At 41.4% G+C, this 143,272-nt stretch overlaps 7 protein-coding genes and 1 long non-coding RNA gene across 14 annotated transcripts in view; 6 read left to right on the forward strand and 2 right to left on the reverse strand.

Annotated features, from left to right (window-relative positions):
• Positions 1-4,773, forward strand: part of STMP1 (short transmembrane mitochondrial protein 1) — a 7,111-nt gene extending 2,338 nt beyond the window's left edge. The window contains exons 2-3 of the mRNA XM_068662584.1: positions 2,201-2,254; positions 4,310-4,773. Coding sequence (XP_068518685.1) covers positions 2,201-2,254; positions 4,310-4,390 — 135 coding nt within the window. The 3' untranslated portion in view covers positions 4,391-4,773. The remainder of the gene's footprint in view (positions 1-2,200; positions 2,255-4,309) is intronic.
• An 8,686-nt stretch (positions 4,774-13,459) lies between these two features.
• On the reverse strand, positions 13,460-39,166 carry SLC13A4 (solute carrier family 13 member 4). 2 transcript variants are annotated; one of them, XM_068662566.1, is made up of 16 exons: positions 38,277-39,165; positions 34,233-34,361; positions 31,702-31,838; positions 30,885-31,066; positions 30,191-30,245; positions 28,640-28,679; positions 27,946-28,023; positions 26,222-26,412; positions 24,837-24,956; positions 21,869-21,970; positions 21,270-21,371; positions 19,882-19,979; positions 18,588-18,718; positions 17,544-17,705; positions 15,813-15,950; positions 13,460-15,030 (listed from the first exon to the last, which is right to left on the reverse strand). In XM_068662566.1, the coding sequence occupies exons 1-16, from the start codon at positions 38,373-38,375 to the stop codon at positions 14,893-14,895; spliced, it is 1,902 nt and encodes a 633-aa protein (XP_068518667.1). In that variant the 5' UTR covers positions 38,376-39,165; the 3' UTR covers positions 13,460-14,892. The 2 variants fall into 2 exon arrangements, with proteins under 2 accessions (XP_068518667.1, XP_068518674.1); XM_068662573.1 differs by lacking the exon at positions 21,869-21,970 and having other exon boundaries at positions 38,277-39,166.
• A 3,206-nt stretch (positions 39,167-42,372) lies between these two features.
• Positions 42,373-67,394, reverse strand: FAM180A (family with sequence similarity 180 member A). 2 transcript variants are annotated; one of them, XM_068662595.1, is made up of 3 exons: positions 66,783-67,394; positions 44,459-44,559; positions 42,373-43,601 (listed from the first exon to the last, which is right to left on the reverse strand). In XM_068662595.1, the coding sequence occupies exons 1-3, from the start codon at positions 66,856-66,858 to the stop codon at positions 43,260-43,262; spliced, it is 519 nt and encodes a 172-aa protein (XP_068518696.1). In that variant the 5' UTR covers positions 66,859-67,394; the 3' UTR covers positions 42,373-43,259. The 2 variants fall into 2 exon arrangements, with proteins under 2 accessions (XP_068518696.1, XP_068518704.1); XM_068662603.1 differs by lacking the exon at positions 66,783-67,394 and adding an exon at positions 44,672-45,018.
• On the forward strand, positions 53,594-73,429 carry LOC137845446 (uncharacterized). Of its 5 annotated transcripts, none has more exons than XR_011090212.1 (4): positions 53,594-54,868; positions 55,011-58,902; positions 70,029-72,219; positions 72,988-73,429. It is a non-coding gene; the product is annotated as an uncharacterized lncRNA (long non-coding RNA). The 5 variants fall into 5 exon arrangements; XR_011090213.1 differs by lacking the exon at positions 53,594-54,868 and having other exon boundaries at positions 54,875-58,902; positions 70,029-71,556; positions 72,016-72,219; XR_011090214.1 differs by lacking the exon at positions 53,594-54,868 and having other exon boundaries at positions 54,875-55,171; positions 56,120-58,902.
• A 25,146-nt stretch (positions 73,430-98,575) lies between these two features.
• LOC137864055 (heat shock transcription factor, Y-linked-like) lies at positions 98,576-100,568 on the forward strand. The gene is made up of 2 exons (XM_068698204.1): positions 98,576-99,499; positions 99,903-100,568. The coding sequence occupies exons 1-2, from the start codon at positions 98,933-98,935 to the stop codon at positions 100,566-100,568; spliced, it is 1,233 nt and encodes a 410-aa protein (XP_068554305.1). The 5' UTR covers positions 98,576-98,932.
• A 5,200-nt stretch (positions 100,569-105,768) lies between these two features.
• LOC137864650 (heat shock transcription factor, Y-linked-like) lies at positions 105,769-107,502 on the forward strand. Its single transcript, XM_068699388.1, has 2 exons — positions 105,769-106,433; positions 106,837-107,502. The coding sequence occupies exons 1-2, from the start codon at positions 105,867-105,869 to the stop codon at positions 107,500-107,502; spliced, it is 1,233 nt and encodes a 410-aa protein (XP_068555489.1). The 5' UTR covers positions 105,769-105,866.
• Positions 107,503-112,827: 5,325 nt separating this feature from the next.
• On the forward strand, positions 112,828-114,463 carry LOC137865263 (heat shock transcription factor, Y-linked-like). Its single transcript, XM_068700565.1, has 2 exons — positions 112,828-113,394; positions 113,798-114,463. Exons 1-2 carry the CDS (start codon positions 112,828-112,830, stop codon positions 114,461-114,463), a joined length of 1,233 nt encoding a protein of 410 aa, XP_068556666.1.
• Positions 114,464-119,677: 5,214 nt separating this feature from the next.
• LOC137850253 (heat shock transcription factor, Y-linked-like) lies at positions 119,678-121,538 on the forward strand. The gene is made up of 2 exons (XM_068670347.1): positions 119,678-120,342; positions 120,746-121,538. Exons 1-2 carry the CDS (start codon positions 119,776-119,778, stop codon positions 121,409-121,411), a joined length of 1,233 nt encoding a protein of 410 aa, XP_068526448.1. The 5' UTR covers positions 119,678-119,775; the 3' UTR covers positions 121,412-121,538.
• Positions 121,539-143,272: the final 21,734 nt, after the last annotated feature.

Consider the following 143,272-nt stretch of genomic DNA (forward strand, 5'->3'; position numbering starts at 1 on the left):
ATTACAAACAGACAATAAGATCAAAAGTCTATGGAAAAAATTACTGAAGTTATTGCAGTCATGGTTCATGGGGCAGCTTTCAACTGATTTTAATTTTCTGTAGCTAACTTTTCACCAGTGCTACTTAAGGAATCTGAGTCACTGAAAAGATGAGCTGTACTATATACCACTTTGGGCTTGGAAAAGATGTCTACTCAGATGTGATGGGAAAGTTGTTGTGGACAGTGGTTTTAATTTTCTTAAAATAGTCTTATTTTGGCAGCAGTGCCTGAGTAATAATAATTTTCTTAAATAGAATTGGCCTCAGCTGGGAATGAATGGAGGCACAGTATTACTAGTCTCTACTTCTAAAACAGTCAAATGAACTTTTATAGTATAGTGTGTCCTTATTATGGTGTGTAACAATTAAAAATATCCAGAGCCTTTTAGAGCTGCTGAGTGAAAATTTCATCATCTGCATTTGAAGAGAGGAATTTCTTTCCCTTGCAAAGTGAATCATAGAATCATGAAGGTTGGTAAAGACCTCCAAGATCATCTGCTCCAACCGCCCCCCAGCCACCAACATTACCTACTAAACCATGTCCCGAAGCACCACATATAGTGTTTTTTTTTTTAAACGCTCTCAGGGATGGTGACTCCACCACCTCCCTGGGCAACCCATTCCAGTGCCTGTCTACTCCTTCTGAGAAGAAATGACTCCTCCTTTCCAACCTAAACCTCCCATGGCACAACTTGAGGCTGTTCCCTTTAGTCCTATCACTAGTTATCTGCAAGAAGAGGCCAACCCCCAGACCCCCACACCTTCCTTTCAGGGAGTTGTAGAGAGCAATAAGGTCTCCACTGAGCCTCCTCTTCCCCAGACTAAACAACCCCAGTTCCTTCAGCCACTCCTCGGCATAGGATTTGTGTTCCAGGCTCTTCAACATCTTTGTAGCTCTTCTCTGGACATGTACCAGAGACTCAATGTCTTTCCTGTACTGCGGGTACCAAAACTGAACACAGTACTCAAGGTGTGGCCTCACCAGAGCAGAGTACAGGGGGATGATCACCTCCCTGGTCCTGCTGGCTACACTATTCCTGATGCAAGCCAGGATGCCGTTGGCCTTCTTGGCCACCTGGGCACACTGACAGCTCATGTTCAGGCAAGCATTGACCAGAACCCTATATCCTGTTGCTGCGAACAGCTTTTGAGCTGCTCTGCCCCAGGCCTGTAGTACTGCATGGGGTTGTTGTGGCCAAAGTGCAGGACACATCACTTAGCCGTATTGAACCTCATTCCATTGGCCTCTGCTCATCGATCCAACATGTCACGGTCCACTTGAGGCTTTTCTTCGACTGGCAAGCACGGGAACAAGATGAGAACTGTGCTTCCATTTTGTTCTTGCTCTCCTTCCAGAGTACATTTTCACAGACAGCGTTCAAGCAACTACGAGTTTGCAGTTGTCAAAAGAGATTGTGCCCTGCACACATTCCAGCAATGCCTTCCTGCCTTAGAGGAGCCCCTAGATCAGAATAGATTTGGCGTAAAGCTTGTCTTTTGAGGTTCAAGGGGCCTGGTGGTTGCAGAAGAGAAGTAGCAGCAATACTGCACTGGAGCAAAGTGGAGAGGGATGGGAAGCCAGCTGCCCATCAGTGACAGTACAGTTTTGCATCAGTTGAAGTTGATGGAGGGAACACCTTTTAACTTGAGGCTGAGATGTTTTTGCTCTCAGAGCCTCTGTTGTGCGATTCCAGCTTGCAAATCTTTTTGTTGCTATTGTATTATTAATGTGTTGCATCATTCTGTGTATGTATTCTTCCCCAGCGCTGAGTTTTACTCAGGTATTGTTTTACTGAGGTATTGATGTAGGCTTTTCAGTTGTGGACCAGGACCTCTGAGGAATGTGGGTCCCTGCTGCTATGTAGTTGTACTTTCCCAAGTTACTGCCTTTATGGGTTTGCAAATAACTTTACAAAGATGATCATAGCCTTATCCAGTCTTGGAGAATTGTATTTAAAACACACCATTATTTCCAAAATACAACCCAGTTAAGGTTTTCCTAGAGAAGTGACTGGGTAAAATTGTGTCTGCCTTTGGAAGAAGGGTGCAAAAGTACAACTAAAATTGAAACTCTACTTTTCACCTATTTTTTTTTTTTTTTCCCTCAACCAATGTGCTTTTGATAGGATGCTAACAATTCTTTTCTTTCTCCCTTTTCAGCTTGGTTTTACTCTTGGCAATGTGGTTGGGATGTATCTGGCTCAGAACTATGATGTAAGTATCCTTGCATTCTCAGAATTGAATTTAATCTGAATTGAAAATATAAGGATGTTTTACTTCAATCAAAATTGAATCCGTCTTAATTTTGTTGTTTTATTGGATTTGAATAGAATACAAATTGATATACAAATAGAATACAAATTGGATTTGAGTAGAATACAAATACAAAAAATACAAACCTTAATTACAGATAAACTCAGATTTAGATGGAACCACAAAGAGCTAGATTCTTTCTGAATTTCACTTGTCTGTGAGAAAGTAATGTGTAGAGCCTTAACTAAGGACCCAGAGCACAGATAACCAGACATCTACATAGGTAGAGGCAGGAGAAATAGAAAAAGTCTAGCCAGCTGTCTGGGAGATTTCAGTACCTGCTTCTATTTCAAACAGTACACTGATCTGCAGTCTTTCTGTCTTTGTCTGAGAGTTTTCTCAGAGTTAGAAAAGAAGATTTACAGCCAAGTTTTCAATACAAGCTTTCAGTTTCTGCGGAGTAAGTAGAATCCCTTATAAGACCAGTTCCGCTTAACTGCTTGCGGGCTAAAGGAGTTATTGAATTTTAACATACTTTTTTCCCCCTTTCTTTTATAATCTATACTAGCTTTTTCTTTTCAATATTTTTTACAAAGTTAGGAAAATCCAGTCAAAAGAACGTATTGTGTATCACTTTGTATTGTAAGCATAGTATAGTGTTTTTCTGGAAGCACTAATGATGTGTTGCCACAAGAGGGGGACTTCTGCTTTTGATTTGGAGGAAATGGTTCCCTGATAATGTAATGCTGACTTGCAGTGGTAATTGGTAATTTGGTAACTGGCAATGGTAATTTTATTGCTGGTATCAAGAATTATTTTTCTTAGATAACCTCTAAGATGAACTTGTTGTCATGAGATGCTAATTCTGCAATGATATGCGTGTGTGTGTAATTATAAGCATATGGAGAGTTCTGCTGATAACAATGTACTTCTCTTGGTTTATTTTAGATGTCAGACCTGTTAAGGGTTGGGCTTTTGATTTTGCTTTCTCAAAAGGAGCTTAAGTTTGAAAAATAGGGAAGAGAGGAACTTCTGACATTTCCTGTACTATCATCCTCAAACCATCCAACCAGAGGTCTGCAGTCTGTTTGGATTGAATATCCTTCACTGTGGTCAGGGTACAAATGAAGTAAAAGTCCATGATTTTCTTCATAAATACCAGTGAAAATTTTTGATTGCTTTCATTTAATTAGTTCACTTGTAAAATCCTATGTTGATTCCAAATTTAGGTCGGAGTCATAAGTTAATGTTTCCATCCCCTTTAAAAGTTCCTTTAAAAGTTCCTTTTTTTGCCCCCCAAGTTGTCCAAACATGCTGTTAGATTCCTTTTAAAAATGCTTTCGTTTTTAAAAGAAAGCTGAAGCTTTGAATTTCAAAAGCAGCAAATTGAATTTTCATTCAAGTATGAAGCTGCAAAAGCTTGACAATTTGCAATGCAGTAAACTTCCCCAGTGGGGAATTTTGGTGCCCACAAAATGGACCAGGAGAGGTACCTCTTCACAGATTATTTTAAAACATATTGGCTGTTACTAAGCATCTCTTTTCTCCTTTTTTTTTTTTTTTCTTGGACCAGTATAGTACAATCTCATTTTCCCTCTAAAAGTCATTATTAAAGCCTGTGCATCAGTGATTGAATCACTTACTCTTTGGCAGTTCATTCTCTTTCAGTGAGGAAGCCAGACTGGTCTTACTGAATTTCTTCTGAAGTGATTTTTTTTCCTCCCTCCTGTTCCCATCAACACTGGCTGATGATTTTTCTTAGTAGTCTGCCTATTCCAAAATATTTCCCAAAGTCCCATGTGAGGTGCTTTCCTCTGCTGTTTTCTTGAGGCTACTTTGCTTTTAACAAAATCTGTGCAAAGTAACAGATCCTGGGAGCAAGTGTCTATTAGAAAGCAGTGTAAACTTTTTAGAATTTCTGTGTTTATGGTATGGTCTTACCTGCTGAAGTTCATGACATCACGTAACTCATTTTTTGTTGTTGTTGTTATTTGTTTCTTGTTTTTGTCTTTAAAGATTCCTAACATTGCAAAGAAGCTTGAAGATTTTAAGAAGGATGTGGAAGCTAAGAAGAAACCTCCCAGTGACAAGTCCTAAGGGAGTGGTGTTACCCAAGTCACGTCTGTGCATGTGTCAAGGATGCAATTTACCTTTCAGGCAACAAAGATCAAGTAGAGTTTTGGCATGGGAGCTTCCTCCGCTTTTAGTCTCCTAGAGCCAGAATGTCCTGTTTTGAAAAAGCAACCATGAACTTTTTTGTGGGACTGATTTTCAAGGGTTTCAGAATTTTGGATTTGCAACAATATGACTGGATAAGATCACTTGTACTTTTCGTTACTGCTTTTCCTAATATTTTATAGCACATTTTTACCTGATCCAACTGGAGAATAGTGTTAGTCCTATTATTATGTATACCTCATACTTTGTAATACCCTAAGTCTTAGAATACCGCAAAAGAAATTAAATGCATCATGAATTAACTTTCAGGGTTTCTTGTAATTTGTTGTGGGTACTTCTTAAGATCTGTATTCCATTTGAGATGGGAACTTCCTGAGAGGTGCAACAATAAAGTTAATTTATCAAGCTATGAACCTGGGGGGAAGGAGAAGTTTCTGCTTTTTCCGTTATGTTAAATGATCACTTCTACCAGTGTAAAATTTGTGCTATCTCTGATGATTCCGGAAGGCATAAAAGGTTGTCTAATTTAACCTACGTTTCATTGTTTCTTCTATTGTTGGCTCTTCCTGTTCTTTCCATTTGACTTGGTTGCCTGAGGATATCTCTGTACTGATGGGTAGGATGGGATAGAAAAGAGTTATCTTCCATTTGTGGTAACTAAGACATTTGGTTACATAACAGTTTGAATCCAAAACATTGACTGTGTATTTAATGGACCAATTTGCATAATTATTCCTGCATGGAGACAGGAGATGGCTTTGATGATCTTTGTGGTTCCATTCCAACTTGGAATATTCTATGATTCTATTTCTATCAAATATATTTGGTATTACCTATCACTCTGCATGGTCTTCAGCCTACTGGCTTTTCATTTGGCTCAGTTTATCTACAATGTATTTTCATAGGATTAGAACCACTTTTCTACTGTGCCCCTTACTGTCTGGTATGTTTCTCTTCACCTTTTTCTGCCACTGAAAACCCCGGTCTATGAGAAAATACACACCATACTACACCACTATCCTTTTCTGTTTGAATGGAAATCAAAGTCAGCATTTGGAAAGTATGGTTTTGTACAAACTCTGTTGTAAATTCCTAAGAAAATATTGCAGTAGTTTAAGTAGATATGAGCTTTATTTGGTAGATTGTTGAATTAATATCATTTCCTTTTTTTTTTTTTTTCCGTAAAGTTGAAAAGTCCTATCAACATTGTAAGGTGACTTAAATCACTAAATCCCCTTGACAGTCTTGAAGAACGTCAAATTTTTGAACTTCACCACTAAAGACACTACCTATTTTGCTCTATAGACTCAGGGCACTGTGCTGCTTAAGGTAAACACACCCTTCAAGCTTTTAAGTACAGGATTCCCCTTGCATCCATTGTGATTTTCACCCCCCTACCCCAAACCTTGGAAAGATGCATGGATTCCAAGCTCATGAATTTTCACAGAATCACAAAAATGTTTACAAAATACCAAACACCGAACTTTCACTTCATTTTCCAAAGTAAGGTGATGATGAGTCCTATAATGCAGTTCTACCGTTGAGAAAAGTATTTATCATCTTAAAATTCTCTTTAGAGAATATATATAGCCAAGATACATATCAACTATAATTTTTCATTCTGTTTCATCGTGAAATGTGTATCTGACAAAAGCTTTTGGTCTTTGCAAATTGGTATTTGGCAAACTTAAAAGCCACCTCAAGTCAGACAATTTTAGAAGCTATGCTACTAACTCTTTATATAGTAAACACTCAAACAACTCAAGGGAGAAATACTTCATACCACCTAGCACAAGTTAGTAGAAACTTCATGGTAGCAGTATGTATTAAACATGCTAAGAATGTGATCGGTGAAGGAAGTTCAAAAACAAAGTGCAGCCATGTTTAGCTATTATTGAACTTCCGAAGTGTACTTTGGTCTTTGAAAGGGGTTTTTATTAACTTTCACAGACTTCAGACCAGACTGAAAGACCTGTCCTCCACATGCTAACTTTCCATAGACTGAGACAGTACTGTACAGCTGTTTTAATGCTGTTGTGAATGCAATGAACCTAGTTTCCCCTACTTTTTAATATACATATATATTATTTATTTATTTATTATTTTATATTTCTTTACTTCACATTCTTGAGCAGAGTGCTGAAAAATACTGGCTCTAACCTACTCATGTTTCTTTAATTGTCATATAAAAATATATTATCATGTAATATTGAACTAATTATTTCATCAAACGTGCTTTATGTTCTTACTTTTCTTTACACATAAATGGGAAGGACAAGAATATTCAAAATCCGTGTATTTGCTGCCAGACAGGCCTGTGTCACTCTAAAAGTGCAAGTTGGAGTTGAAACTTTCAGCTGAGCATTCCAAGCATACATTGGGATTCTTTTCTGATCAGATTATGAATTGAACCAGCTACAGCTGTAGTGTTGTAGGACAAGTATGTGTTAATTAATACTAGACACAAGACTTCTTAAGCATTTCACAGAGTTTGCAACACTTTCCAATTTAGCTCATTTCTGTCCCATATAATAAGCAAGAAATTTAGATAATAGTGCAATGCAGTTCTTGTCAACTTTGCAACTACTCTATAATGCATTTTACTGATTCAGCCTGAGGCTATCCTAGGTGATAACAAAGATTAAACTTGTGTTATATTTCAGATGGCAGAAAGTCCACATGGATAGTGCTTGATGCAGATCTTGCATGTGAGTGCTCAGAGGGACTTTGGTGTTGTCTTAGCAGGTCACACAGATAGGTTGAATGCATCTTCTAGACATCTAGGAGAGAGTTTCCCACTTAATATGGTTGCTGTGGATTTCTGCACATTCAAAATGTCTGTGTGGATAGCTGAAATCACCAACTAAAATATGCAATCTTCCTTTCTTTGCTACAAACTGTTAGATAAATGCAGTTGCATCCATTTTCTGGTGTTGATTGCTTTGTAACATGTCCTAGGAGTTGAAGATTTGAGGCAAAAGGAGGGAAAAGGAACATATGAGCTACTAACAGACTGCTAAAATATTTACTTTGGATTGAGATTTATCTTGTGATGGAAAATGTTGTCCTAGGCTCTTGTGGAGCATCATGCTTTGAAAATAGTAAAAGGTTAACACTGAAAAGATACAAAATGCTAGATAATAAAGCTAATTATTAACTTACTGTGCACCAAGAGCTAAAATAAGGAAGGTGGATTTTTGAGAGAAATTTTGGCATTTTACCTCACAGAACTTCACTGAAGTGAGCTCTGTGATTCTGTGAATGCTCAGTGGTGCCATTTTATTTCACAGAACCACAGAGCCTTGTTGCATGATGGATGTTCCAGTCTCTTGGTTTTCATGGCCCTTGGGCAGGACTCACTCCAGTATGCCTATGTACCCCTTGTACTGGGAAGCCCAGAACTGGATAGAGCAGTCTAGATGTGTCTCATCAAAGCTAAGAACAAGAGAATTGTAGAATCATTAAGGTTGGAAAAGACCTCCAAAATCATCTGGTCCAACCACCCCCCTACCACCAATATCATCCACTAAAACCATGCTGCTACGCATTAACATTTCCTTAAACACCCCCAGGGATGGTGACTTTACCACCTCCCTGGGAAACCCATTCCATTTCCTGACTGCTCTTTCTGAGAAGAAATGTCTCATAATTTCCAACCTGAATCTCCCTTGGCACAACTTGAGGCCATTCCCTCTAGTCCCATCACTGGTTATCTGCGAGAAGAGGCCAACCCCCAGCTCTCCACAACTTCCTTTCAGGTAGTTGTAGAGAGCAAGGAGGACTCATCCCCCAGAGCCTACTGATTTACACCAGCTTTTGCAGCCCATATGTCAAAGTGAGTGCAGTATCGTGAATGACAGAGATATCCTACCTGAAACAGCTCCTAAACAGCTGCTGTCCTGAACAAGTGGAGGGCAAAGGTCTGAGGGGTCATTCCCAAAGCACCAGCCCTACAGCCCTATTTACTCCATCTATTGTCTTCCCCCACAGCAGGCCAGCACCATCGATACCTTACACACTGGGCAATACGGATGTGGTGTGGTGGTCATTTCTCCTATGGACAGGCCCATGGACCAAATGTGACCCACACCTACAGGTCTGTATGTACACAAACACATTCACACAAAACCTCCAGAGAGAAGCACCAGCGGTGCACAAACCCAACCACAATCTCTCGACATGCCTTTTTTTCCCCCACATATCCAAGCTTTTCCCTCAGGATTTTCCCGACGAAGCCCAGAGCCTCAGGCTCTGCCCTGACCATAGGGGAAGCTGGCCCACTGGTGGGAGAGCCGCCATCTTCTCCCCTGCGCCACCCCGTGGCGGCTGAACTAAACTCAACTCTTCCTTCAGCCTCCGGAGGGTGGTCTGCCTAATGCAGCTGAGAGTGCTGTTGACCTTCCTTGCCACAAGGGCATATTGCTGGCAGGTTTTCAGCTGGGCTGCCAGGACCCTCAGGTCGTTTTCTTCTTACTTTCACAGAATCGTAGAATACCCCAAATTGGAAGGGACCCATAGGGATCATCGAGTCCAACTCCTGGCACCACAAAGGTCTACTCAAAAATTCAGACCACGTGACTAAGTGCACAGTCCAAACGCTTCTTAAACTCTGACAGGCTTGGTGCCGTGACCATGTCCCTGGAAAGCCTGTTCCAGTGCACGACAACCATCTTAGTGAAGAACCTCTTCCTGATATCCATCCTGAACCTCCCCTGTCTCAGCTTGACACCATTTCCTCGGGTCCTATCACTAAAAGAGGCTAGATCAGCACCTGCCCCACCACTCCCCCTTGTGAGGAAGCTGCAGACTATGATGAGGTCTCACCTCAGCCTCCTCTTTTCCAGGCTGAACAGGCCAAGTGACCTCAACTGCTCCTTATATTTCTACCTCTCTAGGCCCTTCACCATCTTAGCCCTTCTCTGGACACTCTCTAATAGTTTCACATCCTTTTTGTACTGTGGTGTCCAGAACTGCACACAGTACTTGAGGTGAGGCTGCAGCAGCACAGAGTAGAGCAAGACAATCACTTCCCTTGACCAACTAGCAATGCCGTGCTTGATGCACCCCAGAATACGGTTCTCAAAAGCTCTCTCTAGTAATAGCCTCCCACAACAGATGATTGTAGACATAGCTACAGCATAGGCCCAACCTCCTTCCAGGGATCAAGTGAGGAGGCAGACTGGAAGCTGAATCTCCAGGTCTGTGCTCGAGTGGGGCTTGTGGGCCCAAGGGAGGGAGTCGTGGGTAGGAGTCCCAGAAGAGGCTGCCGAGGGCTGTAAAGGCTCTTTGGTGCACTCAGGGCCCTGGCACTGGCTTTCTGAACCCCATCTGAGTTACATAAATTACTAGTACCTCCAGCCTACTTGTGTAAAATTGGGTTATACTACACAGGAATTACTCAAGGACAAGGAAAAAAATAATGAAGACAACCCTTTGTGTTTTTACATTAGTTAGCATCATCTACATCAGAAACTTTTATTGTGAGTTCATGTAAGGATACATGACTCCTGCTAATGTAGCATATTGTTCACAATATTTCTTATAAGACAGCTCTCATTTTTGCTTGGAGAGTGCATATCTAGTTCATGAACCACCTTAATAGAGCTAACTATTTAGAGTAAAGGAATGTAGCACTGATCTGACAGCAGCGGACGTTTCTCAGTGGTGATTCTGCAGGGAATTGTGGTGGGACTCAATAAATGTATTGCCTTTGTGAAGACAGAATATTTCCACTGTGGTTCTCCTTTGTCCTTTGTTGCTGTTGCTGGCAGTTGTGTGCACCAACAGCTGTTATGACTTCTCTGTGTGTTCTCTCTTGGAGCGATACTATATACTATATGTGCTGAGCACCTGGAAATATGCTTTGAATGGCCTGGACTACTGTTGACCCTAAGCACAGACTGCCTGTAGATTGCTATTGTGGTTTAAGTGTTGCAAAGGAAGAAATCGGTATTTCAAAATTAACAAGGAATTGATTTTATAAGCCTAGATGTATAGGCTGTATTTATAGAAATAGAAATGACTGTAGAAATACAGAAATTACATTGAATTGATATTTGTATGTAAAAATTAATAATCTCCATTATGTCTAGTAGAATTACTTTGAATATTAAGAGGTAACAGTGCACATTACAATGTAGATGCTACTGCTAAGTTACATAAAGAAAGTTCCCTTACAGGTCTATTTTTGCCTCAGATGAACAAGAAAAAATGCTTACTCTATTTGTTACACTTCTCAGTGGTATACGCTAACCTTTGCTTTACAAATCCCAAGCCAAGGTCATTTTTATTGAATTTGTACTGAGATAAAATAGCTGAGGATGTTATTTGCTTTTTCACCTGGAACACACATTAATCACAGAGAGCCAAGATTACTATCTTGAAAAATAAAACAAATTTCATAAATTGACTTCAGAATAGCTGCTCCCACCAAACTCAGTTCTGACTGTAGTTTTTAATACATCTGCATGACACCTAAACCTCTCACTTCTGTAAATCACTGACTCAAAGCATAAATATATTTGTAAACTTTTCTAACCTTTCCCTGACTAAGATTATATATTTGTCTTTATTTTATTTTCTTTAACTGGATTACTAGAGCATTGGCAATCTTCTAATGTGGAGTTGATTCTTGTCAAAAATAAAAAAGATTAATTAGGCTGAATTTTTTAAGACAAAGACACTGCACAGATCTCATCTCTGCAGACTGCCTCAAAAACACAGAGAAGTTCATTCTTCTAGCCTAACCTTTCCCCAGGCTGCCTGATAGCATCTCCTGTGAGCCCAAGTGCTGGAGTTGAACATACTGTTGGTTTTCTATGTGAAAACAGAGATTCTACAATCTTTCATCACATTGATTTCATCACCGTTCTCTGTAACCTGCACCTTTGGGTTCAAAGGTGGAACCCAAGCAGCAAGATCAGTATATGAAAAAAAAAAAAAAAAAAAGTATATGAGGGCCTGTTTTAAATTCTGTTATTCAGATTTTTCTACAAGCAAGAGAGAATTGAACAACCACTGTAAAAGTATTACTATTATGCTCTGCTGTTAAGAAATAAAGCATTACTCTATCAGCTACAGGATAAAGAATTGCTCAGTATAAATCACCTCAGTTTACTTCAGTGAAATTGTTCAGGTTTTATATCACAGGAAAAAATAGATATGTAGTCTTAATAAAATTCTAGTAAAAGGTAATATAAAATTGTCAGATGAAATAGTATCCTGCTACTAGTTAAAGTGATTATACCTTTTGGACAGAAATCTTAAATTCTGGGCTGAAATCAGAACTTCCATTTTTATGGCCTGATGAATGTGATGAATGTTCAAAGCTTCTGGAAATCACTTAATTTGAAATCAGGCTTATTTCCCCTCGAAGCAAATACTTTGGCTTTGGTTATTGGTTCTGACAAATCAGAAGTTCAGTGACAGTACGTTTTAAAATGCCAGTTAAAGGCTCCTTTTTGTTTGTTTTGTTTTGTTTTGTTCACTTGCCATTTATCCTCATTTCAAAATAGAAAAAGAATCAATTGGCACCCATCACTGTCACCATATGAGCTGTGCAGTTTGCTCAACCCTAAGCTTGTAGTATTCTGCTACTCATCTGCTATATCTTGTAGTATTCTGCTACTCATCTGCTACTCATCTGCTATATCTGTAGTACTCTGCTATTCATCTGCTACTGTTTTCTGTTTTCCACTTTGAGATCCAGTTTCTGCCACTAAATACATTCTCATGTACTTTCTTGTGTCTTAAGTGAAATGAAGGGAATCAGAAATGTACATTTAAGGGCAGAATCTGGCTGTGCTGCATGCACTGACTGAGCTGGTATGAAAAAAGTGACAGTGCAGCACATTGCCTTCCTGGTGGGATGTGGCAGTGACAAGTGCCAGAAGCCGTGGACGTCAAAATGTTCTGAGAGTACTGATACAAGAGGGAAGGCTGCTGGGGAAACTCCCTGTCAGAGTTCACTCCAAATGTCTCTGCATCAGTCCTGTGAGACACAAACTATGCCAGAGGCTCATGGAAATGTTTCTGAAGAAATGAAATATTGCTTTAGGTGTGCAACACAGCTTCAAGCAATATTCTTTGACCTAGTGCTATTGGTGTGATTACTGGCAGCTACCCTATTTGATTTGTGAATAAGCCTACATCTCCCTAAAGCTGATTGGCACACCAGCTGCTTTCCTCTCTTGCAAAATATAAATACCCCATGTTCATATCCCCTGGGAATTGTGTGGGATAGCAAGGCCTGACGGGAGCAGAGCCGAGCCAAGAAATAAGTATTAAGCAGTGGAGAGTGATTTGTTGCCAGACAGCTAGGGAATTTGAGGACGGTGGTGGATGGAGCGTGAATTGAAAAGGATTAGAATATGAGTGCAAAGCAACTAAAGCTTTGGGAAGGAAACAAGCCAGAAAAAAGTTTGTTGTAAGGGGGAGAATGGCTGAAAGTAACTTTGGGGACTGTGAACAAAGCGATGTCCTGCTGGTTGTGCATGAGGACAGGCCCTTTGGATGGGGAGAATCTGTGTCCCTGAGTCAGGCATGGATTGCATGTGTTGGGGTGCAGCAGAGATGCAGGCTCAGGGTGGAGGAATACAGGAATCAGGGAGGTGAGAAGGGTTTTCTTTCTTGGATTAGGATGGCATGGGGATGTACCAAGCCATGGATTTACAGAAACACTTTGTTTTTCAAAACCGAGTTTACAGCATGTACTATGAATAGAAATTGTTTTGTTAGAGGATGTTGTCTCCTGCTTTTGGTACAAGGAGTTAAGAAGTGATTTTGTGATTTTCCAGTTTTGTTCCCCCTCTGCTGACCTGTAGCCTCTTACTGCATCTGTTTATTTACAAGACAAGACTGTGGGATCCCTCTGTTTTGACAGAAGTCATAAAGCAACAGCTCCTGCTGTCTCAGCAGTGCTTTCCTAAGGGCTTTGTGGATTATGAGGTGAAATGTGTCTTATTTATATTCTCACAGAGTACAGAAATATGCAGGAGTGAATAATTTCTTTTATTGACATCTCATTTATGCTCTGTAGTCATTCACACTAACGTCTAGAGAGCCTAGATTATAAATGGAAAGCATAAAAATGTGTTAAAATATGTATATGAAGAATGTGATTACATGAAATCCAATCATCTTAATATACAGCTTAAAGTCATTGACATTAAAGAAATTATTAAAAGCAGCACATAATGCAAAAGAAGGCTTATGATGTATCACAGGTATCCAGTCAGCAAGGGCATTCGCTTTGCATACGATAAAGAGATTGGCCTTTTTGGTCTGCTAATTATCTGCTCTATGTGACAGTTTCCCACATTTCAAGTTCCTGTTCTCTGGGCTGCTAGAGAGCAGGCGGGTGTGATGTTCAAGTGAATACATACGATGATGAGATATGCCAGTGCAACTCCACTTCAGCCCTCTCCCTTCTTACTCATGGAGTAGCACTGAGGGCTATGTTAGAAGAGATGGTACTTTCTCTGTCAGGAAAATCATAAATCCTTAACCACCTAATCAGAGCCAAAAGAGAGGACTGCGACGGGCCTGTAGACCAGGCAATGTTTTGCTAGTCATGGCTCCCTTTACTGAGAAAGCTTCCACTGCAGCACAGTAATAAGGAAAGAAGATATTGACCAAAACTTTCTATCAGGGATTGCAAGTGCTGCAATACTGGAAACTTTATACTAACGCTGTGTGATAAAAACCAAACCAAAAAAAAAAAAAAAAAAAAAAGCAATAACAACAACAAACCACCACCACCAAAAAAAACCAACAATTCTCCTTTCTAAGAGTCTTCTTATCTGTTTTGTCATTTCTTATTATCCCTTTGAAATGCTGTAGCAGATAGTAGGTAGCTGTATATATTTCCAGGCCGTATGGATTCACTGATAAACTTTTTTTTTTTTTTTTTTTCCAACACAGTGATGACTTACTTCAAAAGAATAATAATTTGCCTTCAGAAGAAGTAGGCTTAGAAAACTTCGGCTTTGGGAAGAAGGCTCAACATTTACAATGGATTTATTCATTGTAGCAGTCAACAATGAAATTGAATATCTAACTACTGAGTACACAAGTATATGCATACTTGTCTTCTCTCATTGAAGTCCAATATCCACTGTTTTATAGATCATACATAATTGTTCTAGACCATGAAAAATCTATTGGCAGAGAATTTGGAGGAGACTTTTTTATTTTTTTATTATTTTTTTTTTTATGCAGAGGACCTTCTTGTTAATTTTCTTCATATTTTTCCCCGTGTTCTTGGTTTTGTGTATGCTCAAATTTTCTCTTTTCTTTCATATGTATTTAGATTTACTATTTTGTCCTTACTCACTTTGGCCTTGCACTTTTATTTATTTATTTATTTATTTATTTATTTTATTTTTAATTTGAATTTGTTTTGTTTTGTTTTGTTTTTAAGGCTAGATTTGGCTAGTGATGTTGCTTACTGCTGCCCATTCCGGAAAAGTATTCAGCTGGAAGAGTCTAATTCCCCACGTGTTGATTGCCACCATGACAACAGCCAGACCAATGAGATTTACACCCAGACCAGCTTTAACCTATGTAAAAACAAACAAACAAACAAACAAACAAACAAACAAAAAAAAACATTAGAGCATGATCAGTGATGACTTGATCAAAAACAGTTAACATGGAAAAAAAAAAGGAAGGCGACAGGGTGCATGCATGGTGCAGAACTCTATCTTTGATGGAATATATTTGTAAATGTATGTGTACTTGTTTATACGTATGATAATATATATGATAATATATGTATACTGATTTCCAAGGTGACAAAAAAGCACAACTATTATGTATCAGAGTGTATATCATGAGAGAATTCAGGAGTGGTAGATGCTGATGGTCAGAGGCTGATGCACCTCATTGGAAAATTAATTTGTCACTTGAACTTCTCAATCACATAATGAGAATGGGGTTTTATACTACACACAGAAAGAGGATAAGTGCTTGTTTTAGTGTGGAGCTACATGACAAATCTGATTCCTTGTGCTCTCTCCACTTCCCCAAGCACTGTGTCTGTTTCTTCTGCAACTGCCATTGTGCTTGTCCTAACAGATCAACACGAAGTATTGTGTACTTCTATTCTTTTATACCTGTTTGACCATTATATTCATAAAAATAAAGATGAGAAATGTGCATATTCTACAGTAGATATGTAGATGTTCTTAACCTGGCAGTTCTGTGTCATAATAGCAGTGCCAATCAGCATGACTTTACATTAACTCTAATATCATCACCATTATTACTGGCTGCTGGATGTGGGGACAAGGTGTCAGGGTTGCATGAAGCACTGGAGGGTATACCTGATCTCAAGACTCACCATGTCTTTAATCTGGCAGTGCCCATAACTGAAGACGATGGCATTTGGAGGATTACCCACTGGCAGCATCACCGCAAATGAGATACATATGGTGACAGGAATCAGAGTGTATAAAGGATTGATAAGAAGGGTTTCTGACTGGAAGGAGAGGGGAGGAAAGAGAAATTTTACTTAACCAGTAAAAGCTGGTGCTGATAATTAAGATGAAAAAACTGTCTTTGCTTTATGTGAAGATAATAAGTTTATGAATCTCAGCTCCCTCATTTCTAAACCTAAGTGTGGAAGTATTTTTTTTGTTTGGTTGTTCTTTAAAGTGGGATAATGGTTTAATTTGGAGCTGGTCACCCTTCAGGGATTTCTGCTGAGCTATTTCACACTGGGCATGGGTGAAGATTGCTATTATTAGGCATTCCTCAGTCTTTTGCTTTTTTCCCTGTCATTCTGTGCTGTGTGTTCTGGATCTGTCACCAGGAGGTGCTTCAGCCTTCATCCAAGAGAGATCATAACAGGTTGAAATGAAGAATTTCCTTATTACAGCTGCTGAAGTTGATGAAACAATTCTGTAAAGCTTTCCCAAGTGGCATTTAAGAAAGCTAGTTGCTTGTGGTCCAAATTTACATTGTGAAGGGGCCATAATGGTATTTTATTGTATTTTATTTTATGTTATTTTATTTTATTTTATTTTATTTAGTGGTCTAAATAATTTTTCTTCCACTACAGCCTTCAGTGGGGGTGAAATTTTGTATTTTAATTTGTGTTGCTTTAGCAACACAATACATAGTTCCATGGGGGAAGGAAAGGAAAGGCTAACTGGAGAGTGAAGGCTAACTGAAGACAGAAGTGTCTCCAAGTTACTTTCACAGTCAAAAAAGAAATACTGTCTAAAAATGGGTATTCATGCTATGAAAGTAGATTACCACACTAAATTTCTCTTTAGGAGAGTCTCTTTATTTGTAGCGCAGAGGTAAATTTGAACTCATAAGCCATTCTAACATAATTACTTATTTTCATCTGACCATATTTTCATATTACCTCAGAGCTGTTCACATAACATTCTTTGGTACAATCTCATAAAATTGCTATAATAGGGAAACAAGATTCATGGTCTGCATTCTTGGTAAGGAAAGATTCACATTACATAAAAAAGAAGAAATGAGGTACGTTTCTGTAACTGCTGTTCTAATATGGAAAGAGATTTGCATTTCTTTTTTTCTGCCTTTGTCACCAGTGTACAATTTTTTAACTTTTCCTTACAAAAATCTCTGCTTTCCATGTTGGATGATAGCACACTTACCAGATCACACCCTTGAACCCATTTTAATCTGATACTGAATTCATTAATACAGTCTTTTCTTAGAAGTAATGAGTGGGTGACCACTAATTAATGAACAACACATTTAAAATAACATTGATAAGCTTCATGCAGACTTCACCAACTATCTTGGTTGCACGATCACCTTTCCTTTTATTTAAACTATCTATTCTTCAGGGCAGGAGCTATGCTTTTGCGTTGTCCTAGAAGTCTCAATTAAATTTATCAGTGCTAAAATTGCATATCAGTATTTTTTGCCAGGCTGAGTTAAAGCCTTCTAAACATAAGACTGCAGACCAGTAGTTTGGGAACCAAGGCAGGGTTTCATGACATCCAAATGCCAATACTCTGCCATCCTGAAACATTCCCATGGGCCTATGAGAAAACAACAAACTAAAAATGCCATAGTTTTTACTCACCATGCTGCATAAAATAGGCAGAAATATGGTTATAGTTGCTGGGTTACTAACAAACTCTGTAACAAGGGACACCAAAATGCAGGCCAGCAGAGTTACAGCCCAGTAGGGAAGGCTGCTCAAGGAAAGCATTTGGCGTCCAATCCAAGTAGAGAGGCCAGAGGTCTGAGGAAAGGACAGAAGCACAAGAATGACTAAGTACATGGGATGTTTGTTAACCAGTTTGTTCTCTTTGGGGCAGTTTGCATCAGAGAATGCCACCAGCAAATAAACAAAGTTTAGATCAATGCTTTCTCCATTACCGTTTGTTTAGTAAACTGGATTTCACTGTAGTGTTTAGATCAATGCTTTCTCCATTACCTTTTGTTTGGAAAACTGGATTTCACTGTAGTGCCTACTAAACAATTATTTTATAGTATCAAAAAATTAATAACATGAATTGGCACCAAGGCTGATCTTTCCTCTTTCTTCAGCATGCAGACTGAAGTACTGCAAATTGGTGATGAAGGATTTCATAGTCTAGGATTTCATACTCATACACAAATTTATTTGCCTACAGATAGGTGTCTGTAGGAGAACTAAGTGTATATTCACAAATTGTATTGAGTGGCAGTACAGTCAGTATAGCCTAGAGCATGATTTGTTTTATCAATGCTGGGTGTTTGACTCAGTTGCCTAAATACGAGCAACCAGTGGCAACTGAGATGTTCTTCCCACAGCTAGCTAGCTACTAGTTGAGAAAGGGTGAGGTTTCCCTCAGATCCTGTGTCATTTCTACCAGCGTTGTAGAAATATCTAGCTCTACTAGAGCATCTGAAATGGTAGTAGGTGCCTATGCTTACACAACTGATTTGAGCCCTACTCATTCTTTTGTTAGCTAGGTATCTTTCCATTGAGTTTAGGGAGTAGGGGCTAGCTTGTGTACAAACTTGAAAGTATCTGCTTTATAATTCCAATCTGAGGAGCATACAAAAGGATAAAATGCCAAGTTTGCATTATTTATTTATTTATTCATTTTAGGAAGGGGGGTATAATCTAAATCCATACCTTGCATCCAGCTGCTAAGGCATAACCACCTCCAACCAACACTACAATTTCCCAGGGCATGGTCTTCTGGAAGTCCTTCCAGGTAATGATGGGATCCAGTGCGTTAATATCTTTTGACCTTTCACTGTCTCCTATATGAAAACAAGTGTGTGATCAATGTTACATTGACATTTATACAAAGATCTTCACATTTTATGATAGTAGTAATAATGCAATAACCATGGAAGTTATCTTGAGACCTGTCTGTGAGAGAGATGAAGAAGAAAAGTATAGCTTAATTCTCTGGATAGCTCAGCCTCAGAAAATGCAGCATATTGATTTCCAATACCCTGACTTCCCCTTGGCTGCTCTCTTGATGTCAATGGTTACAAAACCCTGTGCTTTATGCTACAGCTTCTTGAGGGAATGTCTGCTGTGTATATACCTGTGAAAATTATCTGTAGATTACAAAGATGAAGTAAAAATGTGTTTATTTTGTTAAAGGACGTTTTCTCTCTCCAGTAAGTCATGAAGCTTAATAAAATGCACTTATGTCTCTGAATAATTTATTGAAGTAGAAGCTAGGGGGTGTTATTTTTCCTGATTGTTGCATGCATTTCAGTATAAAACAAAACAAACCAACCAACCAACCAACAACAAACACATATCTGTATACACTTGTAATTTTGTAATCTCTACATAAGACTGTGCAGGGAGTTCTGTTTCCATACATTATTGATGAAAGTCTGGCACTGCAAACTGATCAATACTTCTGAGTGCTATCCAAAAATGAACATGAAATGTCGATCATTATTATTATTAGGAAGATTGCAAAAGGAGCATTACCAAAAATTACAACTGTCACATATTTACTTACCTTTTTTACATCTACTTCATGAAATTATCAATGACTTCTTACATACAAGGAATGACCAAATTATTTACTAGAGCATTTATTTACTTCACCCAACTTTGCAAATCTCTGCTTTATCATTCTCAATATGGAACTACATTTCAACCTATCCTAAAGCTCAGTCATAAACTTTCAAAACTGTGTAAATACAGAAGAGATGGTGGCCATCATTACAAGACTGAGACTGTATCTGTGGCCTGTTAGTAATCTACCTAGTTAGATTACCTGTTTGTAAGGAGGATTATCTGTTAGCAGAGGACAAAAATGGAGTTTGAAATAGGAAAGGATGCTATCAAGGAAAAAAATATCCACTTGAGAAACAAAATGTGTTCTTCAAACATTTTACAGAGACCAGAAAAATATTATTAAAAGAAAATGTGCCAGGGCTCACTCTTGCCTTACCTTTTTCTCTTTTTCCAAAACATGGCTTTTTTGCTGGAATGAGGAAAAGAAGGAAACCAAGAAAAACAGAGACAGTGGCATCAGTCCGGTAGCCTTTCCTAAGAAAGAAGTGGTGGAGTTAGCATAAAAACTTACAGAAGCTTTCTTCAAATAGGTACGTAACAGTTATAGAATCCCAGAAACCCAGCATGCTTAAGGCTGGAAGGGACTGCTGGATGTCATCTGGTCCAAACCTCCACTCAAGGAGTTACAGGTGAAGTTTTATTTCCACATCTAAAGTCTTAGCAACAGCCTTCTAAAAAAATGTCTGCACATCAAGGATACAAACAAATTTTTAACAAAATTTTATTCAATATAGAAAATTGTCTTCAGTAGCTGACTGTAATTATTTTCCTTTATTTTATTTTATTTTATTTTATTTTATTTTATTTTATTTTATTTTATTTTATTTTATTTTATTTTATTTTATTTTATTTTATTTTATTTTATTTTATTTTATTTTATTTTATTTTATTTTATTTTATTTTTTAACATTCTAGTGATAAAAAGAGATCCCTTTTGGTTTACCAATCTGTTAACTCAGAGGTACAGTAAAATAATTTGTTTACTAGAAGGAATAAATAGTAAACACATTCTCAGGAAAAGCCAAGCTCAAATGGTCCTCTAGAAATGAACTCAATATTGATTTCTAATTAAACCATTAAAACTCAGCATGAAAAGTACTTCAAGGTATGTCAAACTACAAAGATCCTCAGGAAATCCTAACAGTAAAAACTGTTCTTCAGTCAAAATTAGGATTATAAATTAAAATAATTTTATACAACAGAAACTGAAACAAATTTAACTGCATGTAGTCTTTGCTGTGTATTGTTTATTAAAGTTACTTCATATAGAAATCTTTTCAATATTATTTAAAATAAAATCAATTGTTTCAATCTTCTAATATTTAATTGAAATATTTTCTTGATAAACTTTATCTCCACAAATTATAATATTTTGACCAAAAAAAATCTTTCAAAATAAAATAGAAAAAAAAAAAAAGCACCCCAAAGTTTTAATTTGAAATATAACATCAATACATTTCAGAGATAGCTTCTCTTTGAATGTACTAAAAAGTTTTCACTTCACTATGTGACTTTCCTATTTATTACATATGGAATATGTTTATTTCATATAGTTAATTCCTTTTTCCTTACTCAGAAAGAACACAGTTTGCTGCTGTGTGAAGAGATGTAGTTTAAAAGACAAAAATGCTAAATTTGAATAAAAACTTCATTTTTTGCCACCTTGTTAAAATTGGCTAATGACATTGTGTAGCCAAAATTTATGGCAGAGCCAGAAGCTGCTGGGCTGTACTCTTCTGCATTTACATAGGGAACTTCACTTACTTTTCAAAGAAAGATGACCAGCCTGGTACAAAGCCAGGTTCACGAGTAAACCAAAGCAATGTCATTAGAATGAATAAAAACCCAGTCACCATCTCAGGATAGCTAGAAACAAAAATAAACAAACAAATAACAATAGGAGTCAAATCCAAGGTCTGCCTGAAAACTCGAGAGCAGATTCCAAAAGAATTAAGCAATTATAAATGCTTCACACAAAAGAGGTATGAACCATAAGGAGAACAGAAAGGAAGATTAAACTGAATTAAATAATTCTATATTTTGCTCTCATCTGTGAACCAACTAAACCTAGTAAAAATGAACTAAAAATATAATTATCTGTATTTTCAATTCAATTATTCATAGGGAATTTCTAAAGGAACATATTTATAAATGTTTGTTATGTATTTGCACTGGTTTCCAATGAAACATATGGTAATGAGTTAAAGTTAATTTTACCATTCTACTGTAAAGACTTAATATTGCATTTTTTAAAAAGTGTAATAAGCATAAGAGCAATTGACAAAGTAAATCTGTACAAATATTTTTTTGTGGATGGTCCTGCCTGGACAAGCAAATTCCTGAGTAAATCAGGTCTGTTTTACCTAACATTTCCCAATTTCTTATATTCTTCCTGAATCCTTTTCTCTGACATTTCTTCCCGTTTGGTCTTCTTCTTCTTGCTCACAGAACAGGTCTCCTTAAAACTAGGGTAGATAGCACAGTAAAATTAGACAAAGGTGTCAAGTGAAATAAAGAGTTGTAAAAAATAACAACACAGTGGCAAGCTGAAAATTCCACTTTTCATTCTTCTTGGGAGAAGATACGACTGGGACAAGACCTGATGGCAAGGGAAGCAGAAATTATTGCTTGTCACCTTTTCATCGTCTAGTTCTGTGTTTTCTGAGACGCAATCCTGGTTATGGTATGAAGGTCCCCATGATGCCTTGTCTAATGCTGACTGGTATTGCTGAACATCTCCAACTGTGGTTGGACACCCTTCCTGTAGGCTTCCTCAAACAGCTGGTGGTGGCTAGATTTTTGTTGTGCCTGAAATCTCCAAAGTTTATGGCTAGTTTTTATGAGTGAAGGAAATGTTTGCTTCCCAGTAGGATCAAGTATGGTCAAAACACTTGGATTTTAGTCTGGCTTTTAAGCCAAAGTTTGACTTGAATATTTAGGTTTTCACTATGAGTAATGGTGAAAGCTGTGCTGGAGATCCAAATAGCTTTCAGAGCTTGTCTGCCTCTACTCTTCCTAGCCGTTTCTGAACCAGGCACAATTAGCGTAGGACTACGTCACCTCAAAAAGGCAACAGCATTTTGTCCTGTTGAAAAATGTCTGTATTTCCACCAGGTAAATGCAAGCACAAGCACATTTCACATCTGAACACATTTAAACCTTACACACATTCATATACAGATTGGGTTAAGCCCTTAGTTTATGCAGCTTGCCTTCATGCTGTAAGACTAGACTTTCCTAATTGAAATGAATACACTTGCAAGCTCATTTAAACATTTTTTTCTTTTATTCTTTCCAGTAGTGTCACTTTGCTGTGCTTTGAGCCAAAGTTCTCTGTTTTTCTACTCCAGCTGTACTATCTGTCAGACAGGGTCTTATGGAGGGGGTTAAGAAACTTCTGCAACTAAGCCAGTCTAAGATAGGTTTTTTCAGAAGCTGGAATGTTAGTACGTTAGTAACATAAGTACGTTAAGAGCATAATGGCCTGGTTTTAAAGTTCCTGCAATTTTAATGTGTCATTTATTGCCCCACAAGAGATCTGTGCTACTGCACTGGCCAAACTGTGTACTAATATCTCCCTCAAGAGTTAAGGTCAAATTATTAAAGGAATTTGCATACCTAAAGGTACAAATAATACACGTCTGGTTAAAAAAGAATAAAAATTCTTTAACATTTTTTTTTTTTCATGTCCCTTGCAGTCAAACACCTATATGACACTTGTTTTAAGCACCTTTAGTACAGTTCTACAAATACAAGCATTTAAATTTCCTTGTGAACTTGTTTTTAAACTCCATTAAATCCACCAGCAGTAATGAATCTGCTGGAAGTGTGAAGGTCTTTTAAATGTTCAGTTCTATAGCGACAATTATTAGCTCTGCTTTTCTGGAAAAAATTGTTTGGTGGGTCTATTCTTCATCCCCTTTGAATTAGTCAAAAACCTACAATCCAAGTCTGAGATGTTGTTCCAATTAGGCCAAGTCATAGCCTAGTGATACTGGGCTTCCTAGGAAAAGAACATGCAACAAATACATCATGGGAGTCTGATAAACATTTATGCACAGACATTAACAGCTGTTTCAACATGTTGTGAGTGTTGCTAGGCTTAGGAGGATGTGAAGGCAAAGTATTGTAATCAAGCTCTTAACATAATATATTCTTTAATGAACTGCAATAAACAGATTTAAGAGGCTTGGAATCAAACAGCACTTCTCAAGAAGTCAATAATGCTTCAGTCTCTCGTATTATCTACAAAAACATTAATCAGCATGAGGTCTTGGATGCAATGTGGAATTTCAGTGACTTTTATTAAAAAAAAAAAAAAGAATGTTTTTGAGGGTAGTGTTAGGGCTTGTTTCCTCTCAAGCTTAAAAAAAAAAAATAAAAAATGTTAGCCTTTTAATTTGGAACTACAAGGCTCAATGACTGAGAGAAGGACATGGAGCAGAGCTATTCACCTCTAAATTACCTCTTCAAATCTAGTCAAGGTCAACAGCAAGCGGAATTCATTATCATATTTTTGGTTGTCTTTCATGGAAGAAATTTGTGATGTCAGTTCATCTTACTTTTAAGAGTAAACAAAATCAAATTAAGGCCGCTTTAATTCTGAGTAAATGTGTCTGCACAACAATTTAAAGCAAATTAACTAATCCACTCTAAATGCACATACTTAGTCAATTTTCATTAACTTTGCTGAGTACCGCTGCAAAGAGAAGACGTGGTACAAATGAACTTGGAGACTGAGCCTTGTTCTTATCTGGGGGCTCAGGGACTAGCTGGTATCAGAGGATATTCACCTCTTAGTCTGAGTCCTTTCCACATTAAAGACAAATATAAATGGAGACAGTTTACCTTTAATTTTAACTTGTCTTACATTAACTTCATTGAGCTGGGGGCAGATCTGAAAAGTAACTTGTTCCATTTCATGTGTTTCTTGCTTTGTTTTGTTTTGTTTTTCTTTCATCTTTTCAGTTGTATTTTTCCAAAATACATTTTGGATATTTTTGCTCCACAAGACACAGTTATGAGTCAAAAAGAAAACAAAACAAATCAAGACAAAACAGACAAATAAGAAACAACCACACCACAGCTGACTGCATAGTAACGATTTCTATCACCATCACCTTTACTCTCAAGCAGCAATGCTATACACTGCTGCCTATCCAGTGCTGCTAAGAAATATGACTTCCTCCAGTAATTGTTCTGCTAAGAAAAAAGAAATTATACATTAGCTTTTGTCATTTACAACTAGAAGTGCTTTAATAAGACCCATTCTAATAAAGTCAAAGACACCCTGCTTTTGGAATTCATACTTTTTGAACAACTTGAACTCACTTGCAACCCAAGAACAGCCAATGCATCCAGAACCAAGTAAGGACCAACATGATGAGGGATATTGGGAAACTGAACAAAAACCAGGTTCCAAAATTCACCACTTTGGCATTTGGGTAGTGGCTGTAAAGGAAAAAATAAATAAAAATGTCAGTGTGTAAGAGTTCAGAATGATAAAAAACACCTCCAACATGTACAGATGCCCACGCATGTACTTGCATATATATATCTGTCATGATATGACAGGAAAAATTAAACAGTATATATTTGTGACAGACACAATACCTATGAATATTAAAGCTATTTACCAAAGAATGTCAGTCGCTGACCATGCTTGACCAAGAGATGAGCCCTACAGCACTTCACACCTTTAAGATCAGATGGTCTGGATTGTCCAGCCAGCTTCAAAAAGCTCTTACAGTTACCAGGAATGAGATCCTGGCCTTACTTAAGGTTATTGTTAGAAATCATTTAAGCATCAACAGACCTAAGAATGATTCACCCAGAACATCTTTGTATGTCTTATTGTGGATGATAAAATAAAAACTATATTCTACCAGGTTCTGACAAAGACGTCTCCTATGTGCATTTGATAGAAGTGTCATAATAACAAGGTCTTTGGAAGTACCGTGAAATCCAAATTCTTGAACTAGGGATGAGTTCTGAATTCAGTTTTCTTTGTTGCCACCATTTCAGAGAGAGAAGTGCAGCATATTATGACAGCAATGGCAGCATTAGATAATGAGAATCAGCTTTGAGCTTGATTACATATCTGTGCATGAAGAGAATTTCTACTGGTCTTCTCACAGAGCTATCTTTGTGTTTTTGAGACTCCTGCGAATATATGATAAAGTGAATATTTAGCTGATCTCAGAGCTGCTTTCTGGTGTAAGGCCACATTTCTAAATGTAGTTATTTTTTGTACCACATGCCAAACAGCACACCAATGATGCCTATAGATTCACCTCAAGAACTGGCTTTCTAAGAACACATAGAAAAAACTTGAGGCAGGTTTTATGACTTTTCACCTTTTGCATAGATTTCCTTTTGTCTTCATTATTATGTCTGCATGGCTTTAGAAAGTAATTTTCCTGGGTGTCTGCTGCTTTCATGATAATTGGTTTGTAATATCAACAGAAGTTGCTGAAGAAATATCACATGCTGAGGAGTTTTTACTTTGCATGAGAGAAGGACATGGATACATATTAACTTAAGCTTCCCCTTTCAACCGTTAATCATTAGAAAAAATGTTAGTAGAGAAGGAAAGAAAACTGTCTTCAGAGAGACCATCTTAGAAGAGTTCCCTGAGGCAATAAATAACCCATGGGGAATGCCACAGATATGATAATGAAACAACCATATTCTCATGCACTCACAATGTCACTTACTTGTTGAAATGCTCTAAGAATATGAGGCTAGTAGAAGTCCCTATGATGGTTGTCAGTCCTCCAATGGTTGCTGCATAGGAGATGCTTAATGAGAGGCATTTACAGACCATGTGGTCATGTCTGGACTGATACCGGAATTTAGTGCTCAGGTCTGGTTCTGAGGGCTGAGGAGGCAGGACCAGTATCTGAGCCTGTGAGGAGATACATTGACCAAAGAAAGCAGGAGTTTAGAACAGCAACCCAACTTTTTCTAATGCCGTGGTGCTACTGGTCTCAAAGAAACAATAGGTTTGCATAAAAGGGAGCAAGCTTCTTTCTTCATGGGTATTAGTTGAGATCAGAGCTAGTAACCTGTCCAGGAGCCTGAAGTTGCCTGTCCTGAGGCAGAAATGTAGGACAAACAGTAATCAGACTTCTGGCCATGGTATGGGTCAACTCCAGTTCTTACTGGAATCTCAGCTGGATACCAAAAGCCTTTGTGGGTTGCAGAGGCAGGATGCCAGCACTGCAGTAGAAAGAATTTGTAATCCTTGAGGCTTATGAGCAGCCACCAGACAAATGCTTGGTGGACTTTTTGCACTCATACTGGCTTAGGGCCTCTTATTAAGAAAGGAGTGTTAGGATTCTCAGAAAGTGCATGAAACAGGCTGGGCAATGGTGATATGAAAGAAAAAGCTACAGAAAAAAATATTGCTCCAAAAGTTTTCTTATCAGTGACAGGAAAGATGCCATGTTAGTAAATCAAGCACTTGGAAATTGGTAAAAAAAAAAAAAAAAAAAAAAAAAAGGTACGGAACTTCATAGCACTTAGAATGCAACCCAAGGCTGCAAGGCTGTAATTTAGAATCAGGAGAAAGATAGCAGGGGAGTTAACAGATCTGTTAAATTGTTAATTTGAATTTGGGTTTAGGTCATAAAATAAGTTATGCTGTAGATTCATCATTCTTGTGAGGGTACTCTGGTTCACATCCCTGTAGGTTAAAAGTGAAACAAGTTTACTAGCAGCAAAATAACCACTGAATGCAAATAGAAAATGGATATAACAGGAAATTAAATATCAGGAGCAGTACATTAGCCTTTATTTTAGAAACACGTTTAGATTCTTTTGAACTACTAATAAAAATACATATGCTGAGTTAAGGTTAATCTTTTCTGGAGATCAACTTATGCCATTTAGGTACTATATAACTGTAGAAGAAACAACAACCACTCATTGGATCCACTCAGGAAAAGTAGAGATACTGCACTGGAGTTATGTAATGGAGGATTTTGGTAAAGGATATTTGTCATAACAGAAAGGAGGAGGATACTAAGATTGCCAAACCCAGTTAAATGGTTCATGTCTGCTGTTAGTATGTTGTGTGTCAGGAATTGATGTTTTTTGTGTTGCAGTATTTTCCAGGGAGACTTTGTAGAAATAAAGTGGGTAGAACAATCAAACAAGGGAAACTTGTGGTCATTAAACTGAAGATAAAGCCAAATGAATTGTACTAGCTATTAGGAAATATCTTACTGGGGGAAGGCCCTCCAAAAATACCTGTGCTGTGTGTATCTAAATAGGAGCAAGAATCAGCATAGGGCTAAAATGTGACCGCGGTTAAGTTGATGGAGAGTAATTCCATACAAATTGGCTTACAAGGAACAAAGATGTGAGTGAGCAGTGATGAGCAGATGATGTTCATCTCTGTCTTTTCTGTTATCCTCCATGTCTAACATTTCCTTACCTGAGGTAGGTGCTGCCCGTTGCTCTTGGAATTTACCGTTCCATTAGGATTGGCTATCATGTGCACATTATTCATACTCTGTAGGGAGGCAAATGCCTTTAGATTAGCCTTTCTTCTGTTCCTGGAGACACTTAGATTAGAACAGATGATGTTTTGCAAAGGTCATGGGCTGTGGGTTTTCAAAAGAAAACAAAATAAAACAAAACAAACAACAACAACAACAAAAAATCTAAAACTTCAGCTATAAATTTTATACTGGAAAAAAAAAACGTTTTTTTTTTTTTTTTTTTAATACTATTTTTATTTTAAAGTGATGTTAAAAATCAGATTATAATAAGTTTAAGATTTCTCCTTCTGCCATGTAGGAGGATCTAACAGATCCCTTGCTAGAGACTATGGCTTTGTAAGAGATGCAGTTTTTTCTAACCTACTGAAACATCTCAGATGTAAACCCTACAAATTTATTGTTCCCCATCTTGATTTGTGCAAGCAGGCTGATAGGTTAAATACAAAGCTGGACATCTTGTACTATTCAGTCTCTTTATTCTTTCCCAACAACCACTTTTTTTTTTTTTTTTTTTTTTTTTTTTTAATAAAGGAAATGTAAGTTTGTTGTAGAGCTATGTAGACTGTGCTCTGATGGCATTACCAGGCAGTATAGCTCAGAAGATACAGGTACTACCTATGACAATACCTTTGAATGCATCAAGGAGCTGAAGTCAGTAGTAGTAGCACTAAAAACAAAGAAAGGAAAATATACTTTAAAAATGCCTGTTCACCCTGCTCCCCCAAAAGGCACAAATCATTGGTAGGAAGGGCAATATCTGTGGAACTAGTGCCTACTGAAATGGTGAAGAACAACATTTATTAATATCTCTTTTTTTGGTATCTTGGGCATATATATATAGGAAAAGTCATAACGTTCTATAGCTCTGCCTCCAGCCTAGCAGCGATGTGATTCCACTTCCACATAAGTAAAAATAAGTATTCTTGGTTGTGTATACTACATTCTAGGAATGGACTCCATTCACAGTTGAGTGAATCACTGGGCAATCCAGTGTTACTACTATCTTGTTCTACTCAAGTTTTTCCTCTACAAGCTTCTTCAGTGCTATTTCTGAGCACCTTCTTGTGCCACATTAAAGTTTTTCACTAAAATCTCTCTTATGTCATATGGACCATGCAAACATTCCAATGAACTTTGTCATTGAAATCATATTTAATTCCAGAAGATGGGCTACTTTTCATTTCCCAACAAATTTCAAGCTCTCTTTCAAGTAATACTATTTTAATAGTAGCTCTGTTATGAAAGTTCTGTTACTAAATATCCCTCACATATTTTTCAATATGGCTTAAAGGAATTAATGACATAATGTCAGACTGAAAGTTTTTATTCTATACTGAAGAAAATATGGTTAGGATTAAAAGAGATAGTGGACAAAATATTGGAGAGTGCATTAGTCTCCAAACAAATGAGAAAACTATTCAGAACTTGCAAGGTAACTTAAAATCATCAACATGAGCCATCTGGATAATAATATTTGTTTTAAAGCAAATTTTAAATGGTGTGACCAGAGCTTGTTTCTCTTTTATTTTGAACTCTTAGAGATAAAATAGAAGGAATTCAAGAAACAATTGTGCATTTTAATCTCATATCTTGTAAGATTTTTCTCAGAATTTATCTGTAGTATAGTTTGAGGAAAAGAACTTTGTATATTCTCCTATCTAGCTGGTTAATTTGATAATTTGACATTGAAATTAGTCATTTCCTTGATCTGCCCTTATTCTACCCCAAATAGAGGCCTGGTTGAAACTGTTAGTGGTTCAAACTTTTGAATAACCTTGGCTGTATTCAAAGAAATCTATTAATCTTTTACAGTTTTTTTTTTTAATTATTATTATTATTTTTGTTTTTGTTTACCCCTCTTCTGTCATCTGTCTCTTGAATGTTCTTAGCATTCAGGGTTTTCTCAAGAATCTTCTGTAAGTGGATGTTTCTTTCCCTTTATAATGGCCATAGTGTTAAAATAAAACAAAATATAATAAATGAATCCTGGCAAGGTTTCATGACATCCAGACCATTACATCAATTCTATTTCTCACATAAGCCTTCCTTGTTAGTCGCATCTAAAACATTCACTTTTAAGCTTTTGATTGCCCTTCCTGGCTCTATTCCTAGGTTCATTTCATTGCAACCTGTGTAGGGTTCAAATCTCCAGTCGTGATGTACAGGGTTCATTCTTACTCCTCATTGGTGAAGATAAGCTCCAGTGAAGGTTGGTCATGCCTTTCGCTGAGATCTGTAATGAAGGAAGAGAAAGCAGCTCTTGGCGTAAGAACTGACCTGAGCCCCTCCGCCATGCCACGGAACCTGGAGGTTCAAAAAACAAACAAACAAACTTGTTTGTCTGAACCTTCTCAGGTACTCTCTGACTGTTATGCAGCTTTTATTTTTGTGTTGTGTTGTCCTCATGACATCTGACAAAAGTCAGATGACATTGTTTGGCTGGAATCTTTGAAATGAAAGAAGAAGTAATTTTTTTTTTCTTTTCAAATCCTTGCTTTCTGGGAAGGAATGAACATTAAAAGCCTCTAAAATTCTTATTAGTCCAGAAGATTTTTTTTTTTTTTTCAGTTTCTTCACAGAGATTTCCTTCTGACCCTGTAAAATAACATGACCTAAGAGTTTATGACACACAGATTCCGGCTCATCCCATGATTCAACCTAAATAGTTTCCCAGCTCCACTTCTTCCATCACATCTTGAAACTCTCTTTCAGTTTTGAAAGAAATATCACTGTGCAGAAAGAAAAAGAATGGACTAGTATCATTGGCAGTACAAATCAGACAACTCTGCCTGACCTCAGTAGAATTTGACTCGTGTGTCAGTGATTCTGGTCACTGATAAATAAGAAAAGAATGGCCAACATTGGCAAATACCTATTGGCTCGTTTTCTTCAATAATGGCGCTGCCTGCAGTACTGATGACATCACGTTCCTCCTCAGCATTCACTAGCTCCTGGAGCACAGCTTCCACAATTGGCATCACCATGGCTGTGGTGGATGTGTTGGAAAGCCACATGGAGAGCACCGTGGTGCAGCACATAAAGCAAAGAAGCAACCTGGAGTACAACACAGTAAGACCTTGAGGCACTTTCACAAATATTAAAGGTTTTCTTACCTAATATTTTTGTTAGACTATGGTAACTATGGTAACTATGTAAGGTCATTTTCTTTTTTTCTTTGTGGGTACCAAAATACTATTCTGTGCTTGGATAAAATGCTGCTTTGTGCTAATAACTGTCACAAGACCATGTATCATTGAAAGCCCTTTGTTGCCTCACTTGGAAACCATCATGTGATGTGAGAAACGCCAATTTTCAGCACTTCCAGGGATACTTTAAGAATCCTTTTATGTTTGCTAAACAGGCAAAGAAGGAACAGAGAGACTAGGAGACTAGGAACAAGGAATAAGTAAAAAATAGGAAGCAATGGAAAAATAAGCCAAGAAGTAAGAGGTGGCAGAAAAAAAAAAAAAAAGAAAAAAAAAGAAAAGAAAAAAAAAGAAAAGAAAAAAAGAGAGAGAGAGAGAGAGAAAGAGAATATTTGAAATCTTTCAAACTCTGGAAGGAATGGTGGGTAGGAATAGTCTCCCCAGACTGAGCTAGCTTTTTCCTGTAGATGGAGAAGTTTAAGTTATTATTTGATCTTTCAAGCTGCTGCTGTGAACCTCAGACTACCCTGAAGTCTCACTCACATGCCTGGCTTTGCTCCAGCCATCATGACCATTCGCAGGGCAATTCGCTTGTGGAGATTCCATTTTTCTACGGAAGCTGCTACACAAATCACACCCGTTAGAAGCAAAGTTGTGTTCTTGAAATATTCTGCAGCCACCTGCATTTAAGGCAAGAGAGAAATAATCAATTAAAAATATCAGTAAGTATCCTACACAGAGAACATGCTGAATAACAAGACATATTGTAAGTTTCTGCCCTTACACCAGAAGAATGAGAGGAAGCAGGAGAAAATGAACAATTAATTATTCATGTTTTCTTTGATTTCTTTTATGTTGCATTCACAAATAACAGTGCTCCATGCCCACTTGTCTGTAGATTTCTCAGCTTTGAAGAGACTGAGAGAAATCTTACTTCTCTGGGCAGGATGTTCATTGCTTGCAGTTAATCATATGCAGTGAGGTCCACACTGAAATGGCCGTATGTACACTTCTGCACTGAGGGCACTTTATTCATGTGCTTCATTGTCTTTTTCTTTATGCAAATATAATTGTCTATCTCATTTGTATTTCTTATGTTCAACTATCTCTCTGAATACAATAAGCAAAGATTGCTGTGACCGTCTTTAGACACTGCACCAGAACTTTTCACAGTGGAAAGACGCCTGCATTGTGTCAAGAAAAGAAGTGAAGTTTAAAAAACAAGACAAAACAAAACAAAAAACATGTCTTAGGAAAATATTCAGAGACCATGCAGAAAACACTCCAAAGCAAAATTCTTGAATTTAGGACTCACTTATATATGAGAAAATGTCTGTGAAGCTACTACAAAATTAACAAACAAGAAACAAACCAGAACATTCACACACCCGCACACATTTATGTGTGAAAACAAGCTAAATGGTAGAAATAGTGTATATAATTGGATGCTTGGAATTTAGCTGATTTTTTTCTTCCTTCCAATGAATTTTTTCACAAAGTATTTCTGCAATATTTTTCCCTAAACATTGGCTCTTCAGTTTAAAACTATTCGTGTAATAAAATGTAGACTTGAGTATTTTAAAGCAATTAAAATCAGTAGAAATAGCATTTCTACCATTGTCCTCTTCCATGAGTGTTTTTTTTTTTTTTTTTTTTGGCTTTCTTCCACTGGTTAATTTCTCATTAACTTTATTTATTTTCATTCTACTTTGTTCAAAAAAATCTTGAACTGAATGAAAGGAATCCATCGAATCAGCAGCACAAAGAATCTGTTGTTTCACTTTATCCCTTTCACAGTTATTTTGGAGAAAAAGTGAATACTAATGTTCTTATTAATACACATGTACATGCATACAACACCCAGGCTCATGCTCTTGTGAGTTATGTGTGGCTCAAACTGCAAAGCTTGAGACCTGGTTTCTATGGCACCGCAGAAAAGCAGACTGGAAATACTGCAGCATCATCAGCCTTGCTTATTTTAAAATACAGGGTTTTATTTATTTATGTTCCTAAAGTAAGTAATATATTCTCTGCAGTAGTCCCACTGCCATTTAATTTGATGTTGCATTGAATTTCTGTCAGGCTACCCCTAAATTTTCCTTCTCTCATATGCTGCAGAGTTTAGAAATGAAAAAGTGTAACTACTTTAACTTTTTGTTAAGAAAAAAAAATCAACTGAAAATATTTAACTGTGTTGACATAGAAATGTACCTGGTTATATTACACAGCTGTTACACCATTGGGAGGAATAAGACAGGTCATAAAACTCTTGGTTAATGCTTGACTCAATCCATTTATGGGTATGCATGGTATTAGATTGTGTTAGAAATTCAACTACCTTATGGTTTCTTTATATTCTTCTGTGTTCTTATCTGTATTTCTAGTCCTAAAAAAACAAGTGTTATCCCCTCTCCGTCCCCCCCTTCTGAGAGAAAGAGAGAAAAGTGAGAAAAAAGCTGTAGATGAAATCAAAAAAATTCTTGGCATATCATGAAAGGAAATGACATTCAAGAAAAATTAAGTAAGCAAATTCAGAACTGATCAAAGAGACTTTTTATACAGCTACTCCTTTGCCTTAGAAATAATGACTACAAGGCAACTCTAGGGTTACAGCTTGGAAAAAAGGACTCAACATTTACCTGGATATTAAAAGTATATAATTTTATACAGTAAAGGGTAATAGTTTTTAGAATGTGTAGCCTCATGCTTTTACACGTCACCTATAAGTCATGTAAATCTTCCATCTATTACTAAAATAAAACATTCCACTTTCCAGTTTATCCCATAAGTACTGTTAATACAATTCTGGAGGAGGGGAAATGTCATATCCTTAGGTGGAGTAGGCAAAGGCCGTTGCTGATGATGCAGTAGCTGATAAGATGAACATCCCTCTTGGCTACTATGGCCTTTCCTATGTCTAGCTTTCTTCCACAGAAGAAAGTGCTGGTTGGCCCAAGTTACACATTGTAAGATGTACACTTCTTCCTCCCAGCCTTGCTAGTCCACTAAGATTTGTTTTCTTCAAATAATTAACTGTGAGTAACAAATTATAAAAAAGTGCACACTGGTCTGACCTCACTGGACTTCATGACTCCAAAAAGTGGATATAGGAAAGCAGGAATTAAGGCTGCTGCACCCAGAGGTACCGCTTCAGAAACCCAATACACAGCTGTCACAATCAGCACGTAGGCACATGAGGCTTCCTGTAGGGAGAAAGCACTGAGGTTACATGTTGCTGTCATACCACCTATTGTGAAGGTGTTCATGGGACTCATCAATTTGTGGGTGCCTGAACTAAAAGAACTCAACAAGCTAAAAGCTTTTATTGCAGTTGTAGCTTTGGTGCTACTGAGAAGAACTTGTAAGAGAGACTAGAGAAGATTGTGTTAGAAAGAATGGGATCGGGGTGGGGAGGGTATTTTTTAATATTCATGAATATTAGTATTATACGCATGCATTTTACAAAATAGCATTGCTATATTCTTTGAAACACTGAAGGGCTGATGTTCAGTCTGTAGTAGCTTGAGTGACCACCTCAAAAAAAAATCGGAATTAAAATGGAAATCATTTCAAAAAGTGAGAATACAGGGATTAGACATTTTTAGTACAAGTCACGGGACTCATAAACACTAGCCAGCTTGCCGCTTAGTCAATTTTAACTGCATTTGACTTCATGGTTAATATTCCACAGAGAGCAAAGTTAAAGGTCCTTTTTGGTTACCAAATAACTATTTAACACTTTTTTTAAAAATTATTTTTTAACTTGTTAATTTCTGCTAACAAGTTAGTAGGTATTCATGGGCTCTGTATGATGTCCAGCAGTTTTGAGGAAACAAGTCGTTTTTAATGAAACAACATTAATTTTTATTTTAAATCAGTGCAGATGTAGCATCCAAGATATATATTTTGTCAAAATTCCCAGTGTTCATTTTATCTTAATCCAATCCCAAATTATTTTCTCCTTCCAAATTTATATTTGTCTTGAATCTCTTTGAACATAGACTGTTATTCTATATTGCCTGTCTGCATGTAGCAACAGAATAACAGTGGAAGTGAAACAAAACAAAAGGAAATTGCATCTCTGTCAAAAACTGTCTGGGGCAGGAGCTAAGTCTTTGTGTTACTTATTTCCTACTTGCACTGTTTATCCTCTCAGTGCTCTAAACTAGCTCTTTTCCAACACTAACTAAATTAATATCTTCTAGTGAATTGAATTGAGTTTCTATATTTAGTTAATGGTTACCAGAGCTACTAATTACTGGATTGAAGTAAAAAACAGTATAATTTCAACTGTTGCCACTCTTCTTGTTGTACAGATGAAAATGAAGGTTAGGCCCACCTCATGGCTTGAAGCAGAGGGTAGGAAAACACAACATAGTGAGCTCATATGTAATGGTTGGAGGGACTACCACTTAATTTCAGTCAGTCCTTTAAGGAGAAGGGAAAGAGGGCAGAATAAGAAGTCATGGCTAAAACTTCCACAAGGATCATGCATAAAACTTTAATAACTAAAGTGTCTGAGGATCTCAGAGTGATTGAAAACAAATTTTGGATTAAAGATTTGCCCACTTAAGGATGAACGATACACATCTTGCATGCATGCATGTGTTTGAGTCATGAGGAAAAACAAAAACAAAAACAAAACTCAGTTCAGTGTCTGGTCTACCATCTTTGAGCTGTTAGGATCACACTGTAATTCTCTCCCTTCAGCTTGTATACATAAAAACAAAAGTTAACAAAAATGTGCCATGTGTTACTATTCAGACTGTTCTGTGCATCAGGCTCCATCCCCCGGATGTAGCATATCAAGCTATCAGCATCACCTGATGGTCTCACAGCTTACAGCACCTCTTGCTGCCTTTTGAGGAACATGGTTTGGCACAGGATCAGCAGTCTCAGGAGATCTTGCCCACTACTGACTCTATTGATGTGATACTCTATGGTATCACTATTGGCTTTACGAAAAAATGTAGATAAAGATAAAAAATAAGGTAGAAATGCTTCCCCATTACTGTTAACAATGAAGAAAATTAAGACAGGATGAAAAAGACCCACAGGCCAGAAAACATAGACTCTTCATTTGTTTTTTGGTACGTGCCATGGCCTGAAAGGTGCTTATGGGTGCCCCACATCTGCTATAAAAGTTATAGTGCAGGTATGAGTTTTGGAAGGGAAGAAGAATTCAAAGAATTTTTCCCAGGTGTATTTTTTTCCAATCATTTTTTGTCACAAGATACTAGAAAAGAAAATGTGTATATGATCTCCTGTAAATCTTATCTCCAAACAGTTTTGAGTCCTCACACTTCCTTTGACGTCCCTTGCTACTACATATGTACTGGTACTTTGACACTTCCAGTATTGTGTTGATATCAACAAGGAAGATGCAAGATGAAACACAAATACAATTCACCTAGCCATTTTGAACCCTATAAGACAGAAAACTACTACAACTGTCTGGTAACTGAAAATATATGTCAGCAGGCAACACATTTAATATTCAGATTTAAGAAGTAATCTTAGTCAGTGGGTTGTAACAAAGTAAATACTACACTAAGGCACTCGAATAGTTTCCTGTTAACTGAGTTTATTAGGTGTAGATGTTTTCTTAATGGCATTACAAACTTTTATGCAGCTCAGGGTCAGGTTCACAGCTATGCTCTAACTTCTGTGGTCATTCACTTATAAACAAAGTGAATCTAAAACATCATCTGATGACTTTTCATATCACTTTGCAGTAAAGCAACACTACAAGGTGCAGAATAATAGTGCAGAGGAACACATGCTGTATAATAGCAGTTCTTGCAGCAATACTGTCACTGAACTTCTGTTCCAAAACCCACATGATGCTATTACAATTCCCTTGGTTATTAGAGTTTCCTTATTACATCCTGTGCCTCTGATTCCAGCAGTGAGTGAACATGAATAACAACATTAAGTGCAGTGAATCTCATGTTGCTTAAGAGAGGTTCTCAAGGGATATGAAGCATGCTACCGTTACAGTGCCATATAAGAATATCACAGAGAATCTGTTCATGTCATCCTTTCAGAGACACTGCGGGAGATGAAACCCTTTTAAACACACATTTCTGTAAAAAAGTGTGCATTACTGTTCTCTGGAGAAGGCATGATTGTCTGTCATTTATTTCTTCTCAAGACAGAAGAGATGAAAGGATACTATAAGATTGCAGCTGAGATATATATTGAAGTTTCAAGCAGGAAAACTCATTCAAACTGCAACATACCATTTGTACTAGCATTCCTTTCCATGAATCCTGTTTTTTCTTTCCCAATAAAAACCTGTAGATTTAATTTTGAAAATTGCTATACAATTTCTAATCCTTTACATTTCAATTTGGTAAAGTAGTAGTATTCATAAATCCTCTAGTGCTAGAAGGAAGAATTAATCTTTTACAGAGTAGAGGAAGGAATGGAAATTGCTGCACCAGATTTATGTCTAGCTCTGTGGAAGCCACAGCTGCAGAATATTTAGCATGTTGTAAATGCTGATAAGTTAAACATCACCATCTCTATAAGGTAGGAAACTTTTTTTTTATTTTTTTATTTTTTTATTTTGAGAACTGCAGAGATATGCAGAGGAGTTGTAGCCAGTAGTGGATGTCATGTTTGGTCCTACATGTCTGTCATTGAGTCCTAGTTCCTCACTCACTTGAATAGCTGTCCTCCAAACTCACATCCAATTTAAAGTCCATCCATGCATACTTAAAAACTAAAAACTAAAACACTTGAAGTATTCATTTTAAACACCTCTCTCTAAACAAAATTTTATTGGAAATGGTCTGTTTTCCACTTCCACCCAAATGGTGTTGTAGAAAAAGAAGAGATGCAGTGTCTCTGCCTTAAAATAGTGCTTCACCTTGTTCTTCAGCTCTGCCTGTGACATTACTCATACTATCTCTAGTTGTTACTGTGATGACTGCTTAATGACTTGTATTTCACACTACTTCAGATTCGAGTCCTTGTTTCTAAGAGCATTTTTTGTTTTGTTTTGTTTGTTTGTTCTCAATTCTTGCCTTACTTTTTGACTACTGCTAGCTTATCCATCAAAACTGCCTACTGTACAAAGAGGTTTGTGAAAAAGGAAAAGAAAATGTACTTACACTGCTGGGGTATAAGAGTGGCAGAGGAAGCAGCAGAAGTGGAATGAAAACCACGAGTAAGAGATTTCTGGATCGGAGAATCTCCTTCACCATTGCCATACTCCTTTAATTCTCAGTGGCTTTCTTCTCCTTGGGTTTCTTCTTGGGTTCCTCAGATAGTCCAGTTTCCACTCCACATTTTCCTTCACCTTTGCCTGGATTTCCCTGAAAGGGCTCTCTCTGCCTCGTTTCCTATTTCTACAAAATCAACTCAAACAGCTTTTTTAATTTGTTTATTATTCTTGCTGTTGTTTTGGAGAGAAATCCTAATAATTTTTCTATTAAAAATGCATTCAGTTTATGTAGGGCTCATCAGCACATCCAAGGGATTATCACACCATAACAGGCAGAGGTTTGTAAATTGGAGCATAATGGTCTTTTGACATTTTTTCTTTTAATTCAGAATCACAGATATAGCTATATAAAAACATGTTTTGAAAGTTTTTTTTTCTTCTATCATCTGATTTCCAGCAATGCAACTCCTATTTCATAGACTGGGTGAGATATCTTTTGGGATGCCTCTTATTCTCCTGTTAATAAGTCTGAATGCCTCAAATATAGGTTTATTTTCTGCTGGAAAATAATTAATACTAAAAACATATTGTTCACTGCATAGAAAAAAACTTGTATTTTTTCTTAAAAAAAAAAAAAACAAAACACAAAAAACAAAAACATACAAACAAACAAAAACCAACTAACTCCAGCTCCTTATATCTTCTCTGTTCAGATTTTGTCTCTGCTATAATTTTGGCTTCTACTTTGAATCTACCTTTAGCCCACTTTTTCCCCGAGCTTGGAATTCAAAGAGTAGCAATTCCAATATAGATTATACTTGGTCTCAAGAGTCTCAAGATTTAAAAAAAAAAAAGTCTTAAAAGTTTTTTTTTTTTTTTAATTCACCAATGAGGACTGCAGAATGCTGTAGTTGCTCCACCCATTATCCAAAACGCAGTCACAAATTTTGAGAAAATCAGCAGACTCCTCTTTCTGACACACACACACAAAAAGATTTATTTATATATTTTTTTTCAGTTGATGAACAGTTTGTTATTGTTTCAAGGTCCCAGTACTGATAAACAAATAATCATTGTTTTCTGGACAATACCTTTTGTCTTTCATGGTTTTTTCATCTTGAATCTTGAATGCCTTTTATTCACAAAGCATGAACATTGATTCATGTGCCTTCAGTAACACTAGGATTCCGACACAAACTCAGAATTTTTAGGCTTTCTACTCTGGTCTTTTGAAGGAACATTTCTACTGCTCTTCAGTGCTCTCTTTGTGGAACAGAAAGTACTGCAAAATTATGAGTGAATATATTGACCCAGGCACAACCTGCAGACATCCATTTGCTCTGGGTCTCCCTGGAAGTCATGAACCTGAGATTTTCCGTGCTCCTGAACCTATTCAGCTTGCCTTGCTCTGCTAATCAGACAGAAGATGAGCTCCCCCAGCTGAGCTGGGATGCTTCTGTGACACTGAGTCCAGGAGGACTGGAAAAGGCAGACCTGTGTCAGATGAGACTGCTTCAGCATAGGAGTCTGATGTGCAGCTTGAATTCTTCCTAAAATTCATAACTGTATATGAGACTATGTAATGTTTCTATGCCTTGAAAGTAATGTCAAGCAACAACACCCTGAAAGCCTTCAGGCAAGTTTAGAAATTAGATCTGGAAGCAAAAATGTAATCAATGTGAAGATTTTGGGTTGTACAATCCAGCCAGGGAATTTAAGTCTCTTTTTGGCAGTAGTTTTTAAAATAAATAAATAAATAAATAAAACAAAACAAACAAACAAAACAAAACAACCCCCCCCAAAATATTTAAATATTCAAAATTTATTATCATTATTATAAATTTAAAATATGTGTTATTTCACTTTTTCAAGATCTGGAAGGTCAAAGGGTGGATAAAATTTTATATTAGAGACAATGACTTTTTACCCCATGAAAGAAAGACCATCTATAAACATGACTCAGTCTGAAGAAATGAGAAGCAAGTTGAGCTAGGGATAGCCAACAGTCTTCTACCTATCTTTCTCTTTTAGGAGCAGACAACCTGCACATGTATCTTAAGCAATACTAAGGGAGGGAAGCTGCCCTAAACTCAGAGATCTGCCCTGAGGCAGAGTGCTCCTTCCCACAAGAACTCTGGAAAAAGGAGACACCCTTGTTCCCATTTATTACCACATCCTGCTCCATAGAGGGAAGCGCTATGCTCCCTTCTCTCCTGTACTGTTAATTGCACAGTTTTACAGACTGAAATAACCTGTTTTCCTTTCTGCCAGTCACTAAATAACAAATCTGCTGCTGAAATCAATACAATGGATAAACAGTAGTATGCAAAATATTTTTTATTATTACATTAATATTTTTCTGTTAAATTAACTTGGGCAGTCCAAGCACATTCATGAAGAATAAATCTCTTTACCTACACTACACAGAGTAATGCAAGGGCTGAAACAAACTCAGAAATATTTTATTTTCTTTTCAGGAGATAAAGGTTTCAACACCAATTTGCAAGGTATGTATGCCATAGGGGATGATCACCCATCATTCAAAACTATCTGTAATTCTTTTCCAAAGACCCTATGATACATAGTGATGGTTAAACCTTCACTGCTTTACAGTTCTGTTGTGGGATGAGGAGGGTAGCTGGGAAGTATTTTTGTGGATGATCACTGCCAGCAATTAATACTTGCTGTGGTGCTCTTTTCTGTTATCTTTGCATATTTGGAGTCACTGGCTGCAAGGGATTTAAGAGTTGCTGTTCCAGGCTCTTCCAGAAAGCAGTGATTCAGGAAGCCAAGAATCAGTAGAACTGGAAAGGCAGGAATGTGCTGGCATTCCCTCTCCCCCTGTTTGTAAAGCATAGGGTAGGAAGAAAACACAAGCAGATCAACAGTTTATGCTGAAGGCTTTAAAAAGCATGTGAGTTGTAGCACAAGGCTGCTTTGAGGGTGCTGAACTGTGTGTGCAAGTACAGAAAATGGATATATTTGTGGCTGAGGTTTCCAGTTTCCTTTTATATAAACCAGTAAGGCTTTGAAGATGGACAGCAAAAGTCTTCAGGTGTAAAAATGCATCTACACATATGCATGTATACATGCAATGATGTACACCCATGCATGCTGATACTGTAACTGCTAGGGAGGAACAGGATTGTCTCTGACTTTTATATGCCCCTTTTCCAGCTAGTTATGCCATTTCTAGCCTGCCCCTAAGGCTGCTGTGGTTCCACATTCCCATGGGTGATTGCCAAGCCCAATATGCTCTGACTGCTTGCAATGTTGGTTTGCTGCAGCCACTTGGTTAGCTACAACCAGGTGATGCTGGATGGACTTTTTTCAGCTCCAGTCCTTGTAGTATCCTTGTTAAAGGACACGGAGTTTAATGCTCCTTTGCTCAAGTGATACAGAAGCAATTAAACATTTCTCAAAACTGGATTTAGGGTCTTCAGCTGCCCTTTAGAGTCTCATGTTTTTGTGATTTGAAACCATCTCCTTAAGATATTTTATAAGTAGATAGAGAGTGCTGGTATGAAAGAACAAAATATGCTCAGCTTTTTTTCCCTCGCTTTGGAAGAAGAAACACCTCTAATACCAATGGAGAAACAGCATTTGTATAACTTGTTGATAAAAAATTGTGGTTTTGCTGTAGAAAAGTTTAGATTTAGATCTTTCTTTGCTAGCCACTTGTGTTACAAGATAAATTTCCTTTTCCTGTCCATTACAGCCACATCTTCCATTATATATAATCTTCCATTATATATATATATATATATATATATATTTTCCAATTTGTAATAATCTGTTGCACTACTTCTACAAACAGGTTTTGCTATAAACAAGTACTGTTTTTCCTCTGTTCCCAAATTCATGATTTCCAATGCTGGACTGATGAACAGCCTCTTCTGCTAGATGGTCAGATATAATTGTTCCCTGAGTGAACAAAAAGGATTCTTCCATGCACATACATACACACACATGCACAAACATGCACACACATGTACACAGGTGAACAGTTCAAAAAACAATAAAAAATGAGCCACACTGATGAATTCAGCACCAGGTATGTTTTAATCCACCTTCTTCCCTTGCCTCAGAGGGATTCTGAAGCACTGGTTTAGATGATATGTGTTCAAGTGATAGAATCAGGAAAATATTGTCATTGTTAAATTAAACAGGGTTTTGTTTTGCCTTTGACTCCACTGAGGACAAATCCATGTTCTATTCAAAAACAAAGGAGCAGAAGCAAAGTCATGTGCAAACAGTGAAAGAGTCATTGCAGACCGTTTAGGAGGGCAGTTCTGAGGGGGGATCAGGGAATATGTTCACAGGCATTGTTTGCTGCTGGTGTTCACAATGCCCTTTGTCTTCTACAAATATTATTGTGATTAAAAACTAGCTCAGCCAAATGAAGTGAGTCAGACAGTGCTTATCTACAAGAATATTTGGAATTAATATATTTTCCATATTTTCTGGAGGCTGACAGTAATGAATCCTCTCCCTTTTACAGAGGACCTTTGTATCTCTTTTTAATATTCTTTTGCTGGGCAGCTGAAACATGAACTTGTTTTCCCAGCTAGGAAAACAGCATTTTCCAGAACATACACATAAGTATGTGAGCATAAGCATCATGTACTTATGTATTGTTTATAGGAAACATACAGATTAGATATGGGATTACCCATATGGGACTCCCTTATTTTCCAGTCACAGAACATGCCTCTAAGCCAGCACAAAAACAGATTTTGGGGACTGAAAATAACATTTTTTTCCCCATTTAACTTGCATCTATAAAGTGGATTCCACAAGAGGGAGCTAGAAAACAATCTTTCATGAAGCAGGCTATTAAATTCTTTATAGAATAAAGTGTTGGACGTGCTACACGTGTCCCTTATCAACCAGAAAAGATGGCTGAGTTGTTGTTGTATCAAATCTCCCATTACGATGGCTCTTTGGTTTTATGGAACATCAGGTCGTGCTTCAGGGCTTTGTAAAGACTGACAAAGGATTCAACCCAAGTGTCCTTCTGGTGCCCATCAGACTGAGCAGCCCTGTAGGCTGTGTAGACCATGGTCAGCACTGTCCTTTCAAAGTCTTCTTTCTTGAGGATCCTCGGGTAGGACGACAGTCTGCTACTCAGCCTGCGGATCTCTGTGATGCTCTTGGGGATAATCTCATTGCAGATGGTGTCAAACTCAGCAGCCTTCCTCAGTGAAGCCAGTTCCTCATCTTTGATAGAGATCCTCTGACTCTTGTCAATGTCAAGCTCGGCTAAAAGAAACTAGTACAAAATCAGAACACAGAAAGCTATTTATCTTCTCCAAGAGACTCTATTCAAAGTAAAGACAAATTAACAACATATTCTGAGATCTTTGCTACAGGTCAAATGGAGACAAACCTCTGAGAACACTGGCTGGCGGTGGCTCAAACCAGAAAGACTCTATGAGAATATTGGACTTCTCAATTATCCACCTGGGAAAACTAGAGACAGGCTATGGGGAAAGGAGAGAGGACGAGGAAAATCAGGTAGTCTCCTCTTGTCCAAAACAGTTAGAGGTTGCTGCCAGTGCTATGTGAGGATTAGAGAGGAGGGGACTGCTATACAACTAGGAAAGCTCATTTACCCTGACAGGCACAACAGCTCTGGACTCTATTACATCTGCAATCTCTACTGCTGGGAAAGAGGGGACCTGAATAATTTTGAAGTGAAAGAGTCATGCCTGTGGGATTGCTCTGCAGTGATTGATACTGGTTGTTTTAATAGCTTGGACAATTAGTTTGGGACTGAGACTCAGATCAAAGAATTAAAATACATCGTGCTTTTAATATATAACTGTTCTGGAAGAAAGTTACTTTCAGTGAAGACACTCATTCCATCTTTCACTTTGCCTGCGAGTGAGCTGGAACCCACATTTGAGGTACTGCAGGCAGCTGCTGCCTGCTTAAGTGCTGAAAGTATCTATTCGGTATCTATATGTCTTTTCCCTTCCTTCTGGTAAGCTACTATATAGTCAGCAATGGGTTTAAGGCTTGGATTAGTAAAGGTGACATGGAGACATATGATGGATAACCCCATTATGAAAAGTAACCCCAGTCTTGTTTAGAGATAGAGGAACCATCTGCTCCCATATACTGAACCTCATAAAGCAGGACCACGTCTTCCAAGGAGTTTTGCAGCACTGGATTAAGGAAGGCAGCTGAGGACCTCTTCAATCGCTGAGCAGCTGGGTAAAGCATAGCTGGAAAATAATTAAGGAAAGTATGATTTCTCACTGCAAATAAAATGGGCCACATGGGTTGTTTTGACTGCAATCAAAAAATCAAGTTAGAGGTTAACTGTCTGTCTTGTACCTGTAGAGAGTCCAACACAGACAGGTTTGTGATCCAGGCTTGGGACTCTGAGATGCAGCCACAGTATAAGGAATAGTAATGGTAACTTCAACAACAATATATCCTGAAATGTGTGTTCTTCTCCTGCAATATGAAACCAATACTGAGCCTCTATACAGCCTACGTTCTTCAGGCCATTCTCCTGCTGTCACATGTCTAAGACCCTACGTTTCTCCTGGTTTCAGCTGTCTAAAAGTTAATCTCTCTTTAGTTGACAGTGAGCACCTCCAGAGAGTAGATTACCTCATCTGTCCTGGCTATTTATGTCTTGAAGGAGTGACTCATCTTTTTGAAATTGCTATGTCTCTTCATTATGCCTGGTACCAGCTTGAACAAGACAGCTAAATTCAATGAGGTGAATCCTAATTTATTATGACCTTAATACTACACAGTCTTATAGCTAGACACAGCCCAGTCTGCCACAGTTAGGCATTTATTCAATTGCAAAATTCAGTTGCAAAATGCACTATGGATATTCTCTTAGGAAAGTAAAACACATAGATTCCCTGAATCCAGCATCCCAGTTTGGTAAAACATTTACAGAATCAATGAACTGTACAGTCAGGAGCACAGAAAATGTCTGGTGCTGGAAGATGACCACCAAAAGGCTTTGAGTTACTAGTTAGGTATTATTAAAAGGTGTAAACTCCTTTTGGAGTTCAGGACAAAAATATATATATTTTGTTCAATGTTTTATATATATGATTTAGATGTTGATGTTTAGGTATGATAACCATAGTTTGGATTTGCTGGATTTCTTTTAATATCTGGGAACAGGAAGTTTTTTTTGTTTTGTTTTGTTTGTTTGTTTGTTTTATTTTATTTTATTTTTTTTTTTGATTTAAAGATGTGCTGACATGACTATTGGTGAATTTTCTCATGAACTTCATTTCAAAATTTTAGCTGTTCAACACTAAGTAAATTTGGTAACTAGTTTAGACAAGGAGGAAAAAAAAAAAAGAAAGACATGATCACCCTGATCACCCTCCTGCTCCATCCCCCCCAAAATAAAATATATTAAAAAACATACAAACAACAACAACAAAAAAAAACCAGTTCTATAGTTACTAGTAACATTTAATGGGACACTCGACTCATTTTAAATTTCTGAGAAATTTCATTCCACCCTCTATCTACCATATTTTTTCCATGAAATATTTTAACTAGCTCAATTTTGTCTTTTTTGCCAAAGTTCTTGTGATGGATTTTGCATGCTACCTATAGAAAATCTAAATGTCATTTAAAGCTCTCTATGCTGTACATGCAAAAAAATTCTGCAGTAACTCTAATTTTATGGAAAAATTGTCTCTGCTCCTCAACCATACAATTCTTCAGAGAATTTTCTTGTTTGATTACCCAAGCAGATCAAAAATGTATAGTTTCTTTTAAACTCTGTAGCCAAAAATGTATTCCTGTTTCCTGAACTGTTTCCAACTGTTGACTTTGTTAAATTTTGACTTGTTAATGATGTTTAAGTTTTTATAATCCAATGAGAAAGAAACCAGACCTTATGAGAAAGAAACCAGACCTTAAGAGATTTAATTAATTAGGATCTTTGTTATCTGGCATATGGAAAATTATTTGGGATAATACCAGGTATAAAGTAATTCATGCTTGATCTAGGAAAAGGTATTTTGGACTTGAATTAATGGGGGAATACAATATAGGTAAAATAGTTTGCTACTTTGCAGAAAAACATCCTGGATGTTATTACATCCAGGATGCAGTAACATTACATCCAGCTGGATGCTACTAACCGTAAATATATCCTACAGTGTCGGGTGTCATGAAATTTTGGTAAGACACGGTTCTTCATATAAGGCTCAGTGCTTAATATCATACCCATATAAGTTTGGATTAATACTTCCTTAAGGAACTGAATGGTACCTGAACAATATGTGACTAAAAGCCTGAAAGTGAGAATGCACCAAGTAAAGGAACAGAAGTGCAGACAACTACTTGGTCTCTGCAGTAGTCTTTCCCCCACCATGACGCCTTTACTCCCTGAGCATCTTGTCTGGCCCAGCTGAGGAGGTGGTGAGTTTAGGACAGGTCAAAAGCTGTCTGCAAGTTCTGCTCTGCAGGTATGTCTGCCTTCATGTCTGGAGTCAACTCAGATCTGCTCAATTTGCTCCGGTGTAGTAACTGGAGGATTGTGGGAGGAATGATGTAAGTGATCAAAAGGACAGGTGTCTCATAGGTCCGTTCTTCACCTGAAAGTTAATATGTCCTGTCTTGGTAACAACCTCCTCTCTAGCATCCTTCCTATCTGCTTCCTGATGTTGGAAAGAGAACACAGCTTTCCTACAGCTTGGTTTTGACCTAGCCAAACTGGCTGACCACAGGCAAGTGGAACTATCCACAATTTCTACTGCTGCTCCATCACTGATGTTCATCATTCTTGCTCATAGCTTTACCAAGACATACTGGAGCTATTTCATCTTTCACTATTGGCAGCTGGAGAATGCATTTGAGTGCTTGTGAAGGACTTGAAACTTCAAACGCTAATTGCTGAGTAATTAGAACTTATATTACTGGGCAATTAAAATTCTAATTTCTAAGCAGCTGGCAAAAATCCAGTCCATAATGGTGACGATTCATTTTTATCTCTTTTATATGGCTTTTCAATGGAACCAGACCCAGAGTACAAAGTACCTATGCATACGCTGATGATTCACAGCTCAAATATTCCCTGAGCCTTGGAAAAGTTGTCTGTGTCATTTGGTTTTAGTGCTTTTATTCTTTCTGTCGTCACACTGTTTTCTCTTAGTTTTCAGATGAGGGCAGGTTCCTACACTGGAGCTTGGTGAGGAGTCATCAGATCCAGCCCATCACCATTTGCCCAGAAAAAAAAAACCTCACTGAAGGAGTCCTCAGGATATTGAATAACATACTATTGATTTAGTACTGACACACTTGCAGAATCACTAGTAACATCTTGAAAGGTAGCTGGGCTCTCCTAACATGCTGTTCCCAGGTTGACATATATTACTTTAGGAGATTCAAAGGGACAAGGGCCTGAGCTGTTATACCGTGAGAAACAGTTTTGTATGCGTATCAGAAGCATACCATCCTCTGTAGGGGCCAGACTAGCACTGACTCCCTGATCTCATTATCTTGTTCCCAAAACATATTAAACTTTGTTACAGTTCTTACAAACTTTACTCAGAAACTCTTTCTGAGCTCATTTGTATTTGTCATGGTGATCTGATTTTCCTGCTTCACATTTTATTCCAGTCCTTTCCTTTCTCTTTCTTCCTGCATAGTAGTTAGATCCTTCCACCATCACTGCTTCCACCATCCTCTCCATGAATTCATGAGTTCTTCAGAGACCATGCAAGAGTTTAGAGCAAGTACTCTCTGACTTTTATCACACTAAATTAACATGTACATAAGTTTAGCAAAAACAAACAAAAAAAAAAAAAGCTGAGACAGATAAAGATTTGCAGCTAGTTTCTAGCTGCAAATACTGGTGATTACAAATCCCACTTAAAACTTTTCTGCTGATTTTACTTCCTCCTCCATTTACTTCTAGATCTGATGTAAGTTAGCTGGGCAATACCAATAAATAAAAGAGTTGCCATCTTTTTACAGTTTTCTTTTTCAAAAGAAAATTACCACCTATTTACCATTTTCTTCCCCAGAAGAGTTACCATATCTTATCTATTTTCTCCCCTATGTCATAGGAAGATTCAGAACAGGGTGCATCATTTTATGGTGATGATTCAGACAATTCAATTCATTTTAGTGGCAGCAGTTGTAAATGTCTGAAAAGATCCCCAGTCAGTACTGCCAGAGAAGGCCCAAACTAAAACTATAAGGCAATGGATAAACTCCTGTTGATTTATAGCTTTTACTTTTGTTATAAATATGTTGAGAGATCTCCAACTGAGTTATGGGTGCTTCTGTGCACAGGGCTGAGAGGTCACATAATGAAAAGCTTATGATACATGGAGATAAGATAAGAAAAATCAGGTTTTGATTAAGATTACTGTAAACATTTCCTATTATGTATCTGTGCACTAGCACTCATCCTCCTCTGCATCCCCTCTTCAGAGAGCAGAAGTGCTCCCAGATCTGCCTACCCACACTGCACAGAGAAACCTCAGGGCTGGAGGGAGATGAGAGCAGTGTGTTTGAACACGGTCACCTGCTCCCAGCCCACCTGCCTGACCCTGAGCAGCTTCACTCTGTGCCTTGGAGTGCACCACTGCTCATGCCTGAAGGTGGTGGGCAGCCAAAAAATCTAGTCCTGCAGGCAGTTGAAAGTGCCCCGCAAAATGGAATAGAGGAGTACCCATCTTCGTCATTGCTCACAGCAGGAGTGCGGCCACGCTCACAGAACTGCTGACAGCTCCATTTTGCCTTAAGGACTACCCAGGTTTTTAAATAAGAGCTGCAGCAGGGTTCACCAACTCATTGGCCTACTTCTAACTGTTTAGCTGTTTAAATGTAATGTCAAGTCTGAAGCTGTCGATAGATTTATTTTAAAGATGCTTTCGTCTTTTTTAAGAACTGTGCAAGGATTTTCTGGAACTCAGTACCCACATGATAGATGTTTGTGATCTTCTCCCAGATTTTCCATGCAGTTTCACTGGTGACAGTATAGCTGTTTGGTTTTGCTCTCCAGTCCATGTTCCTGTTCATGACAATTTTTTTTTCCCCAATTCAAGCACTGTGATGTGCTTGCTCGAGTACAGAGCATAGCAGCAGGACTACTGAATTGTCTGTGCATCATCAATGCCATTTTCCTCCCCTACAAAAAAAAAGTATCAAGCAAAGAGCATGAATCAGGCCCTGTGGGGGCCATCCTGGCAAAGCATGTCCCTGGGGTTCCTGGGACATTAACACAATTTAACTGGGATCATGACTCAGTAGGAATTGTTTTGATTGACTTCAGGGTCATGGAAAAGGACTATCTAATTGCTTCATTTGGACCCTTTTCATGAAGGACAAGAGGAGCAGAGTAACAAGAGGGACTTGTGGCTTGACTTCCTGAAAGCAGCATTTGCCTATTGACATATGTGAAGGCAGTGGCCCAAGTGGAGCTGTTCTACAAGCCAAATTCAAGTCTGCAGCTGCTAGTTTTGTCTTTCAGTCTTAGATTATTAGAGCCTGAGTCCAAAGAAGTAGTGAAAATCATTTATTTGGACATGACTAGATTTTTGAGACCAACTCCCTATTTCTGAGATTACAAGGAAAAGAGCAGTTAATACTTCCAGATACTTTGTCTTCATGCATAAAACTGTGGTGTTAGAAATGACTGAACACTTTGCTTTAGCACAGGAGAAATAAAATGAGTGGGAAGCTGAAGGAAGAATAAGAGGAACAGAAAGAAGGGAACCACACACACACACAAATATAATTAAAAATAGAAGGACTAGGGAAAATCATCACAGTGCTATAGGCCAGCTTCTGAAACCTGCATGTGGAATTACAGTTACTCACAAAAGTAGCTCCCATGACAACAAGTACTATGCAAAACTTGTGCATTCCAGCTTTAATACATTAAAATCTCCATTACAGGGACTTGAAATCCCAGTGCCCCTTATGAGAACACAGCAGAGATGAAGAAGACATTTTAATTACAAACCAAGATGAACTAACACGTTTTTAAAAGCAACTACCAAGAGAATTTTCCTCTCTGTACTTTCAGCTCCATATCATTGGTATCTTAGCTCCTAAGAATAAAATTAATAATGTCAATGATACGTCCTTTTATCTGACTGTTGACTAAAAGTGAGGATAGAGATTTGTTTCTTCTTTACTTATAAATGGAAGGTTAAAAGAAAAAAGCTCCATCTTGAAAGTCTGAGTTTTGTCAATAAGGATACAAGAAACAAATCTTCCTACTAAAATCAGTAACAAGTAACACTGTGCTTAGAAAAAAAAAATAGTAAAAAAAGAGAAAAGATGTTAATGACTTTTTTTTTTTTTTTTTTTCCAAAGTTAACATTTATTATTTTACCTCCTTTTAAAGAAACACATTTTCTAAATGGGCGTCTTAGTTCCCTGAAGTTTGACCAATCCACTTTATATTTCTGCACTTCATAAATATTCTGAGATACATTGGAGTAGATTAGACTACATTAAATACATTAGATTAAGTTAATGTGTAACAGAGTTCCAACATTAAACAAGAATTGTAATAGCCTTTCTAGTTATTTAACATAAGTAAGAAAAAAAAAAAAACTGTTTATAGAAATGGAGACTGCTAGAGAAGGAAACAGTCCACCTGAGCCTGTGATTGTGAAAGATGGAGGAGATTTTAACTTTTATGATTTAAGTAGATGGCTTGAAAGATATGATTAGCATCAACCAACTAACATGGTCTCAGAATTTATTTCCTCCCATGGAATTTTTATTATACAACATTTTTACCAGTTCCTGGCCTGGAGTAATATATGCTGTGTTATTTATTCTTCCCTTGGTCATAAAGAGGGTGTCCCCACCTATAATTATTTATGCTCATAAAAAAACATGAAAACAGCCAAGAAAGCCTTTAACGTGCTGTAGTAAAGCTGCTGCAGCAGAAATTGAGAGAGGAAATACACACACACTAACTAAAGGGAAGAAGAAGTGAAAAGTTGTGTCCTTCAGTTTACTGCCATAGTTCTAGCAACTGGGGATGGGCTATGGTAAGCGCTACATGAGCAAAGGGCAACAGTAAAGAAGGGAGATACTAACACTGTTGCACAGACCTAACACAGAAGCAATAAGCAATTTTAGAAACGTGAAACTTCAGGCAGAGCTGGGAAATGAAACTGTGCTTTATATCTCCTTCCTCATTGGACCACCTTTCCTTCCCTAATAGGGAATCACATTGCTCACAGGAACTTCTGTTCAAGATCTCTTGTATGAGAGGAAAACATTAAGCAATCTTAATTAAATGCATTTGAATTTTTTTATTTTTTTATTTTTTTATTTTTATTTTTTTACAAGTGAAGGGATATAATGATGGTTAGGTCTACTTCCAGATCTCCCATGAAGGAAACGAGGGAGGGAAGATGTGCAGCCAGGTTGGTGTTTAAGCACCAAGTAGTAAGAAGGGCCTTTTTAGTTTTTTTTTTTTTTTTTTTTTTTCCTTCTTCTTTTTTTCTTTTTGTTGTAATTTCTTTTTCAGTCAGGCTTCCTTGGTTTTGAGACAGGCAAAGGTGTCTGTGCAGCTAGGATTTTTCTGAGGCTGACCTCATCATGGCTGCAGCTGCAAGAAGCAGTCTTGTATGCCTTCCCCACAGTCACGTTCTCCTTCTTCCCCTTTGTGCCAACACCACGTCGTGTGGCCACATGGTGAGCCAAGTAAGGGATCTGGCTGGTTGTGAATGAAGGCTAACAGCAAACCAAAAAAAAAAAGATAGATTTTAGCTTCCTTGTTTCCCATCACAGCTGCTATGCTAGCAATGCTCCTCCTTGTGAGCAACTCCCAGTGCAAGTGTGGTCCAAGTGCTCTTAGGACATTTGATGATGATTCCAGTTCTTGAATGATGTAAGGATGGATGGTAGCCCTGGTTAGGAAAAGCAGAGGACATTCCTCATGGTTACACACCCTTGATCTAACCACCAAGCTCAGGGTCTCCTTTCTGAGGAAGGCCATCTCACACAGTGCAGTTACTCCTACTAGAGATAAATATAGGCTGCAGGACCACTAGCCCACTAGCCACTGACCATTCCTTTCTCTTCTATGCTTACACTCTCTTGAACTTTTAACAGAGTAAATTCAACTGGTACAAAGAGTATTTCAAATTTATTCTAGGCATGAATGCTGAGAAAAAAAATAAAACATCTGGTTTGAACTACAGACCTAGCAGAGAGCAGTATGGATTTTGTCATAATCGTGAATGACAGCTCAGATTCTTCAGTGGAAATATGTATTGCTGTTGTTGGCCAGTTCCAAAAAATGTCTATTCAGAGAACAGGAACAATATCATGTACATTAGCTAGACAACCACTACTATATATATTTACAAGCTCTTTTCAAGCTTAGCCTGTCCTTTTAACTGAGAGAATGGCTGTCCCCTACCACAAGAGAATTTACTGCAAGAGAATTAGGAGATTTCTGTCTCCTGATGTTTTCCAGTTCAATCTGTCTGCCTTCTCTGCATTAATGAAACACAATGCACTGGATCTGTTGAAAAGGCCATTGTACAAAATTCTGTGCAGGTGTCCAAATTTAAAAATACATGGGCCTAATGACTTAAAATATATGACCATACGATCTGCAGATTAAGAAAAATAACAAGGGATTATTGCTGGTGCTGATTATGTTGTCCTGTGGTGAATTATTGTGTGGGAACTGTCCCACTGAGATCATGGAACTGTTAGCTGAGGGGACCTTACAATAATTCACTTAAGCTATTTGTGGATACCTTCAACTAGCAAATAAATTCCAGAAGTTAACTTTGGATCTAGGAACAGTTATTAAACTGATAACAAACTATCTATTATTTTAATTGTGCATGAACTTCTCACCCACATATAGCACACATGTGAAATGGCAAGTTACTCCTCAGACTCATTAAGTATCAATGTTACAGCTTAAAACTGAGGACAAATAAATGTTAGATTGTTCATCATATCTTCTCCCTTAGAATAGAAAGAATCAGAATTTTCTTCCCCTTTCCTTCAATTCCTATTCAAGCTCAAGTAAACATCTAAGTTTAAACATCTAAGTAAACATCTTTCTACATCTAAGTGAAAATATTACTAAAATAATTGACAGAACTCAAATATAATTATCAACAGAATATAATTGTTGGATTTCATTGTGTGTAGATGTAGTGGTCTGCCAACAGAATTTCATCAGTCTTTGTGATATTGTCAGAAACATAGTAACCTGAAGGATGAATGAAAGAAGAAAATGAATGTAAGAAGAAAATACATAAATCCCACTTCTCTGCTTTCTCTGCTCCAGGATTTCGTTTTTTCTTCAAAACCAAGGCAGACCCAGCTGTTTTCACAGCTGCTCATTGAGCTCCAAATGTCAGTGCACCTGCTACTGTTTTTCTTAATGACATGAATATGTGCTGGATAGAGAAAATGTATAAATCAACATTGCCCAATAAAGAAAAACCTGGGGGATATCATGTCCTTTTTGTGAAGAAATAAATTATTTCTGGAAGTAATGTCTTTTCAAAGCGGTGAGTATTTTCTAGTAGTGAAGATAAAAAAAAGACATCTGAGAATGTAACAAAGCTGAAGATGGATTCACGTTGTTTCTGAACTGGAATGGTACAGCTGTTTTGCCACCTGAGCAGAACATGGAGTGTGAAAAGCTGTGCTGTGTCCCTGCTGAAGAAACAGAGGGGACCACATGTCTCTTCTGGAGTGGTAAAGGAGGGTTGCCATGAGAAGACATCTGTTCTGTCAAGTTCACACCTGTGTGAATGTCTGGGCCCTATTTTGTTATTTTCTACATCTAAGTGAAAATATTACTAAAATAATTGACAGAACTCAAATATAATTATCAACAGAATATAATTGTTGGATTTCATTGTGTGTAGATGTAGTGGTCTGCCAACAGAATTTCATCAGTCTTTGTGATATTGTCAGAAACATAGTAACCTGAAGGATGAATGAAAAATTATTTTTTATAGCTGCCTCTCCCACTCCACAAGCACATATATGGGATTTCCATTTTACAAAGCTGTCCTTTGTCTACTGTTCCTTATTATTTCACACTCTCCTAAAATCTGAATATTTCTAGACCTTTCAGGTTTCACAATCCGCAAAAATAAAGCTGAGACTGAGGTACAAATGGATTCTCTATTAAATACAGAAAGTCCTGCCAGAACCTTGAGTACTGCAAACTGCTAAAGGCAGGACACTGTGGACGAGGTCCTCAGATGACCTGAGCTAGCACCACCAGCCCTGTGATGCTGCTCTGTGGACAGCCAGGTCACAGAGAGCCCTGTGCTGTGAAAGGCATATTTGGAATCAAGTGGAAGAGAAGAAGGTTAGATTTGGGCTTCCAGAACTCTTACAGTCAACAAATACATTGTCTTCTGATGACAGGAACTGAAAGGAACCAAATGCTGACAGCTGCTGCTGAAATTAATGAAAGTTCAAATCTCAGCATCTTTTGCTGCTCCCTTTCCTGTCACCTACAGATGTCATCAACCAATGGCTCCCAGGCAACAGCACCCTGCCAGTTTGTCCTGGGTATTAGAGTCAGAGCTTTTCTTCCTTTCCATACAGTCTCTTTTTTTGACCTGAACTTGTAAAATGGATTTTTGCTTCCAGGAAAATAGTCTAAGTAAATGTTTAAGGAAAAAAAGCTAATGATCTCATGTTCTATACTTAGGAAGAATGAAATTGGAATAAAGAAGGAAGACTTGATTTCCCATGAAAACATCTAGCATATTGCTGACTGAAACCAGCTGGGAATTTATTCTTCATTTTAACTCCTCTGTGTGGGGGAACTGGAACAGAAGACATTTTTATGACTGTGGAAGAGCAATTTAGGTAAGTTGCTGTGATACATTGTAAATATCAACCTGCCTTTTCCTGGATTTGGTCTTTCTTCTCACTAAGTTGAACAATTTGAAGCTTTCATAACGAAATATGCTTGCTTAGAAAAGTTTCTGTCAGCATGTATACACTCATTTGCTTGTCATTATAAGCTGCTAATGAAAAATCTTTAGGTCATTCTTCCATGGTCTTGTGTCTAAAGAAATGCTCTTCATGAAAAACAGACTTCATTATGCATGACTTTTCTTCCTCAGTTTGGTAGTAATGATTATCACCAGGGAAGTTTATAGAGATCATCTAGATCTGAGCATGTGATTGATATTCATCTTATGCCATCCTCATCTGACTTGCTTTTGTCATATTATGGGAATATTATTATTGGTCTACCTTATAGATAAGAGGCAATCACTGTCTGAGGTACTGGAGCACACACGATAAAGTAATTATTTATAGCAGTAAATTGACATTTCTCATGGCTACAAAATGAGGTACGGACAACTTGTCCCCATATTTGTTTCTAAATGGGAGACACAGTACTCTTTAAGTTCCATTTTGACCTCTAAGTGCTGCACAGACATTAATGATGAAGCAGAATGCAAACTAGCTGGCTGAGCTCCTAGGGCACACTGGATTAGCAGCTGCATTGGGTTACAGACAGCACTCCAGGCTGCTGTGAAAAAGACACTCAGAAGGTGATTTATAACTTCATCTAAATAATGCTTGCTTTATTTTTTTCAACAAAAACACCCACAAAGAAATGCACTGTAGTTTGAAAACAGATAAGTAAACTGAAATATGTTCAAGTAGCTGCTCCCAGCTGAAGGACCAGCACTCTTTTCCATTTCAGCAGGCAGGCAGTCAGGGGGTGCTGAAGTCCAGCCTTGGGTTCAGCAGCACTTACATGCAGAGGTGTCAGGGGAGACTCATTTGTTTCTTTGACAGTTGTCTTATTTGGCAGCATGAATTCAAGCAGGAGTGAACAAGCCAGCTGGAAATGATGCACATATCTATCTCTTTGATCAAGTAAGTAGAAAGCAGGAATGAGTATAGAGTATTTAACACACATGATGGGTTGGTTATTTTTACCTCACTGGCAAACGTGTGCAAGTAGAAATGGAGCTCTGCATCGATGGTGTTGTTTTGCTTTAGTCCCCATATGTTCCTCTGTAGGAACTATGTGAACATCTCATTCTGCTTTAGACTTCACCTCAGCTGGACAGTGCTGTCTGTGAGCAGCATGCACAGAGATTTCGGCTGACATAAGAGGATCTGTGCTGGGTAGATGGTCTGTGGTACATGCAGTTAGTCATTCAGGGTTTGAAAGGCATCCAGAACTTACCAGGAAACATCCAACAGCCTGCTCCCTAAATACTATTTCTGGCAAAAAAAAAAAAAAAGTCTTTCTAGGGAAATGAAATTTCTCATGGTGTCCCTAACAGTTAGCTATATACCGGGCAGACTCTTGAAATACTTCTTCCTAATCTGGAGCCTACAACATTTCCTCACTGTGAACATGAGAAATATAACACCCTGAAATGACAACCCCTCAGTCTGTGTGATGGGTGGCTTGTGACTGTCTTGTCTTTCTCAGCCCCACTGATAAATATTCAAATCTTCCTCTCAGCTCCCTGCATTCCTGGAAGATTCCCTCCATCCACTGTAGTCAGCATTGCTCAGGCCTCAGCCAAGCAGCTGCTGTCTTTGTGCATCTGGGTTTGATTTTGGGGAGAGACAGGGCATGGGGAGAGACAGGAACTTGGTGCAGAAAATCAGGAGGGTTAGGCAATGATGGCAAGAACCCCAGACCTGAGATAGAAAGTAGGTTTGGGCTATTCTTATTGTTTGACACTTCTCTTTGCAACTTGGGCCTAACTGGGCCTGATTGTATGAGATTCCTGTAATAGGGAACACAAGTGAGGAAAACTTGTTGGATATTTTTATGAGGGCCCAACTGATCTTTGGGCTTACTAAGTACAAGCCGAGCTAAGTCTGCCCCTTTGAGCTCTGTTTAGTGAAAAATCCTGTGAAAGAAAGCAATAAAACAAGCTGTATATACGTTTTTATCATTAGACTTATCACCTTCCAAACTTTTCTGCCAAATTGGCATGGCAATCCAGAAAACCAGAAGTTGCTGTGACTATGACAAATGAATGGTTTCACTTAAAACATGCTGTACTATATTAGGATGTCTACAAGTAGCATTTAACTGGAAATGGAGTTTGTTCAGTGCCAAGTCATGAACAATAGCAGTAAACGACAATGAAGCATGCGTTAAATGCCTTTTATTTTAGGAGGGGGTTTAAGTCACAAACAGTTCTCTCAGACATAGAATCTGCATTTAATAAATAAATTCAATAAAAAATTTACTTTACGCCTCTTTAGAGCCAGGCACAAACAAAAACATAATGTCATGGCTGTGAGCATATGAAAGCCAGGGAGGAAAACGAGGGCTTGCAGAACTTAACATTTCTACAGGGACTGCTAGGGGGGAAACAGGGACATATGCCACTGTGTCACTGCTGCTATGACTGATGTTAATGGGAGAAGATTATGGGTATTAGTGGGGAATGCTGTAGCCCTATAACCTTGTAAAAGTGCAATCTTCTTGCAACTTCCATGGAAAAAAAAAAAAAAAAAAAAAAAGCCTGTTTCTTGGGAAGTGGGAAGAGTTCCTTTCATGCCTACATAGTTTAAAAAGCTTAGAGAGAGGCAAACAAAAGGGGATATGTGGAGACCTTGGCACCTTTCTGATTCAGCAGCAGTAACTTTACCTTTTACACTGTGATCAGTGGTGAATTGCCCAGATTATGGAATCTCACCATCCTGGTGCAGTGGCAGGTCGGTGAGGACCACAAGAAAATGGGAGTCCTGCTTATGTGAGAAAAGGCAGACATATGCAGCCATCCCATGAGCCTGAGAAGCAGACAGATGAGATGAAGACCAGCTGTGACAGATGGACATCTGCTGAAGAGCAGGTTCAAATGAGGATGCATACCACACTGACAAGGGGGTGAATGCTACCCTATTCTTAAGCAAATGTGTGCTTTATTCTTTCCCATCTACATTTATCACATTTTCTCTCTGTGTCTATCTTTCCTCTCTTTTCCTATTTTCCTCTCATTCATGCCAATTCCTCCAATTTGCTACCTTTGCCTTCAAATTTTTATCTCGTCTTTCTTAGTACTTCTGCCTTATCCTTTTGCCTCTCTTGTTTCCCTCTCAGTGACTCAAAAAAGTCCTGTCAGCTTAGAAAGTCTGTACTTTTTCCAAAACAGACAAAAGATCAGAAGCGTCATCTCCATTTGGGGCATGCCACCACCTGCCAAATAGATGGAAATGATGAAATCCTCATGCTTTGGATCTCAGCAGATATCCACAACTAGCCCAGGCCAGTTTACTCTCTTCACAACTAGGCAAAATCTAACCTAAATGTTCTGCTCCCCCACTGCCATTCCAGGGAAGGGTGTGAGGGGATCACACAGAAGACCTTGTGCATTTGGGTCTCCATCAAGTGCTTACAGGACAGCATTGCCCTTCTGCCACACCATTTCCTCCCAAATAACCTCTGAGCTTTGAAGAGCTTATTTTTCTCTTTCTCAGCAATTCTTTTTCAGCTACCCACCTGGCTCCTTCTGAGCAGAGAGAGACTCCTGGAGTTTGGAGCCCAGCTCCTGGCTGGTGACCTGTTTCCCTGTGGCCAGGGAGGAATTTCCAGAGGATGAGCGGTATGCGTGCTGATCTCAGGGGAACTGGGGAGCTGCCAAACCGAGCCAACAAGCTGAGCCAGGAAAGGCCCCACATACGCTTTCACCAGAGGAAAGGAATGTTAGTGGAAACTGGGAATATTGGAGCTTATTTAACTCTGCTGTCTTCTTCGTTGCACTCTTAGCCTCAAGTCCAGTACGGAGCTCTGCTTGCCACAAAAACAGCAGCAGCAAGGCAAGAAAAGCCAGCTTATGGTTGCAGTCTGCAGCACCTCAGGGTTGGGGGGGGGGAGGATGAAGAGAGTTACTGGTGAAGCATAAAACATTGAATAGGCAAGGGAGCCCCATGACTTGGGATGCAGACTTAAGCTGGTATAATGTCTCCCAATGAGTACGTATACTGTGGCAGGTATACCACGTATAGACACTGTGTGTCTTCCCAGAAGTGTTACTTGTAGTTCATCCTGTTTGATTTTTTTTTTCTTCCTTTTTTGTGATACTTTGATACATTTCCTTCTCTGCTTTCCACCATCAGCCATCCACATATCTGACCTGCATCAGCTTCACCCTCAGTAGTGTTACTTTGCTGAAAAACACTTTAACCAACAAATAACACTTCAAGGCTGGAAGTTTTCAATACTCAGGGTCACTATAGGAAACTAAGTTAGTGAGAACAACTGAGGTTGTGGCCTCCCTCAAGACAGTGGCGAAACTCTTACTGACCTGAGTGCTGCTGTTTGCACATTTTGGTGCTATTAAGGTTAAAGCAAGGAACAGACGCCTTTTTCCACATCAGACCAAGACACTCATCTAATGGCTCCCTGTTTTGCTAAAAACTCAGGGTCCATGTATCCTGCTAGGTTCTCTGCATTTTAGATGCTCCCTTCAGTGGGGTGCAGAGGGAGCATCTGCAGAGGGGGTGCATGGTTTTGCAGATCCCAGTTTTAGTCTCCAGGACTGCAGCCCAACGTATGGGTCCTGTCCTGCCTTGAACCTGAGCACTGGCATTGCATGCAGAGTTAATTACTCCACTGTTCCATGTTTAACCTCAGTGATTTACATCTTGCCTGTCACAATCCAAGTAATCAGAGCCTTTGCACACTGATGATATTCATTAAGACCTGCTGACTTGCACTTCAATGACACTGTACTGTTCGGTGCTTCTGACAGGATTTCATTCTGCCCGAGAAGTCATTACCTTCCTGCTGAATCTGGCATGATTTACACAAGGAAACAAGAAAAAAACACTTTATGCTTCAGAAACATGAAGAAAAAAAAATCATCACTAACCAATATACAGGACTACACACATGCAGTTATCCTGAAGAAAAAGGATGTTAACACTTACTCTCCTTAATTACACTGAAAGTTCTTTGGAGAAGAGACATTTTTACCCTATGTTTGTTTGCACGATATCAGGTATTAGTGGGGTCTCTGGCCAGAGCAGTTGAGTAAAAGGTAATCAGGATAGGACTCACAGAGTGCTCTACAGTCTTTGCAAATGTAGATGAGTTATTTCATTCATAACAGAGCTGCTTCACCTATGGAGGAGAACATTGGCTTAATAGCGTGCATTTGGAATAGTGTTTGGGTTGGTAAAAGTAAGATGAAGAGAGCTATTTCAGTCTGAAAGTGTAAGGAGGGATTTGGATGGCAAGAGGTGCTTCTGAGCTATCCTTTGGCTGGGAGATAAGGAGTTTGTATACTGATGTAGTTCCCATGGCAGTTCTACATCTGGGACCTATGCAAATACATATGGGGCATGCAGAAATCCTAAAATAAATAAATAAATAAATAAATAAATAAAAGTAACAGCATGTGTTTTACTGGCTCACTAGTCCTCAGTATTGGGACGAACATGGGATCACTAAGAAGATGCGACTGGGTCACTTTCATCTTTTACTTCTCACTTAGTATAGCAAATACTGAAGAGAAAACTGCTTTACTTCATAACTCTTTCCAATGTTCTAATATTTTTTACCCAGATTTCATTAAAATTATTGAGATATTTTCCTTTTTAACTTTTGATTCTGTCAACCAATTTATGACAATATGGGCTGTAAGATTTAGCCATTTTTTGTCTGCTTCCTGTGGTGATAAGAGTCTCAGAATCACTTAGATTCTTCCCTGTTAACAGCTTGACTGATTTTAAAGAGTACAAAATCCATCTGTGATCTTACTAAAATGCAAAAACTATAATATATCCTTCCTCTGATCTCATCACAGTTTAGCACCATTACCCTAGAAGAGATTATAAACTTTGATTTTTTTAAGTATCCTTTGTATGTCTTCCAGTGTTAGGTATCCACAGTGAATCCTGATTCATGGATCATACTCCATACAGCTTAAATTAATAAAGACTGCCTCTAAAGGAGAATTTGGGGAATCAGGACATGCTAGAAAGGATTTTGATTACAGTTGCAGCCCTACCCTATTAGATATTTATCCTACTCAGGTTAAATTCATTCAGGGGCTATTGTAGCCTAGCTATATTTTGCAACACTGAGCAGCTTTTACAGGTACAAAGAATTAATCTCTTTTCAGCCTCTTCAGTCTACTCCCTGCTGTTTCGTGCAATAGCTCCTTGTTTTACAGTTTCAGACTCCCACTGTGGCTGATGTCCAAGGGATCTGCTAAGTGGAACAGGAGGACCATATCTGTGCTGCACAGCAAAGTGTAGGGCAGACATGTCAGAGCCAGACGCAGTACGGCCATATCATTGTGGCAGCAGGTCCAAGCAAGTGACCCTTGCTGAAAGGCATAGCTTATTCCCTTGGGGACATGCCACGATATGACTGTCACCCTGCTCAGACTCCAGATAGGGACCTTTCATTGCCTTGTGCTGTGCTGCCTCCACCCTGGGTCTGTGATCTCTGCTCTGCACACCACTGGCCATGCAGATGTCCTAGTTGCCTTCTTCATTCATTAATTCTCTCTCTCTCTTTTTTTTTTTTTCCTGCTTCAAAACACATTTTTGTCTTTGTCTACTTCTAATTTTTTCAAGAGCAGGAAACATTCTTTAAATGCCTCCTTTCTACTTATTACAGTCTGGGATTTTTTCTTTAAAGATCTATTATTTAGGCCTATGACATACACTTCCACTCATCTGTTCTACAAGTCGTTACAATGGAACTGAGGAAATAAAAGCTTAGTTATAAAAGCTGTCTTCTTCAGGTTATTCATCTTCAAAGCTAATAATTCTTCTGAATTTCAATCCCTTCACACAATGCCTACTTCTCTTTACAAGTACAGCTGTGATAATTAGTGTGGTAGTGATTTGCATCAGACAAATAAACTCCCAAACCAGGACACTCCAGCCCATAAATGTGTGTTCACAGGAATTGGTACAGACTGCTGAAATAGACTCAAGGTAGGTGGGAAGAAAATCCACAGCAGATTGATCAAGCGGATCAAGATCAGTGGAATGGGTCCTACAAGCAGGGAGGCTGGGGCAGCTGAGGCAAGTTTCCAAGTGATCATGTAGGAGCCAGAGAAAAGGTATTTTTGTCTCCATAAGAAGGAACATACTTTACACAGCTGGGCATGGGTAATGTGTGTTTTATGTGCAATATATATTTTATAAATTAGATAACAGTAACTTTATGAAAATCAAGGGAAGTTAAATAGATGTTGCACTTTAAAAAGATCTTGTACCCAGTCAAGCTAGTGCAATTTGCCTTTGCTCTTGGGCCAGACATTTGAAGACCTCAACACCTCCTAAAGAAGCCAAAATCATAAGTTGGTATCCTTGAGGTCTGCTAGGTGAATATGTATGTTTGAACATTTGTGTCATAATTACATTCTGTGTTCAAGCCACATTCCCTTTGCTCACACCATCCAAGCCAATGTGTTGAACAAAAGTTGTTGAACAAAGTGTTGAACAAGCAGTACTGTCAGTGGTGGAATCCCAGACATTGCCTGAGAAGAGAGTACCTGGCCATAACAGTGCAAATAAGAGATGAGGTGGAAGAGAATAAAATAAGGTTTAAAGGTGTGGAGATGCTGTGTATACCCTAATTCCAAGGCTTTCATCTTTTTTCCACATGGTGAAATCACCAGCAACCTGATATGCAGGAAATGTTCACATAGGATAGAAAATGCTAAACTCTGCTTCCTTATAAAATGGCTGGCTGGGTTTCTAGTAGCAGCCAGTCTCTCTTTCTCTTCTGCATAGTCTCTCCTCTCTTGGCACTGGAGAGCTACCAGCCTGCTGCAGCTATGCCTAGCAGCAGAAGCAGCCTGCAAGAGTTGTTCATGTAGCAGCTGCTTCTTCAAACTCACAAATTCAGTTGCCACAACATTAGAGAAAATGCTAAAGGTTTGCACTGTTGGGAAATCAAGGAGGATGGGCCTTCTGTTCTTCCAAGTAATTGTTTCTTCAGAGAGCCTCTAAGAAGAACAAAGTATTCACCTGGTGTTATGGAACAACCTTTTGACTTTGACTGAGCACTAGAGGTACAATATAAAGTGGATCAGATAAATCTGGACATGACTATAATAATGCTGAAGGTTTAGAAGGCACAGCATAACCATTCCCAAAAGCATGGAACCTCATAAGTATTAATATAGCTAATATATCCATTCTTCGCTAAGGTTTTCTGTGTCTTTCAATTTTCTGTCTTCCAGTATCTCCTTCTCCAGCCCCCACTTACTATTGCAAATCTCTCCCGCTGTCCAAGAAGCCACAACCACAAGGAATCACACTGTCTTCACTCCCCAAGCAACCACATAACAGGCATGCTACTGTTTGTGTGCTGTTTATTTGAATTATGAAGCCCTTAAGGCAAATGTTGCCAGCTGAGATGAAATGTATAACAAGACTTGCCTTAGAGTTTTCCTCTCAGGGAATAAGCAATTGTTGTAATGCAGATCTGAAGCTTACTTCGGCTCTTCAACATATCAATACTCATCAGAGCAGTGTGAAGAAAGCAACTGGGTGGCAAGCAGTGACATTGGCTCAGGTTACCACAGTTGTATGTGCCTTTTTTGTTTGTTTGTTAGTTTTTATTTATATATTGTCAAAGGGCAGGGCTTGTTGCTTGGTCTCTATAACAAACACATCTTTTAAGGACTGCAATTATTATTTGGACCTTTCAGAAATTAATAATCACCTTTTCCATTCCATAGGGAAAGCAACTCATTAGAGACCTAACATTATATTTTTTCCCTAGACATGCACTTTACAAAATTCAAGAGACTAATATCATATGGATAAGGCTACAGAAGGCTCAGAAGGCTTGAGCAAGTCTGTGTTGATGAAACAAATTGTTTTGTGCTCACTTAGTATCCCTACTTTAATATTCTAAACATGTCTATCTTAGTGACTAAAGTATGCCTGTAACTTCTGTACCAATGTCCACAGCTGGATCTCAGCAGGCTGAGGACTGTGTGTCATTTTTAATGCAATTAATTAAATTTTAATGCAATTTAATGCAAATGAATGAGGGAGTAAAAAAGAAAAGTACAACAACAACAAAAAATAAGCAAGCAAACATTAAAAAACAAACAAACAAACAAACACAAAACAAACAAACAAAAAAAAACCACTAAGCTTTGTGCAGATTTTTTTTTTTCTTTGCATTTATTGATGTTTATAAAAGCACAGGGAGGTGGCAGATTGGTGTTCCGACTCACCACTAAGCACAAGCACATTCGTCTTTCCTCACATGACTTTGTTCTTGAGCAAAGACTAAATACTTTGTTACAGGGCTTAGGCATCCAAAGTGTCCCAATGCCGCCAGTGAAAAAAATAAAATAAAATAATTAAAAGCTAGACTTTGCTTTATCCATTTTTCACTGATCATTTCTATTGGGAAAACAAACAAACAAAAAAAAATGCTGGTAATAAAAGCAGGATTACTTGTCCAACTGTTTTGTAAACAGACTGGACTACTAGTCAATATGGAGCTGATATGCAGATTTGTATTTCTTTTCCATCACACCAGATGCTGGTTTGTCTTTTCTATTGCAAAACACAGATAGAGAGTTGGACAAGACTTAAATAACTGAGATTTAATCCGGACAAAAGTCAGTTGTCATTTGTGGAGGGAGGGAAGAGTAATGAGTGTGCAAAAGGGTGTGTCATGCCTCAGTACTCAGTCAAATTTCCTCTGAGGTTTCTGAGCAATTCATAACTTAAGATGGTGCTTTGCTCCCCCCACCCCACACACACCTCCCCTAGATACTGCAGAATAGGATGGGATTGGTTAGGCTGACACATAGATATTTTAAGGGAGTGAAGGTACTCTGAAACAGCTATTGCTGAAGGAGTCATGCCCTTAAGACTGCATCTGCACAGTCCTATCAGCTGTGGAGAAGTCTGGTTTCTTCCTGAGAAGGTGTCTCTATATAAAATCTGTGAGCACTAAACTCCTTATCACAACAGTAAATGAATCTCCTTTTCCCTCTGAAATCTCAAAAAACAAGCTGTAGAGATTCCAGCTTGAAAATAATCTGCTTTCACAAAAGGAAGAACAGAGTTCTGATGTTTTCCTTTAAATGTCCATGGTGATTAAAACTGGATTGCATGGATTGCATGGGTTTCTTTTAAGGTTGTCTTTTTTTTTTTTTTTTTTTTTTTTTTTTAATTGAAGTAAGTGGGTTAGCAAACAATGAACATCCTTAAAATGCGTAGTGACTATTTCATGGAAATGGACCTTCCTCCTCCTCCCCCCACCTTTTTTTTTCCCCTCTTCATAAATAGGGTGTCCTCATTCTTCCAAAAGGTAGGATATATATATATATACATATTATATATATATAGAGAGATATGTTTCAGATATGCAAATCTACTTTTAATTTCATGACCTTTTTATGTGTCATCACTGGAAAGACAAACACTTATCTGGAAAATTAAGGTTTTCATGGAGGTGCCATTACCTCTATTATACAGTCACAAGAAAGTGAGGTATGTGAAGGTACAATAACTCATCCAGCATCATTCAAGAGGCTGATGTAAAAGCCAAGGAAAGAACCTGACACTGTGAGTCTCAGGTCAATGTCCTGACAGCAAGACCCTGCTGACTCTAAGGAACAATTAAATACCGATACAGACTTAGCAGAGTTGCATATCTCTTCATTACTTCATTCAGACTTTGCCTCACATAAGAAAATTCATATGAAATCCAAAGAGCAGATTAGAAAGAAATTATAATGAGAAAGAAATGGAAGATTGGGGCTGGAAGGTAGGAAAGGGCACTTGAGTGCTTGATTTAACAGACTCCAGTTCCTTTGGAAATCTGTAGATGTCAGTATCAAAAGCAAAAAAAATCCTTACTAGCTCTTAAGCAAGCATCTCATATGCAATCTAATAGTCCCAAACTGTTTTATAAGTTACTCTCACGCACTTGAATACAAATATATCATGACTATGTATTGTCATATTCGCCATCGAAGCCTGATAACACCCTAGGTATCTTTTTATATGTTGTGTATGCTAGTCTATCAGCACAGTGTCACAGGCAGTTCTAGGCATCCTGCAAAAGCTATGCATTACTGTGTTTCCTGTTACCAGATATCTGCCTGGTAGAGCAGAAAATCATGCCACCTGTAGCTGCAACGGTTTTTTCATTTAAAGTTTCATGACATGTATTTTCTGTTAATTCAAGAGAAAAAGGAGAAAGAGAAAGGAGAAAGTAAGAAAATAAATAATTTTGGTTCTTGGGATATTTCTTGAATATTTTTATTATACCAGAATATATAAATAATTTTACCTTTATGCACTTATGCATGTGTATTTTTCTATTCGTCTATGTAGCTCTTTAACTGACCCATTTAAAGAAGAAATGAAATTCCAGATCTGGGAGGGTCAAATTACACATATATAAAATGGAAGATTATTACAGACCAAATCTACAAACTCAAAGATTTCTCTTAAATGTTTTTTCATGCTTAAATCTTACCTCTGCTCCATTTGTATGTCACAGTGGCATGAGCACTGTAATAGAATAGCAGCAGCAACAAAGTCTTCCAAAGCATCCTTTTCTTTAAAATAAGTATGTCTAGCTATATATTAGCTTCTTTATTTTCTACCTCCCTTCTTTTCAGGAATAAATAAATGGCTTTTCCTCTCCCCCTCCCCCTTTGAAGGAGAACCTGTCTGATCTTCCGAGTGCAGCTGAAGTCAGTGTGCAGCTCCTCTCCCAAACCAAGTCTCCTCGGGATCAGGAAACTTACTTTCACAGACAGACTTTGTTTTTATCCACATCTGGAATGACTCATAGTGCATGTGAGTTTGCTGGCAGCTGTGTGAATAAATATCATTACATTTTTGCAGTTGAGTTTCATTTGTTATATGGGCCAGTTGGAATTCATTTTTGTCCAATAAACAGCCACAAGCGACCTCATTAAAGGACACCCTTGAGTGGTAGATCTGTTGCTACTCCTCTGTAACACAGGGGGCTGTACGTTAACCTGCGTCTAAGGCAAAAAGCTCCTCTGGAATGATGTACAGCTGCACTTGGACGCTTAAGTCAGGGAGTGGAGCATATGCTCTGCAAGAACATTTTGCTACTGTGATTCATATAATCACTCCTTTATTAGGAACATATAATGCTGCACTTAGACTTCAGTTCTGTGAGACAAGTCTTGGCCTTTTCCTCTGTTTGGCCAGTGCAGAGCACAGGAAGGTCCAAATCCTTAACTGGCTCTCTTCAACGGTGTTACAGGGACAGTCTATAATACCCAAGATGAATGTGGATAGGTGATGCTGAACATAAAGGCTAGTGACAGATGTTTCCTCCCTGATGCTGGCCCCAGGGAAGATGACACTGGAAGCATTATCCTAAAAGGACTCAGCACAGAAGGAGCTGTGGGTATGTACTGTCTGTGGTGCAGCTCCAACAGCAACTTCAGGACAGGGCTGGGGAGCACATGGCAGTGGTTGGTGGGAATGCAACACTGGAATAACAGCAGGTTGCTGTGTGTCAGAATAGACCGTTGAAAAATTGGGATATAAAGAGTACTTAGCAGAATCAAGGGACAGGGTATACCCCATTCAGTGCCTCAAAGTAATGTGTCTAATTCTCTTTTATAGGTGAATGTAAGCCAGAAAAAAATCCACTGCCTTTATTTATACTGGTGTAAAATTGGCATATATGAGAGCAGAGTCCAACTTAGAAGGTATAAATAGCAGAATTAAGGGGAAGGATCAAGAGCTGGAATGAAGAGGGCATTGTGGCTCAGGATTAATGGACACTGGCAGGAAGGCAGGAGAAAACCTGCTCAGCTCCTGCCTTGCTCATGCCAAACTCTGGCCTTTGCTTCAGTCCCCTTATTCTTCTCTGTACCAGCTTCAAGTAATACCAGCTGCAAAGGAAGGAGGAGGGTCATATAAGGTTGCCTTGCCTAAAGCGACTTCACTTCTTTTCCTACACACATGGATTTTCCTATGCTCATACTGCCTCAGGTTACTCCCACATGAACAGCACATGAATGTAAGACAGCTCTTTGCATGTCAAGAAGATAGCAAAAGGTATAATTAAAACAGAGAGTGGCTAATTATCTCGCTCATTATATACTGTTCTTCTTACTGAAATACGTTAGGGATGGATCTGAATACAATGCTAAAGCTAGGAGTGAGAACAGGTGCTCTCTGGAGAAGTTGAATCAAGTCATCAGTATGGCCAGTTCTGAGAGGATGTGTTTGCATCAAGAAGGTGCAAACTGCACAGTAGTAAGAGGGTAATGACCTGCCAACTGCTGAGAAGAAAAAAAAAAGTGATATAATTCCTGTTGGAAAGACTTCTATCAGGATGGAAGGCTTGAGGAAGTACATTTTAAATTAGTAAACCACCTTAGTGAAAACCCTCTAGCAAGTTAACAAAGTGGGAATAGACGGCTTCATTAACTTAAGTGCATCAGTCAGGCTACCATGGCATGAAGATCTTAATATCAGCAGAGGCTATGAATAAGATGCTTCAAAGCCGAGTAGACCAGGAAGAAGCATTACTGCATTATTTAGAATGTACATTGCAGGCTTGAGAGATAAAAGAAAACTATGAGAAAACTCAAAATCCAATGAGGTAACTAAGGAACATATTTTTGGTGGCAGTAGATAGAGGATGGGGAGTGGAAAAAATGTTCTGAGGTGCTGTATCATTTAATTGTTTATATCTAAAGGAAAAGTTGTCTATAAGAGAGGATGAAGGAGTTCAGCCTGGCTCTGTCCCCCAGTATTTTGCAAAAAAAAGCCCCGCAGGATGGTTTGCCTCCCGTCTGTGAGCAACAGGACAATTTCTATGCTCATTTGTTGTCACCAATTAATATAGCCACCCTAGAAAGGGAAAGAAGAATCCCAGGAATTTCCTTCCCTAATCTTCTACTCCACCTCCAGCCTCCAGAGAAAGTACTGCAGGAGCAACAGAGAAGCGGCAACTGGGAGAGACAGGGAAAATGTGTGATAAGACTTGCATATAGGTCAGATGGACATGAGGGAATGAAATGATTACAGATCTCTCCTTTTTCAGACCCTGAAGAAGTTACTCTGAAGTTACATAATCTATGATATTATTATTATTATTATTATTTAATTATTATTATTTTTATTTCTCCTTAGTCTGAATCCAGCTACAGGAGCCTCTCTAGGGGCCTTGTCCTTATTTGAACTCAAATTGACTTCTCCCCATCTGTGGCAGGACTCCACTTAGTGGAATCTTCAGGCATTCCACTTTAGACTACAGCTCTGTGTGTATCACAGCTGTAGGGCAAATCTGATATTAAGACTTTATGAATGATACATTTCCATCTGTATTGTTTGTTTGTTTGTTTGTTTTACAGGAAATGCAGCTGTAAATATAAAATGTCTCTGTAAAATGATGCTCTCCCTGTGGAATCTCCTCAAAAAGTGTAAATGTCCCCTTCTCCCCATTTAAAACTGTAAAAGTTTTTCTCTCCCAGATGGATGCATGCACACAGAGAGTCATATCCTCCCTATTAAAGAGCCCTCCAGATGAAGCTGTGAGATAAATCTTCACATGCACTCAAGGCACTTCAGCTCTATAGCTTCTATTCATCTCATGACTGTTTCAGCTCAAGGCAGTTTCTGGCTTTGCTGGAGACTTGAATCACAGCAACTATAGTGAATGCTGAAACAGTGTAGAAATCTTCACTATTTATAAATATTAAACACTCTTAAATTGTTTTGGAAGTGTCAGGCAGAAGAGTTTATGCTGAAGAATTCATCTTGAAGATGTGTCTGCTGCAAGAGGGTACCATGCCGCTGAAGCCAGGAAGCAAAGAACTGATCTTCAGGCAAGCTGATATTCAGATTTTAAAGCAGTGTGGTGCTGGGCATTGTCACAGTCATGTTAAGGTGAATATTTATGTGTTGCTGGTTCTTAAATATTTAGGTGTTGCAGCTGTGATTCCACCAGTTCTCCCAGTATCTGTGAGACCTTTCAGGCACAGGGAAGAGGTGACTAACTACTTCCTCTGGCAGGTTGCTAGGGGTAAAAATGAACATTCATGTAACTCTTAGCAGTATGACTAGACTCCAAGGGAGCAGCTTTTCCATTCAATTCCTCCATCCTGGTGTTGTCATTCAGTGTCTGTCTGCACTGCTACTCCACCACAGTCTTTTTGAGAAACCTGGAAATAGAAGAGAAAGGAAGGGTGTGGGTGAAGACTAAATAGGGAAGGAGTCAGCTATTATTTTGTGATCCATGCAAAGTGAAAACAGAGAGATGGTAGTGGTACTCCAAAGCTGTCCTTCCTTCCCACAGGTACTGTTGTGGTGAAAGGACAACTGCAGCAGATTGGGAGTGTGGAAACTCCATATTTCCCAGGGGATGATCTGCAGTGACCAATGCTTCAAATGAGGTGTCCCTATGCGCTATGTTTAGTAGTTTGTTTTATGGAATAATTTATAAAATAAAAAGACAATACAAAGAGAAAGAAGTCACCAGGTAATCCAATATTAGCAGCCTGCTGGGTCTTCTAAGAAAGGACGAAGAGAAGATATTTTTTTTTTCATTGGAGAATACTAGTGCATTACATCAGTTCAGCTTTAACTTTGATGAACTTCTGCCAAACCCAAGGCAGGGTTCCAGTCTGTCCTGACACCTCAGTCACTGAGAGAATTCCTCACATATCTTCTATCAGACATTTTTTTTTATTTTATTTTTTTAGATTTTTCTTGGCTCAATTTGAAAAACGAGTGTGTGTGGGCAGAAACTTCTTCTGAACCAGAAGCTTTGCTTTACAGCCAGACTCCTGCCCTGCCTATCCAGCCATGAGACATCTGCCTGTTAATATGCCAGCACAGTGGGACAACATCTATGCATGACACAGACATTCGTCTCCTTCCCACAATAGAGATGTGTAAACTGAGACATACACATGAAGTGACTCACTCTCAGAATGAATTGATTGTAGAGATGGGTCTAGAAACTAAATGCTGGTCCTTCTATTCTTTTGCCCAAAATATAAGGTCCCAATCCATCATGGCATCAGCTCAACAGCACCAATGTTATCTACCACGAAGAGAAAGAACCTTACTCAAGAGGCTAAGTAGCTCCCACATAATTAGGAGCACAGAAGAGGAGGAAAAAGAAAAAATCAAAACACAGACTACCGAGTAGCTGACTATCATTATTTGTGATGACTTCAGTTGTCACCTCAGCTGCTGCTTATCCCGCAGTAACAATTTGGATGACAGAATCTCACCAAACCTCACAGGTAAAGAGGCCAGGATCAACCTTGCATAGCCACAGAGTGCTACTCTGGAGATGTGAGTTAGAAGGGACATTGACGCATCGTACTGTTTGTTGTTCTGCCCCAGAGCTCCCTAGTTACCTTGATCTAGCTGTGTGATTTTATATTCACAAGAGCACTTAGATGCTGAACTGATAATTTAGACCAACATTTAAATAACAAAAATTTAAATTCTACTCATGCAGCTTTGCAGATACCTGAATTGCTTGTGTGCCTAACCTTCCCTTATGAAGTTTCTTAAATGCTTGTATCACTGTAACTATATTGAAAACAAGGAACAGCTTGCATTTTATTTAATATTTCAAACAAAATATTGAGATTTATCTTAATATTTACAATCTAAATATTTACAATATTTTCTGACTGAAAATACCCCTTCTCAACTACCATGCTGCAAATTTCAGTTTTTTTCTTCATAATCAGGAAGCAGAGGGGTCACATGTTTCGCTCTTTGACTTTACTGTTCAAGAAGTCACCCACTTTATAATGTATCCTGGTTCTAAGTCTTTCTCTGCCTGGGAAGATGACAATACATATCATAGAAGAGGACCCTAAGCCTTAAATTGAAGGATCTTCTGGGATGGAGCTTTTCAACTCCATTACTGAATCTATTGCCATGGGCAGGAGGTAATAAAATATTCATTCTTGCAAAGAGAAGGAATGTGAGGGTGACTCTTTTGGCATGATCATAGACCAACACAGGTGATGCAGGTCTTACTACCTACTATGATATCCATTTTTTAATTTGAAAACAGCATTCATTCCATTAACAGAATAACATTATAGACACCTGATGCATAAGGGAGATGAAAGATCAAGTTGCCTCAGGAAGAAGAGGTATTTGAATGGTATTTGAATACAGGTTCTTGGATCCTAGTTGTGCACACTAACTATTTAACTGAAAAGAGATCCTTCTCCCGCTTCAGATGCAAAAAGTCAGGAGAGAATTCATGTTTATGAACCTGAACAGAGACAAATAACTTCCACTAGCTTGAAGCTTGAAAGGGATACAAAATTTAATATGCCCCTTTCTGCTTGGTATTTCCTCTTGCATAGATCATTTCTGTTTTTCAGCCTGGATTATGTGAACCATTCTCAGACATCAGACTCTCTCCCCAGGCACTATACAGATAGCCTAAATACTGAAAATGGGGCTGTGAATAGAGTTCAGAGCAACTTCAAGCATGCTCAGAGTTAAGCACAGCAACGATGAGCCAGTCTCCCCTGAATCCAGTCTTGATAAAACTGATGTGCTACTGAGACTGTTTTGCTCACATGTGTATTCCACTGTGAAAACTGAGGATTTAAATTTTGTACCCCAAATTATTAACAGAATATGTAAGAATTCTTGTTTGACTGTTTTGTTTGCATGTTGTTTTTGTTATTTCTGTTCAGCTCTTCAAGCATCAGTCAGGATGGTGGTACTCAAGCCATCTCTGAGAGGAAGGAACATGGAGACACAGGAGTCAGCATGGAAATATAGATGTCAGCACAGATATACGGAACTTATCATGGAAAGTCATGGATGGAAGACTGACTTCTTTCTCTCTTCTTTTCACCTTAAAAATAGAGAATTAATTTTCCTTGTAGCTGCTAGGGTACCTGTTGAAAACTCTTGAAAAACAGTTGTGTTTTTCAACAGTTGTTGAAACAGTTGTGTTTGCATTTTTTGTGTTGTGTTGAAAAGCTGTTCAACAGAGTGTTGAAAAACACCAGAGCTCCACCTATCTTAGAGGATCTATGCTGATTTACAACAGCTTATAAGGATCTAGTCCTTGATGGGTAACACAGAATAATCCTTTTGGAAAATTAAACTTAAAACATTCCATCAGTTGCACTTTTTTCTTTTTTCTTTTTTTTTTTTTTTCCCCAACATTTTGGCCATTGTTATAAATTCCAATGATCCAATGATACATAGCCAATGCAAACATTAAGTCCATGACTTGCAGTTAAGCAACAGAAAATGCTGTTAACAGTACTACTATAAGACCAGGTCTGAAATGAAGCAGACAAGAATTTTGTGTCACAAGTCACTGGTAAAACCATAAAGGAAGGTCAGCTATGCAGAGAATTTCCTGCCTTTCAGCCTAGAAAGTCAATAATGACAGCAGTGAACAGTCACATGTGGAGTTTAACAATTAAATCCTCAGATCAGCAAAAGAATGTATTTTTAGTAAATATGGCCACGAAATGTTAAATCCCCCCCCCCCCCCAAAAAAAAAAAAAAAAGAAAGAGAGAGAAAGAAAGAAAAATGGAACTTGACAATATAAAACCAAGAATAACTGATGCCATCACTGGAGCAGAAAGAAACACCAAATTATAAATACAAGCTCATTACCATAGTTCATTACAAAGAACAGCCAGACCAAAGCCCTGCAGATTTTCTGTTTTACTTGGAGTATGACCTTAGATTCATCAGTTTATTAAAACTGTGAAAGAAATTATCCTGAGGAAAGGAGAGAGGCTAATACTCTGGCTAATAATTGTAAAATTGTGAGATTAGAGACACAGTACGAGACCCTCCAGATCAAAGAAATATTTAATTATTTAAGGTCCCCTAATCATTTTTTAATCAATTAATCATTCTCTAAATCAGTAAGGTTTTCAAATATGAGAACAACTCCATGGCAAAAGTCTTCAAGAGGAATTCAGGGGCCCTTCTGTTTCTTTCTGTGTTGTATAAACTTCAGTTTGCCTTTTGGCAAACTCTGAGTAAATAATTGACTTTTCTCTGCTTGATTCCTTGCGTGCAGAAAAAAAAAAAAAAAAGTTATTCTGTGCTTGGTCCTCATCTCTTTACTTTAAGCTGTAAACCCTATGTCTAGAGTCCTTTGTCTGTGCCATACCAAGCACATGTGGGACTTTACCTCTGCTGGGGCCTTTAAGTGTCCAATAAATCCTCCATGTCATGCCTTCCTATTTAAGCACAAAGACAAAAAAAAGTGACAGGAATTTTCACTTTGTTTTATTCAAACAGTTCAAACAGGTCACATCTCAATTATTGCAAAATGATGTATTTTATTGTAATATGTAGCACCATCTTCTTGAACTTAAAGCCCAAGACACCTGTTTCTGTGCTGGAAGATGATGAGGGCAGAAAAATAGCAGCAGATATTAGCTTATCATTTCTCCAGGGCTTTTCTTGTGTCCCTTTTGTGAAACGGCAACTTGATCTTAGAGATGAGCTGAGACACACAGTTTTACAGACAACACTGAAAATAACACACGGGCTGGAGATAAAAAGGAGGTCAGGACCAATTAAATCTCCTAGGCTGCACAGGCCAAACTAGAAATCAATACCCTGGACATATGAAGTGCTGGATAGTAGCTCAAGACACATTTTTTCCCACATGTGGACCAGGATTTTTCTTGATATATAAAGTGAATAGCATCTTAAATCCTGAGACTGTGTTATAGGCTTCAGGAGGAGAAACAGCACATTGATTTAACAACTCATGTTTATAGCTAAAGCCTGTTCAGGATGGCAGATTCATTGAAGGTTGAAGGATCAGAGGTGAGTGTAAACCATAGGTAGCATCCTGGGTTCAAAGAAGCTCTCACAAGTGCTTTAAGCATTGTACTTTCTTTTGACTTTCTTCCCAGCTGTAATCCCTCTCTCTGATCAGGCTTCCAGAGTCTTGTATATACACACATGATTGAGGAGAGGAAGATGCAAGCTTCTGGCTGTTCTGCAGGGCTTGAGGTGCTTCTTATTGCTGGTGTATCTGCTCATCCCCAGCAGGCTGCAGCTGGCACTTGACAGCCTAAAATGCTGCTGTATGGTGATGAAATTGGCCCCAGGCCTTTATGGAACTGTTTTCAATAATGCCACTTTTCCTCTTTCCCTTTGCCCTCCCCGTGCCTCCCCTCTCCCTTCCCCCCCACCCCCCCCCCAAAAAAAAAGGAAAAGGAAAAGGAAAAACAAACAGATTCTGTGGGTGAATAAGCACACAACAAAGATCCTTCTCCAGAGAATCCAGAGAAATAATGGATGCATACAACAAGCCATTCCCTCACTTGAGAGGTCCACAATTTTTCAAGTTAATGTATATTCCAGTTAATGGGAACTGTAATCATTGGCAAGAGGCCCACATTTAGCTCAGTACCAGCCCTAGCACAAGGGAGGCATTCAGCAGTAGCTCACATCCAAAGGCAGGAGAAATGAGCTGCCAATTGTGTCAGACATTGCCTCAGGGGAAAATCTAGCTTGTGGTGCAGCCGCCTGCTATATTTCTCTGACCCATTCAAGAACTGGCTGCGTCTCCTCTGCCTAGCACCCATGAACTGCCAAAGCACGTGGTGCTTGTTATCTCCCAAGACTTCTTGATTGTGTATGGCACAGTGCACAGGTGACAATGAAACCAAATTATCTTTCTTATTACTAAGAAGGGTGTGGGCCAGTCTCTTTCTGATGTTCCCTTATTTTCCTCCTTCCTTGGCTTGGCACAAAAGCTTGAGAGCAAATGCAATGGAAAGAAAAAAAAAATCCTTCCAGAACTGCCCATATAAGTCTATGTGAATATGTGTGTGTACACATATGGAGTGAGTATACTGCTTAGAACAGCTTTCTTCATGAGAAAGAAAGCTTTCATCCCTACAGAGCATGGCAGTTTGGAATTGCTTACACCACAATAACCTTACCTCTGCAATATTTGCATTTGTTGTTCTTCAAAATCCATATCAGCTGCTCCTTGATTCCTGGGCTGTGCTATCAAGTGCCAAGAGACCAAAAGAACAGTCACATTAGCTCTAGGCTTTCACCAAACCTCCATTGAATTGGTGGTACTGGCAACCATAGGACACATCTAGCTACTGTCTCTAAGCTGGACAATTCTCTGTTGCTAAACTGCTTTAGTTTGGTGGAGCTTGGAGCACTACTGTTGTTCCCAGTTCATTCCGTATTACACAGTGCTGTGTACTACAAAATGATGGTTGAGGTCATGTCGACCAATTTCTTGTACATCGCCTGTGGCTAAAACAAAGAAAAGTGTTTACAGGCAATGACAGCCATACTGCAAAGGAGAGGGAGAAATTGTTGCCCCTCTCTGGAAACAGGAAAAATCAATAAAAATCAGGTAGCTTCAATGTAGTAGGGAACTGTATGATGAGGATGCTTCTTCTTAGAAAACATCAATTAAAATAATCTGAAATTTTCCAAGGTATGTAAAATACCTTGGAAAATACAAATGATGTGAGGAAACGTTTCTAGGCCCCAAATGGGAATTTCTGGTGAAATCTGATAGGGCATCCAGCCCTCAGTGAATGAATGAGATCTTCCAGTGCATAGCTACGAGATATGGAAGACCTGGATTCAAGTCCTTGTTACTCCCACATTTGAGACAAGAGCCTTATCCATCTATTTACTACATGCAGAGAGAGGTCTTCAAGTGGGTCTGTTGTAAGCAGTCAATATTCTTTAAGTAAACTAATAGTAATTGAGACAGGGAGCCAAACTTGGCTCCTCCACCTCTCATGCGAATGTTATAACCCTGAGTAATGCCTTTGTGACTCTTTTTACTGAGTAATTACAAAAAGTGAAACCCTTTTCTCAAAAGAAGAGGATTCAGGTAGCACCTCTCTCTTTCTCTAAAAAGTGTTGGATTTGTCTTCACGGAGATAAAATATTTTTTATATTAGAAAAACTTGTGCAGGGTAGGAAGCCTAGTTTTCACTCACCATTAATTGTGCCCCTGTAACAGGAGATCTGATGAGCAGAACAAGGCTTAATAGACACCATTAAATATGGTTTGGGTACTAAAATCCAAACCAAAGATGTCTTGGATTTAGTACTTCTGTTAGTTGAGCTTACAGAGCTCAGAAAAATTATGCAAACGGTTGAGGAAATGCTTCCAGTTTGGCTTTCCTTGGAGCCAAATCATTATGTCAGCCTCCACAGAAAGCAGTGGTAGGTTTTTATCTACAGATACAGGTTTTATGAATATCCTTTTTGGAGAAATATGCAAGTGCCTAATGAAAAACAAGATGCATATCTGTCTGTCTGTCTTTCATATGCCTGTGTTCACACAGCTGTGTGAACACCCTTTCTTTACGTCAGGCTTCAGATGTCAGATTCCATCAAGCAGAATTTATATCTCTAATAACACGGATCTGCCTGGAAGAGCTCAGCATAGAAAGGGTGCAGTGGTATGGCTACCTGGGGTGCAGGGAAGGCAGATGCTTCACATCTACAGGCTGCAGAGAGGAGGTACAAGTAACAGAGTGGGATTAACAGCTGGTCAGGCTGGTGCAGCTGGGAACTCCTTGGCCTCACTGGCCTGGAGCTGGTTCTCCCCAGGAGAGATCTCATGCCTTGTGCTAATGAAGGGGTGCAGGGGTGGCTGGATGCTGAAAGCACGTGGGACAAACTCCATCTGAGCACGGGTAGTTAAAACTACAGTGATAACCACAGTGTTGTGCATAGTGTGTGCTTGGAGGTGGTTCAGAAACCAAACAGAACTTAAAAAAAATAGTAGAAAAAAATGTCCAGATACAGTAATCTCTGAATGTACATTCTGTATGACTGGTAAGCTCTTTATTGGGTAACCTGTTCTTGTAACTTGCAGAGCATCTTGATCATTACAGTATAGCCACAGGACCAGATGTGTGGAGGATATACATTTTTCTTCTAGAAGGTCCCACTGTCTGCTGACATAACACTGGCAGTTGTCAGCATAGCTAAGGGGAAAGCAAAATACGGCTGTGTATTTTTAAGAGCTGGACCCAGTGGTTATGCCACATTTTAGTCAAAATGGGAGAATGAGGATAGGAGACAGATTATGCTAAAGCAGATATTAGTAAGTATCAAAGTGAGATTAAATGTAAACTTTAGCAAATTGGGGAAGCATAAAAAAGGGAATTTAACATAATCCTTTTTCAAATTATATATTAAAGATGGTTGATCGCTTCTTTTCTCCCCCTCTCTCTCCCTTTCAGCCACTATCTTCTCTTCTTATTTTTATTTTGACAGTAAGCCTAATGGAAAACACCAACAGCTGAGCTAAATTGCTGAAACATTGGACAGAAAAGGGAAAAGATGAAGGCAGCTTTGCAGAATTTGCAGGTTACTGCCTCTGTGACAATAACCTCTCTCATTCCCTCCACCCCCTCCCTCTGGGGATGTACATCTCCTGCTGCTTTTAGTTGGAAAGCAGAAAGAAACTTTGCAGATAAATGGGTTCAAGCATGTGTCCCAGGGAGATAATAGCTCTGACATTATTCTAATTTTCTCCTAGTAAACTAGGGCTTGGTCCTGAAACACTCTCTTGAGCAAGGGGCCCTTACACAGAACAGGAGTCCCATTTTAACCACAGAATAATATTTGCAACAGACCTGTTAGGTCTTTATGGACAGCAGAATGGAAAGGAGCTTTGTGTTTGGTGTTTGACTGCCAGAAAGGAGATAGGACATTCAGATGCTGTTGGTCCACAGGAAGCCACAAAACAGGAAGGATTTAAATTCTCTCCAGCATCTACAGTTGCTCTGCTTTCTGTTCTTTCCTTCTCTACCTATGTTCCACAGTCTTCCCTTCGAGGGACCAGTGTCATGTTTCCTTCCAGTATCAGCCCCCAGAACAAGGCAAATGACAGGAGCAGAGCAGCCTTGAGAGGCAGATTTTTGATGCCAGGTTTGAGGCTTTGAGCTGTTTGCCTGGATTGTTTGCCCCTTTCCTCGACCAAACTCTCTCCATAGTTTACTCCCAATTATAATATCTGTGAGTGCCTGTTCCCTGTGGTTCCCTGTGGCTTGCCTAATAGGCTGCTAAGGCGTTACTGAATTCCAGGATAGACAGTGAAGACATATGTGCCAACGCCTTCCTGCTGCCGTCTCCCACTCCCACATGCACACACATCACCACAGAGGAAGCAGCTGACCCCATTGGCAAAAAAAGGTGACCGAAATATCCAAGGCCCCACCCAAGATTATTGAAGCCATTAGGAAGACGCCCAATGGGCTCTTGGTCAGGCTCATAATGAGCACATACTTTTAAAATTAGTTTTCACCATTGTGACAAGGAAAGGAAAAAATATGTTTTATTTATCTTGTGGCTGTCTTAGCCTGAGTCTTCTCTGCACAGTTAAAGCAGACTTCTATCTGGAGCCACCTCTGACCTGGATTAGAGGTTTTCTAAGGCTGCGGTCATAAACCTGCACTCTGCTTAGGCTTAGGGTGTCATCCTCTCTCCCTCACTGACACATCAACCTATGCATGTGGATGGACATCCACAGCCCTTTTACCAACAGTCCACTTTCATCTCCTGTCCCAACAAAGCAAAGAATTGCTCACCCAGGAGTCAAAATCATTTTCCATGTCCTGGGACATACCCAAGGCCCATCTCAGCTAATGGAAATGAAATATTCAGTGGTGGAAGGAGAAGTGACATTCTTCAGTGACAGAAACAATCAAAGGGACATTTGACAACACCAGACTGCTGTGATGCTGTACGTATACAACTTGCAGTATTGTTTTTTGTTTTTATAGATTCCACACACACACCCCCCCCCCCAGCTGGGAGAGAAGACAGGGTACTGGAGAAACAGAAGCTCCTCAGAAAGCTAGTTGTGTAGTGGTACTTTGCAGCAGCAGTATTACCCAAAAGGGAATAGGCAGCATGTGTTTCCACTTTCACCATGGCAGGTCATATGTAAGACCAAGGTAGAAGTCCCACTGTGGTTTGAAAGCCCCCTTTTACAAATGAAGAACATTACATTTGGGCAACTAAAGAAGCACACTTCTTCCCACAGAGAAATTAAATCTTCAAAATCTCAAACTTGGCATGAAAGCTATGAATCCTATTTAAATAAACTATTTGTTCTTACAAGAGAGCATTGCATATCATTTATTTATTTATTTATTTACTTATTTTTAATTAGCAGTTTGTGGTGGGAAAATGATACCATCGATGTTTAGTGCTTGTACCAGCTAGGAAGGCATGTTGTTGTTTGATATGAATTGCATTTGGTTTAAATTATGTTAAGAAAATAATGTCATATTCTTTATAGCCTTATAACCATTAGTCTAGGCCTGGAGCTATTTCTATTTAGATATTTATAAAATGTGCTTCAAAGAGATGACAAAGAAAACAGTTCTAAACACCTCTACAACACATTTGAATGCCTATTTTTAAGCCATCTGTTTTATATATGTGTACATATACTTATGCATATATATACATATGTATGTATTTTTGAACTAGAAGTCTCTTGGCCCACAGCTGGAGACAAAGAATTCCTGTTTCCAGAAATAAAAAAAAATAAAAATAAAGTCAATGTATGACTGATTGCAAGACTAAAATTCTGCCTACAGCGTGAAAGCCCTTCTGAAAATATCTCCAAATATGTGAGGGCTACACATAATCAGAAGAAAGAAAATATTTGCTGACTACAGATCAATATATGAAGAAGCACTGGAAAAGGTTAAGAAATAAGTAATGTAAACTATGAAGAATTTGTAAAAGCAAATCCCAAATTGTGTGGTATAAAGAAAGTATTATGTTTCAGGGTAACTCAAGTGAGCATGCACTGCACTGGGAAAATATTTCCTGAATGTCTTAGTGGGATGGATAGCTACTACCAAAAAAGTGTGAAATGCTGGTGTTGCTCAGTACCACCTTCGGTAGCTCTTTCTAAGATTTCAGGTCTGAGCTTGGTCAGTAGAGACCTGAATCTTGTGTACCCATCCTGCCCATAGTACCAGAACTGAGATGGAAAGCCTTTTTCTCACCTGGAAAGCCACCTGCCAACCCAGACTAGGTGCTGAAGGAGGTACACCTCAGCAGTATGGACAGCAGAGCTAGCATATAGGCATGGTTTCAGCTAAGGTCAGTACGGTATTTGGAGGCTTCTCTGACACTAGAGGAAGAGGAGACCTCACAGGGGAGCCCCCAGCCTTTCCAACCTCTTTCCCTCCCTCTTAGGGCTTGGGCTGCCTGTGTCCAGGGGATGGTATGGGGCATGGTCTTGGACACCTTCCATGGTAGGTGGACCTCCAGGCTTAGCCTGGGGGCTGCTTGGCATCTGTGGGGCTGTGGTTACTCCTTCCCATCAACCAAGTCCAGGACTGGGGGCCATGGGACACTGAAGGTCTGGTTAACAAAGTCTGCCCTGCCAGAAAGGGAACCATTTTCCACTTACCAAAAATGGAGAAATACAATGATGAACATTTTGTCCACTTGTAGTTTTCAGAAATTTCGAAGTCTGACAAGATTGAAGAGACTGGAACTCATATTTAAGTACAGACAGAGTTGAGGTTTATATTTCATTTAAATGTTGTGTTTCCTACCTTCTGATGGTGCTAGGCTTTGGGACTAACTTAAAATGTATTTCAGTTATTGTATGAAGATTTTTTATAGCTTTTTTTTTTCCCTTGAAATAAAGGAACAAGTTCTGTTCCTCCTATTTCAAAATTCAAGTAATCTTCAAGTCATCAGTTTGAAGTTGCGATGGAAGAAAAAAGAAAGAAAAGAAAGAAAAGCTATTTGAATTATCATTTTGGACACCACCATAAGTATACTTTTTGAAAACATTAAAAACATTTGAAAACATTTACAAACGTATTAAAAAACGTATTTCTAATAAACACCATAATTGAAACGTGCAATGACCTATTCTGAAATATTTTCTCTGTCATGAAACATGATCTGTATTCTCAACTTCTGGACCACAAAAAAACTCTTCCCCTAAACTTCTCATTCATATGACTTATTTTATAAACAGTTAGTTATGCTACATTCCTTATGTTGAGACAAAAACAGGGGGGGGTGGGGGAGTATGGATTTGGTTACAGATGAGTTTTTTTTAAGACTTTTAAACCTTCAATGTTTTCTGAAATAAAATTATAAACATTATCTAAAAACTATCTAAAAAGCAAGTAATTATAAGGAAAACTGAATTTAAATAATATTAAAATATTCCCATTTTCATTTGACTCATATTGCATTTCCACATGATTTATGATGCTTTGCAGTCAAATCAAACTTACTTCCTGCTGTAATGCTAAATATTCTAGGACATCCTCCACACAGCTGCGTAACCAAGGAAAAATTAGGTGTTCCACATACAGAGAGATATATTAAATGCCAGTTTGCAAGCCCTCCAAACAAAGCACATGACATTACTGCTGTAATCCCCACTGCTCCCTCCACTGATGCTGACAAATTGCTGACTGGACAGAGAAGACATCTTTGGATGGGGATCAAAAATAAAAGTACCACAAAAGTACCACAAAAGTACATAAAAGTACCATAAAAGTACCAAACACCTTTGTGTTTGGAATTTAATCATTCTATTAAAACGCTGAAAGAAAATGAGAACATTGTTAAAACAAAGTTATGGCAAAGCACCAGTCACAGATTTGGATCCAAGAATTTTCCTATGTTTGCTCCATTTATATGTGGTTGACTTACATCTTTGGAAAACTGTCCCATCTTGGTTAATTTATGCAAATTTATGGTGAATTTATCAAGTCTCTTCTAAGTTTGTTCCAAAATTAATTGTCCTCATCATTACAGCCCTGCACATCCTTGAGCTAACCAGAAGTCCTTGCCAAAATGAAGTAGCTCTAAAGATAACAGTAACATATCATCTACCAGAATATCTCTGGCTAAATCTGAACTCATACAGGCCAGATGTCACCACAATAAAGGTTTTCTAAAAACAAGGCAAATCACTGCTTAAGTGGAATTTGCATAGTCCTATGGGTCGTAATTTAAAATGAACTACAAAGAGGATACCAAGACTCACAATCACATGAGTAAACAGGCACAGGTAAAATACCTTTCACAGCAGCAGAGTAAATGGATAAACCCAGTAGCTCAAAACCTGCTGAGTTCAAAAGAATTTATGCTCTTCATTTGTCTCTGCCACTGTATATGAATAATATCTGACATCAGCTTTGCACTGTTTTTATGGCTATGCAAAGCAAAACGGGCCTTACCCATCACAACTGTACTTTCAGACAGGGCAGCTCAGATTAATTCACCTTATGAAAATTACATCTCGTTAGTAAGATCACATTTAATTTAAAGCCACACAGCAAAGAATAAAATTATAATCAATCACATACTTGAAGAGCATTCATACTTCTATCTATTGCTTTTAACCTAAGACTCACAAGGTTTCCTAGAAAACGGAAGTCTAAATGAAGACTCCAAGGGCTGTTTCAGGCAGCTGTTATTACGGTGTTTTGTCTTAATCACAAGCTCCAGTAGGTGAGCAAAAGCTGAATTCATATTGATTTGGGGGGTAATTTAGTTGTGGAGTATTTCAATATTCCCTTTGATCACTGACCAAATACAGCCAAGTTAGAAGTAGAAATGATTCAATAAGGAAATGACAGCAAGTACCAGGTGCATGGATGGGTGCTTCATTTGTATTTTTCTCTCTTCTACATACACTCTTGTAAACACCTTATGTTTTATCTCTCCAGTTTATTAACTGCATTTATAATTGTCTAGCATACATACAAAGAAGTCTGCATCTTCTTTTTATTTGTTGTACTGTAATTACTAACCCCATTTCAGGAGGAATATAATTTGTCATGCTTTTCTGGTATACTGGGATGTCTATGGTAATTTAACTTTTGTTTTGTAAGAAGTTTAACTGAAAGCCAAAAAAAAGTACTAAGGAAACTTTGCAGCAATCTGTTCTCAGTAAACAAAGTGTACATTTATCACAGATAAATTGTACTGAGGGTACATGTTAAGTTGGGGGAAGGAGGGTGATTTTGTGGTGATCAAGGCACTATACTGGGACCAAATAAACACCTTCAGATACATGGCACTGCCTTTATTATATCATTATCTTGAAACCCCTCAGCAACACAGACTGAATGAGCCATAATGTAGATTGCAGAATCATACATGTAGAATCATTGCAGATTTGTGACTACTGTGGAAAACCACAATCAGCATGAAGATTTGCAAGTATGTTGGGGCATGGAAAAAGGAAACATATTGTCAAGTAGGAGGAGAAAAAGGGTTAATCCTTTTATGTCTTAGCTGAACAGACACTCCAGTATTGATCTACATCATAAGAGTCACTGTAAAACTACATTGTTACTATCTTAGAGGCTCTGAAATACTTTGAAAGAAACTGTAAATGGGTTTGTGTAAAAAAATGAGGCAATTCCATTTTGAGCTAGGAAAAGCTCAAATTCGTATTGAAGCTCAAAAGTCGTATTGATGGGAAGAGCTTTTGTTATGCTGGGCTGAAGACCAAACCTCATGTTATGATTTCCATTTGCTAGTTCATTCTTGCTGGTGAGTATTGGCATTTTGATTCAGTTCCTGGTAAAGGAAACATTACTTGTGGGCCAAAGAATGGGTAAAGAGAAATTTTAACAGTTAAGGACTTGTTATGTTCTTTGGTTTCCCTGCAAGAGTGGGGTTGTGTCAGGATCTATACACAGTTCCCCATGTGTGGAAACAGCTTTGGTTTGAATGACATCCCCAGTGTCTGAATGCTGCCTTTCAAACCATGTATGTAACTTCATTTTCCTTCCAAGGTGCTTTTTCGTCTTTCCTTTTACAAGGTCTACAGTAGCAGATGTTTCTCAGTACACACTTCCATAGTTATAGCTGAGATGTTAGATGTTTTCCCCTAATCCAGGAGCTGCAAGGGTCTAATGTTCTCCAGAGAACCTAGCTTTCCTTTATATGAAAACAAACCAAAAACAATCCACACAATTTCTGCAGTTTTCATGGTAGTATAAAGAAGTCTGAAATATCAGGCTTCAAGACAAATATGAAAGCTCCAATTCATAAGGTTTTAAACAAAAACATGAGAAACATACTGAACTGCTTATTGGTCTGCATTAGCAGAAGAGTAGCTAGCAAGAAGAAGGAAGTGGTTATTCCATTCACAGCATCAGTGGAGCTGCATCTAGACCAGTTTCAGGGCATGGATCTTTTGCTGGTAAATATTTTTGTATTACGGATTAACACATGAGCACAGAGAACAAAAAGCTACATTTTCTAGATAGATATTTACTACAAGGAAATACTTAGGTGTATCTTTTGTCAAGGTACACTTTGTACAGCTGACGTTTCGCAGTATGTCGCTGAGAAAGTTCCTGTGCTTTCTGAAACATGGGAAACAACCTCAAACATAGGAAATCTCATGATATATTTAAAACCATTCACCTCATGACAATGCATGACAGCACTCATAGGACCTAGGGTAAATATAAACATTTTTAATCAAGTTGCACATTGTAAATAAATAATTCTTAATTACAAAAATTACTAGTCTAACTGCATAGTGTAGGACTGTTGTATGACAGCAAACCCTTACTATCCATTCCAACCAATAAACAGATCCTTTTTTTACGGTAAAAAATGATCTTAGTGTTTGTCCTGGTTTCAGTTAGGACAGAGTTAATTTTCTTCCTAGTAGCTGGTAGAATGCTATGTTTTGGCTTAGGATGAGAAGAGTGATGGTAACACCCCAATGGTTTAATTGTTGCAGAGCAGTGCTTCCACCATGCCAAGGACGTCTCAGTATCTTGCTCTGTCCTGCCAACGGGCAGGCTGGGAGTGCAGCAAGAGCTGGGAGGGGACAGACCCAGGACAGGTGACCCAAACTAGCCAAAGGGGTATTCCATAGCATCTGACGTCAGGCTAAACCATATTATAGGGGTGGCTAGCCAGGGGAGGGGGGCCAGGACTGCTTGGGGTTAGGTTGGGCATCGGTCAGCGGGTGGTGAGCAATTGCATTGTGCGTCACTTGTTTGTACACAGTAGTAGTAGTAGTAGTGCTATTATCGTCATTGTTGTTATTATTCTTGTTGTTATTATTATTCTTGTTATTATTGTCTTCCTGTCTTAATAAACTGTCTTTATCTCAACTCACGGGCTTTACTTTCCCGTTTCTCTCCCCCATCCCAGAGAGGGAGGAGGGAGAGTGAGCGAACGGCTGTGTGGTGTTTAGCTGCCCGCCAGGTTAAACCACGACACAGGGTTAAAAGACAAATGCCGCATAAACTGGAAGTCTTGGTGACAGTAAGAATTGCTCAGCAAGAACATGTTATGGCCCTTTCACTTTAAAGAGAGATGATCTTCTGATTGTTCTTCACCAGGGATACTGAGGCAACCTGGCCCAGGCTGGGGCCCCAACCTCTTGGGTTCTTTCTGTACAGATGCAGAATGAAAGCAGCTCTTGAGCGCACAACTTTTCCAATACAAAAGAGTAAGATGAACATTTGCCCTCTTTACAAATTGCTCCCAGCTCTCCTAAAGGGCTGCACACATTTTCTTTGTAGGTGCAAAGTGCCTCCCTGCCCTGCTTGTGGGGATCACAGAATCAATCCCAGAACTGTAGGGGTGGGAAGGGACCTCGAAAGATCATCGGGTCCAACCCCCCTGCCAAAGCAGGTTCCTCAGAGGGCAGGCAGCACAGCCCCAGCCAGACCCCAGCACGCTTGCACAGCTTCCTGGCACTGCCCCGCAGCCCTGCCCAAACACCTGGGCACCTTTTCCACCGCCCGGCCTGGGCCTGGGCTCCGCATCACCTGCTGCCACCCCCCGCGGATGGGGATGCAGCGCCCATGGCACAGCAGGCAGGGCGTGCCCCATGTCACAAAGGGGCGGGGACAGAACGCTGGCCCCAGAAACTGGCCCCAACGGCCACGCAGCCCTGCCATGGCTGCCTGTGCTGACGGGGAGGCTGCTCAGCTGCCTGCTCCTGCTTCAGCCTCAGCTCTGGACACAAAGTCCACCAGAGGAACTCAGCTCCTCTCTCCTCTCTCTTCAGGCCCTCACCTCAAATGGCTCTCAGCACCCTACAGCACACGGACCCAACTAAACCATGGCACGCTCCTGGCCGCTCCTTGCCAGCACTGGCCCAGACAATTCTCCACGCCCTACAGGACAGGTAAGATCACCCCAACCCACACCCACCTTGGTCCACAGCAAGCAGGTTGGTGACAGAATTGGGCCAGGACGGGAGTCAACCGTTGCATCAGGATGATGGGGCACGGACAGCCTTGGTGAGTCACTGGAGACCCTCGGGCACAGAGGCGGGGGCTGCCCGTGGTCACAGGGGATGCTGCTTCCTTTGGTGCTTCTCCTCTTTCAGCCAGAAACACACAGCGATGGGACCAGACCGCGACACAATCCTGGCCTCTCTCCCCTTGAGAACTAAGCTGGAAAATGAGTCAACGCTCTACAGGACAGATAAGCTACCCCCAACCTATTCCCCACCATGGTCTCAAGGCCGGTGGAGTTGGTAAAACATGGATAATTCTAGGCCCACGGGGAGAAACCGGATGGACGGCACTGTTGTGAGGCTGGGAGAGCCTTAGGCTGGGAGGCAGGGGCTGCTCCTGGCCACAGGGGAAGGCTGCTCCCCTTTGTCTTTCTCTCTTACAGCTGGAAACACACACAGCGATGGGACCAGACTACGGCACAACCTGGCCTCACTGCCCTCGACCACTCAGCTGGAAGGAAGAGCTGCCAGCGCTCTACAGGACAGGTAAGGTCGCCCCAGCCCACATCCACCAGGCTCTAACAGCAAGCAGGACGGTGACGCAATCAGGCCAGGATGTCAGTGACCGCTCCATCAGGACGACGGGACACGGCCAGCCTCGGTGAGATGCTAGAGACTCTTGGGCACAGGGGCAGGGGCTGCCCGTGGTCACAGGGGATGCTGCTCCCTTTGGTGCTTCCTCTCTTTCAGCCAGAAACACAGCTCGAGAACTCAGCTGGAAGGGAGAGCTGACAACACTCTACAGGACAGATAAGCCGCCCCCAACCCACACCCACCACAGTCTCACAGCACGCCAGAAGATGAAATGGTTGGGCTATGATCGGCATCTCCGGACTGTCACTGAGACGTGAGATGGACGGCACTGTTGTGAGGCTGGGAGAGCCTCGCACAGGGAGGAAGGGGTGGCTTCCCGTGTTGGAAGGGGTGGCTGCTCTGTTTGTCACCTGCTCTATTACAGCTGGACACACACTGGCAGTGAGGGAATGAAGCCATGGCACACTCCTGGCCTCTCTCTTCCAGCCCTCCGACGGAGAACTCGCCCCGCTCTCCAGGACAGATAAGATCGCCCCAACCCTTTCCCCACCATGGACTCAATGCCTGCGGGAAGGTGATGGGCCTGGCCCAACACGGCTGACTCTTGCCCATGAGGGAGACGCGGGATGGACAGCCTTGCTGTCAGGCTCACAGAGCCTCTCCTGGGGATACAGGGGCTGACCCTGGCAACAGGCTGGGGCTGCTCTTTTGGATCATTTCCCTTTCTCATCCCATCACAGTGCTCCGAGCACACCAACGTCTGCCACCGTCCTCTCCCTCTGCGGCCGCTGACCTGAAGGCTGGTGCAGCGTTCTACAAGCACAGCCACCAAAGGAGCAGGAAGCACACAAGGATCCTGTCCTACCCGGCCATGGTCCTACAAGCACACCAGCGGGCCCCGCAGTTATGGACGAAGAGAGCTCAGCAAGCCTCCGCGCCACCCTACCCCACCCCATGTCTCTCAAACCTGGCTCAAATAAAGGTTCTGATTCACAACCTCTTTGGCTGCTTTTTCCTGCCCTTCCTGGGGAAACGTCGGGGGGCTCTGTCTTTTGCAGAAGGAGCGAGAGCACCAGCCTCCTCTTCTTCAGGTGCTGGCACCAAGAGAATTTCAAAGGAGATTGAGTGTCCTAGTCTGAAACCAGAGTCTTCAGGAGTGGGTCTGGAAACTAGTTTGCTCCCTCTTTCAGCAATTTGTTCCTTCTTTGGCCACAAAACACTCTGACAGGGGCTCTACAGTGCTTAGACTGAATTTCTTTCTGTCCCACCGTGCTGGTGGGACTGCTGCTGTCAGAGGAGCAGCAGCACCACTCATTACTCCAGCAAAAGGAGCTTGCTTACAAGGCACTCTTGCTTCCTTGCAGCTCAGTCCTTGTGTCGCTGCAAGCTCCTGCGGTGGCTGTCTGTATAGAGCACCAACTTGTTAGTGCACATTAGTAGTAGTAGTACTATTATCATCATTGTTATTATTGTTATTATTGTTATCCCAGAGAGGGAGGGGGGAGGGTGAGCAAACAGCTGTGTGGTGTTTAGCTGCTGGCCAGGTTAAAGCACGACAACTGCAAATACTTTGGGATATCATCAGAGGAGGAGGTAGGTCGTGCTGAAGAAGCCCCACTTTACAACTAGTTACCAGAGAATGAGAAGATATATGCCCTGTTCACTGATGGGTCCTGTCGTATTGGGGAAGCATTGGAGATGGAAGGCTGCTGTATGGAGTCCTACACGACGAGTCACAGAAGCTGCTGAAGGAGAAGGTGAATCGAGTCAGTTTGCAGAAGTGAAGGCCATTCAGCTGGCTTTTGACATTGCTAAACGAGAAAAATGGCCTGTTCTTTATCTCTACACTGATTCATGGATGGTACCAAATGCCCTGTGGGGATGGTTACAGCAATGGAAGCAAAACAACTGGCAGCGTAGGGGCAAACCCATCTGGGCTGCTGCATTGTGGCAAGATATTGCTGCTCGGGTAGAGAACCTGGCTGTGAAAGTACGCCACGTAGATGCTCATGTGCCCAAGAATCGGGCTACTGAAGAACATCAAAACAACCAGCAGGTGGATCAGGCTGCTAAGATTGAAGTAGCTCAGGTGGACCTGGATTGGCAGCATAAAGGTGAATTATTTATAGCCCGATGGGCCCATGACACCTCAGGCCATCAAGGTAGAGATGCAACATACAGATGGGCTCGTGATCGAGGGGTGGACCTGACCATGGACGCTATAGCACAGGTTATTCATGACTGTGAAACATGTGCTGCAATCAAGCAAGCCAAATGGTCAAAGCCTCTTTGGTATGGAGGACGATGGCTGAAATATAAATATGGAGAGGCCTGGCAGATTGATTACATCACACTCCCTCAAACTCGCAATGGCAAGCGCCATGTGCTTACAATGGTGGAAGCAACCACCGGATGGCTGGAAACATATCCTGTGCCTCATGCCACCGCCCAGGACACTATTCTGGGCCTTGAAAAGCAAGTCCAAGGCAACATGGCACCCCAGAAAGAATAGAGTCAGACAATGGGACTCGTTTCCAAAACAACCTTATAGACACTTGGGCCAAAGAGCGTGGTATTGAGTGGGTGTATCACATCCCCCCCTATCATGCACCAGCCTCTGGGAAAGTTGAACGATACAGTGGACTGTTAAAGACTACGTTGAAAGCAATGGGCGCTGGGACATTCAAAAATTGGGATACACATTTGGCAAAAGCCACCTGGTTAGTCAATACTAGGGGATCTGCCAACTGAGCTGGACCTGCCCAATCAAATCTGTTACGTACTGTAGAAGGGGATAAAGTTCCTGTAGTGCATGTAAGAAATATGCTGGGTAAAACAGTCTGGGCTACTCCTGCCTCAGGAAAAGGCAAACCCATTTGTGGAATTGCTATTGCTCAGGGACCTAGATACACTTGGTGTGTAATGCAAAAGAACGGAGAGGTCCGGTGTGTACCTCAAGGGGATTTAATACTGAGTGAGAATAGCTCATGAATTGAATTGTATCATGTCACTTACTATATAATAATGTATGTCATCACTACCATGACTACTATATACCCTAGATGAAAATGGTGACTAATTAGAATGTACGGGAAAGAGTGTAACCTGAGCATGACATAAATGATATGGAATAAGGGGTGGATAGATATAGGATATAGATATTAGAATAGGATACTATAGATATTAGAATAGGATACTAAGTACAACAGGGTAACAACAGAGATCGGGCTTCCATTCTTGCATACACAGAATGAAGGTACTAAATCTAGTTTCTTGTAAAAAGCTCATATTTAAATTCCCAGTGTAAAAGTCAAAATGTTATTGCAGAATAGGAATGTGTGTATGTGTGTATGATTATTAAAACCAAGGCCCTATCTGAAGCCTTGTGCTTCCAAATTTTTCAGCGCTGTTTTAGAGAAGCAACATGTAAATATTTTGATAGTCACTTCAGGAAAAGAAGGGGAGTCCTATGTTATTATTGCAACATAGCTTACAGATGTATAAAGCCACATGACAGATGTTTTTTCTCTTTTCATTGTTTCACTTATCAAAACACAATTTTAATGAGTATTTGATACTCTTGTCATTGGCCTTTTATCCTGAAAACATTTTCTACAACATCCATCATCATTATTCCTTTCATATATGTATAAGGCACATATGTATAAGGAAATATAAGTCTTTTACTTAAGCTCTTTAGGGGTTGAACTTAACTTTACTTAAGAACTTAAGCTCTTTAGAGGGTCGAACTTGAGTTTCCCCATGTTCTCTTTGCCAGAGGCTCCAGGTGGGGTCATTCTCCCTGGCTGCAGTGTAGAGCACATTCTTTACATCTGGTCCTGTTCGAACTGGCCCAAGGGCTACTGCATGGACTATTTCCTGCTTGATTTGTTCAAAGGCTTGTTGTTGTTCAGGGCCCCATTCAAACTCATTCTTCTTACGGGTTACTTGGTAGAGCGGGTTTACAATCAGACTGTAATTTGGGATGTGCATTCTCCAAAACCCCACAACACCTAGGAAAGTCTGTGTTTCTTTTTTGTTAGTTGGTGGAGACATAGCTGTTATTTTGTTGATCACATCCATTGGGATTTGACGACGTCCATCTTGCCATTTTATTCCTAAAAACTGGATCTCTCATGCAGGTCCTTTGACTTTATTTTGTTTTATGGCAAAACCGGCTTTCAGAAGGATTTGGACTATTTTCTTCCCTTTCTCGAAAACTTCCTCTGCTGTGTCACCCCACACAATAATGTCATCGATGTACTGCAGGTGTTCAGGAGCTTCCCCCTGCTCCAGAGCAGACTGGATCAGCCCATGGCAAATGGTAGGGCTGTGATTCCACCCCTGGGGCAGCTGATTCCAAGTATATTGGACTCCCCTCCAAGTGAAGGCAAATTGTGGCCTGCACTCTGCTGCTAGAGGGGTGGAGAAAAATGCATTAGCAATATCAATTGTGGCGTACCACTTGGCTGCCTTCGACTCGAGTTCGTACTGAAGTTCCAGCATGTCCGGCACTGCAGCACTCAGTGGTGGCGTCACTTCGTTCAGGCCACGATAGTCCACTGTTAGTCTCCACTCACCATTAGACTTCCGCACTGGCCGTATGGGACTATTGAAAGGTGAATGAGTCTTGCTGATCACTCCTTGGCTCTCCAATTGACGAATTAGCTTATGGATGGGAATCAGGGAGTCTCGGTTAGTGCGATATTGCTGCCGGTGCACAGTTGTGGTAGCGATTGGCACTTGCTGTTCTTCGACCCTCAACAACCCCACAACAGAGGGGTCCTCTGAGAGACCAGGCAAGGTAGACAATTGTTTAATGCCCTCTGTCTCTAAGGCAGCTATACCAAAAGCCCACCGGAAACCTTTTGGGTCCTTGAAATATCCTATTCTAAGATAGTCTATGCCAAGGATACATGGAGCATCCGGGCCAGTCACAATGCGGTGCTTTTCCCACTCATTCCCAGTCAGACTCACTTCAGCCTCCAATACAGTCAACTGCTGAGATCCCCCTGTCACTCCACAAATACAGATGGGCTCTGGTCCTTTATAGCTTGATGGCATTATAATACATTGTGCACCGGTGTCTACTAAAGCCTTATACTTCTGTGCGTGTGACGTGCCAGGCCACCGAATCCACACAGTCCAATAAACTCGATTGTCCCTTTCCTCCCCCTGGCTGGAGGCAGGGCCCCCCTAATCCTGGTCAGAATCTTCTTCGTTTCTGTGTTTGAAGGACTGTCTGCTGGAAGTTGGAGCAGCAAACTTTTCAGAGAATCCTTTTTTCCTGATTGTTTTCTTTTGCAACTCACGTACCCGTGCCTCTAGGGTCTCGGTAGATTTTCCATCCCATTTTCTCATGTCCTCTCCATGGTCTCGTAAGTAAAACCACAGGGTGGCACAGGGTGAGCACCCACCATATCGTCTTCCTTGTGTAGATGAACGCCTACCCCTGATAGCTGAGACACTGCTCTGTTCAGGTACAGAGGAGAATAATCTCTCTTCAAGTTGGCGAAACTTTTCAGAAAGTTTCTCCCAGGTGTTCTCTTTCGTTCGTTGGACACTGGTTGGTTCAGGTGGGGAGGAAGATAGATTCTCTTCAAGTTGGTGAACCTTTTCAGAAAGTTTCTCCACAGCTGAGACGCAGGCCTGTAAGGAAGAGGAAAGACTTTCTTCGTACTGCTGGAGTTGTTTAGCCACTTCATCCACTGTGGGTTCCTCATCCTCTTTCCAGGCCATTATTGCCAATGAGCTGGCATGTGATGATGGTGCACTCCGTACAAACTTCCGCCACATGGGTCGTGTACACCTGACTTCATCTGGATCTTTGGATGTTTGTCTGAGGTCTGGATCCTCATAAATCACTTCCTGTACGGCTAATTCCCTCAGGTACTGGATTCCCTTCTCCATAGTGGTCCACTTGCCTGGTAGACATAAAAGTTCTTCCTTGAAGGGATACCTTTCCCTCACAGCTGAGAGGAGACGCCTCCAGAGGCTGGTGGATTGTGCTCCATCTGCAATTGCTTTGTCAATGCCGGCGTCTCGAGCAAGGGATCCCAGCCGCTTGGCTTCCCTGCCATCTAATTCCACACAATTGGCTCCAGAGTCCCAGCACCGGAGCAGCCAGGTGACAAGCTGCTCACCTATACAATGACCAAAATCTTTTCGCACATCTCGTAGCTCGCGCTCGTTTAGACTTCGGGTAGTTACTGTTGATTTTTCGGCATCCTCATCTTCCTCCTCCTGAATCCTTGATGGCCCAGCGTCGTTGTCGTCTCCGTCGTCTCTATACCTAGATTTGGCAGAAGACTCTGCGTTCTAAACGACCTGAATCTCTATACCATTTTTTCACCTTCTCTACAGGGGCAGCTTGCACTGCTACTGCTTGTTTCTCTGACCTTGTTACAGGGTCTGCCACAGAGGTTGGAATACCCTCTGCAGGGTCAACTTGCACTGCTACTGCTCGTTTCTCTGGCCTTGTTACAGGGTCTGCCACAGGGGTTGTAATACCCTCTGCAGGATCAACTTGCACTGCTACAGCTCGTTTCTCTGACACGGCCACAGGAGCTGGAGCGGCTGCAGGAACTGGAGTTGGAGCAGTTGCAGGAGCTGGGACTGGAGCGGCTGCAGGAGCTGGGACTGGAGCAGCTGCAGGAACTGGGACTGGAGCGGCTGCAGGAGCTGGGACTGGAGCAGCTGCAGGGGCTGGGACTGGAGCGACTGCAGGAGCTGGGACTGGAGCGACTGCAGGAGCTGGGACTGGAGCGGCTGCAGGAGCTGGGACTGGAGCAACTGCAGGGGCTGGGACTGGAGCGGCTGCAGGAGCTGGGACTGGAGTGACTGCAGGAGCTGGGACTGGAGCAACTGCAGGGGCTGGGACTGGAGCGGCTGCAGGAGCTGGGACTGGAGCGACTGCAGGAGCTGGGACTGGAGCGGCTGCAGAGTCCATCGTAGGGGTCACAGTGGCCGTTGGATCTGTCACAGGGCTTGGAGTGGCCGCAGGGTCTGTCACTAAGTTGATAGCAGTATCAATGGCAGCTCGATAGGCATGAGCTAGGCCCCAGCACGTTACAATGATTTGTGTTACTTTGGAACTGCCAGAATCATGACACCTTTTTTTCAAGCATTCTGCCAGTTTTTGAGGATTTTGCCATTGTTCAGGGGTGAATTTCCAAAACACTGGGGGTGCCAACTGCTCTAGATGCCTGCCCATATCCACCCATACTCCCTGCCACCCACAACTATACTGCCTCCGGGCAGATCTCCGGATGAGCTTCCTAAGTAGTTGTTTAACTTTAAGCAGAATCTGAAGTGCATTCAGGAGGCAGAACAACAAGACTATGGTAGTCTGAGTATCCCAAGAATATTCAATATCTTGGAGAGCTATTGTGACAAGCTCAGGAGATAAGAGGGTGGTGAAGGAGGAAGGCAGAGTGATCCAGGAGGATACAGGGGTGGTGAAGGAGAAAGGGAGAGTAATCAAGTAAGAAAAAATATCTTCCCCTTTCCCCTCCACAGATTGACTCCCTAATGGAGAAAAACAATAGGTATAATTGCTAATAGTTCCCAAGATACTGTTTCCAAAGTACAGAGTCCACGATGTTACTGAGTATAAATACCAAGTTAGAGTCATGACCAGATATCTTATCGTCTCATAAGCCATTGCTGTAACACTCAGTACCATAATGATCTGAAACCAGGATAAACATCACGACAGAGAGCAAATACAGAAAATAATGTACTATAATACTCAATTTGGAAAACAGGTGCAGCAGAGTTGAGATTAAAGCAATCAGCATCATGACAAGTGACTATTAAGCAGGTCTAATCCTTACACTAATTTTAGTTTAACACACTCTGGTCAGATCTGCCGTTGTCTCAACCTTTCGTGCACCACGTTGGGCGCCAAAAAGACTGTCGTGGTTTAACCCGGCCGGCAGCTAAACACCACGCAGCCGTTCGCTCACCCTCCCCCCTCCCTCTCTGGGACGGGGGAGAGAAATGGAAAGTGAAGCCCGTGAGTTGAGATAAAGACAGTTTAATAAGACAGGAAAATAATAATAACAATAACAATAACAATAACAATAACAATAACAATAACAATAACAATAACAATAATAATAATACAATGGTGATAATAGGAAAATAATAATAATATGTACAAACAAGTGATGCACAATGCAATTGCTCACCACCCGCTGACCGATGCCCAGCCTAACCCTGAGCAGTCCGGACCCCTCCCCCCGGCTAGCCACCCCTATATATTGTTTAGCATGACGTCAGATGGTATGGAATACCCCTTTGGCTAGTTTGGGTCACCTGTCCTGGGTCTGTCCCCTGCCAGCTCTTACTGCACCAGCAGCCTGCCTGTTGGCAAGACAGAGCAAAAGGCTGAGATGACCTTGGCTTAGTATAAGCACTGCTCTGCAACAATTAAAGCATCGGGGTGTTATCAGCACACTTCTCATCCTAAGCCAAAACACAGCATTCCACCAGCTACTAGGAAGAAAATTAATTCTGTTCTAACTGAAACCAGGACAACTATACAGAAGATCTAGACACATTTCTAGACAGAAATTATTTTCTAGGATAATCATCAAGAAAGCTGGCCAGCTGTAGGACAGCATCTTCAAAGCAGTAGTAATTCCTTACTTAATGTATGCAGTCTAAGTAGGGCTAGTACGGAAGTCTCCATTCTGATTTTAAAAAACAATAAAAATCTGAAGACGAGTTGCTTAATCTAATGAAGTCATGCACCTTACTCTCTGGCATAAGGTGACACTTGCTCCAGTTATTTTCAAGAACGTAGTGTTGTTATTACACTTTGGGGAAAAAAATACATAAAATTGGTGTGAGATGAGTACATTCCCAGGGGAGATAAAACACTACAATTAAACTGTAATGTAGAGATCTTGTTCGTAAGACACACATATGTGAATTCAGCTTATAGGTCTAAATTCAGGCTTCTCTCATGTTGCAGAAGCAACAGTGAAACCTCTGCACGCTGTCAAAATAGCACAGAACCAATAACAAGGATGTCCAATGTATGTTGCAGGGGAGACGTTCGGGTCTTTGTGATTTTGTTTTTCATAGATGTTTGTCGTTTTGGCTTTTAGAGAACTGACCCAGTGATGTTAATCCGCATTGCTTTCTTTTCCTACTTCATGCATTCAGCGTATCTTTAGATATAGCTTGAAATTCGGGAGCTTATACTGGACGCACAGGAAAAACCAGGAGCTGCAGTCCAGGTGAGCTGTTAGTGACCAAGATGTGTGACTGCTTTTCAAGGTCCAGCGCCCTACTGCAAAAATACTTGTGAAGGCTTCCCACATGCAAGAGCAAGAAGTTGGAGATGGAACTAGCTTTGTCCTTGTTCTTGATCAAGTCCTGCAGAAATTAGCCTTCTGAGGCTGGGATTATCAGTCTCAGAGGCAAGCTCTACTGTTCCTGCCGCTCTGGAGATTTAGTTCACACTGCCATTGGTCATAGAACTGTGACTAGTCTGCTTTCTTCCAAATGAATTTTTAGTCAGAGGTGTATGGAGAAGAGCACTGTATGTTTCTGTTGCTTGTGATTGTTTGCTTCCCTTGTAAGCTTTTCCATTTGTTTATGTTGTATGGCCCTTTTCCAAGGAGGTAGAAGCAATACGAATGCACAGCCAGGTGAAATATTTGTTGTTTGCTGCACAGGTGAGTGAAAGATATGAAAACGTTGGCAAGGAAGCCCTAGACATTCTTCCAGACGGGGTGTGCTCTTCGCAATGAACCTTGGAGATTTTGAAGTGGCATCTGTGTTGCGTCTTTCAGTGATACGCAGAAAGGATGGCACTGAAGGCTTCTTTTGTTGAAGCTTATTGCTCAGGCCTGTAGCAAGTGGATAAGAACATACCTGTGCACGCGTCTAAAGATTTCAGTGGCTTGACTAACTTCTTCATAGAAGACAAAAGTTGTGGTTAGTTTATCAGGGTAAACTGATGGAATACATCAGCCTCTGAAATTAGTATGACATTGAACTCTTTGCTGACACTGTGGCTCAGAAAAGACCTGTACTTTCTACTAAATCTTTACGGAAATAGCTTCCTGCTTTTATCTTTCAAGCAGAAAACCCTTTTTCGTAGACTTTGTTGGCATTGCGAGGATACATGAAGAGAATTCTGCAGAAGGGGGGGGGTGTGATTTAAAAGGCTAAGAGAACACACTGAGTGTGTTGGCTTGCTTTCTCAATTGCTAACATATCCAATCAAAGCATAGGAACTGAATCAAGAAAGGAAGGGTTGCACATCTTCCGTTCATGGCATTCTCAAAATGTACGTAGGGTCTTGTTCTAGTTGGACCTACAGAGCAGCCTCTGGCAGACCACTGGCATTGCAGAGCATCACCTTGCTGAAATAGCGCTATTGAAGTCCCTAAGCATTTGCAAGTAACAGTGACAAACTGGTAAGAGATTGCTGTTTGCTTGTGTTAACCTTGCCTGCCTGGGAGCCTGATTTCCCTCCCCAGCTGGAGAAGCCGGAGGGACATCAAGGAGGCTGGAAGGGGGCTATTCAGGGGACCACACAGGGACGGGGAAGCAACGGCCAGCTGAGGGCTGATGCCTTTTAAATGGCTTGATTTGCTTCTTGGCTCTTGAGTCAAAACACCCATAGCTACGTTGCAGGACCAGCAATATGCCTGCTCCGGCTGCTCCAGACAGAGCCACACTGTGATGTCATCGTGGTGACACTGGGTCGTCACGGTGACGTTTGAGCTTCCCCCACCAGAACCCCCAGACAGTCCGTTGAGCCTCACTGGCTGACTGGCAGCACCAGCAGTAGCCTCTGGCAGAAATGGCTGCAGACGGAAACTCGAGTGACAACGAGATAAATGACATCAAACAGGAGCCACTGCCAGAAGACATGTCGTACGGTTTTGCTCCAGACGAGCTGTTTGAGTCTTCGGACTCCCCTGCTCCTGAGCCTCTGGCACAGGATAAAGGAGCAGCTTGTGATGCTCCTGGAGCATCAACAAGGGGAGAAAAAGATCCCCAAGCTCTCCCTGAGGACCCTGAGACCAAACACCTTCCTCATCATTCTTCTGAGGAGGACGCTGGCCAGGACAACGTCTGCTCATCCCTCAGCTTCCCAAGGAAACTCTGGCAACTGGCTGAAAGTGAGGAATTTAAGGCCATCTGGTGGGGTCCCTCTGGAAACTGTATCGTGATCGACAAGGAAATGTTTGAAGCGGAAGTGCTGGGAAGGACAAGACCTCCGAGAGTTTTTGAGACTGAGAGAATGCAAAGTTTCATCCGTCAGCTTAATCTCTATGGATTCAGAAAACTGCAGCAGGACCCGCAAAGCTCTGCCTCGCTTCCTGATCTTCCTAAAGAAGAGGATGCATTTTCTGCTCCTAGGAAGGTACCTCCATTGCTCCACGCGTGAACCAATTCTCACAGTATTCTGATAACAGCAGATGTTCTGATCTGACTTGCTTGTTCAGGCTACTTCCAGGTGTTTTAGAGCTAGCATTGCTGAGGGGTAGAAATGCAGATAACGTTCATTTGGGTGGTACCCAATGAGTTTGAACCCATGGAACACAAAGATCAATAAATCAGGCTCTGAGGAGTCTCTATTTTCAGCCATTTGCAACGCACCAGGACTGTATCATCAGGACTGGATCATTAAGTTGTAGGCTTAAACCGACCAATAGATCTTGCTAAGCCAGGATTGCCTTTACCAATTAAAATCCTCAGTTCTCGTCTCTTGCTGTTTCTCAGTCCCAAACACGGAGCAACTAATTCTTCTCCTTTGCATTTTTTAGCTACTCTACTACTATAACCCCAACTTCAAGAGAGCTGCTCCCCACCTGCTCAAGAACTGCAAGCGACGAGTTGCCCCCAAGAGGAAGGCCCTGCAGGCGGGGCTGGATGAGAGCTGCCCCAGCAGCAGCCTAAATTCCCAGCCTGGCTGCAGAGACCTTGATATGGAGGAGGACGACCCCATGGCAGCAGCTCCAGCAGAAACACAGCCAGCGGCACGCGCAGGGTCCCCAGTCCCCAGGCACTGGGCAAAAGCCACCCCTGAAGCCAGCGGAGCCCCGACAGCCTCGCAGGGAGCTTCTCCCACCCTGCCAGATCCTGCTGCAGCAGCAGGCAGGGCCAAGCAGCAGCGTCTGGACCCCTCCCTGCTGCTAGCAGGCAGCAGCCACACCTCAGCTGCCGCTCCTGCTCCCTCCCCACACCACGTCCTCCCTTCCCACATCCCCCTGTGCCCAAACGCAAGAGCTCCGCAGGCTCCCCCGGCTGCCCTGCCTCCGTGCCGTCAGCTACCCTTTCCACTGGCCTTGCTGGCAGTCGCCTCGGCTGCAGCCCTTTTGCAGCCATACAGCTGGCAGTGCCTGGCAGCCCCACACTGCCCGACCTGCACCTGCGAACAAGACAGGGCAGCTGCAGGAGACACAATGGCACCCAGGCATGGCACCCGCTAGACAGAGCACGGATAGCAGCACCCCCTCACACGTTCATAGTCTCTTAGTTCATTGGTTGATAGTGCTGGAGTTCATCTGTTAGAATAAGAAAACTTTCCCAGTTCCACTTGGTTAGGTCATGGATTGATTGCTCTGGACTTAGTCTGTTTGCACAATAAAACTTTTGCCGTTCCAGTTGTCTTTTTTGTATTATTCTTAAAAGGGGAAATCTCCGATTGAATTGGTATTTGGTCTCTCAAAAGGAAGTAGAAGCAACTGTTCTAACATCAGTTGGATCGTTTTCCAGAACAGACCAGCTCTCGAGGTTCTTAGCCACAGAGAGTAAAAGACTGGAAAATGTCTGCATGCCACATGCACTGCGGATGCTCTTCCTAACGATGACTTCTAACGGAAAGATAGGAGAGAGGAATTAAATAACAGCATTTGAATTATGGAAGACTCAGACAGGGAATGTCACAGAATCACAGAATTGTAGGGGTTGGAAGGGACCTCAGGAGATCATCGGGTCCAACCCCCCTCCCAAAGCAGGCTCCTGAGAGCAGGCTGCCCAGGTAGGCATCCAGGCGGGCCTTGAATATCTCCAGAGAAGGAGAGCCCACAACCTCCCTGGGCAGCCTGTTCCAGTGCTCTGTCACCCTCACTGTGAAGAAGTTCTTTCGCACGCTGCTGCGGAACTTCCTGTCATCCATGTTGTGGCCATTGCCCCTTGTCCTGTCCCCACAAACCACCCAAAAGAGGTTGGCCAAATCCCTCTGCCTCCCACGCTTAAGATATGTGTAACATTAATACCATCCCCAATTCACCTTCGGGTGAATGCTTGCAAAGTTCACACTTTATTGGCAGGCAGGAACAACCTTTGATTCAATTTCTGAGCTAACTTTTATGAAGGAGCTGAGAAACCAATGGCTTTGGAGAGTCCAAACCTGAAAAAACAGAGAATTCAGAAGCTATGAAAAGAGACATGTTGAGCCTTTACTCTTCTCAGAGTATTATAATGGATACAAATTGGAGAAGTCTTTTAAATTGTAAAACCCCATTCCTTTAACATGCCAAATACCATTGCTTTGGATCTTCTGCTGTGAGACTTGGGGAAAATCAGGTAAAGAGCTGTGCGGGTTTCAGCCAGGATAGGGTTCTTTTTCTTCCTAGGGACTGGTATGCGCATTTTGGAGGAAAGTAACTCCAAATCCCAAATATAAACAACTTCTAGAGATAAAAATGTGAGGAGTCCAAAGTCGTGAAATCTGAAAGACAGCTTACTTTGCTAGGCTTTCTATGAAAGAGGTCATTCTTAATGCAATATTAGAGATCCTTCGATGGAAAGCAAGAACATTATTTAATCCAAAAGCCAGGTGCCACAAAGAGTAAAGAGATTTGGTGTAAGGGTATCTAACAGATTGAAATGTGGGTAAATATTTTGGTACTACCATAACATCCAGTCATAATGAGTTGCATGCAACTTTTTGACCTCCTTTTTTTTTTTTTTTTTTTTTTTTTTTCCCCAGTCATTTACCCACCCACATACAGTGCAACGAAAACAGATTTAGTAATAAAAGTAAGTATTCAGATAATCTAATAAAAACGTTTTGGTTATTCCAGCTTGTTATAGAAAAGCACCAAAAGTTCAAAACATGCAAAACAGCACAGAGAAGTTGTGCAAATAAGTCTCAAAAGTGCATGACTGCTTCGCATGCAACCAAGAATCGTACAGCAGTGTTCTAGGTGTCTTTGCTGAAGTGCATTGTGTTTCATCATACACGATCAGGCTGCTGGAGGCTTTGCCTTTGGTCATTCCATTTCACCAAGCATCTCATCACTTGTCTTAATCTTGGCGTTGTCCAGTGCCTGTTGGCTTTCGATTGTGAAAGGGCATGGAAGACAAGCTGTGCTAATGCAGAAATGAATGAGTTCCTCTTGATGTAGCACATTCCTAGGTGTTATTTCACAAAATAAATAAATAAATAAATAAATAAATAAATAATGAAATGAAATGAAATGAAATGAAATGAAATGAAATGAAATAAAATAAAATAAAATAAAATAAAATAAAATAAAATAAAATAAAATAAAATAATAAAACTTGATTATTTAAATTCTAAAGGAGGCTAATGTTTTAATGTGTAAGATAAACAAAAACACTATGGAAACTTGCCTCATGGATATGTCTTTTCCCCTTTAGCAATGAACAAAACGGCTACAATCATCCGGCCAAGCTTTTTGTTAGAAATGATGCTGCTACTATCTTGAGAGAGCTGGAAGCGAGTTTTCCTAGAATAAGATAGTTCAGTTGGAAGGGACCTTCAAAGATCGAGTCCAACTGTCTGACCTCTTCAAGGAGAATCAAAAGCTAAAGCCCATTCTTGAGGGCATTGCCCAAATGCCTCTGGAACACTGGGAGTCCTGGGGTGTCAAGCACCTCTCAAGGATGCCTGTTCCAGGGTTTGATCGCCCCACAGTAAAGAATTCTTTCCTAATGTGCAGTCTGAACTTAACCCTTGCAGCTTTTCACCATTTCCGTGCATTCTAGCATTCTTGCTTCAGAAGCCTTCAAGGCTGTAAACTACTGTTTCTCTTAGCATGGGTCCAGACGGTTCTGGATGCTAACTGGAAGTGTGTCACCCTGCCAGAGGACTTGTGTATGCCATTTTGTTACATTCTTCACTGGATTGGAGGAAAGTAAATGAGCTCTATCCAGCATGGCCATCAAGCAGATGCAGAAGACGCTTAGTCATTGGGTACTTTGTTCTCCCAAACCACTGCAGATTTAGAAGAGAGTACGCCTAGACAATGCAGTGTTTGGAAAACTGACTGAAATAGCTGGTGTATTAATCTCCTGATGTTGGTGGTTGCCACGTTTTGTCTGCCTACAATATGGTAATCAGAGAGATGAAGCTGGGGATAGAACAGCATCCTCTTCTGAATAAAGTCAAGTCAACATTGTGGAAAGACTGACTTCTAGCTTCTTTCTCATACTGTGCAAAGTGTGTCTATATTACTATGCAAATAATACTGAGTTCTACACTAGACAGAAGATCTAGACACATTTCTAGACAGAAATTATTTTCTAGGATAATCATCAAGAAAGCTGGCCAGCTGTAGGACAGCATCCTCAAAGCAGTAGTAATTCCTTACTTAATGTATGCAGTCTAAGTAGGGCTAGTACGGAAGTCTCCATTCTGATTTTAAAAAACAATAAAAATCTGAAGACGAGTTGCTTAATCTAATGAAGTCATGCACCTTACTCTCTGGCATAAGGTGACACTTGCTCCAGTTATTTTCAAGAACGTAGTGTTGTTATTACACTTTGGGGAAAAAAATACATAAAATTGGTGTGAGATGAGTACATTCCCAGGGGAGATAAAACACTACAATTAAACTGTAATGTAGAGATCTTGTTCGTAAGACACACATATGTGAATTCAGCTTATAGGTCTAAATTCAGGCTTCTCTCATGTTGCAGAAGCAACAGTGAAACCTCTGCACGCTGTCAAAATAGCACAGAACCAATAACAAGGATGTCCAATGTATGTTGCAGGGGAGACGTTCGGGTCTTTGTGATTTTGTTTTTCATAGATGTTTGTCGTTTTGGCTTTTAGAGAACTGACCCAGTGATGTTAATCCGCATTGCTTTCTTTTCCTACTTCATGCATTCAGCGTATCTTTAGATATAGCTTGAAATTCGGGAGCTTATACTGGACGCACAGGAAAAACCAGGAGCTGCAGTCCAGGTGAGCTGTTAGTGACCAAGATGTGTGACTGCTTTTCAAGGTCCAGCGCCCTACTGCAAAAATACTTGTGAAGGCTTCCCACATGCAAGAGCAAGAAGTTGGAGATGGAACTAGCTTTGTCCTTGTTCTTGATCAAGTCCTGCAGAAATTAGCCTTCTGAGGCTGGGATTATCAGTCTCAGAGGCAAGCTCTACTGTTCCTGCCGCTCTGGAGATTTAGTTCACACTGCCATTGGTCATAGAACTGTGACTAGTCTGCTTTCTTCCAAATGAATTTTTAGTCAGAGGTGTATGGAGAAGAGCACTGTATGTTTCTGTTGCTTGTGATTGTTTGCTTCCCTTGTAAGCTTTTCCATTTGTTTATGTTGTATGGCCCTTTTCCAAGGAGGTAGAAGCAATACGAATGCACAGCCAGGTGAAATATTTGTTGTTTGCTGCACAGGTGAGTGAAAGATATGAAAACGTTGGCAAGGAAGCCCTAGACATTCTTCCAGACGGGGTGTGCTCTTCGCAATGAACCTTGGAGATTTTGAAGTGGCATCTGTGTTGCGTCTTTCAGTGATACGCAGAAAGGATGGCACTGAAGGCTTCTTTTGTTGAAGCTTATTGCTCAGGCCTGTAGCAAGTGGATAAGAACATACCTGTGCACGCGTCTAAAGATTTCAGTGGCTTGACTAACTTCTTCATAGAAGACAAAAGTTGTGGTTAGTTTATCAGGGTAAACTGATGGAATACATCAGCCTCTGAAATTAGTATGACATTGAACTCTTTGCTGACACTGTGGCTCAGAAAAGACCTGTACTTTCTACTAAATCTTTACGGAAATAGCTTCCTGCTTTTATCTTTCAAGCAGAAAACCCTTTTTCGTAGACTTTGTTGGCATTGCGAGGATACATGAAGAGAATTCTGCAGAAGGGGGGGGGTGTGATTTAAAAGGCTAAGAGAACACACTGAGTGTGTTGGCTTGCTTTCTCAATTGCTAACATATCCAATCAAAGCATAGGAACTGAATCAAGAAAGGAAGGGTTGCACATCTTCCGTTCATGGCATTCTCAAAATGTACGTAGCGTCTTGTTCTAGTTGGACCTACAGAGCAGCCTCTGGCAGACCACTGGCATTGCAGAGCATCACCTTGCTGAAACAGCGCTATTGAAGTCCCTAAGCATTTGCAAGTAACAGTGACAAACTGGTAAGAGATTGCTGTTTGCTTGTGTTAACCTTGCCTGCCTGGGAGCCTGATTTCCCTCCCCAGCTGGAGAAGCCGGAGGGACATCAAGGAGGCTGGAAGGGGGCTATTCAGGGGACCACACAGGGAAGGGGAAGCAACGGCCAGGTGAGGGCTGATGCCTTTTAAATGGCTTGATTTGCTTCTTGGCTCTTGAGTCAAAACACTACGTTGCAGGACCAGCAATATGCCTGCTCCGGCTGCTCCAGACAGAGCCACACTGTGATGTCATCGTGGTGACACTGGGTCGTCACGGTGACGTTTGAGCTTCCCCCACCAGAACCCCCAGACAGTCCGTTGAGCCTCACTGGCTGACTGGCAGCACCAGCAGTAGCCTCTGGCAGAAATGGCTGCAGACGGAAACTCGAGTGACAACGAGATAAATGACATCAAACAGGAGCCACTGCCAGAAGACATGTCGTACGGTTTTGCTCCAGACGAGCTGTTTGAGTCTTCGGACTCCCCTGCTCCTGAGCCTCTGGCACAGGATAAAGGAGCAGCTTGTGATGCTCCTGGAGCATCAACAAGGGGAGAAAAAGATCCCCAAGCTCTCCCTGAGGACCCTGAGACCAAACACCTTCCTCATCATTCTTCTGAGGAGGACGCTGGCCAGGACAACGTCTGCTCATCCCTCAGCTTCCCAAGGAAACTCTGGCAACTGGCTGAAAGTGAGGAATTTAAGGCCATCTGGTGGGGTCCCTCTGGAAACTGTATCGTGATCGACAAGGAAATGTTTGAAGCGGAAGTGCTGGGAAGGACAAGACCTCCGAGAGTTTTTGAGACTGAGAGAATGCAAAGTTTCATCCGTCAGCTTAATCTCTATGGATTCAGAAAACTGCAGCAGGACCCGCAAAGCTCTGCCTCGCTTCCTGATCTTCCTAAAGAAGAGGATGCATTTTCTGCTCCTAGGAAGGTACCTCCATTGCTCCACGCGTGAACCAATTCTCACAGTATTCTGATAACAGCAGATGTTCTGATCTGACTTGCTTGTTCAGGCTACTTCCAGGTGTTTTAGAGCTAGCATTGCTGAGGGGTAGAAATGCAGATAACGTTCATTTGGGTGGTACCCAATGAGTTTGAACCCATGGAACACAAAGATCAATAAATCAGGCTCTGAGGAGTCTCTATTTTCAGCCATTTGCAACGCACCAGGACTGTATCATCAGGACTGGATCATTAAGTTGTAGGCTTAAACCGACCAATAGATCTTGCTAAGCCAGGATTGCCTTTACCAATTAAAATCCTCAGTTCTCGTCTCTTGCTGTTTCTCAGTCCCAAACACGGAGCAACTAATTCTTCTCCTTTGCATTTTTTAGCTACTCTACTACTATAACCCCAACTTCAAGAGAGCTGCTCCCCACCTGCTCAAGAACTGCAAGCGACGAGTTGCCCCCAAGAGGAAGGCCCTGCAGGCGGGGCTGGATGAGAGCTGCCCCAGCAGCAGCCTAAATTCCCAGCCTGGCTGCAGAGACCTTGATATGGAGGAGGACGACCCCATGGCAGCAGCTCCAGCAGAAACACAGCCAGCGGCACGCGCAGGGTCCCCAGTCCCCAGGCACTGGGCAAAAGCCACCCCTGAAGCCAGCGGAGCCCCGACAGCCTCGCAGGGAGCTTCTCCCACCCTGCCAGATCCTGCTGCAGCAGCAGGCAGGGCCAAGCAGCAGCGTCTGGACCCCTCCCTGCTGCTAGCAGGCAGCAGCCACACCTCAGCTGCCGCTCCTGCTCCCTCCCCACACCACGTCCTCCCTTCCCACATCCCCCTGTGCCCAAACGCAAGAGCTCCGCAGGCTCCCCCGGCTGCCCTGCCTCCGTGCCGTCAGCTACCCTTTCCACTGGCCTTGCTGGCAGTCGCCTCGGCTGCAGCCCTTTTGCAGCCATACAGCTGGCAGTGCCTGGCAGCCCCACACTGCCCGACCTGCACCTGCGAACAAGACAGGGCAGCTGCAGGAGACACAATGGCACCCAGGCATGGCACCCGCTAGACAGAGCACGGATAGCAGCACCCCCTCACACGTTCATAGTCTCTTAGTTCATTGGTTGATAGTGCTGGAGTTCATCTGTTAGAATAAGAAAACTTTCCCAGTTCCACTTGGTTAGGTCATGGATTGATTGCTCTGGACTTAGTCTGTTTGCACAATAAAACTTTTGCCGTTCCAGTTGTCTTTTTTGTATTATTCTTAAAAGGGGAAATCTCCGATTGAATTGGTATTTGGTCTCTCAAAAGGAAGTAGAAGCAACTGTTCTAACATCAGTTGGATCGTTTTCCAGAACAGACCAGCTCTCGAGGTTCTTAGCCACAGAGAGTAAAAGACTGGAAAATGTCTGCATGCCACATGCACTGCGGATGCTCTTCCTAACGATGACTTCTAACGGAAAGATAGGAGAGAGGAATTAAATAACAGCATTTGAATTATGGAAGACTCAGACAGGGAATGTCACAGAATCACAGAATTGTAGGGGTTGGAAGGGACCTCAGGAGATCATCGGGTCCAACCCCCCTCCCAAAGCAGGCTCCTGAGAGCAGGCTGCCCAGGTAGGCATCCAGGCGGGCCTTGAATATCTCCAGAGAAGGAGAGCCCACAACCTCCCTGGGCAGCCTGTTCCAGTGCTCTGTCACCCTCACTGTGAAGAAGTTCTTTCGCACGCTGCTGCGGAACTTCCTGTCATCCATGTTGTGGCCATTGCCCCTTGTCCTGTCCCCACAAACCACCCAAAAGAGGTTGGCCAAATCCCTCTGCCTCCCACGCTTAAGATATGTGTAACATTAATACCATCCCCAATTCACCTTCGGGTGAATGCTTGCAAAGTTCACACTTTATTGGCAGGCAGGAACAACCTTTGATTCAATTTCTGAGCTAACTTTTATGAAGGAGCTGAGAAACCAATGGCTTTGGAGAGTCCAAACCTGAAAAAACAGAGAATTCAGAAGCTATGAAAAGAGACATGTTGAGCCTTTACTCTTCTCAGAGTATTATAATGGATACAAATTGGAGAAGTCTTTTAAATTGTAAAACCCCATTCCTTTAACATGCCAAATACCATTGCTTTGGATCTTCTGCTGTGAGACTTGGGGAAAATCAGGTAAAGAGCTGTGCGGGTTTCAGCCAGGATAGGGTTCTTTTTCTTCCTAGGGACTGGTATGCGCATTTTGGAGGAAAGTAACTCCAAATCCCAAATATAAACAACTTCTAGAGATAAAAATGTGAGGAGTCCAAGGTCGTGAAATCTGAAAGACAGCTTACTTTGCTAGGCTTTCTATGAAAGAGGTCATTCTTAATGCAATATTAGAGATCCTTCGATGGAAAGCAAGAACATTATTTAATCCAAAAGCCAGGTGCCACAAAGAGTAAAGAGATTTGGTGTAAGGGTATCTAACAGATTGAAATGTGGGTAAATATTTTGGTACTACCATAACATCCAGTCATAATGAGTTGCATGCAACTTTTTGACCTCCTTTTTTTTTTTTTTTTTTTTTTTTTTCCCCAGTCATTTACCCACCCACATACAGTGCAACGAAAACAGATTTAGTAATAAAAGTAAGTATTCAGATAATCTAATAAAAACGTTTTGGTTATTCCAGCTTGTTATAGAAAAGCACCAAAAGTTCAAAACATGCAAAACAGCACAGAGAAGTTGTGCAAATAAGTCTCAAAAGTGCATGACTGCTTCGCATGCAACCAAGAATCGTACAGCAGTGTTCTAGGTGTCTTTGCTGAAGTGCATTGTGTTTCATCATACACGATCAGGCTGCTGGAGGCTTTGCCTTTGGTCATTCCATTTCACCAAGCATCTCATCACTTGTCTTAATCTTGGCGTTGTCCAGTGCCTGTTGGCTTTCGATTGTGAAAGGGCATGGAAGACAAGCTGTGCTAATGCAGAAATGAATGAGTTCCTCTTGATGTAGCACATTCCTAGGTGTTATTTCACAAAATAAATAAATAAATAAATAAATAAATAATGAAATGAAATGAAATGAAATGAAATGAAATGAAATGAAATAAAATAAAATAAAATAAAATAAAATAAAATAAAATAAAATAAAATAAAATAAAATAAAATAAAATAAAATAAAATAATAAAACTTGATTATTTAAATTCTAAAGGAGGCTAATGTTTTAATGTGTAAGATAAACAAAAACACTATGGAAACTTGCCTCATGGATATGTCTTTTCCCCTTTAGCAATGAACAAAACGGCTACAATCATCTGGCCAAGCTTTTTGTTAGAAATGATGCTGCTACTATCTTGAGAGAGCTGGAAGCGAGTTTTCCTAGAATAAGATAGTTCAGTTGGAAGGGACCTTCAAAGATCGAGTCCAACTGTCTGACCTCTTCAAGGAGAATCAAAAGCTAAAGCCCATTCTTGAGGGCATTGCCCAAATGCCTCTGGAACACTGGGAGTCCTGGGGTGTCAAGCACCTCTCAAGGATGCCTGTTCCAGGGTTTGATCGCCCCACAGTAAAGAATTCTTTCCTAATGTGCAGTCTGAACTTAACCCTTGCAGCTTTTCACCATTTCCGTGCATTCTAGCATTCTTGCTTCAGAAGCCTTCAAGGCTGTAAACTACTGTTTCTCTTAGCATGGGTCCAGACGGTTCTGGATGCTAACTGGAAGTGTGTCACCCTGCCAGAGGACTTGTGTATGCCATTTTGTTACATTCTTCACTGGATTGGAGGAAAGTAAATGAGCTCTATCCAGCATGGCCATCAAGCAGATGCAGAAGACGCTTAGTCATTGGGTACTTTGTTCTCCCAAACCACTGCAGATTTAGAAGAGAGTACGCCTAGACAATGCAGTGTTTGGAAAACTGACTGAAATAGCTGGTGTATTAATCTCCTGATGTTGGTGGTTGCCACGTTTTGTCTGCCTACAATATGGTAATCAGAGAGATGAAGCTGGGGATAGAACAGCATCCTCTTCTGAATAAAGTCAAGTCAACATTGTGGAAAGACTGACTTCTAGCTTCTTTCTCATACTGTGCAAAGTGTGTCTATATTACTATGCAAATAATACTGAGTTCTACACTAGACAGAAGATCTAGACACATTTCTAGACAGAAATTATTTTCTAGGATAATCATCAAGAAAGCTGGCCAGCTGTAGGACAGCATCCTCAAAGCAGTAGTAATTCCTTACTTAATGTATGCAGTCTAAGTAGGGCTAGTACGGAAGTCTCCATTCTGATTTTAAAAAACAATAAAAATCTGAAGACGAGTTGCTTAATCTAATGAAGTCATGCACCTTACTCTCTGGCATAAGGTGACACTTGCTCCAGTTATTTTCAAGAACGTAGTGTTGTTATTACACTTTGGGGAAAAAAATACATAAAATTGGTGTGAGATGAGTACATTCCCAGGGGAGATAAAACACTACAATTAAACTGTAATGTAGAGATCTTGTTCGTAAGACACACATATGTGAATTCAGCTTATAGGTCTAAATTCAGGCTTCTCTCATGTTGCAGAAGCAACAGTGAAACCTCTGCACGCTGTCAAAATAGCACAGAACCAATAACAAGGATGTCCAATGTATGTTGCAGGGGAGACGTTCGGGTCTTTGTGATTTTGTTTTTCATAGATGTTTGTCGTTTTGGCTTTTAGAGAACTGACCCAGTGATGTTAATCCGCATTGCTTTCTTTTCCTACTTCATGCATTCAGCGTATCTTTAGATATAGCTTGAAATTCGGGAGCTTATACTGGACGCACAGGAAAAACCAGGAGCTGCAGTCCAGGTGAGCTGTTAGTGACCAAGATGTGTGACTGCTTTTCAAGGTCCAGCGCCCTACTGCAAAAATACTTGTGAAGGCTTCCCACATGCAAGAGCAAGAAGTTGGAGATGGAACTAGCTTTGTCCTTGTTCTTGATCAAGTCCTGCAGAAATTAGCCTTCTGAGGCTGGGATTATCAGTCTCAGAGGCAAGCTCTACTGTTCCTGCCGCTCTGGAGATTTAGTTCACACTGCCATTGGTCATAGAACTGTGACTAGTCTGCTTTCTTCCAAATGAATTTTTAGTCAGAGGTGTATGGAGAAGAGCACTGTATGTTTCTGTTGCTTGTGATTGTTTGCTTCCCTTGTAAGCTTTTCCATTTGTTTATGTTGTATGGCCCTTTTCCAAGGAGGTAGAAGCAATACGAATGCACAGCCAGGTGAAATATTTGTTGTTTGCTGCACAGGTGAGTGAAAGATATGAAAACGTTGGCAAGGAAGCCCTAGACATTCTTCCAGACGGGGTGTGCTCTTCGCAATGAACCTTGGAGATTTTGAAGTGGCATCTGTGTTGCGTCTTTCAGTGATATGCAGAAAGGATGGCACTGAAGGCTTCTTTTGTTGAAGCTTATTGCTCAGGCCTGTAGCAAGTGGATAAGAACATACCTGTGCACGCGTCTAAAGATTTCAGTGGCTTGACTAACTTCTTCATAGAAGACAAAAGTTGTGGTTAGTTTATCAGGGTAAACTGATGGAATACATCAGCCTCTGAAATTAGTATGACATTGAACTCTTTGCTGACACTGTGGCTCAGAAAAGACCTGTACTTTCTACTAAATCTTTACGGAAATAGCTTCCTGCTTTTATCTTTCAAGCAGAAAACCCTTTTTCGTAGACTTTGTTGGCATTGCGAGGATACATGAAGAGAATTCTGCAGAAGGGGGGGGGTGTGATTTAAAAGGCTAAGAGAACACACTGAGTGTGTTGGCTTGCTTTCTCAATTGCTAACATATCCAATCAAAGCATAGGAACTGAATCAAGAAAGGAAGGGTTGCACATCTTCCGTTCATGGCATTCTCAAAATGTACGTAGCGTCTTGTTCTAGTTGGACCTACAGAGCAGCCTCTGGCAGACCACTGGCATTGCAGAGCATCACCTTGCTGAAATAGCGCTATTGAAGTCCCTAAGCATTTGCAAGTAACAGTGACAAACTGGTAAGAGATTGCTGTTTGCTTGTGTTAACCTTGCCTGCCTGGGAGCCTGATTTCCCTCCCCAGCTGGAGAAGCCGGAGGGACATCAAGGAGGCTGGAAGGGGGCTATTCAGGGGACCACACAGGGACGGGGAAGCAACGGCCAGCTGAGGGCTGATGCCTTTTAAATGGCTTGATTTGCTTCTTGGCTCTTGAGTCAAAACACCCATAGCTACGTTGCAGGACCAGCAATATGCCTGCTCCGGCTGCTCCAGACAGAGCCACACTGTGATGTCATCGTGGTGACACTGGGTCGTCACGGTGACGTTTGAGCTTCCCCCACCAGAACCCCCAGACAGTCCGTTGAGCCTCACTGGCTGACTGGCAGCACCAGCAGTAGCCTCTGGCAGAAATGGCTGCAGACAGAAACTCGAGTGACAACGAGATAAATGACATCAAACAGGAGCCACTGCCAGAAGACATGTCGTACGGTTTTGCTCCAGACGAGCTGTTTGAGTCTTCGGACTCCCCTGCTCCTGAGCCTCTGGCACAGGATAAAGGAGCAGCTTGTGATGCTCCTGGAGCATCAACAAGGGGAGAAAAAGATCCCCAAGCTCTCCCTGAGGACCCTGAGACCAAACACCTTCCTCATCATTCTTCTGAGGAGGACGCTGGCCAGGACAACGTCTGCTCATCCCTCAGCTTCCCAAGGAAACTCTGGCAACTGGCTGAAAGTGAGGAATTTAAGGCCATCTGGTGGGGTCCCTCTGGAAACTGTATCGTGATCGACAAGGAAATGTTTGAAGCGGAAGTGCTGGGAAGGACAAGACCTCCGAGAGTTTTTGAGACTGAGAGAATGCAAAGTTTCATCCGTCAGCTTAATCTCTATGGATTCAGAAAACTGCAGCAGGACCCGCAAAGCTCTGCCTCGCTTCCTGATCTTCCTAAAGAAGAGGATGCATTTTCTGCTCCTAGGAAGGTACCTCCATTGCTCCACGCGTGAACCAATTCTCACAGTATTCTGATAACAGCAGATGTTCTGATCTGACTTGCTTGTTCAGGCTACTTCCAGGTGTTTTAGAGCTAGCATTGCTGAGGGGTAGAAATGCAGATAACGTTCATTTGGGTGGTACCCAATGAGTTTGAACCCATGGAACACAAAGATCAATAAATCAGGCTCTGAGGAGTCTCTATTTTCAGCCATTTGCAACGCACCAGGACTGTATCATCAGGACTGGATCATTAAGTTGTAGGCTTAAACCGACCAATAGATCTTGCTAAGCCAGGATTGCCTTTACCAATTAAAATCCTCAGTTCTCGTCTCTTGCTGTTTCTCAGTCCCAAACACGGAGCAACTAATTCTTCTCCTTTGCATTTTTTAGCTACTCTACTACTATAACCCCAACTTCAAGAGAGCTGCTCCCCACCTGCTCAAGAACTGCAAGCGACGAGTTGCCCCCAAGAGGAAGGCCCTGCAGGCGGGGCTGGATGAGAGCTGCCCCAGCAGCAGCCTAAATTCCCAGCCTGGCTGCAGAGACCTTGATATGGAGGAGGACGACCCCATGGCAGCAGCTCCAGCAGAAACACAGCCAGCGGCACGCGCAGGGTCCCCAGTCCCCAGGCACTGGGCAAAAGCCACCCCTGAAGCCAGCGGAGCCCCGACAGCCTCGCAGGGAGCTTCTCCCACCCTGCCAGATCCTGCTGCAGCAGCAGGCAGGGCCAAGCAGCAGCGTCTGGACCCCTCCCTGCTGCTAGCAGGCAGCAGCCACACCTCAGCTGCCGCTCCTGCTCCCTCCCCACACCACGTCCTCCCTTCCCACATCCCCCTGTGCCCAAACGCAAGAGCTCCGCAGGCTCCCCCGGCTGCCCTGCCTCCGTGCCGTCAGCTACCCTTTCCACTGGCCTTGCTGGCAGTCGCCTCGGCTGCAGCCCTTTTGCAGCCATACAGCTGGCAGTGCCTGGCAGCCCCACACTGCCCGACCTGCACCTGCGAACAAGACAGGGCAGCTGCAGGAGACACAATGGCACCCAGGCATGGCACCCGCTAGACAGAGCACGGATAGCAGCACCCCCTCACACGTTCATAGTCTCTTAGTTCATTGGTTGATAGTGCTGGAGTTCATCTGTTAGAATAAGAAAACTTTCCCAGTTCCACTTGGTTAGGTCATGGATTGATTGCTCTGGACTTAGTCTGTTTGCACAATAAAACTTTTGCCGTTCCAGTTGTCTTTTTTGTATTATTCTTAAAAGGGGAAATCTCCGATTGAATTGGTATTTGGTCTCTCAAAAGGAAGTAGAAGCAACTGTTCTAACATCAGTTGGATCGTTTTCCAGAACAGACCAGCTCTCGAGGTTCTTAGCCACAGAGAGTAAAAGACTGGAAAATGTCTGCATGCCACATGCACTGCGGATGCTCTTCCTAACGATGACTTCTAACGGAAAGATAGGAGAGAGGAATTAAATAACAGCATTTGAATTATGGAAGACTCAGACAGGGAATGTCACAGAATCACAGAATTGTAGGGGTTGGAAGGGACCTCAGGAGATCATCGGGTCCAACCCCCCTCCCAAAGCAGGCTCCTGAGAGCAGGCTGCCCAGGTAGGCATCCAGGCGGGCCTTGAATATCTCCAGAGAAGGAGAGCCCACAACCTCCCTGGGCAGCCTGTTCCAGTGCTCTGTCACCCTCACTGTGAAGAAGTTCTTTCGCACGCTGCTGCGGAACTTCCTGTCATCCATGTTGTGGCCATTGCCCCTTGTCCTGTCCCCACAAACCACCCAAAAGAGGTTGGCCAAATCCCTCTGCCTCCCACGCTTAAGATATGTGTAACATTAATACCATCCCCAATTCACCTTCGGGTGAATGCTTGCAAAGTTCACACTTTATTGGCAGGCAGGAACAACCTTTGATTCAATTTCTGAGCTAACTTTTATGAAGGAGCTGAGAAACCAATGGCTTTGGAGAGTCCAAACCTGAAAAAACAGAGAATTCAGAAGCTATGAAAAGAGACATGTTGAGCCTTTACTCTTCTCAGAGTATTATAATGGATACAAATTGGAGAAGTCTTTTAAATTGTAAAACCCCATTCCTTTAACATGCCAAATACCATTGCTTTGGATCTTCTGCTGTGAGACTTGGGGAAAATCAGGTAAAGAGCTGTGCGGGTTTCAGCCAGGATAGGGTTCTTTTTCTTCCTAGGGACTGGTATGCGCATTTTGGAGGAAAGTAACTCCAAATCCCAAATATAAACAACTTCTAGAGATAAAAATGTGAGGAGTCCAAGGTCGTGAAATCTGAAAGACAGCTTACTTTGCTAGGCTTTCTATGAAAGAGGTCATTCTTAATGCAATATTAGAGATCCTTCGATGGAAAGCAAGAACATTATTTAATCCAAAAGCCAGGTGCCACAAAGAGTAAAGAGATTTGGTGTAAGGGTATCTAACAGATTGAAATGTGGGTAAATATTTTGGTACTACCATAACATCCAGTCATAATGAGTTGCATGCAACTTTTTGACCTCCTTTTTTTTTTTTTTTTTTTTTTTTTTCCCCAGTCATTTACCCACCCACATACAGTGCAACGAAAACAGATTTAGTAATAAAAGTAAGTATTCAGATAATCTAATAAAAACGTTTTGGTTATTCCAGCTTGTTATAGAAAAGCACCAAAAGTTCAAAACATGCAAAACAGCACAGAGAAGTTGTGCAAATAAGTCTCAAAAGTGCATGACTGCTTCGCATGCAACCAAGAATCGTACAGCAGTGTTCTAGGTGTCTTTGCTGAAGTGCATTGTGTTTCATCATACACGATCAGGCTGCTGGAGGCTTTGCCTTTGGTCATTCCATTTCACCAAGCATCTCATCACTTGTCTTAATCTTGGCGTTGTCCAGTGCCTGTTGGCTTTCGATTGTGAAAGGGCATGGAAGACAAGCTGTGCTAATGCAGAAATGAATGAGTTCCTCTTGATGTAGCACATTCCTAGGTGTTATTTCACAAAATAAATAAATAAATAAATAAATAAATAAATAATGAAATGAAATGAAATGAAATGAAATGAAATGAAATGAAATAAAATAAAATAAAATAAAATAAAATAAAATAAAATAAAATAAAATAAAATAAAATAAAATAAAATAATAAAACTTGATTATTTAAATTCTAAAGGAGGCTAATGTTTTAATGTGTAAGATAAACAAAAACACTATGGAAACTTGCCTCATGGATATGTCTTTTCCCCTTTAGCAATGAACAAAACGGCTACAATCATCTGGCCAAGCTTTTTGTTAGAAATGATGCTGCTACTATCTTGAGAGAGCTGGAAGCGAGTTTTCCTAGAATAAGATAGTTCAGTTGGAAGGGACCTTCAAAGATCGAGTCCAACTGTCTGACCTCTTCAAGGAGAATCAAAAGCTAAAGCCCATTCTTGAGGGCATTGCCCAAATGCCTCTGGAACACTGGGAGTCCTGGGGTGTCAAGCACCTCTCAAGGATGCCTGTTCCAGGGTTTGATCGCCCCACAGTAAAGAATTCTTTCCTAATGTGCAGTCTGAACTTAACCCTTGCAGCTTTTCACCATTTCCGTGCATTCTAGCATTCTTGCTTCAGAAGCCTTCAAGGCTGTAAACTACTGTTTCTCTTAGCATGGGTCCAGACGGTTCTGGATGCTAACTGGAAGTGTGTCACCCTGCCAGAGGACTTGTGTATGCCATTTTGTTACATTCTTCACTGGATTGGAGGAAAGTAAATGAGCTCTATCCAGCATGGCCATCAAGCAGATGCAGAAGACGCTTAGTCATTGGGTACTTTGTTCTCCCAAACCACTGCAGATTTAGAAGAGAGTACGCCTAGACAATGCAGTGTTTGGAAAACTGACTGAAATAGCTGGTGTATTAATCTCCTGATGTTGGTGGTTGCCACGTTTTGTCTGCCTACAATATGGTAATCAGAGAGATGAAGCTGGGGATAGAACAGCATCCTCTTCTGAATAAAGTCAAGTCAACATTGTGGAAAGACTGACTTCTAGCTTTTTTCTCATACTGTGCAAAGTGTGTCTATATTACTATGCAAATAATACTGAGTTCTACACTAGACAGAAGATCTAGACACATTTCTAGACAGAAATTATTTTCTAGGATAATCATCAAGAAAGCTGGCCAGCTGTAGGACAGCATCTTCAAAGCAGTAGTAATTCCTTACTTAATGTATGCAGTCTAAGTAGGGCTAGTACGGAAGTCTCCATTCTGATTTTAAAAAACAATAAAAATCTGAAGACGAGTTGCTTAATCTAATGAAGTCATGCACCTTACTCTCTGGCATAAGGTGACACTTGCTCCAGTTATTTTCAAGAACGTAGTGTTGTTATTACACTTTGGGGAAAAAAATACATAAAATTGGTGTGAGATGAGTACATTCCCAGGGGAGATAAAACACTACAATTAAACTGTAATGTAGAGATCTTGTTCGTAAGACACACATATGTGAATTCAGCTTATAGGTCTAAATTCAGGCTTCTCTCATGTTGCAGAAGCAACAGTGAAACCTCTGCACGCTGTCAAAATAGCACAGAACCAATAACAAGGATGTCCAATGTATGTTGCAGGGGAGACGTTCGGGTCTTTGTGATTTTGTTTTTCATAGATGTTTGTCGTTTTGGCTTTTAGAGAACTGACCCAGTGATGTTAATCCGCATTGCTTTCTTTTCCTACTTCATGCATTCAGCGTATCTTTAGATATAGCTTGAAATTCGGGAGCTTATACTGGACGCACAGGAAAAACCAGGAGCTGCAGTCCAGGTGAGCTGTTAGTGACCAAGATGTGTGACTGCTTTTCAAGGTCCAGCGCCCTACTGCAAAAATACTTGTGAAGGCTTCCCACATGCAAGAGCAAGAAGTTGGAGATGGAACTAGCTTTGTCCTTGTTCTTGATCAAGTCCTGCAGAAATTAGCCTTCTGAGGCTGGGATTATCAGTCTCAGAGGCAAGCTCTACTGTTCCTGCCGCTCTGGAGATTTAGTTCACACTGCCATTGGTCATAGAACTGTGACTAGTCTGCTTTCTTCCAAATGAATTTTTAGTCAGAGGTGTATGGAGAAGAGCACTGTATGTTTCTGTTGCTTGTGATTGTTTGCTTCCCTTGTAAGCTTTTCCATTTGTTTATGTTGTATGGCCCTTTTCCAAGGAGGTAGAAGCAATACGAATGCACAGCCAGGTGAAATATTTGTTGTTTGCTGCACAGGTGAGTGAAAGATATGAAAACGTTGGCAAGGAAGCCCTAGACATTCTTCCAGACGGGGTGTGCTCTTCGCAATGAACCTTGGAGATTTTGAAGTGGCATCTGTGTTGCGTCTTTCAGTGATACGCAGAAAGGATGGCACTGAAGGCTTCTTTTGTTGAAGCTTATTGCTCAGGCCTGTAGCAAGTGGATAAGAACATACCTGTGCACGCGTCTAAAGATTTCAGTGGCTTGACTAACTTCTTCATAGAAGACAAAAGTTGTGGTTAGTTTATCAGGGTAAACTGATGGAATACATCAGCCTCTGAAATTAGTATGACATTGAACTCTTTGCTGACACTGTGGCTCAGAAAAGACCTGTACTTTCTACTAAATCTTTACGGAAATAGCTTCCTGCTTTTATCTTTCAAGCAGAAAACCCTTTTTCGTAGACTTTGTTGGCATTGCGAGGATACATGAAGAGAATTCTGCAGAAGGGGGGGGGTGTGATTTAAAAGGCTAAGAGAACACACTGAGTGTGTTGGCTTGCTTTCTCAATTGCTAACATATCCAATCAAAGCATAGGAACTGAATCAAGAAAGGAAGGGTTGCACATCTTCCGTTCATGGCATTCTCAAAATGTACGTAGCGTCTTGTTCTAGTTGGACCTACAGAGCAGCCTCTGGCAGACCACTGGCATTGCAGAGCATCACCTTGCTGAAACAGCGCTATTGAAGTCCCTAAGCATTTGCAAGTAACAGTGACAAACTGGTAAGAGATTGCTGTTTGCTTGTGTTAACCTTGCCTGCCTGGGAGCCTGATTTCCCTCCCCAGCTGGAGAAGCCGGAGGGACATCAAGGAGGCTGGAAGGGGGCTATTCAGGGGACCACACAGGGAAGGGGAAGCAACGGCCAGGTGAGGGCTGATGCCTTTTAAATGGCTTGATTTGCTTCTTGGCTCTTGAGTCAAAACACTACGTTGCAGGACCAGCAATATGCCTGCTCCGGCTGCTCCAGACAGAGCCACACTGTGATGTCATCGTGGTGACACTGGGTCGTCACGGTGACGTTTGAGCTTCCCCCACCAGAACCCCCAGACAGTCCGTTGAGCCTCACTGGCTGACTGGCAGCACCAGCAGTAGCCTCTGGCAGAAATGGCTGCAGACGGAAACTCGAGTGACAACGAGATAAATGACATCAAACAGGAGCCACTGCCAGAAGACATGTCGTACGGTTTTGCTCCAGACGAGCTGTTTGAGTCTTCGGACTCCCCTGCTCCTGAGCCTCTGGCACAGGATAAAGGAGCAGCTTGTGATGCTCCTGGAGCATCAACAAGGGGAGAAAAAGATCCCCAAGCTCTCCCTGAGGACCCTGAGACCAAACACCTTCCTCATCATTCTTCTGAGGAGGACGCTGGCCAGGACAACGTCTGCTCATCCCTCAGCTTCCCAAGGAAACTCTGGCAACTGGCTGAAAGTGAGGAATTTAAGGCCATCTGGTGGGGTCCCTCTGGAAACTGTATCGTGATCGACAAGGAAATGTTTGAAGCGGAAGTGCTGGGAAGGACAAGACCTCCGAGAGTTTTTGAGACTGAGAGAATGCAAAGTTTCATCCGTCAGCTTAATCTCTATGGATTCAGAAAACTGCAGCAGGACCCGCAAAGCTCTGCCTCGCTTCCTGATCTTCCTAAAGAAGAGGATGCATTTTCTGCTCCTAGGAAGGTACCTCCATTGCTCCACGCGTGAACCAATTCTCACAGTATTCTGATAACAGCAGATGTTCTGATCTGACTTGCTTGTTCAGGCTACTTCCAGGTGTTTTAGAGCTAGCATTGCTGAGGGGTAGAAATGCAGATAACGTTCATTTGGGTGGTACCCAATGAGTTTGAACCCATGGAACACAAAGATCAATAAATCAGGCTCTGAGGAGTCTCTATTTTCAGCCATTTGCAACGCACCAGGACTGTATCATCAGGACTGGATCATTAAGTTGTAGGCTTAAACCGACCAATAGATCTTGCTAAGCCAGGATTGCCTTTACCAATTAAAATCCTCAGTTCTCGTCTCTTGCTGTTTCTCAGTCCCAAACACGGAGCAACTAATTCTTCTCCTTTGCATTTTTTAGCTACTCTACTACTATAACCCCAACTTCAAGAGAGCTGCTCCCCACCTGCTCAAGAACTGCAAGCGACGAGTTGCCCCCAAGAGGAAGGCCCTGCAGGCGGGGCTGGATGAGAGCTGCCCCAGCAGCAGCCTAAATTCCCAGCCTGGCTGCAGAGACCTTGATATGGAGGAGGACGACCCCATGGCAGCAGCTCCAGCAGAAACACAGCCAGCGGCACGCGCAGGGTCCCCAGTCCCCAGGCACTGGGCAAAAGCCACCCCTGAAGCCAGCGGAGCCCCGACAGCCTCGCAGGGAGCTTCTCCCACCCTGCCAGATCCTGCTGCAGCAGCAGGCAGGGCCAAGCAGCAGCGTCTGGACCCCTCCCTGCTGCTAGCAGGCAGCAGCCACACCTCAGCTGCCGCTCCTGCTCCCTCCCCACACCACGTCCTCCCTTCCCACATCCCCCTGTGCCCAAACGCAAGAGCTCCGCAGGCTCCCCCGGCTGCCCTGCCTCCGTGCCGTCAGCTACCCTTTCCACTGGCCTTGCTGGCAGTCGCCTCGGCTGCAGCCCTTTTGCAGCCATACAGCTGGCAGTGCCTGGCAGCCCCACACTGCCCGACCTGCACCTGCGAACAAGACAGGGCAGCTGCAGGAGACACAATGGCACCCAGGCATGGCACCCGCTAGACAGAGCACGGATAGCAGCACCCCCTCACACGTTCATAGTCTCTTAGTTCATAGGTTGATAGTGCTGGAGTTCATCTGTTAGAATAAGAAAACGTTCCCAGTTCCACTTGGTTAGGTCATAGATTGATTGCTCTGGACTTAGTCTGTTTGCACAATAAAACTTTTGCCGTTCCAGTTGTCTTTTTTGTATTATTCTTAAAAGGGGAAATCTCCGATTGAATTGGTATTTGGTCTCTCAAAAGGAAGTAGAAGCAACTGTTCTAACATCAGTTGGATCGTTTTCCAGAACAGACCAGCTCTCGAGGTTCTTAGCCACAGAGAGTAAAAGACTGGAAAATGTCTGCATGCCACATGCACTGCGGATGCTCTTCCTAACGATGACTTCTAACGGAAAGATAGGAGAGAGGAATTAAATAACAGCATTTGAATTATGGAAGACTCAGACAGGGAATGTCACAGAATCACAGAATTGTAGGGGTTGGAAGGGACCTCAGGAGATCATCGGGTCCAATCCCCCTCCCAAAGCAGGCTCCTGAGAGCAGGCTGCCCAGGTAGGCATCCAGGCGGGCCTTGAATATCTCCAGAGAAGGAGAGCCCACAACCTCCCTGGGCAGCCTGTTCCAGTGCTCTGTCACCCTCACTGTGAAGAAGTTCTTTCGCACGCTGCTGCGGAACTTCCTGTCATCCATGTTGTGGCCATTGCCCCTTGTCCTGTCCCCACAAACCACCCAAAAGAGGTTGGCCAAATCCCTCTGCCTCCCACGCTTAAGATATGTGTAACATTAATACCATCCCCAATTCACCTTCGGGTGAATGCTTGCAAAGTTCACACTTTATTGGCAGGCAGGAACAACCTTTGATTCAATTTCTGAGCTAACTTTTATGAAGGAGCTGAGAAACCAATGGCTTTGGAGAGTCCAAACCTGAAAAAACAGAGAATTCAGAAGCTATGAAAAGAGACATGTTGAGCCTTTACTCTTCTCAGAGTATTATAATGGATACAAATTGGAGAAGTCTTTTAAATTGTAAAACCCCATTCCTTTAACATGCCAAATACCATTGCTTTGGATCTTCTGCTGTGAGACTTGGGGAAAATCAGGTAAAGAGCTGTGCGGGTTTCAGCCAGGATAGGGTTCTTTTTCTTCCTAGGGACTGGTATGCGCATTTTGGAGGAAAGTAACTCCAAATCCCAAATATAAACAAATTCTAGAGATAAAAATGTGAGGAGTCCAAAGTCGTGAAATCTGAAAGACAGCTTACTTTGCTAGGCTTTCTATGAAAGAGGTCATTCTTAATGCAATATTAGAGATCCTTCGATGGAAAGCAAGAACATTATTTAATCCAAAAGCCAGGTGCCACAAAGAGTAAAGAGATTTGGTGTAAGGGTATCTAACAGATTGAAATGTGGGTAAATATTTTGGTACTACCATAACATCCAGTCATAATGAGTTGCATGCAACTTTTTGACCTCCTTTTTTTTTTTTCCCCCAGTCATTTACCCACCCACATACAGTGCAACGAAAACAGATTTAGTAATAAAAGTAAGTATTCAGATAATCTTATAAAAACGTTTTGGTTATTCCAGCTTGTTATAGAAAAGCACCAAAAGTTCAAAACATGCAAAACAGCACAGAGAAGTTGTGCAAATAAGTCTCAAAAGTGCATGACTGCTTCGCATGCAACCAAGAATCGTACAGCAGTGTTCTAGGTGTCTTTGCTGAAGTGCATTGTGTTTCATCATACACAATCAGGCTGCTGGAGGCTTTGCCTTTGGTCATTCCATTTCAGCAAGCATCTCATCACTTGTCTTAATCTTGGCGTTGTCCAGTGCCTGTTGGCTTTCGATTGTGAAAGGGCATGGAAGACAAGCTGTGCTAATGCAGAAATGAATGAGTTCCTCTTGATGTAGCACATTCCTAGGTGTTATTTCACAAAATAAATAAATAAATAAATAATGAAATGAAATGAAATGAAATGAAATGAAATGAAATAAATAAAATAAAATAAAATAAAATAAAATAAAATAAAATAAAATAAAATAAAATAAAATAAAATAAAATAAAATAAAATAAAATAAAATAAAATAAAAAAATAAAACTTGATTATTTAAATTCTAAAGGAGGCTAATGTTTTAATGTGTAAGATAAACAAAAACACTATGGAAACTTGCCTCATGTTTCTTTTCCTCATTTCCTCATTTCTTTTCCCCTTTAGCAATGAACAAAACGGCTACAATCATCTGGCCAAGCTTTTTGTTAGAAATGATGCTGCTACTATCTTGAGAGAGCTGGAAGCGAGTTTTCCTAGAATAAGATAGTTCAGTTGGAAGGGACCTTCAAAGATCGAGTCCAACTGTCTGACCTCTTCAAGGAGAATCAAAAGCTAAAGCCCATTCTTGAGGGCATTGCCCAAATGCCTCTGGAACACTGGGAGTCCTGGGGTGTCAAGCACCTCTCAAGGATGCCTGTTCCAGGGTTTGATCGCCCCACAGTAAAGAATTCTTTCCTAATGTGCAGTCTGAACTTAACCCTTGCAGCTTTTCACCATTTCCGTGCATTCTAGCATTCTTGCTTCAGAAGCCTTCAAGGCTGTAAACTACTGTTTCTCTTAGCATGGGTCCAGACGGTTCTGGATGCTAACTGGAAGTGTGTCACCCTGCCAGAGGACTTGTGTATGCCATTTTGTTACATTCTTCACTGGATTGGAGGAAAGTAAATGAGCTCTAGATTTTCCATCCCATTTTCTTATGTCCTCTCCATGGTCTCGTAAGTAAAACCACAGGGTGGCACAGGGTGAGCACCCACCATATCGTCTTCCTTGTGTAGATGAACGCCTACCCCTGATAGCTGAGACACTGCTCTGTACAGGTACAGAGGAGAATAATCTCTCTTTACGTTGGTGAATCTTTTCAGAAAGTTTCTCCCAGGTGTTCTCTTTCGGTCGTTGGACACTTATTGGTTCAGGTGGGGAGGAAGATAGATTCTTTTCAAGTTGGTGAACCTTTTCAGAAAGTTTCTCCACAGCTGAGACGCAGGCCTGTAAGGAAGAGGAAAGACTTTCTTCGTACTGCTGGAGTTGTTTAGCCACTTCATCCACTGTGGGTTCCTCATCCTCTTTCCAGGCCATTATTGCCAATGAGCTGGCATATGATGATGGTGCACTCCATACAAACTTCCGCCACATGGGTCGTGTACACCTGACTTCATCTGGATCTTTGGATGTTTGTCTGAGGTCTGGATCCTCATAAATCACTTCCCGTACGGCTAATTCCCTCAGGTACTGGATTCCCTTCTCCATAGTGGTCCACTTGCCTGGTAGACATAAAAGTTCTTCCTTGAAGGGATACCTTTCCCTCACAGCTGAGAGGAGACGCCTCCAGAGGCTGGTGGATTGTGCTCCATCTGCAATTGCTTTGTCAATGCCGGCGTCTCGAGCAAGGGATCCCAGCCGCTTGGCTTCCCTGCCATCTAATTCCACACAATTGGCTCCAGAGTCCCAGCACCGGAGCAGCCAGGTGACAAGCTGCTCACCTATACAACGACCAAAATCTTTTCGCACATCTCGTAGCTCGCTCTCGTTTAGACTTCGGGTAGTTACTGTTGATTTTTCGGCATCCTCATCTTCCTCCTCCTGAATCCTTGATGGCCCAGCATCGTTGTCGTCTCCGTCGTCTCTATACCTAGATTTGGCAGAAGACTCTCTGCGTTCTAAACGACCTGAATCTCTATACCATTTTTTCACCTTCTCTACAGGGGCAGCTTGCACTGCTACTGCTTGTTTCTCTGACCTTGTTACAGGGTCTGCCACAGAGGTTGGAATACCCTCTGCAGGGTCAACTTGCACTGCTACTGCTCGTTTCTCTGGCCTTGTTACAGGGTCTGCCACAGGGGTTGTAATACCCTCTGCAGGATCAACTTGCACTGCTACAGCTCGTTTCTCTGACACGGCCACAGGAGCTGGAGCGGCTGCAGGAACTGGAGTTGGAGCAGTTGCAGGAGCTGGGACTGGAGCGGCTGCAGGAGCTGGGACTGGAGCGGCTGCAGGAGCTGGGACTGGAGCAACTGCAGGGGCTGGGACTGGAGCGGCTGCAGGAGCTGGGACTGGAGCGACTGCAGGAGCTGGGACTGGAGCGACTGCAGGAGCTGGGACTGGAGCGGCTGCAGGGGCTGGGACTGGAGCGGCTGCAGAGTCCATCGTAGGGGTCACAGTGGCCGTTGGATCTGTCACAGGGCTTGGAGTGGCCGCAGGGTCTGTCACTAAGTTGATAGCAGTATCAATGGCAGCTCGATAGGCATGAGCTAGGCCCCAGCACGTTACAATGATTTGTGTTACTTTGGAACTGCCAGAATCATGACACCTTTTTTTCAAGCATTCTGCCAGTTTTTGAGGATTTTGCCATTGTTCAGGGGTGAATTTCCAAAACACTGGGGGTGCCAACTGCTCTAGATGCCTGCCCATATCCACCCATACTCCCTGCCACCCACAACTATACTGCCTCCGGGCAGATCTCCGGATGAGCTTCCTAAGTAGTTGTTTAACTTTAAGCAGAATCTGAAGTGCATCCAGGAGGCAGAACAACAAGACTATGGTAGTCTGAGTATCCCAAGAATATTCAATATCTTGGAGAGCTATTGTGACAAGCTCAGGAGATAAGAGGGTGGTGAAGGAGGAAGGCAGAGTGATCCAGGAGGATACAGGGGTGGTGAAGGAGAAAGGGAGAGTAATCAAGTAAGAAAAAATATCTTCCCCTTTCCCCTCCACAGATTGACTCCCTAATGGAGAAAAACAATAGGTATAATTGCTAATAGTTCCCAAGATACTGTTTCCAAAGTACAGAGTCCACGATGTTACTGAGTATAAATACCAAGTTAGAGTCATGACCAGATATCTTATCGTCTCATAAGCCATTGCTGTAACACTCAGTACCATAATGATCTGAAACCAGGATAAACATCACGACAGAGAGCAAATACAGAAAATAATGTACTATAATACTCAATTTGGAAAACAGGTGCAGCAGAGTTGAGATTAAAGCAACCAGCATCATGACAAGTGACTATTAAGCAGGTCTAATCCTTACACTAATTTTAGTTTAACACACTCTGGTCAGATCTGCCGTTGTCTCAACCTTTCGTGCACCACGTTGGGCGCCAAAAAGACTGTCGTGGTTTAACCCGGCCGGCAGCTAAACACCACGCAGCCGTTCGCTCACCCTCCCCCCTCCCTCTCTGGGACGGGGGAGAGAAATGGAAAGTGAAGCCCGTGAGTTGAGATAAAGACAGTTTAATAAGACAGGAAAATAATAATAATAATAATAATAATAATAATAATAATAATAATAATAATAATAATAATAATAATACAATGGTGATAATAGGAAAATAATAATAATATGTACAAACAAGTGATGCACAATGCAATTGCTCACCACCCGCTGACCGATGCCCAGCCTAACCCTGAGCAGTCCGGACCCCTCCCCCCGGCTAGCCACCCCTATATATTGTTTAGCATGACGTCAGATGGTATGGAATACCCCTTTGGCTAGTTTGGGTCACCTGTCCTGGGTCTGTCCCCTCCCAGCTCTTACTGCACCCCCAGCCTGTCCGTTGGCAGGACAGAGCAAAAGGCTGAGATGTCCTTGGCTTAGTATAAGCACTGCTCTGCAACAATTAAAGCATCGGGGTGTTATCAGCACTCTTCTCATCCTAAGCCAAAACACAGCATTCCACCAGCTACTAGGAAGAAAATTAATTCTGTTCTAACTGAAACCAGGACATCTATCCACCCCTTATTCCATACCATTTATGTCATACTCAGGTTACACTTTTTTCCATACATTCTAATTAGTCACCTATAGTAATCATGGTAGTGATAACATACAGTATAATATACTAATTAACATGGTACAATTCAGTTCATGGGTTATTCTCACCCAGTATTAAAGCTCCTTGAGGTACACACCGGACCTCTCCGTTCTTTTGCATCACCCACCAAGTGTATCCAGGTCCCTGAGTGAAAACAATTCCACGAATAGGTTTGCCTTTTCCTGAGGCAGGAGTAGCCCAGACTGTTTTACCCAGCATATTTTTTACATGCACTACAGGAACTTTATCCCCATCTACAGTACGTAACAGGTTTGATTGGGCAGGTCCAGCTCGGCTGGTAGATCCCCTAGTATTAACTAACCAGGTGGCCTTTGCCAAATGCGTATCCCAGTTTTTGAACGTCCCAGAGCCCATTGCTTTCAAGGTAGTCTTTAACAGGCCATTGTATCGTTCAACTTTCCCGGAGGCTGGTGCATGATAGGGGATGTGATACACCCACTCAATACCATGTTCTTTGGCCCAAGTGTCTATAAGGTTGTTTCGGAAGTGAGTCCCATTGTCTGACTCTATTCTTTCTGAGGTGCCATGTCGCCATAGGACTTGCTTTTCAAGGCCCAGGATGGTGTTCCGGGCGGTGGCATGAGGCACAGGATATGTTTCCAGCCATCCGGTGGTTGCTTCCACCATTGTAAGTAGGTGGCGCTTGCCATTGCGAGTTTGAGGGAGTGTGATGTAATCAATCTGCCAGGCCTCTCCATATTTATATTTCAGCCATCGTCCTCCATACCAAAGAGGCTTTGACCATTTGGCTTGCTTGATTGCAGCACATGTTTCACAGTCATGAATAACCTGTGCTATAGCGTCCATGGTCAGGTCCACCCCTCGATCACGAGCCCATCTGTATGTTGCATCTCTACCTTGATGGCCTGAGGTGTCATGGGCCCATCGGGCTATAAATAATTCACCTTTATGCTGCCAATCCAGGTCCACCTGAGCTACTTCAATCTTGGCAGCCTGATCTACCTGCTGGTTGTTTTGATGTTCTTCAGTAGCCCGATTCTTGGGCACATGAGCATCTACGTGGCGTACTTTCACAGCCAGGTTCTCTACCCGAGCAGCAATATCTTGCCACAATGCAGCAGCCCAGATGGGTTTGCCCCTACGCTGCCAATTGTTTTGCTTCCATTGCTGTAACCATCCCCACAGGGCGTTTGCTACCATCCATGAATCGGTGTAGAGATAGAGAACTGGCCATTTTTCTCGTTCAGCAATGTCTAAAGCCAGCTGAATGGCTTTCACTTCTGCAAACTGGCTCGATTTACCTTCTCCCTCAGCAGCTTCTGCAACTCGTCGCGTAGGACTCCATACAGCAGCCTTCCATCTCCGATGCTTCCCCACAATACGACAGGACCCATCAGTGAACAGGGCATATTTCTTTTCATTCTCTGGTAACTGGTTGTACAGTGGGGCTTCTTCAGCACGACCCACCTCCTCCTCTGATGATATCCCAAACTATTTGCCTTCTGGCCAGTCCATGATCACTTCCAATATTCCTGGGCGACTGGGGTTTCCTATTCGAGCCCGCTGAGTAATCAGTGCAACCCACGTGCTCCATGTAGCATCAGTTGCATGATGCGTAGGGGGGACCCTTCCTTTGAACATCCAGCCTAGTACTGGCAATCGGGGTGCTAGGAGGAGCTGTGCTTCAGTACCGACCACCTCCGAAGCAGATCGAACTCCTTCATATGCTGCCAATATCTCCTTTTCAGTTGGAGTATAGCGGGCCTCAGATCCTCTGTATCCCCGACTCCAAAACCCCAGAGGCCGACCTCGAGTTTCCCCAGGTTCTTTCTGCCAGAGGCTCCAGGTGGGGTCATTCTCCCCAGCTGCGTTGTAGAGCACATTCTTTACATCTGGTCCTGTTCGAACTGGCCCAAGGGCTACTGCATGGACTATTTCCTGCTTGATTTGTTCAAAGGCTTGTTGTTGTTCAGGGCCCCATTCAAACTCATTCTTCTTACGGGTTACTTGGTAGAGCGGGTTTACAATCAGACTGTAATTTGGGATGTGCATTCTCCAAAACCCCACAACACCTAGGAAAGTCTGTGTTTCTTTTTTGTTAGTTGGTGGAGACATAGCTGTTATTTTGTTGATCACATCCATTGGGATTTGACGACGTCCATCTTGCCATTTTATTCCTAAAAACTGGATCTCTCATGCAGGTCCTTTGACTTTATTTTGTTTTATGGCAAAACCGGCTTTCAGAAGGATTTGGACTATTTTCTTCCCTTTCTCGAAAACTTCCTCTGCTGTGTCACCCCACACAATAATGTCATTGATGTACTGCAGGTGTTCAGGAGCTTCCCCCTGCTCCAGAGCAGACTGGATCAGCCCATGGCAAATGGTAGGGCTGTGTTTCCACACCTGGGGCAGCCGATTCCAAGTATATTGGACTCCCCTCCAAGTGAAAGCAAACGGTGGCCTGCACTCTGCTGCTAGAGGGTTGGAAACAAATGTATTAGCTATATCAGTTGTGGTGTACCACTTGGCTGCCTTCAATTGCAGTTCCTACTGGAGTTCCAGCATGTCCGGCACTGCAGCACTCAGTGGTGGCATGACTTCGTTCAGGCCACGATAGTCCACTGTTAGTCTCCACTCACCATTAGACTTCCGCACTGGCCATATGGGACTATTGAAAGGTGAATGAGTCTTGCTGATCACTCCTGGGCTCTCCAATTGATGAATTAGCTTATGGATGGGAATCAGGGAGTCTCGGTTAGTGCGATATTGCCACCAGTGCACAGTTGTGGTAGTGATTGGCACTTGCTGTTCTTCGACCCTCAGCAACCCCACAACAGAGGGGTCCTCTGAGAGACAAGACAAGGTAGACAATTGTTTAATGCCCTCTGTCTCTAAGGCAGCTATACCAAAAGCCCACCGGAAACCTTTTGGGTCCTTGAAATATCCTATTCTAATATCTATATCCTATATCTATCCGGATACATGGAGCATCCGGGCCAGTCACAATGCGGTGCTTTTGCCACTCATTCCCAGTCAGGCTCACTTCAGCCTCCAATACAGTTAACTGCTGAGATTCCCCCCATCACTCCATAAATACAGATGGCCTCTGGCCCTTTATAGCTCAACGGCGTTACAGTACATTGTGCACCGGTGTCTACTAAAGCCTTATACTTCTGTGCATCTGACATGCCAGGCCATCAAATCCACACAGTCCAATAAACTCGATTGTCCCTTTCCTCCCCCTGGCTGGAGGCAGGGCCCCCCTAATCCTGGTCAGAATCTTCTTCGTTTCTGTGTTTGAAGGACTGTCTGCTGGAAGTTGGACCAGCAAACTATTTAGAGAATCCCTTTTTTCCGATTGTTTTATTTTGCAACTCATGTACCCGTGCCTCTAGGGTCTCGGTAGATTTTCCATCCCATTTTGTCATGTCCTCTCCATGGTCTCGTAAATAAAACCACAGGGTGGCACAGGGTGAGTACCCACCATATCATCTTCCTTGTGCAGATGAACGCTTACCACTGATAGCTGAGACACTGTTTGTACAGGTGGGGAGGAAAATAATCTCTCTTTGAGATGGTGAAACTTTTCAGAAAGTTTCTCCCAGGTGTTCTCTTTTAGATGGTGGAAACTGGTTTGTTCAGGTTGGGAGGAAGATAAGTTCTCTTTGAGTTGGTGGAACTCTTCAGAAAGTTTCTCCACAGTTAAGACGCAGACCTGTAAGGAAGAAGGGCAGGAAAAAGCAGCCAAAGAGGTTGTGAATCAGAACCTTTATTTGAGCCAGGTTTGAGAGACGTGGGGTGGGGTAGGGTGGCGCGGAGGCGTGCTGAGCTCTCTTCGTCCATAACTGCGGGGCCCGCTGGTGTGCTTGTAGGACCATGGCCGGGTAGGACAGGATCCTTGTGTGCTTCCTGCTCCTTTGGTGGCTGTGCTTGTAGAACGCTGCACCAGCCTTCAGGTCAGCAGCCGCGGAGGGAGAGGACGGTGGCAGACATTGGTGTGCTCGGAGCACTGTGATGGGATGAGAAAGGGAAATGATCCAAAAGAGCAGCCCCAGCCTGTTGCCAGGGTCAGCCCCTGTATCCCCAGGAGAGGCTCTGTGAGCCTGACAGCAAGGCTGTCCATCCCGCGTCTCCCTCATGGGCAAGAGTCAGCCGTGTTGGGCCAGGCCCATCACCTTCCCGCAGGCATTGAGTCCGTGGTGGGGAAAGGGTTGGGGCGATCTTATCTGTCCTGGAGAGCGGGGCGAGTTCTCCGTCGGAGGGCTGGAAGAGAGAGGCCAGGAGTGTGCCATGGCTTCATTCCCTCACTGCCAGTGTGTGTCCAGCTGTAATAGAGCAGGTGACAAACAGAGCAGCCACCCCTTCCAACACGGGAAGCCACCCCTTCCTCCCTGTGCGAGGCTCTCCCAGCCTCACAACAGTGCCGTCCATCTCACGTCTCAGTGACAGTCCGGAGATGCCGATCATAGCCCAACCATTTCATCTTCTGGCGTGCTGTGAGACTGTGGTGGGTGTGGGTTGGGGGCGGCTTATCTGTCCTGTAGAGTGTTGTCAGCTCTCCCTTCCAGCTGAGTTCTCGAGCTGTGTTTCTGGCTGAAAGAGAGGAAGCACCAAAGGGAGCAGCATCCCCTGTGACCACGGGCAGCCCCTGCCCCTGTGCCCAAGAGTCTCTAGCATCTCACCGAGGCTGGCCGTGTCCCGTCGTCCTGATGGAGCGGTCACTGACATCCTGGCCTGATTGCGTCACCGTCCTGCTTGCTGTTAGAGCCTGGTGGATGTGGGCTGGGGCGACCTTACCTGTCCTGTAGAGCGCTGGCAGCTCTTCCTTCCAGCTGAGTGGTCGAGGGCAGTGAGGCCAGGTTGTGCCGTAGTCTGGTCCCATCGCTGTGTGTGTTTCCAGCTGTAAGAGAGAAAGACAAAGGGGAGCAGCCTTCCCCTGTGGCCAGGAGCAGCCCCTGCCTCCCAGCCTAAGGCTCTCCCAGCCTCACAACAGTGCCGTCCATCCGGTTTCTCCCCGTGGGCCTAGAATTATCCATGTTTTACCAACTCCACCGGCCTTGAGACCATGGTGGGGAATAGGTTGGGGGTAGCTTATCTGTCCTGTAGAGCGTTGACTCATTTTCCAGCTTAGTTCTCAAGGGGAGAGAGGCCAGGATTGTGTCGCGGTCTGGTCCCATCGCTGTGTGTTTCTGGCTGAAAGAGGAGAAGCACCAAAGGAAGCAGCATCCCCTGTGACCACGGGCAGCCCCTGCCTCTGTGCCCGAGGGTCTCCAGTGACTCACCAAGGCTGTCCGTGCCCCATCATCCTGATGCAACGGTTGACTCCCGTCCTGGCCCGATTCTGTCACCAACCTGCTTGCTGTTGGAGCCTGGTGGATGTGGGTTGGGGCGATCTTACCTGTCCTGTAGGGCGTGGAGAATTGTCTGGCCCAGTGCTGGCAAGGAGCGGCCAGGAGCGTGCCATGGTTTAGTTGGGTCCATGTGCTGTAGGGTGCTGAGAGCCATTTGAGGTGAGGGCCTGAAGAGAGAGGAGAGAGGAGCTGAGTTCCTCTGGTGGACTTTGTGTCCAGAGCTGAGGCTGAAGCAGGAGCAGGCAGCTGAGCAGCCTCCCCGTCAGCACAGGCAGCCATGGCAGGGCTGCGTGGCCGTTGGGGCCAGTTTCTGGGGCCAGCGTTCTGTCCCCGCCCCTTTGTGACATGGGGCACGCCCTGCCTGCTGTGCCATGGGCGCTGCATCCCCATCCGCGGGGGGTGGCAGCAGGTGATGCGGAGCCCAGGCCCAGGCCGGGCGGTGGAAAAGGTGCCCAGGTGTTTGGGCAGGGCTGCGGGGCAGTGCCAGGAAGCTGTGCAAGCGTGCTGGGGTCTGGCTGGGGCTGTGCTGCCTGCCCTCTGAGGAACCTGCTTTGGCAGGGGGGTTGGACCCGATGATCTTTCGAGGTCCCTTCCCACCCCTACAGTTCTGGGATTGATTCTGTGATCCCCACAAGCAGGGCAGGGAGGCACTTTGCACCTACAAAGAAAATGTGTGCAGCCCTTTAGGAGAGCTGGGAGCAATTTGTAAAGAGGGCAAATGTTCATCTTACTCTTTTGTATTGGAAAAGTTGTGCGCTCAAGAGCTGCTTTCATTCTGCATCTGTACAGAAAGAACCCAAGAGGTTGGGGCCCCAGCCTGGGCCAGGTTGCCTCAGTATCCCTGGTGAAGAACAATCAGAAGATCATCTCTCTTTAAAGTGAAAGGGCCATAACATGTTCTTGCTGAGCAGTTCTTACTGTCACCAATAATAACAACAATAATAATAACAACAATGACGATAATAGTACTACTACTACTATTACTACTGTGTACAATCAAGTGATGCACAATGCAATTGCTCACCACCCGCTGACCGATGCCCAGCCTAACCCCAAGCAGTCCTGGCCCCCCTCCCCTGGCTAGCCACCCCTAGGTATTGTTTAGCCTGATGTCAGATGCTATGGAATACTCCTTTGGCCAGTTTGGGTCACCTGTCCTGGGTCTGTCCCCTCCCAGCTCTTGCTGCACCCCCAGCCTGCCCGTTGGCAGGACAGAGCAAGAAGCTGAGACGTCCTTGGCTTGGTGGAAGCACTGCTCTGCAATAGTTAAACCATCACTCTTCTCATCCTAAGCCAAAACATAACATTCTACCAACTACTAGGAAGAAAATTAACTCTGTTCTTACTGAAAGCAGGACACTGTTCCATGTCAAGGATGGCTGTCTTTCACTGATAGAAATAAATTTTGAAGAAGGGGGGCTGGAGGGTTAAGAATATTTTCAGAAGTCCTAGACTTTAATAGGAGTAGAATATAGCAAAGCAATAAATATGTACCATCTTAAGGAGTGTCTCTTGATACAACAGATCTGGACAGGTATTGGGGATGTTAAGATCTTGTGTGTCGTCTTTTTATTCCCCATAGTCCTTTCGTATTCCAAGCATATTTTTGTTGTCTGCCACTGTTGTGTTGGTAGCCTAATATTTCAATTACAGTGATGTAAAAACAACACCATAAATGCAGAAACAAAAATAAAACCTTCCTATCACTACCACAGCTCATAGCCTGGGATTAAATTCTTTTATTTATTTCTAAATAAGAGTGTTTTTTTATTTTGCACCTAAATCACAAAAATGTTGAGTATTTCCTACATCATAACTGATGTTAAGTTAGACAGTATGAATAACTGTTAATCCAGCAGCTCACTCCAGACTGAAATGAGGGGAGGACTGTCTCTCTCTCCTGTGATAACTGCTTCTAACTGAATGACCTTGTCCTTTCTTCTGCCACTTCTGGTGCCTATTTCACCCTTTGCTTAGCCAAATGAGACCTCTGGTAACTTGAGTCACCAACAGGCATGCCAAACTCCCTGGTGCAACACTGGGAGTGTGCAGCTAGCTCAAAGGCTGCAGCTTAAGAGGCTGGGAGGACAGACATTTCCCTTTCAGTGGTAGGAAATCATTAGACCAACTTAAGCCTTATGTATAATTTTATTCTCAAAGCTGCTGTTGTTTTAGCCTGTAAGCCATTTGTTGAAAACCATTTTATTGCTTTTTCAAGTGATTCAAGCCCCTAGACAATGTTGTCTTAAAGAAGCATCTTATTGGGAAACCTTCTCTGACACAAACTCCACAACAAGTTTAGAACGAAACACAGATGCAGTATGGAAAACAAACCCAAAATTTGACAGGGAAATGGCTATTTGTCTTACACTGGTGTGGTGTCATCTTCAGCTCTTCCTCTGGTCTGTCATCTAATAGAAAACAGCTACCCCTGTCCTAGGCCTATTTTTTTTTTCCTGTCTGATTTAGTAGAACGAAAATCTGTGATTCAAAACAAAATACCTGATCATTTGTTTCTGTTTTCTCTTGGTATGTTTTCTTTCATTTTATTTTCAGGGGTGGGGATTTTGGGTTGTAAAATATTTCTCCTTTTTTTTCTCTTTTAAAAATCTGCATTCCAGGACTGTTTCTGCTCCCTGGTGATATAGTTCACATGCTTTGTTTACTGATCATTTTAAAGTGTCTCTTCTGAAGTCAAAAAATAACAAGAAAAAAAAATCAGTATATAAAGAGCTTAAGTAAAAGACTTATATTTCCTTATACATATGTGCCTTATACATATATGAAAGGAATAATGATGGTGGATGCTGTAGAAAATGTTTTCAGGATAAACGGCCAATGACAAGAGTATCAAATTCTCATTAAAATCGTGTTTTGATAAGTGAAACAATGAAAAGAGAGAAAACATCTGTCATGTGGCTTTATACATCTGTAAGCTATGTTGCAATAATAACATAGGACTCCCTTTCTTTTCCTGAAGTGACTATCAAAATGTTTACATGTTGCTTCTCTAAAACAGCGCTGAAAAATAAGGAAGCACAAGGCTTCAGATAGGGCCTTGGTTTTAATAATCATACACACATACACACATTCCTATTCTGCAATAACTTTTTGACTTTTACACTGGGAATTTAAACATGAGGTTTTTACAAGAAACTAGATTTAGTACCTTCATTCTGTGTATGCAAGAATGGAAGCCTGATCTCTGTTGTTACCCTGTTGTACTTAGTGATTTATTTTATACATATAGAAATAATTCACTATAGTAATAGTTCTGTAGATTATTATATTGGTATATGTGCATATATTGCTATATATGAAATTGTTTAGTCATTTAGTATTTATTTATTAGTCTATAATCAGTGCCTTGTTGCCTGACAGACAAATGCACTGAAATTAATGGGCTGGACAAGCTTCATTGCATTGGTGTCTTATGGAGAGCTTGGAGAGCTTGTCTTTGTTGTAATATTAATTTGCACTGAGCCTCAGGTGAAGACCTGGGCTCAGAGAGGCTTTTTCCCAGGTCTTTCTCACCTGCCTGAGGATGTAGGCTGACATTCAAGTTATGCTGAAACACATGCTGGTAATTAAGCTGAAATTACAAATGTTCATAAAGTAGTGAAGCCAGTCACTCTTCTAATCAAAGTACAGTTAATAAAAATTGCTATATTTTGCTGAGAGGTCACTAACTCAAACTAACTGAATTAATGGGAACAAACTACAGAACACTGATTCTACCTGCTACAGATCAAATGGACTCTGAAAGCCCAGTATCTGGAAAACAAAATACTAGAATGACATTTGAACAAGAATATAATAAAATCATTTATTTTGGCTAAACTAATAAATCCAGAAATCTTACCCCATAGATGTTTCATATAAAAAGATACAAACGAATAATGTGTACATGTATTTTGAAGGGACAGATGGAGAACAGAGAGACTCCTGTGAGATTAGATTATTTTTTTTTCATAGAATTGTAAATGAAACTGAACACATATTTTCACATCCAGAAAGGAGTACTTCTATACTTCACACACAAAAGTTTCTTGATGCTTCAAATAAGAATAGCTTCTTGAATAGTATGAGTGACAGAAGTTCTTACCTAAGCAGAGCCACCTACTAGACAGGACAATACTTCAAGTCAAAGGACTGATGTGATCTATTTAGAAAAGCAAATATATCCGTTTTTACCATAATAGACATGATGTCATTATGGAATAGCCTGAGTGACAATTAATAATACTGTGCAACAGCTTTGGTCAATAAAGTCATAAAGGATTATTAAACCAATGCGTGAACATGCTGTTCTGTCTTAATGGAGCATTAGAAAGACATAAACTGGAAAAATTGAATGCTATAGAAAAGTTCTCTGTCAGCAACTTGGGGAAAAGGTGGGACTGGGAATAGTTTCAGGATAATACCCTGTTTTCAGGTACCACACAATCTGCTCTGCTAGTACCGAAGTCAGCCATCAAAAAGGTCATGCAGCTGAGAGGTTTTGTTGAAAGTGGGTGAGGAGGATTCAAGATTTGCAGTGGTCTGCTTTGAGTCAGAATTAGCCTGAAGGGCCTGAGTTCTCCAAAAAGAAGGAAACAGTAAGTCATTGAGTATCAACTAAGCCTATAGACCAACTAGTTTTAAGGGATTCATTAAAAAAAATGGTTTGGGGAAGACATTTGTCTATAGAAAATTTCTCAGTGCTCTTGGATGGAAGAGAAATGAATTACCTCAGCCTTAGTTGGACCTGGTGAGATAACTGCAGCTGATAGAGAAAATTATGATGCCTCCCCCCCTCTCACATGGTCATTTAAGTGAAGGGAAGGTTAAGAAGGGTGAGCTAGGAAGGCCAGTTAGCCAGCCCAGTGACCACATTATATTGCATTAACCTATTTAAATCCTGAAACAACGTGATTGTATTTAATCTGCTGTTCTTTTCACATGATTGCAAAATTATCCCTCCCATCTGCGGCTCATGAATATTGGTCAAAACTGCAGAAGGACAGGAGAACTCAGGTCACCCTTCTCCTCAAGCAGTAGTGTTACTTACCAGTTACTTACTAGTTACTCCTGCTATATGCCCTGTCCCGCCTAGCTATGTCCCACACAGCTCTCCCTGCTTCTCTCAGGAAAAGGAGCAAGAGTAAGGTTTCAACGAGCAGAGCAATAAAGTAGGCCAGCAGCCTGCTATCTCACTTCCAGGCACAGATTATACTGGAAATTAACATTTGAACTTTACATCTGCTTCCTCTTAAAAACAATCAAAGAAAAAGCACACGCATTTCTCAGCAACCTACCTCGTGGATTTTCACTGATAACAGGCCCTTGCTCCTTCCTTCATAGCACCTCACCAACAATTAAACAAATTAACAAATTAAACAAACACAAATTAAACAAACAAAAAACAACAACTGAAACAAACAACTTCCCCTCCCTGTTGCATCTGGTCTTTACCAACTTCATGTAAGTCTGTGAATAATGCAAAGGACCTGAGATCTCTGTGGCAAGGGCTTCTCATTTTCTGTGGTAACTGAGATCAGGATAATAGGCACTGGATGTTAAAGGTGGATTGCTAACCTGGTAGCAGCTTAAAAAGGAGCAATAAAAAAGAGCCCCTAACATTAAGAAAACATGTTTATTAACTGGTACAGTAAATATTGATATAAAGAGAAACAGAAAGATATGAAAAAAAATTAATAAGTATTTCAACAATGGTGTTTTTCTCAGTGCCACTAAGCTGTGAGAAAATAAACTTCATCCCCTCAGGATCTAAATATAATACCAATAAATAACTAAATATAAAACCAGTAAAAATGCTCTTGGTAACATTTTCATAAACAAATCCCCAAAGGGAGGACTTCTGATTTATTGCAGTCATGTCAAAGAGCAACGCTTCTGGGAAGAGTCAGGCTTACTGCCTATGCTATGGGTAGTTATTCAGAGCCTGGGTGCAAAGCTCCATCATGCCTGAGGCACAACAGCTGACCAGTGACACAAGAGGCTGAACAGCGGGTGACCTCCCCCTCTCACAGGCAGACAAGGCTTGCCTTGGATAGCCCAGCTAAAACTCAAGAGGTAGGCAGCATTATTTTAACCTTTTAATGGGAGCGGAAGTAATCCTGAGGTTAGGAACTAGAGCCTTGACCCTTCTAGCTGACTGCTTATACTTTCACACTAGTCCTAAGGCACATTTGACGAAGTGGTTGTTCCTTTGTAAAATAATCAAAAGGACTCAGCACTCACACTTTCAGGAAATAAATTCATTTTTTTTCCTCAGTGTATTTATTTGTCTTATCTTTCACTCAATGGGGGAATCAAGTTTGCTATCTTTCTCTAGGCCTGGAGTAGTTCCGTTTTTCCAAACAAAATCACCCCTTCAACAGAAAGAACATACAAAACCTATTCCTTAGTATGTACCTTAACACCTACTTGTCAGGACACTATATACTTGTTCTTCAAACAAGTAGCAGATGATCAGGACATAAATTTTGGAATAAGGCACCTAAATTTCACTTTAGATATGAACATCCTCTCACAGGTTTGAACCTTTAAAAATGTGGATGCTTGTTCCCAGTCAGAAGAGGGGCTCTCAAAAATTCCCTTTGGTCTTCCTCTCCATGTTTAGATGTCTAAATAACTTAGCGAGTTCAGCCTGAAGTCACATAAACAGTTTTGACACTCTCATTAGTCACAGAACTCACAACTGCCCCAAGTCTTTAATCCTGTAGACTGAGCATTCAGTATATTGACATTGCAATGGAAAATGGAGAACTACACATGCATAAACATTAATAAACACTTATAAGATCAGGACGCTTAGGGCTGTCTTAGGGTAAGAAGACATAATATCATCTCTGTATGAACAAAATCATTTTTATCTTAGCTTGTCTCATTGTTGGTGAAAGGGATATTGTGTCAAGACACTAAACAGTCCCTTAGCTTGCCTCATCTGCTTGTCACAACTAATGTGTATACAGAACAGCTGAAGCCAGGCAAGCATCAGAAAGGCTTTAAATGTAACCATATTCTTTAAACCATGTGCCCATGTTAGTTAAATTCCAAACTGTTTATGTGAAACAGGTATTTACTATCATATGCACTTGGTCTATTCTTTCATCTTAGTGAAGTCTGAGCAGGAGTATCATGTACTCTTTACTGTCTCACTCATTTAGTGATTCTCCAGAAACCAATGAAGTCATACAAGTACTGAAACCTGGAATGGGAGCTGAGGTGATGTAATCATCATTTAAAATTCATGAATAAAGAATGCCTAATAGTGTACTAGAGTCTTCTTGTAACACTAGATTCATAGAACTGAAAATAAAATGAAGTTTGGAAGGGACCTTTAGAGATCACTTAGTTCACCCCCCTGCTCAAAACACGGCCAGCTGCAAGAGAAGGTGGCTCAAAGTCTTGTCTAAACAAGGTTATCCAAGAATAGACATTTCTTTGAGTGTCTGTTAGAGGTCTTTTTAATCAGTATCACAATCATGGATCATTCTGACTACAGAACATCCCCCAAATGCTTTTTCACAGTCCTATTGCACAATATCAGGCTTCTCAGTAAAGAGAAAGAGGCTTTTTTGATGAAATTGAGTTAAATCTAAAGGGATGGTCTAGATGAAAATTAAGAAACTGACCAAGTTGTCTCACATTATTTAAATTGCTCAGGCCAAATCCAGCAGCTCTTCCTTGGATCAGATTTCCACTGAAGTCAGTTGCAGTTAAATATGTAGCTTATTTGCAGATTTCATCAGATTCATCCCTTACCCTGGCTCCTAATCTGGACTGGCTGTTAGGGTTCAGACATCCTGACTCTTGTCATTAGTCAGAAAGGGAATTTTTATAACACTTCTTCTCTCCTTGCTGAATATGTGAGAGTAGAGGCACAGTTGAAAACATGTACTCTTATAAGTGAGACTGACCTGAACTCTTGGGAAGCATAGGAAGAATAACAAATGAGGAGCTATAGTGGAATTGGCCTGGTTTTAAAAGACAGCTGTCCATCAGTGACCATGCTAAATGCCCGGTCACTGGGTTTCCCTGTTTGCATCCCTACTTCTTAGAGTTTTGCAGCATGTGCTCCAAAATAATGCCTCTAGTAGTTTCTTCTCAGTTGGTTACACAGAATCTTTATTTGCTGTCTCCCTCAAAGAGGTTCACAGCTCAACCATACCTGAGTCATCAGCCATGATGCCAAATCTTGATAAAACCTCAGAATCTAACTAAGGCTCTGGAAATTGAAAGGGTTACTGAGAGTTACTGCAGTCCCTGGGGTGATGAGATGAAGGGGAAGAGTGATCTTCCATTAGCTTTACTCTCTTAGGGCTTTTTATGGCAACAGTGACAGAACTGCTGTGCAGCCTGTACTTTCCTGCACTCTCCTACAGATGGATAGGGCTTACTTTCCTCACAGAGGGAATAAATGTATTGAAAAATTTTACTTATTGTGATTACAAAATTTGGCAAAATTGAAATCTCGAGACAGTCTGGAAAAAACTGCCAAAAAAAATACTGTGGATTACTTCTTAAAAATGATGTGGTTTAAAGGACAGAGACAGAAACTGCCTGTGCAATTCATCCATAGCACTGCCTAGAACAAACAAGACCCAGGTTCAGAAAACAGATGCTGTCATCAGACAGAGTAGGGAAAAGCTTTCTTACACAATTTTCTGTGGCTTACAAAAACTTTTAGGAACTGAAATAAGGTCACCTAGTTTTTCTTTCTGGAACAGAATAAAAAGGAAAAAATATTGCCAGCCAGGGTTTTGAAGTTCTGATCTAAAATCTCCAGGAACTTGTTTTAAACCATTCAATAACTTCTTTCCTTCATTGGCTGGTGGTTGCCTTAGGCTCTTACTGGCCCAAGTAGGTTGATAACACACTTTTAGTGATTCTCTGGGTTCCTAATTAGTTTTCCTGTAATGTATGTGTGGGTTAGGAAGAGACGAACATACTCCTCCACCTCATTCTGTGTGTGTGCAAGGAGGAAAATATGGTATATCTCATGTAAAAGGGCTGAAGGATTTTATGGTTTGTTTGTTTGTTTTTAAGAAATCAGTTATTCAAGCAGAGCTCAACACTAGAAAGTGCAGGTGGGAGATTTCCTAAAGAGATGGGGAAGGAAAGAAAGGCAATCTGCCTTAGGCATGAGCCTTTTAAAAATCATATGACTGTAAGTTTCTAAGGCTGCTGAGAAAATTTAATACAAAACCCAATTGAAAGTCCAAGGAAGCAGGTATTAGTGCAGCTATGTCAGCTCTTCTTGGGAGCCTGGACAAGACTGAAAATAAATAAATAGATAAATAAATAGATACATAAATCACTGAAATTATGTCATATGTGGACATGTCATCAAAGTAAGATACGTTTTTGAAAGAAATTATTTTGTTATGAGAAGTAGCATTCTAACTAGATGTGGGACTAAAACCCTGTCCTGGGCTTTGGGAAATTAAAATTAGATCCAATTTTGTGGTTTGTAACTGTCTCAAGTTGAATAGCTTGGTCCGGGAAAGGGGCCAGCATAGTGTCAATTGCCAGGAGAAACAAAGAACTAGAGGTATATCGTACAGCCAGTGCACATCACCTAATGGCCCATGGTAGGCTATGTTAATTCAAGGAAAGATAAGTTCACATCTTTTAATATTCTTCTTCTAAAGAGATTTCTGTCTCTTCCCCAGCATTGCCAGAACTTGCCATGGGCTCCCTAGTGTCAGTGAATGATTACAGTGTCCTGTTCTAGTCACAGACTACAGGCAGAAAAAGTAATCTTTAGTCAAAACTCAATGTAAGCTACATTTTTAGAAAGGTTAAAACCAACTGACAGAAATTTAGAGTAAATATGCAACAATGTTTTTGCACTTTTTTTCCTTTGTTTTGTTTTGTTAAGAACCAATGAGGCTGTGCATAAAAAAAAAAGAAATCAGGATACAATCAAACATCTGTGCTGAACTGACAAAGAGGCCATTCAGCAGTGGGAATATGAAGTTGCTACTAGCCTAATTAGGCCTTTACTCAAATACAGTCCCTCTCTCTTCGTTGGAATTGATTCTGTCATCAAAGGAAGACCCAATTAATATAACTAAGAGACTGAGCCTTCCTAAGTGAAGCTCACTGGCATGACGTGATCAGCCTATGCCTACATAATCCACTGTTACATGTAAAAAAACTCCTCCAGCATGGAGCTGACATTGATTCATTGCTAATTCTGTCTTTCTTCTCAATAGAGAAGAAAAAAACTCAATGGATGTTAAGTCTTGACACTAGAAAAATGTTATTGACCGAGGGTGGTCAAACACTGGAGCAGACTTTCTAACAAGGTGGTTGATGTCCCATGCCTGTCAGTGTTCCAGAGACATTTGGACAATGCTCTCATTAATACATTTTGACTTTTTATTAACCCTGAAATGATCAGACAGTTGGACTACATGATCTTTGAAGGTTCCTTCTAACTGAAAAATCCTGTTCTGTTCTATTCTATTTTGTTCTAAACACCAAGGCCAGACACCATCTTCATGGCTCATTTTCTCTTCTGTTTGCTTTACCAAAGCTCACCTGTACTTTGATGCAAACAACTGTGTTGCTGCTAGAGACTAACATTCTTCTGTACCAGCAAAAGCAACATTCTTCACAGGTGCCTTAAGTAAAAAGTTTACATCTGTGGA

The sequence above is a fragment of the Anas acuta genome, chromosome 1, assembly GCF_963932015.1.
Source record: "Anas acuta chromosome 1, bAnaAcu1.1, whole genome shotgun sequence".
NCBI classification, from domain to species: domain Eukaryota; kingdom Metazoa; phylum Chordata; class Aves; order Anseriformes; family Anatidae; genus Anas; species Anas acuta.

Bases quoted from the DNA above. Each gene is read 5' to 3' on its own strand.
- FAM180A (XM_068662595.1), bottom strand. From the start codon at position 66,858: ATGCTTTGGAAGACTTTGTTGCTGCTGCTATTCTATTACAGTGCTCAT. The intron at 44,560-66,782 runs GTAAGATTTAAG...ATTATTTTCCAG, and splicing joins GACATACAAATGGAGCAGAG to CTATGCTTTACCCAGCTGCT. The intron at 43,602-44,458 runs GTTCAGTATATG...ATTTTGTACTAG, and splicing joins ACGTGGTCCTGCTTTATGAG to TTTCTTTTAGCCGAGCTTGA.
- LOC137864055 (XM_068698204.1), top strand. From the start codon at position 98,933: ATGGCTGCAGACGGAAACTCGAGTGACAACGAGATAAATGACATCAAA. The intron at 99,500-99,902 runs GTACCTCCATTG...TGCATTTTTTAG, and splicing joins CATTTTCTGCTCCTAGGAAG to CTACTCTACTACTATAACCC.
- SLC13A4 (XM_068662566.1), bottom strand. From the start codon at position 38,375: ATGGCAATGGTGAAGGAGATTCTCCGATCCAGAAATCTCTTACTCGTG. The intron at 30,246-30,884 runs GTATTTGCCAAT...CCTTCATTACAG, and splicing joins TGAAGAAAACGAGCCAATAG to ATCTCAGCGAAAGGCATGAC. The intron at 19,980-21,269 runs GTAAGTGAAGTT...CTTCTTTCTTAG, and splicing joins TGGTCATCTTTCTTTGAAAA to GAAAGGCTACCGGACTGATG.
- LOC137865263 (XM_068700565.1), top strand. From the start codon at position 112,828: ATGGCTGCAGACAGAAACTCGAGTGACAACGAGATAAATGACATCAAA. The intron at 113,395-113,797 runs GTACCTCCATTG...TGCATTTTTTAG, and splicing joins CATTTTCTGCTCCTAGGAAG to CTACTCTACTACTATAACCC.
- LOC137864650 (XM_068699388.1), top strand. From the start codon at position 105,867: ATGGCTGCAGACGGAAACTCGAGTGACAACGAGATAAATGACATCAAA. The intron at 106,434-106,836 runs GTACCTCCATTG...TGCATTTTTTAG, and splicing joins CATTTTCTGCTCCTAGGAAG to CTACTCTACTACTATAACCC.
- LOC137850253 (XM_068670347.1), top strand. From the start codon at position 119,776: ATGGCTGCAGACGGAAACTCGAGTGACAACGAGATAAATGACATCAAA. The intron at 120,343-120,745 runs GTACCTCCATTG...TGCATTTTTTAG, and splicing joins CATTTTCTGCTCCTAGGAAG to CTACTCTACTACTATAACCC.